The 119,306-nt window shown below is 42.4% G+C and overlaps 7 protein-coding genes, 1 long non-coding RNA gene and 2 other non-coding genes across 16 annotated transcripts; 7 read left to right on the forward strand and 3 right to left on the reverse strand.

Moving 5' to 3' along the window:
- The first annotated feature begins 2,709 nt into the window (after nt 1-2,709).
- dyrk1ab (dual-specificity tyrosine-(Y)-phosphorylation regulated kinase 1A, b) lies at nt 2,710-13,574 on the forward strand. 4 transcript variants are annotated; one of them, XM_056441288.1, is made up of 11 exons: nt 2,710-2,808; nt 6,285-6,481; nt 6,787-6,879; nt 7,022-7,210; nt 7,443-7,590; nt 7,693-7,979; nt 8,147-8,293; nt 8,639-8,779; nt 8,929-9,232; nt 9,397-9,521; nt 9,933-13,574. In XM_056441288.1, exons 2-11 carry the CDS (start codon nt 6,362-6,364, stop codon nt 10,518-10,520), a joined length of 2,142 nt encoding a protein of 713 aa, XP_056297263.1. In that variant the 5' UTR covers nt 2,710-2,808; nt 6,285-6,361; the 3' UTR covers nt 10,521-13,574. The 4 variants fall into 4 exon arrangements, with proteins under 4 accessions (XP_056297263.1, XP_056297260.1, XP_056297261.1 ...); XM_056441285.1 differs by lacking the exon at nt 2,710-2,808 and adding an exon at nt 2,910-3,183; XM_056441286.1 differs by lacking the exon at nt 2,710-2,808 and adding an exon at nt 3,310-3,470.
- Nucleotides 13,575-13,712: 138 nt separating this feature from the next.
- trnap-cgg (transfer RNA proline (anticodon CGG)) lies at nt 13,713-13,784 on the forward strand. The gene has a single exon. It is a non-coding gene; the product is annotated as a tRNA-Pro (tRNA).
- A 209-nt stretch (nt 13,785-13,993) lies between these two features.
- On the reverse strand, nt 13,994-14,065 carry trnap-agg (transfer RNA proline (anticodon AGG)). Its single transcript has one exon. It is a non-coding gene; the product is annotated as a tRNA-Pro (tRNA).
- Nucleotides 14,066-14,652: 587 nt separating this feature from the next.
- Nucleotides 14,653-18,090, forward strand: thap12b (THAP domain containing 12b). Of its 2 annotated transcripts, XM_056441045.1 has the most exons (6): nt 14,653-14,940; nt 15,525-15,645; nt 15,727-15,834; nt 15,923-15,959; nt 16,069-16,439; nt 16,536-18,090. In XM_056441045.1, the coding sequence occupies exons 1-6, from the start codon at nt 14,852-14,854 to the stop codon at nt 18,018-18,020; spliced, it is 2,211 nt and encodes a 736-aa protein (XP_056297020.1). In that variant the 5' UTR covers nt 14,653-14,851; the 3' UTR covers nt 18,021-18,090. The 2 variants fall into 2 exon arrangements, with proteins under 2 accessions (XP_056297020.1, XP_056297019.1); XM_056441044.1 differs by having other exon boundaries at nt 16,069-18,090.
- A 1,164-nt stretch (nt 18,091-19,254) lies between these two features.
- Nucleotides 19,255-25,652, forward strand: map6b (microtubule-associated protein 6b). Its single transcript, XM_056441408.1, has 3 exons — nt 19,255-19,990; nt 21,843-22,056; nt 24,178-25,652. The coding sequence occupies exons 1-3, from the start codon at nt 19,257-19,259 to the stop codon at nt 24,394-24,396; spliced, it is 1,167 nt and encodes a 388-aa protein (XP_056297383.1). The 5' UTR covers nt 19,255-19,256; the 3' UTR covers nt 24,397-25,652.
- Nucleotides 25,653-27,401: 1,749 nt separating this feature from the next.
- Nucleotides 27,402-31,929, forward strand: zgc:112083 (uncharacterized protein LOC550461 homolog). Of its 2 annotated transcripts, none has more exons than XM_056441028.1 (10): nt 27,402-27,449; nt 27,948-28,156; nt 28,573-28,799; nt 28,887-28,998; nt 29,091-29,243; nt 29,348-29,422; nt 29,833-29,953; nt 30,159-30,297; nt 30,384-30,508; nt 30,668-31,929. In XM_056441028.1, the coding sequence occupies exons 2-10, from the start codon at nt 28,006-28,008 to the stop codon at nt 31,098-31,100; spliced, it is 1,536 nt and encodes a 511-aa protein (XP_056297003.1). In that variant the 5' UTR covers nt 27,402-27,449; nt 27,948-28,005; the 3' UTR covers nt 31,101-31,929. The 2 variants fall into 2 exon arrangements, with proteins under 2 accessions (XP_056297003.1, XP_056297004.1); XM_056441029.1 differs by having other exon boundaries at nt 30,674-31,929.
- A 1,795-nt stretch (nt 31,930-33,724) lies between these two features.
- LOC130211249 (uncharacterized) lies at nt 33,725-35,960 on the reverse strand. Its single transcript, XR_008834974.1, has 3 exons — nt 35,881-35,960; nt 34,187-34,321; nt 33,725-34,020 (listed from the first exon to the last, which is right to left on the reverse strand). It is a non-coding gene; the product is annotated as an uncharacterized LOC130211249 (long non-coding RNA).
- Nucleotides 35,961-39,382: 3,422 nt separating this feature from the next.
- Nucleotides 39,383-59,311, reverse strand: LOC130210577 (mediator of RNA polymerase II transcription subunit 13-like). Its single transcript, XM_056441005.1, has 30 exons — nt 58,470-59,311; nt 57,456-57,690; nt 56,482-56,650; nt 53,076-53,221; nt 52,755-52,952; nt 52,241-52,435; nt 51,978-52,134; nt 51,772-51,879; nt 50,955-51,671; nt 50,628-50,844; nt 50,248-50,275; nt 50,019-50,140; nt 49,766-49,856; nt 49,487-49,683; nt 49,193-49,392; nt 47,673-48,553; nt 47,386-47,553; nt 47,073-47,296; nt 46,759-46,954; nt 46,271-46,649; nt 45,100-45,316; nt 43,549-43,740; nt 43,192-43,415; nt 42,934-43,076; nt 42,675-42,833; nt 41,771-41,953; nt 41,503-41,648; nt 40,770-40,934; nt 40,413-40,513; nt 39,383-40,330 (listed from the first exon to the last, which is right to left on the reverse strand). The coding sequence occupies exons 1-30, from the start codon at nt 58,533-58,535 to the stop codon at nt 40,198-40,200; spliced, it is 6,357 nt and encodes a 2,118-aa protein (XP_056296980.1). The 5' UTR covers nt 58,536-59,311; the 3' UTR covers nt 39,383-40,197.
- Nucleotides 59,312-60,011: 700 nt separating this feature from the next.
- Nucleotides 60,012-62,878, forward strand: c18h3orf33 (c18h3orf33 homolog (H. sapiens)). Of its 2 annotated transcripts, none has more exons than XM_056441220.1 (5): nt 60,012-60,146; nt 60,566-60,625; nt 60,857-61,016; nt 62,048-62,208; nt 62,342-62,878. In XM_056441220.1, the coding sequence occupies exons 1-5, from the start codon at nt 60,021-60,023 to the stop codon at nt 62,600-62,602; spliced, it is 768 nt and encodes a 255-aa protein (XP_056297195.1). In that variant the 5' UTR covers nt 60,012-60,020; the 3' UTR covers nt 62,603-62,878. The 2 variants fall into 2 exon arrangements, with proteins under 2 accessions (XP_056297195.1, XP_056297196.1); XM_056441221.1 differs by having other exon boundaries at nt 60,012-60,140; nt 62,339-62,878.
- Nucleotides 62,879-64,738: 1,860 nt separating this feature from the next.
- Nucleotides 64,739-110,587, forward strand: plch1 (phospholipase C, eta 1). The gene is made up of 24 exons (XM_056441962.1): nt 64,739-64,826; nt 70,610-70,716; nt 84,119-84,265; nt 85,308-85,551; nt 85,737-85,866; nt 88,471-88,641; nt 89,180-89,273; nt 90,556-90,759; nt 91,071-91,191; nt 92,010-92,181; nt 94,677-94,784; nt 98,149-98,304; nt 99,401-99,463; nt 100,697-100,791; nt 101,513-101,610; nt 101,722-101,901; nt 102,525-102,632; nt 102,937-103,061; nt 103,261-103,345; nt 104,252-104,398; nt 104,797-104,876; nt 104,968-105,027; nt 105,577-105,964; nt 106,781-110,587. Exons 2-24 carry the CDS (start codon nt 70,638-70,640, stop codon nt 109,453-109,455), a joined length of 5,730 nt encoding a protein of 1,909 aa, XP_056297937.1. The 5' UTR covers nt 64,739-64,826; nt 70,610-70,637; the 3' UTR covers nt 109,456-110,587.
- The last annotated feature ends 8,719 nt before the right edge of the window (nt 110,588-119,306 follow it).

Consider the following 119,306-nt stretch of genomic DNA (forward strand, 5'->3'; position numbering starts at 1 on the left):
GCGTGGTTTGACAGTGGTATTCATCATGCAAAACAATGCTTTCAGTTGCTTTCTGTGCATTAGGGTCTCTGCGGTGACCGCTTGGGTCTGTGTGTTGTTGTTGCAAGTGATGCAGACGACTGTTGTGGGCTGTTTATAATAAAGCACTCACTCATAGCACTCACCCAACACTCTGCAGAGGATCAACCCTTTTAATGTTGAGCAAAACAATTTGAAATATTCCTTTTAGTTTATGTCTTGACCAAAAAGTGGTTATGATTAACTTGATGACTGCTGCTAATGTGTGGAGAAACACCATGACATTATTTGTGACCTCTCAACTATTGAGGGTATTTAAAATACAGCTGTATGTTGAAATGACAATTGAAAACATTATTTACAATTTACTTATTGTGTGTAAGACACAGAAACATTGTCTATAATGATTTTTAGGACACTTTAATAGACCTTCAAATGTTTAAAACTCGGCCTGATGGGATGTGGTGCTTGGTCCAACGGTGGGAAACGCCACCCCAAATATATGTCTTAAAAAGTTTGATAAATTTTCAGCATATAGTTCAATGTTAACTAGTCAAGCTCATGGCTTCCTCACGTAAATATTTCACATCATCAACATGATGACACAGAAATGTGCCCATAAACAATGAATAGATTCTAGAAATTCCCTTTGATTTGGATTAGGATCAAATATGATGTTTGTGTACATATACAGTAATAACCTTTGAGAGTTCAACCGCAGTCTAGATTGTGCCACCGGTTATATGTCCTCCACATTGTTGTGCTCTTCAGCGGACACATTCTGGTCTGGACAGTCATTCGTCATGGCAGTGGTTAACACTGGTGCCCAACAAAAAACAGTCTCATGTTGTATAGACCTGTGTTGCTTCGTGTTATCCTGTCTCAGCAAGAGTTTCCTCATCGCGGGATAAGTTAATTGTGAGTGTGAGTGTGTTTCTCACATTGCCTCGTGATAAACTGGCAACGTGTACCCAACCGCTTGCCCCAAGAACGCTCTCAACAGATTACGTTTTTTTGTTCGAAGAATGTATGATTGTTATTTAAATACATTTCCCATAACTGTTTGAGGCTACCAAGCTATAACTTATCGTTAAGCAAATCTTGAGTCAAGGATGGGTTCAACATGTTTTATGTCTGCTTTAATACAATAGTCAAGGGTCCATCATGTTTTTTTTAAACAGGTGACTCTGGCTGTAATCATTTTTTTTTTCCATTCTGGCTATTAACAGGTCCCTTCTGGGACAAAATAAGTAAGTATACCTCTGTCTATGCAAAATATAATTACAAAATAATCTGATATTCATCAAAGGCTTCAGATGTAAACAAGTATGGTGGATACCTTCCAACGTTATTGTGTTTTTTAGTTCAATATTCCCTGTTTTGTTACTATTAATCTACTCCTGTCCAGCAGTTTAACACTCTCTGTGGAAGCACGAAGAGGGAATTTTATATTAAAAACAATGTAAAGTACAAGAAGATATAGCTGTTTTACACACACGCATGCACGCACACACACACACACACACACACACACACACACACATATATCTATCTATCTATATATATATATATATATATATGAACAATACATGTAGAAACTGTATTAATATGATCAATAATAGGGCTATTTTGTGAAAATGTACACAAACTGTAAATTAGTTTAGGCCAAGTTATTCTTTTAATCAACAAGGCTACAAAAAGAAAAGGAAAAAGGAAAACAAACAGATCAACTAAGTGTAAGAGAAGTACAGCATAATAAGGCTTCAAGCACAAAAGTCAATGGTTTCAATTTATGAAAATAAACTTAATAAACCTTTATTCTGGATGGTAGCAATAGGCCAAACACGGTTAACAAGACAGACAGGGACACCACCAGAGTTATGTGTGTCCTGTAACTCTGGCCAGTTAGATTTTATTCGTCATTGGTACATCCGGGGACTTCATTTTTTTTGATTGACAGTTGCCATGGCAACAAGCTAGAGCATCGCCATTTTGTCAGGAGGGTTTTTTTTCCCAGCTCAGTCTTTTCAAATGTTCTCCCTTCCCGCCGGAATAATGCTGCCAGTGGATGTATATTTTACGTTTTTGGATATCGAAATGCGTCTAGTGGACTGGATTAAGAAGATCAAGAGTCCGACGTTTTAACATAGTGGAAATAATTAGGCGGCGCCGCTCTAACTCAGTTGTCCGTGTCTGGTCCACCGGGCCGGTTCACTGCGCAGGTTTGGACCGCGCGCCATTTTGTGAAAATTGACACAAAATTCTTAACCAAAATTATCAGAGGACACGGTTTCTGTTTCGTGTTTGAAATACTCTGAATTTATTTGCATTGTCGTAATCATCGAAGTGGCCGACGCTAAATGTGCAAAGAGACGGTAAAATCGGAATTTGGCCAACGTTTATTTAGCGGTAGCTCGAATTGTTAGCTTGAGGCTAGCCAAAGAAGCTACAGCTAATAGCTAATGTTAGCTGCGTTCATTTGGTCAACTAGCTGGGGTTAGCTAGTGAGTTGTGCGCGCTAGTTATCGTTAGCATGTTGCTGGTCACTGGCTGATGGTAACGGCGGTCAAAGTTGCTTCGATCTCCAACGATGTTCTCCAAAGCGTTTGATATGAAACGCGTATTGAATCTGGCTGGTGATTTATTTTAGAGTTCGCCGATCAGAGGACGAGGATTGGATTTAACGTTAACATTACTCGCTAACCGTGCAGGGAGGGGAGAATCTCAAGCTGGATAAATTTCCTCATCATACAGGTTTTTGGACTTTAAATGAAGATCGTGTCATCAGAGGTGAGCAATTGTAAAATGTTATTTGACATTCTCCTTCATCAGTTTAAAATGTCACGTGAACGCGTGTGCAGTTGTATATCATATGCAACGTGAATGGTTAATAATGATGGACGCTGCAGTGAAGTTGAGAATAGTATCTCATGCTATGGCGGCTAGCTTACATTTGATGGCGGTGCCGACTCCGCCGAAGCCAGCGTTAACATTCGCGTTCAGTCAGTAGGTCACCGGACTAATTTGAATCTGAACCGAGGAGAGTTCCGTCGCTTCTTTTGACCTCGACAGGGGAGCAGATTGTATTTGCTTTGGACGGAGAGTCACGCTGGCACCGGGGATGCAACGGCTAACATTAACCCTGCGATATTAGACGTTGTCATTGTAAGTTGCAATTTAAGCAAATGCTGGTACGTTAGCTAGCAGACCCGTTCGCGCTGCCGTGGATGCGGCGTCTCATTGTTTAAATATCAGCGTTGGGTGTAGTTTCGGGTTTTCAGGGTTGCACAGGACGGAAGCTCACCTAGCTAACGTTAACCTGGCTAACGCCTGGTCGCTAATTCGCCTAACCTGGCGAATGGTTAACGCTGGCTTGTTGACGAACCAGCTGAATGGGCCCCGCAACCCGCTGGCTGAACGCAGCGTCACTAGCTAACGTCAACGTCGGACTGGTGAGAGATATGCTCGCTTGTCCCGCAGTTTTCACGGTAACGTTAACCAGGTTAGATAGTCAGACTGCTAACGGTAACGTCAGGCTGAATACGCGTGTCATTAACACGGGGTAATTAGAGTGATCGGCGACTGATACGTAGGAAGAGTGGACGCAGATGAACACTTAATATGCTTTCTAAATTCCAACCATGACGAGATCTACCCCATCATCTGTGAGTACAGATTTGCTCGGGCATCGTCTGTCTTTATGCACGGACGGTGGGCTTTTAATTGTTTTGGACGAGTTGCATTTGATTTGGTTTAGGAATGGATCTCATCGGTTGGGCGTGAGAAGATGACACACAGATTCGTTCCAGAGGTCTTCAAGCTATCACCTATGATATGATAGAGCTACTAATAGCATGCTAGCTGTCGTTATATTTACACCTAAATGGGCCCGTTGATGCCGCGGTGAATCGAGCCAGGAAAAGAACTGTTCATATATCAGTCCTGAAAATGAAGAATAAGTCAATTAAATAAATCAAGAGTAAAGAGCTACAAGTGCGCTTGCAAAATGGCTTAATTGTCAAATACAGCTTGAATTTTCCCCATTAGGGCTAGTTAAATTATCAGTTATGTTAGTCTGATATCAGGCATTCTGTTTGTTAAATGGGCTCAAACTAAACCTGTTCAGATATTTGGTAATGTGCATGATATATGAATGCACAGTACTATATTATGACATTCATACAGTAACTTAAGTTGTGCTACCTAAATGTATATTTCATGTCATAAAAAATCTCTATAATTATAAAGGTGTGTTATGGGCATGTGGAGAGGAGAACCACAAACGAGTTTTACAACAATATTATCCACGTTTGTTTTCTTATTTGCCATGTATTCCATGCCACTCTTAAGTGAACTATTCATCTTTTAACAGTTTCACAAGAGCCTCAGATCTTCTCTGTTTTTAAAATGCCATTGCCTGGGCATTAACTGCTTTTGACAGTTGATCCACAAGCAGCTTGCTCTTGATACTATTTCATAATTATTACCCCCAAGCACACTTTAAAAAGTTGTGGGGTGTCCAGGGCTCCTCTTTCCCTTCTTCTCAACAAAAGTTTAATAACTGGAATTAAATCCCCACCAAAGATGCACAATAATAATTATTTGTTTTTATTATTTGTGGTAGGTTGTAGTTTGCTGCTGGGCTCTCCTCCCAGGATGATATGAAATTGTACAGGAGATGATGCATCCTGATTAGCTGCTATATATTAAGCCTTAGCCCTTTGGTGGGAAGTTGTGCACCTAAGATTTTTTCTTTTTGTTAGTGGGCTGTTTTGAATCGGACACCCATACCTACACATTAGAGGACATTCTTTAGGGGGTCAAACAGTCAAACAATTAAACATGATCAGAATTGATCAATGCATTATTTAAATATCAATTTAATGCAGTTTAACTTTATATTTATTAATGGAGCTCCAAATTATTACGATTTGTTTGAATTAAATTGTTTTCAGGTCTCAGCTGAACAACGATGAAAATAGACACACTAGTTATAATGAAATAGTCTTCTAATTTTAAGACTTTAAATATCTTTGTCTATAAGAAATTAAAGTACAAAATATTTGATATTTAGTCCATAATCATTTTTACTTTTAAAATAATCACTTGTACCATCCTTGAAACAGAAGTGATTTATCTTAAATTAAACACATTTCTATTTTATATATATTTTTTAATGCTAAAAATATATATTTTTATATTTGTGTTATTATTATATATATAGATATACAAATTACATATTAATGCATTACATAAAATATCTTACAGTTTCTCTTTTTTCTGTCAGTGGATGTGTCTATTTTCCTTTTCCAAAGCTGGGTCAGCTTTCTAATACTCTCGGATAGAGTGCAGGTTTTGGGCTGTGCAGCTATTTTGCTGTCAGGCTCTTGTGTTGAAAGCAGCATCTAAGTGTGCCAAAGTTCATTTTTATTTCTTGTTTATTTCTTGTTTTCTCATTGGAAAATGGGAGCAGCTCTGCCCTGGCAACAAAAGTAGGCTATTTGCATACTGCGTTGTGATTGGTCTGTGCATTGATGGGCTTGCCAAATCACGCTGTATCTCTGTGGTGATAGGCTATGCTAATTAGGTGCTGTTGCTGGGATTCTGAATAGTGGTTACTGTGTAGCACTGGTGAATTGTGTTGTCTGGTGAGAGATGCTGATAGCTGCACATGCTATTCGATAATTTTTTGATTCCTTCTGGCTTAGAATGAAGGATGATTCACTATATAGTGTGGAGATGCTTTATTTTCACCCCTTTTCACTGTTAAACCTGCTGTTTTGCTCCTTTTTCTTCACAAAGGTTGATATGTTACTGCTATAATTTATTTTGTGGTTATTCTTTGATTCCTTTTTCTGACTGCACATGCTTAACAAAAGAAACTGAGTATTTATTTGAGATTTATCTTAACAATGAATGAATCCTTTTTTCTCAACATCTTATCATTGTGTCTAAGTGAGCTTAATCATTTCAACATGCATGTTCCTATTACAAATGCATACTTTGCATTTTGCATATGTATATGTATATTTATAAATAAATAAAACATTCTCACTGGTTATAACTAGAAAATAATGCCCTTATTGTACAATAACTACATCTAAATCTATTTTCAGTTTTATTTTTGTGCTGTTAACGGCTTATGTCGAAGAGAAAATTGTGCTTTTTTACATGAAGATCATTAGCCCTTTTCCTCTGGGTATTTTGCTAGAAATAATGTTGATTTAAGGTAATATGCAGCTCATAGCCGTGTTCATTTCTTCTAGGAGGAGAGACTTCAGCATGCAAACCTTCGTCCGTCCGGCTTGCGCCCTCTTTTTCTTTACACACTGCTGGTCTTCAGATGGCTGCTCCAATGCCCCATACGCACCAGCAGTACAGTGATCGCCACCAGCCAAGCACTGACCAATCTGTTGCGGTCTTACCGTACAGCGACCAAACACCACAGCTCACTGCCAATCAGGTACACGAGCCCTACCCTACCCCAGCTCTTGCATTTCTGTTAGTCTTAGTCTCTAATATTACAAGAATTGCATGACTAAATGTGATATGAAAGTATACTTCCCTCTTTGGTGCCGTCACCAGGCAGAGTAGCTGCTTCTACATGTTCTTCCAGTCTAGCCATTTAAAATTGGGCAATGTACATTCTATAATTGTCTTAATAAATGACCTACCTTAAGTAATTTAGATATGCCCTGCTGCTTACAAGTGTACTGTGCATATTGTTTGCTTATGAAATGTTGTGACTTTCCCCATTTGATACTTCAGAGGCACATGCCCCAGTGCTTTCGTGACCCAACTTCAGCTCCCCTGAGGAAGCTCTCCATTGACCTTATCAAAACATACAAACACATCAATGAGGTTTGTTTAGTTTTTCATTAAATGCCTATATCTAAATCACCTGTATGTTGCACTATAAAGCTCAGCAAAAGGCTGAATGTTTGATTAATACAAAACTTCTTCAAGTTTGATCATAGGAATTGTTTACTTGTTAAATTTATAGGTGTATTATGCAAAAAAGAAGAGACGGCACCAACAGGGTCAGGGTGAAGACTCCAGTCACAAAAAAGAGAGGAAAGTCTTCAATGATGGCTATGACGATGATAACTATGACTACATCGTCAAGAATGGGGAGAAGTGGATGGACCGCTATGAGATTGATTCCTTGATTGGAAAAGGATCATTTGGACAGGTGCTTGATTATATATTGCACAAACACACACACACACACACAATGTGGCAGACAATTTTGAACAGTGAAAAAAACAATGATGATTTTATTTTTCCTCTATAAATAACAGCAAGATTTTAGCTACTTTCTTAAGAATTTTCATATTCTGTGAACTTTTGAAATGTTTATCAAAAGTCCAGTTCATATTTATCCTTTGGGTATTATTCCAATTTGCTGCTGTTTATATCTTTAGGTTGTGAAGGCATATGACCGTGCTGAGCAGGAGTGGGTTGCCATTAAGATCATCAAGAACAAGAAAGCTTTCCTCAATCAAGCTCAGATTGAAGTGCGCCTCCTAGAGCTCATGAACAAACATGACACCGAGATGAAATACTACATCGGTAATGCACTCATGAAATTACCCTGAGATCTAAGACGTATATAATAAATTATAAGTATTTTCTAGTATTTGACTTACATGGGTGAAATTTGTTTTTCTGCAGTTCACCTGAAGCGTCACTTCATGTTCCGGAACCACCTCTGCCTCGTGTTTGAGATGCTTTCCTATAACCTGTATGACCTACTCCGAAATACCAACTTCCGCGGCGTCTCACTCAACCTCACCCGGAAGTTTGCCCAGCAGCTATGCACAGCGCTGCTCTTCCTGGCCACGCCTGAGCTCAGCATCATCCACTGTGACCTGAAGCCTGAAAACATTCTCCTTTGTAACCCCAAGAGGAGTGCCATCAAAATAGTGGACTTTGGCAGCTCATGCCAACTGGGACAACGGGTATCTAACTGCAGTTTTATTCTTATGAGCATTACAATAAATGTATGCAAGAATGTCTCTCAGACATGTGCGATAGTTGTCGCTTCGAGACGTTGGGTGTAATAAAAAGGTCATTCAGAGATAGTAAAAAAGAAGTCTGACTGTCCTTGCTTCTTTCTTTTTTTTAGATATACCAATATATCCAGAGTCGCTTTTACCGTTCCCCAGAGGTGCTGCTGGGAATGCCCTACGACCTGGCCATCGACATGTGGTCCTTGGGTTGCATCTTGGTGGAGATGCACACTGGAGAACCTCTCTTCAGCGGAGCCAATGAGGTATAAGAAACTGAAATGCCTTTTGCGCTGTATTATATTTTGTCCTTTAACTTAAGCTGGCAATGGCTTTATTAAACTTGATGGTTCTTTCCCTTGATATGTAGCTTACAAAGCAGACAGTCATTTAGACCTGAAAGATTGAGAAGTGAATTTTCCAGACTTAAACCATATCTCACATTATTCGGTTGTCAAGTCTTTAAATCATTTTGGCCGAAATGTTCTGAATCTTAGGTTAACTTCGGATAATATTTAACTGGGTATAACATGTATTCAGTGTGCTATCTTTGATGTTGCAAATGTACAATGTAAATGTGACAGTAACTTGATTAATAACTTGTTACCCAGGTGGACCAGATGAACAAAATCGTTGAGGTTCTTGGTATCCCACCTAATCACATAATGGACCTAGCCCCAAAAGCCAGGAAGTTTTTTGAGAAGCTTTCAGATGGTACATGGAGTGTGAAGAAGACCAAAGATGGCAAACGGGTGAGCACATTTTGTTTTTATTGCGACAATTAGACTTGCATCAATTTGTGATTATTTTGATTATGATGAAAACAAAGGTAGCGTGAGTAGTAACGTACAGAAGCCATGGCTGAGTAAATCTTAATCTTTGTGTACTCTGCCTTAAACAGTATAAGCCTCCAGCCTCTCGGAAGCTCCACTCCATCTTGGGTGTGGAGACAGGGGGTCCAGGTGGCCGACGGGCAGGGGAGTCTGGCCATGCTGTTGCTGACTACTTGAAGTTCAAGGACCTGATCCTCCGGATGTTGGACTATGATCCCAAGAGTCGCATCCAGCCCTACTATGCCCTGCAGCACAGCTTTTTCAAGAAGACTGCGGATGAGGGGACCAATACAAGCAGCAGCGTGTCCACTAGCCCTGCATTAGAGCAGTCCCAGTCTTCAGGAACCACCTCCAGCACCTCCTCTAGTTCAGGTAACTGCTGCCTGAAAACTGACTGTCATTCACGTAAAGCGTAGAAATAAATGGCTTCATATCAGGTGTTGTATTCTAAGTCTACTTGATAATTGTATCCTATTCACTACTTTTTTCTATTTGGTAAGGGGTATTGAGTTTGTACGCTTTTGTGTAACCTGTAGGGGGATCATCTGGGACAAGTACCAGTGGCAGAGCAAGGTCGGACCCGACTCATCACCACTTGCACAGTGGAGGACACTTTGGCGCGGCCTTGCCTACCATCGATGGTGACAGCCTCTGCCCACAGGTCAGTAAGATGCCTGCAACCATCAGTAATTTCATCTGAGGGGAGTTATTGTGATGGTGGTTAATTATAATTTGAGTCTATCTAGTGCATTTTAGCACCATCTAAAAAGAGGTTCATACATTTGACTTTTGCATTTTGACAAATCCATAAAAGAAATATAGTTGCTTGATTAACTTGCCGATGATCTGATCCTAATACAAGAGAGAATGAACAGCACCCTAAGGCCCTGGATTATTTTATATACAAGAAATAATGAACGGTGGTCTTGGAATAGGATTTCATGAATGTAATATATATATATATAACATGGAAGGCATTATGTCATAACAATAAAAGAATGCTTATTTGAACACCGTAAAAAAGGTGCAGCCGTATTCAACAGCTGACTTGTTATTTTTTTGACATTGGCAGGCAAGACAGCCTTACCCACCCCCACTGGTGTGGGGAGGTGGTATTGGACCAGAGGCTGTCACTGGAGAGACTCACCCAGTCCAGGAGACCACCTTCCATGTTCCCCCACAGCACCCTAAGGCCCTGCATCCCCACCCACATACTCATCACCACCACGGGCAGATGATGGCTACACGACCACGCCCACGCCACTACACCTCCCCGGCACACAGCTCCTCAACACAGGACTCCATGGAGGTGGTTCACGGCCATCTGTCAATGACCTCCCTGTCTTCCTCTGCTTCCTCTTCCTCTACATCGTCCTCTTCCACTGGGAACCATGGCAACCAGGCCTACCAGCTCCGCCATTTGCCTGCCGGAGCCCTTGACTTTGGTCAGAATGGTGGGCTGAGCATGGGGCTAGGTGCCTTCTCGAACCCACGGCAGGAGACTGGCATGGCAGCGCACCCTGCGTTCTCCATGGGCACGAACACGGGGCCTGCCCACTACCTAGCGGAAGGCCACCTGGGCATGAGGCAGGGCATGGACCGGGAGGAATCTCCAATGACTGGAGTGTGTGTGCAGCAGAGTTCTATGGCCAGCTCGTGACTGCACTGACATTTGGCTGTGTGTTCCCCCTGTGCGTCATTTTTAAGGTGGTGTTTTTTACTACAAGGTGTGTTGAGAACAAAAGCTGCTCACGTCAGAAGGGAGATATCACTGAACCGCTACTACAGAGAAAAAGCTTTGTTAAAAGTATATATGTAATTTTCATCAGTTTTTCTTTTGCAATCATTAGGCACAAAATAATACTGCAGAATAACCATAGTGAGATTGAGACATCCATCTTATCATTTCACCAGTTTCATGTAACCACCAAGTAATCACCATATGGTATTATGTGGAAAAATCTTCTGAGGAGCATTTCAGAGCAACGTTTGAAGCTGTTTTGCAGGTAACTTGGTGATGAAATGATTAGCGTCCTTTTCCGGTTCAAACTGTGGACTGCCTGACATTATTGTTCCACTGGTTCTTAATTATTTTGCCCTTTTTAAGTGAAATTTCTCGTAAAAGCTGCTTGTAAATCCTGTAGCTTGACTATGAGGGGAAGTGTTTGCGGTGATATTTCTTGTTGTTGGTCGGTATTGTGTAACTCTGTTAAAGGGGAGCACATAGCAGCGGAGTCCCGAAAGCGTGTGCTGGCCAGGTGGAGAGGAGACCCTTCCCTGTAGGTGGATACTGACACCAACCGGTTCAAAGGAGAGGGAAGCACCACCCCTCAGGCCTCGAGCCCCGCAGTCCTGCAAGCTGCGACCCGGCTCGGCCCCGATGAGAGCAGCGAAGGAGGCGACAGGATCCAGCCCAGTTAAAGGAAGACAGTCAGTGGCTGGTTCTCGATAACCCTTTGGCCTTATGACTCATGGACTTGGAATGGGATGGAGCTGGACATTATCATTTGAATTAAGATGGCTTTTCTCTATTTTTTTTCTCTAGACAGCCCTTAATTCTTTAAGGAAATTAAAACAACTTAGAAAAGGTAAATAAGAATGGTAATTTGAGGCCTTTCTCGACAAAGATTTCTTCTTCAGCAGGGCCCCACATAACAGGGTCTTATTGTACACAACAACCTCCTAAACATTACTTCCTTGAAAATCTTATTCACTGGTTAAGGATATTGCAGTGGAAAGAACTATCTATTCCAGAGTCTACCCTTTTATGTTTTGTTATTTTCCCTTTTGCATGTAGTTCTTCATCAGAACCACCTGCACAAGTCTCCATCCAAAACATGGAAACTGAAGAAAAAAAATGAGTTAAGTGACTGCCTTTTTTCTCCTCAAATTATGCTGTGAATTTTACAAGAATTTATTTTCCCTTTGGATATGTTTTTATACCAAAGCAGTTGTTTTATAGCATATAGGTGTCTGTAACCAATAATGTAGCAGTTCACCACTTTGACGCAAAGTTTATCAAGATCTTATTTTAACGTCAATACAAACAGCTGCAATATATTACTTTAGCAAAACTGGAGACCGTTGTTGAGACCGTTGGCTATTGTGTATTCTGGCCATATTTGTTTGCAACGTTTTACCAAAACTGTTTCCATATTAATTGGTAGGTTATTTTGGGAGTCTTTTAAAACTGGTATGTTAGAGAATTTGGTAGTTACTCTGCAGGCTCCGGAGTAGCAAGATAGAAGCTGATGGTTTAAAAAAAAAAAAAAAAAAAGGAGGAGGAGGAAGAAAAAAAAAGGAGACTAATGCGTTCTATTTCTGTGTCGTCGTTTTTCTTTTGCCCCCATCATACTATTTCAAAGGGTTTTGCTGCCTTTCATACATCATTTGGTCAACTTGGCTAGTTTCTGCTGTGAAGCATGACTTCATGTCATTGTCTTGGCAGAGTACGGATAATTGTGGCAAATCAGTTTGCGTCGAATGGTATATTTCTGATTCGGTAGGGCAGATCCCCCATGATTGTCCTATTCAAAGGGAAAAGGTGTCTGTATGCCCACATGCTTTGCCTAGCCAGACATGCATGTCCTCAAAACATTAGTCAATAACCAGATCTTTTTTTTTATATCAGGGATTTTGAAGTGCTTTCTTTCTTCTGTTGCTCATTTTACCAGCTTTGAAATTAAACAGAAAAACCTGCCCACAGCCACCATTCAAATTACAGGGCAGGCCACAGGTCATGCTGTTGCCATTTTAAAGGAGAAACCATCGTAAGAGACCATGCTTGGTATTTCCTCAAACACAAATGTAAAGCTACCTATATTGAGATTGGGGTTTTATCTGGATGTCAAGGTTAAATGTAAATTTGCAATCATTTTTCATACCCCGCAGAATTTGAGACATTTAGAAATTGCCAGTGGTTTTATTACTGGCACTCATACTGGTACTAAACATTCCAAAAATAAAGACTGAAAAGGAAAAAAATTGACTGCAGTGACTCGTAAGTGTGCGCCTATTTCAGATCATGCTGATTGACCTCTTATTTAGAGCAGTTGTCATGAAATGCAGCCCCTTTTTAATAGTTGAAATAGAATTTATGTATATATTTATATTTTTTTAATAAAGGAAGTATAGAACTCACTACCTTGCTCCTGCTGGTATGTTGATTATGTTTGTCAATTTGGTGACCATTCAGTGGGCAGGAACTCCTGTTTTCTTAGTGGCAAAACCTTGCCTTTTGGCAAAGGTACTTGACTACATCAGGACAACACTATGAGGTAGGGTTTGAATCAAACAGGGAAAGCTAGATCTTCAAACCTTAATAATTTTCACAGGGTATATTGTAAGTGCATGTACATCACAAACCTTACTTTTTGGTTATATGAGAAGCACATGGTTGAAAATAAGGTTCCATCTTTCATAAGCCTGGTTAGTTTGTGGGTTCTACACAAATGCATATACTTGTCAACATATCTGAACACCCAACAGAAGTTAAAATCCTTTTATTTAATTTGGATTTATCCTTGTCATTTTTTATTTCACATTTTTTGTACATGCAACATGCACTATAGAATTGAACAGCATGGGGGAAAGGATAAGTCCATGTATCCACAGATTGTAAGATCTAGTCAAGACTTTGCTGTGTTTATGACAATGCCCTTTGTATTATATTAAGACAGTCTTATGTATGATATATAAAAAGAAGTTAATTGAATTTCTCTGTGTCTTTATTGGTCTCCTTGGCTAATTCTTGGAAATCCCTCAAATACAGAATCACATAAATGCAGTTGAGATAGATAGACACTTGTATGTATATTATATTCGTACAGATTCCGTGATGCTATGACGTTCTGGCTCGTTGGTCTAGGGGTATGATTCTCGCTTCGGGTGCGAGAGGTCCCGGGTTCAAATCCCGGACGAGCCCATGGCATTTTATTTAGAGGATGACTGGTATTCTGCTAACTTTTTTCGCCATCAGTTCGAAGAAAATGGATACACCTTTCAACGCACTGCATTCAATTTATTTGTCGAGTGGGTTTCAGGATGCTGATATTAGATGATTTACAGGGTTTTTGGATATAGGGCGTGTCGAGAGCGAGATGATGCTCGGTACTAAACCAAAAAAAAGGACCAGGGCTCGTCCGGGATTTGAACCCGGGACCTCTCGCACCCTAAGCGAGAATCATACCCCTAGACCAACGAGCCGCCTCCCATTTCCTACTCAAATATCTTTTTATGAAATATATACATATTTGGTATTCTTTCTTCATGATATTTAAGTGTACGCAATCTTGCAACAAAATTTAGCTCGCAAAGTAATATCGACTTGGAGAATTGATTATTGTATTGCTCATGGTATCAATGGCATTGGGTAACGCTATTCTAACGTTTGCATACACGTATTCATATTAATTCTAGAATAGCGATCTATCTGTTTCTCACTTTACACGGTCAGTTAAATTGCCTGCATCAAATCCGCACGTCGCACCGTAGCTGGTAGCCGGAATACAATCGATCGATCGGCCTACCCTATATATATAGGCCGATCAAGCAACGATATAACCTATATATATATATGTATATATGTTATATCGTTGCTCCTGTGTTGTAGTGCCTTAAGCCGGCCAGAGGTAGGCAGCAGTACACCTGGACACACTGCTGTCGTTATATTCAACCGTGAAGCTGTCTTTGTATTGGTCGAATGTTGCAAGAGTGACCAATAGTTACATCCCAGACTTTAGTTTCGGCCAATCAGGTTCTTTGTGGGCGGGACATGGATCTGTTCGGGCAAAGCTATCTCCTCCAAACTGAACCTTTGTGAATGTTTTGATTGTGATCGTGAATCCATTCGGAGCCGATTGATAGTCGTTTATGGAAACGCCTCTGAGGTTGTATGTATTCTCTGTTTGTGTTACAACTCAGCGAACGCGCTAAAGTTATTAGATGATAATAGTTAGCTAAGTTAGCGAAGCTAACCACCTAGCTTGAAGCATGCCGAATTTTTGCGCGGCCCCAAACTGTACACGGAAGAGCACTCAGTCCGATCTGGCTTTCTTTCGGTTTCCACGGGACCCTGAGAGGTAAGGCGTCATTTCTAACGTTACCCCATGGGCTGATTAATTGCTATAAATGTAACCATTCAGAACATGGCATGCTTTCATAGTTAGGATGACTGAGAAGTCATAACATGTGCAAAGTCAACGTGAGCGACTCACCAAAGCAGTGCCTCGGAGACGACTCTAAATGTGTTTCAATATTAATGCAAGGTTCATGTGAACATGTACAGAAAACCGTCATGTTTACTGATACTTAGAAGTAAATATCGTTGCTTTTGAACGTGAAGTGATCCAGGACCCTGAGTAACTTTAGGCTACAACAAGCAAACTGGCCACAAATAATGGGCACTTGTGTGAAATGTGTTTCAGCAATAACGTACATGCCACCACATGTTTAAAACTATTAAAAAAACGATTTTAATCTTTATTTAATTTCTTCACATGCATGTTGTCATTTGTAATGCACTGATCCAAACATTGTAATTCCAGTAGTTGTTAGAAGAAGTGTATACTTATTGTAAGTCGCTTTGGATAAAAGCGTCTGCTAAATGACATGTAATGTACCAATTTTCGAAGGTCCCATAAAACTTGTCTGTGTATTTTTTTAGATGCCGAATCTGGGTAGAGAACTGCCGCAGAGCAGACCTAGAAGCGAAAACATCGGACCAGTTGAACAAGCACTACAGATTATGTGCCAAACACTTTGACCCGGCGATGGTGTGCAAAACGGTGAGTATCTAACACAGGTCCACTTGTTTCTCAAAAACTAAGTTTTCCAAATATGAATTTTTTGGGTTTATGGTTTTTCAGAGCCCCTATAGGACTGTGTTGAAGGATACAGCCATTCCAACCATATTTGATCTGACAAGCCATCTAAGAAATCCTCACACCAGACATCGCAAGCGGATTAAAGAACTTGTAAGAAAACAATACATTAGTCATGTTTTAAATGCACATCTTCATCTTGGTAGGGGTACCAAGTAACAACGAACATTTTATTTTTCAGACTGAAGAAGATTTGAGGAAGATTAGGGAGAGGAGATGTAAGTTAATGTGGAATTTATTTGTTCCCAGTAAAGTTAAATAATGTCAATTATATTCAATAATGACTGTAAATGATCACTGTCCTTTATTGTTTGTCTCTTTCCCCAGTGGCGGCTACTAATGGCCAGCTTGGTTCCAAAAAAGATGCGACAGTTGAGGACAGTACAAGCACCACTGAGGATGAACCTCAACTGTCCACCGAGGAAAAGGATCTTCGTGAATACCTACGGTCGCTGTTTGAGGTCGTGGTCATGTTAGGAAAACAGAGTATCCCATTAGTGGTTGGCAGAGCATCTGAAGCTGAAAACATGTCAAACAACTTCCAGGCACTCATCGATTACCGCATGAATGCCGGCGATGAAGCTTTGAAAAAGAAATTCCAGGCGACGGCTGTGAACACAGAATATGTCTCTGCAACCCAGCAGAACCAGCTGTTGGACATCTGTGAGAACACAGTGAGAGAGGAGATGCTGATGGAGGTCAGGGAGAGCCGCTTCTTCTCCCTAGTGACAGGTGACCTTGTCGAATTTGCCAACGAGAATCACCTTCCTTTATTTGTACACTTTGTGAATCAGCACAATGTCCTCAGAGAAGAGTTCTTGGACTTTATGTCTTTTGATGGTGATGAGTCTGCACTGGTAGAGCGGCTGGAGGCCCAGCTGACCGACCGCTGGGGGCTCAGCATGGAGGACTGCCGTGGTCAGGCCCACAAGGCCACTGGGACCTATACCACCAAGATGAAGGCTGTGGCAGTGTTGCTGATGGAGAAGTATCCTCTGGCATTGCATATGCCTTGCTCTCATCTGGCACTGAACGTCCACCTGGCCAACAGTCTGCCTTTTCCCAATGTCCAGGTCGTCATGGAGACTCTGAGAAGAATCGGCGCGTTCTTCAGAACCCCGTTTACTCAGGACGAGCTTGAGAAGGCTATCTCTACTCACTACCAGAAAAACGAAGAGAAAGCAGCCACACTCAAACTGGCCTGTGGCTCGGGATGGACGGAGCAGCACAATGTCTTCGACGTGCTGCTCGATATGTTGCCGCCCCTGCTGCTGTGCATGGACAGCATCCGGGACAATGATGATGGAAAGTTTGACGACACTGTTGCGGCAAATGCGTATTCGGTCACCGAAACTCTGTCTGACTTTGAGATCGTCGTCACCGTTGTCGTCCTCAAGAACGTTCTCACGTTCACCAGAGCCTTTGGGAAGAATCTCCAAGGGGAAACACTCGATGTCTTTTTTGCTGCCAACAGCCTGACTGCTGTCCTCCATTCACTCAACGAGGTCAACGACAACATTGACGTCTACCATGAGTTCTGGTACGAGGAGGCTGTGACTGTGGCCAATGTGATGGAGATTCCTGTGACGGTGCCGAGGTTGTTCCTCAGGAAACAGCGTGCAGCTGATGTGGGTGAAATCCAAGCGGAGGCGTATTTTAAGGAGTATGTCACTGTCCCCGTTATCCACGGCGTTATGCAAGAGGTGGAGGGCATGTTCTCTGAGACGAACCTCAAAGCTCTGAAGTGCCTGTCACTGGTCCCAGCTGTCATGGGACAAATGAAGTTCAACACCACCGAGGAGAACTACGCAGATGTGTACCGCAACGACCTCCCCAGCCCAGACACGCTTCTCGCAGAGCTCCACTGCTGGAGAATCAAGTGGAAGCACCGGGGCAAAGAGGTGCGCCTGCCCACCACCATCCATGAAACCCTTCAGCTGCCAGATGTCAAGTTCTTTCCGAACGTGGACTCTTTCCTCAAGGTGCTGTCCGCCTTGCCAGTGCTGAAACTAGAGGACAACAAAAGTGAGAAGGCGAGTGACCGGCTGCAGGCGTATCTCGACAGCGTGCCCGCTACGCAGTGGAACCGGAGTCTGGCGATGCTTAACATTAACACCCACGTCAAACGTGACTTGGATGTCATGGTAGACAAATATTGCAGACTCTATCCTGACGACGATCCTGAGGCTGAGCCAATGGCTGAGGAAGAAGCTGAGGATGAGGCAGAGGCTGAGGCTGAGCCGATGGCTGAGGAAGAAGCTGAGACGAAAACGATTTGACACACCGAGCTCACTCGGTTGTTCTGGGACAAAAAGTAAAGAATAAATAAGCTGCCAGTCATAAACACAACTTTATTTGTTTGCTCATTTAGGTTGTTGTGTATGTGCACAGGGACAACTATTGATTATAATGCATGTGTTCAGACCCTGGGGTTTTCCAGAAGAAAAGAAATGTCCCGTGATCTTTTTGTACGTATAAAACAAATTAATTGTAAATAAGTCAGAAAATCTGGTAGGAAGAATCTGCCATAATCGGCGAATTTATGGTTAGCTTTTCTTTAATATGTGCGTTTTAATTCACAAGATAACAGCAAGTAGCTGTGTTGGTCTCCATCACATTGATTCCTTTCCTCTGACTATAAGGCAGGAAGAACACAAGAGGGAGCAGTTCCACTAATATCAGCATACTCTTGTTTGTTTGTTTTTACAAAAAGTGTATACTGCTACAATCTGGCTATGAAGGCTAGTATGTAGAAAGTTCACCTATTGACATTCAGATTGAAATAGGACTTCATTTGAAATAATCCAGGAAGTGGACACGCCTCTGATGGAGTAACTGTTATGTTGGTCCTTATTTAGGGAAAGACATGTTATATCTTTTTTTTTCTGCCATGTTTTACGTAACTTCCTCAATGCGTTCTATGCTTGGCTTAATAATAAAAACAATTTATATAAAGCAAAAATCGAGGCACTTTGAGTCAGATTCGTGTAAATGTTTCCTGTTTCTTCATGCTGACGTTGTGGATCCTTCCATAGGGGAAAGCCCGAACATTAATACATGATTAAGTCAACTGTTTTTAAAACCTGGCTGTTCCTCCAGGTGGAACAACAATAAAGACACTGGCACATCCTCTGTGTTTGGAAGTTGGCGTTTCCCGGCCTGGCAGCCCGGTGGTTAAACGCTTCTGCGCTCAGCTGACAGTTCACGGTGCAAACTCGAAGCATCACACAAATGTGGGTGGGGTCGCTGTGATGCGCAAACAGACAGCAACGTGCACGCCAAAGTCCATTTAAACTTCAATCGGAACCACTAGGCTGCAGGACTTAGGGCGGAGAATGACATCAAGCTTTAGGGAGGAATAACCCTGAAACTGAGGGTGCAGGCTGAGGTACCGAGCATTCGCACGTCTTCGAGTCGTGAGTAGGACGTTTATTTACACGTTTAACCCCCCCCCCCTCCCCAGCTCGAGCTTTTCTGCGCATCTTTCTCTCGCCAGCCTCATAGTTTCTATCACCATGGCATGGCCGTACTTCACGCGTGCTTGCTGCGTCAACCGCTTTTGGAGCGAGCTGGACAAAGCGGACGTCGGGGTGCCTTTGGTTTTCACCAAATATTCGGATGGGGCCGACCTGCAGCATCATCTTCCCCGTCACCCGCAGTCGAGACAGAAGAGGGCCGGAGCCATAGAAACCCAGCCCCATCCCGACGAGCATGAACCCGGGAAGGCACCGCCCGCGACCGGTGCTGCAGCGGGAAAAGATGGCTCCGCGGCGTCCGTCACGCGCCAAGACTTCAAGGCGTGGAGTGTGCGCCCCGAGCCGAGCTGCAAGCCCAGAAACGAGTTCCAACGCTCGGCGGCCCCGTTCGATACCGAAACTCAGTATCAGAAGGATTACAAGCCCTGGCCTATCCCGAAGAAGCACGACCACCCTTGGATACCCAAACCCAGCCCCATCGCCACAGCCTCCGGCGGGCCGGAGCGGGGCGCGCGGAGCGCTAAACTGGAGCATGCGGCGGCCGAGAGCGGCGTGGAGAAGAGCGAGATCGAGGAGAAAACACAGGAGAAAGAATTAAAAGAGCCGGCGAAGAGAAGCGCGAAGAGGGAAAAGTCAGCAGAGGGACACACGGGTGAGAAGACGGAAACTCAGGTGGCTGCAGATGTGAGCGCGGAGCAGAGGAAAGGCAGAGCAGCCGCAGACGCGCTCAACAGACAGATCAAGCAGGTCATGTCGACCACGAGCAGCTATCGGTAGGTGTGCGATGACCGTGCAGTGTGAGGGGTGTGTATGCAGCCTCGGCCCATTGCAATAAAGGCCTTGCGCCTTTTCATAAGAGTTGCAATGGAGACATTTTATTTTGACTTTGATCAGTGCTGCGTGCAAAGTCTCCCCTGGTACACAACCTGTGTGACAGTATAGGGTGCTTCATGCCACCTCGCCGCACCGCTGATGCAATAATGTAGAGATGGTCGAGGTTTATTTGGTGTTGCATGGTCTCTTGTTACAATCTCCAGCGACTTCCAAAGCAAACCCATATTGACACAGATACGGGTTGCATTATTGATTTCTTCCGGCTCCACCCCCCCTCAGAGTACTACCGAATCGATGCAGTAGCCCATGAATGAGCAGAGCCAGTAAAAGGGTCTGAATGTAATCATGCTCTTCACGTGGTTTCGCCAGGCTGCCTGTGAATTGATTTATGCACCATGCATGCAGGGGAACTTGATGACTTGGTGGCTTCAGTCGGCACATAAATATTCAAGTTAACCATCGCCTACAGTTTATGTGTTTAGTTTGTTCAGAGAAACTTATTCTAAAAGATTATTTGACATTAACTCAACAGGCCAATAAACCACGTGGGCCAATTATTAAAGCATGTTATGTGCTCTGTGAGAAGTTACACAAAACTGAATTTGATTACAGAAATTATTATGTATAGTGGAAAAATTATGATATATATATATATATATATATGCACAGAAGAAGAACACAGACACAAATACACATGAACGATGACATGAGGCAATTGTTCCTCAGACATTGAAAGGTCACATGACGGTTATCTTGAATTAGAATGTATTATGTGTTCATTAATGTATTTCCTGTCTAAAATTGCCAATTACAAATAGTTTTACAAATAGTGATGGAATACAAGCACTGATTGCATCAAATTATAAGAAAAGATGAATTCCGGTTTACAATGCAGTTAACAGATACCAGGAATATAGCGGTTTGTTTCAATAGCTATAAGAATAATTTATGTTGCTGATTTTATAAAATGCTGAATTCTTTAAGTTGTACATTAAATGTGTCTTGATACATTTTGTATACAATACAAAACCTGTACTTGTTATTATCCATAATTGGTGTGTTTTAAATTCCATAAAACTGAGTTTGTGTGAACATGAGAAATTATAAATTCGTATACCAGTCTTTTATGATCAATACATTAAAAAAGTCCTGTCACATTTTGAAAAACTAAGTATTACATTTGATTTAGATCGCTGCTTGAGGGGATTCTTGTCATTCAGCACTGGCCAATCTGCAATCAGCGTGGATTATGATTTGCAAATCATAATCACAACCAGCTAAATTGCCATTAATACTATTCTGTTAGCTCCACTTTTTGGGACTTGCTACAAGGCAGGTTGGAAACAATTCAAAGTTCATTTTCAACAATTTTCGTTACATTAAGACATTTAGAGCTGAAATTATAAATTGATAAAACAATTACTTTTACAAGAAATGTGCTACTTTGTTCATATAATCCTAAATGTATTAATCTCTGGCTTTAGCTTCCAATATGAGAGTTTTACACTTTTCTTTTTCATCTGTAATCAAAATAATTGCTGGCATAAAGATGGAAAAAAATATTATGCACACCAGATAATGCTTCAGACAGTCGGCTCAGAGCTAGACGTCACGAGCGGGAAACTATTAAACATTCATGTGAGCATTGTCTAGAGTGCGGATGCTTGTTGTCTGGTTGTTTTTGATAACCTTTCAATAACTAGCCAAAAATCCCAAAGACAAGATAATGCAAATAATCACACATTGCGGCCGTAGAAACCTCTCTGCTTGCTTTTCCCACTGTTTGTATAGGGCTGAGTTCAAGGCATATAAGGATGTGAAACCAGTGAAGGCCATTAAAGCTCAATCTCAATATAAACCCCCAGTGGAGGAGAGCAGTCTGGAGACCAGCTACAGCGCCACATACAAGGGCGAGCAGGTGAAGGCTCACCCCGCTGACAACAAGCTGATGGAGCGCAGGAGGATACGCAGCCTGTACAATGAGCCGAGCAAGGAGGCGGCCAAGGTGAGAGCACGCCCACACAGATGCACTGATGTTAGTTTAGGTCGTTAAAATACTGGTGCCTTTTATTGTTCTCCGAGTTTCCTTGACTGAATTGTAGTCGTGTCTAAAACTCTGTAAGGCCTGCTGCACCGAATGGTTTAGTGTATACTTTGGGATTAAGTTCTATTCCTGCTGTGGAAATGCTCATTATGTTTACTCTGTGGCCTGATGGCAGGTGACTTTTTATACACAAACAAAACGGCTTCATATTTAAATTTTAAGACATTTTTTATAACTAAACAAGCAGTTTTCATTGTTATATTAATTCCATCATGCATATAAATCAACAAGTGAGAAGTTTAAAAGCCAGTCTGTGACTTTTCAACAAAACAAACCGAAACAAAAAATATGTATTGCATCCGTTTGACATCTTTGGATTATAGCAGCAAGTGGCATCGATCGGTATCTTGGTGCATGTTATTGACAGTTGGTTAATAATGTGTCTATAGTAGCGTGTTCATATGGCCACTCCCTCTCTCATTCTTGTAGGACGTCTCAGAGACTGAGAGCAGCTCTGTTCTAAATCTGCTGTAGTCAGGTGTGTTTACTGTTTCTTCTAGACCTCAAATTGATCAGACGCAATTGTGCATACTGGACACACGCAAACACACACGCGCACACATACACATACGCCACACACAGAATGCGCCTCGACCAGTCCGAGCCGCAGTCACATGGACATCCCGCAGCTGGGTGTGTGGCAGTGGCAAGTGGTATCAAGCATTGGCAACACTTGTTTGCGGATGATGTCATCCTTTGGGCTTTTGCTGTCTGATTGGCATTGAAGCAGTTCAGTATGACGCAGCCATGAAGATCTAACTTTATTCTTCAAGGTCTGCAGCATCAAGAATGTGTACTGAAAGAGAGTAAATGTGACTCATCTAATTTGGACTCTATTGTGAAAAGCACAGAGTCCACTTTGGTTTTTTGGCACATTTCCCGACAACAACGATAACATACAGTACTCCAGCTTGACTGATGTGTCTGTGGCACCTGTGCTCAGGATCCGCTTTATTCACAGAAACAGAGTCCTTCATTTGAACTGCCAGGAGGAAAAAGCCTTTTACATACATTTGTCATTTGTTACAAGTTTTTAAGTTTTATTTATTCAACAAAAGTTGAGCATGCAACCTTTTTGCTGTCCACCAACTCATTTATACAAATTGATCTGGAATCTTATCTATGAGTCTTTTATTTCTGTGGCAACTCAATAAGAGCAGAGAAAACCTAAGTGCCTTGGTCAATGTTCCCAGTTGGTATGGGAATGTGAACCAGTGATCCTCCAGTCACACGCCTGCTTCTTAAACATCAGGGCTTTGCCACCACCATGAATGGTTGAACGTTAACAAAACATTTTTTCTGTAAGGCTTGAATCTAATATCATATACTAATGCGAACCATCAACATTGTATGTTGTGTTTTTTTAAAACCTAAATGGAAAACTGCACAAACTACAGGCACAAATATACCTTGTGCTGAATTTATTTTTTCCTTTATCCTCATCGCACCAACCACATATTACACAAATCACCTACACCATCTGGTGTCATTTGCCTGGCTTTTATATTAAGTAACAGGGTAAAAAAGGTATGTATCGCATGTGAAAATACGACTTTGATATCATTTAGAGTCTCCATTATTCAAGCAATTATTTTAAGGAATAGTTGGATATTTTGGGAAAGATATAATAAGCTTATTTGCTTTCTTGTCAGGAGTTAGATGAGAAGATCGATGCTGCTCTCTTCTCCCCGTCTTGCTGTCATTAGGAGACTCCAGGACGTCACTTCCCCTGGCCTATAAATAGTCCAGCACATACAGTCGAACCCCATAACCTCCGGATTGAACCAGGCGAACTGTTTACCCATTCCACTTCATTTGGCCAAGCTAATTTAATTGGCTGCTGGCTGTAACTTCATATTTAATGGACAGACATGAGAATAACATCGATGTTCTCATCGGACTCTTTGCAAGAGGGCGATTAAAGTGCATTTACCAAAATATCAAACTACAACATTAACATCAGTTTGTTTAATTGACTATTTTTATTCTCTACTCTTTTTTTCCACCTCTCTTCTCTTTCAGGTGGATAAGCCAGTGTCCCGCACCAAACCAAAAAAGACACCAACATCAACAACAGGGAAAATTGTGAAAAAATCAAAAGATAAGCAGATTGCTAGTTCCCAGTCAGCCAAGAAGAAACCGTCTCTGGGCGCTCTGGGCGCCCCAGAGCCCACACCAGACGGAGCGGTCACAAAGAAGAGCAAAGAGATCAGCAATAGACTTGCTGAGGCGAAGCAGTGAAAGTAATTCATCTCCACACTTTTATCGGCGTGATCAAAGGCGACTTGAGAATTCAGGCACATTTCTTCCATTTGGTTCATTTCCCCACCTGTTGTTTTTTGCTGTTCTGTCATGTTGTTCACCTTCGAATGGGCACTGATGTTAAGCTTTTAGAATCATGCAAACAATTTCACTTTAAAATGTGTGTGAAAGTATGTGTGTGAGAAAGTGGTGCACAGAATCGCTTAATATTGTTGAGCACATCATTTGCACATTATTTATATGAGTTCTGTTTGACATTGAACTATAAAAAAGAGCCATCAATACACATGCACATGTGTATGAAAGGGCTTTTTTTTTTTACCTTTCTCTGAATGACAATTGAGATAAATATAATGATTGTATAACATGTCAAAGGGATGCTTTTTCTCTCCGACTGTATCACATAAGAGCTTTTGTGAAAATACAAAATGTTTTTATAGTTGCGTTTCCTACTTACAGTGCCTCTGCTGTATGGTCCTGGTTTTCATTTAATTATTCTGAATGATATCTGGTTTCAGATATCAGTTTGGTTGCTAAGAAACCAAATGAACTGTAATATAATTGCTACAGCTTGCATGCAGGACCCAGTTTTAGCAGACTTAATGTCACAGTCACATTTGAGCTTGTAAATTGAGCCTTCAACAATAAATATATATCGGGGCAAGACCTTTTTAATTATAATGCATGTGTACTAATAGATTCTGGCCACACCGCAGATACAAAAGTACATACACTAAGTAAATTCATAGTCTAGTGGCTGTTAAAGCTATAAACACACCAGCAATATGGATTCACCCACAACCATATTTCTTGCAATCTAAATGAAGATTACTCCTTTGATATGATGGAGATACTTCAGTTTTTATGATGACTTAGTATTTGACATTGTACTCCATCCTCTCTGAGATGTGACGCTTTAATGATGCCAGTTTTGGCTTGTGTGTGTGTGTGTGTGTGTGAGAGAGAGAGAGAGCGAACAAGTGAGAGTTGTCTGTGTATGACCTCTGCTGCCTGCTAGCATCCAGTCTGATCCAACCACTAGATGCTGCTGTGCACTCCAACACCCTGGTGCTATATCTCTTATTGTGTATGCTGTCTGGTTTGGACTGTGTGGAGTAAGACCAGAGAGGAATGATGTTATGACAACGTCATACCGCTGAAAATATGTTGTGATAATGTGCTTGTGCTCTCATCTTGCTCTGAATGAACTCTGATTAAAGTGATGATACAGCATCCTTTGTTGTGACTTATTGCTTGATGTTAGTGTTTCTTAAAGTTACTTTGAAAAATATGTCACAGTATTCTACTTTCACAACTATTTAATTGGATATCAAATATTTTCTTTGAAATAGTGATTTTGAATTGGAGAAAATAGTATGCAGGTTTTCTAATGAATAATTGTAGTTTATATTTTGTTTGCATTTGTTGCAGCAGCCTTTGATCACTTCAGCAATGAGGAGTACATTATCTTCTTAACATTGTCTGTGTATTATACTATATGTTTTTTTCTGAGTAATTACAAAAATAGTAAGGAATGAAATTAAAAGCACAGTAAAATAGCTGGATATGGTTGTCTTATGGCAGAGAATACAACATTTTTGAAAAGCCCTGCAAAACTCAGCCAACATTAAGAACATTCTTATTTTCTCCATTTTTATTTCAGTTAAGGCATTACATAATTAGATGCAAAATGGCCTTATCTTGAAACAAAAGATTACAAGTTAAAAAGTAAGTTGGAAAAATTATGGAATACTTTTTTCAATTAATTCACTAGCTATCTTAAAGATGCTGGTGATCATTTGCCTGTGAATCAGTCATCCTGACATAAAACTGCATGAATAATTCAGTTTTTTTAAGAGCTCTTCCTTTGCAGAGCAGCATGAAAAAAATTGGAATAACAGATCAGTGATGGCAATAGGGCGGCCTACGCTTTGTCCTCCCTCTAACAGACCTGTCTGGCTGGGTAGCGTCTCACCTACACAGCTTAAAATACTGTATTGAGAAGGTAGAATTGAGATTTCATACACTTGTTTCAGATATGAAATATATACTCTCTTATTTATGGGTGGCCTTTGTTGTCATGTTGAAGCAGTCACTGTTTGTTATACATTCCAATTTATAGCATCATCCAAGTTTGAAAGCCTTCTCCAGTAAATTATTTGTGCAAAGCAGTACGTGGGAAAGATATGTGCACCACTACATGAATGGATATTTTGAACATCTGCATTGTTGATATCACTGCGCAATATTGTGCTACTTCATTGGATTCGTTTCGACATAATATAAGGAAACACCCTCATGTCATCAACATATGATATTTCTTTGACAGGCAAGGCATGGCATATTTGGGTGCTGATAGTCAGCACATTATGACCTCTAGTGGATAAGAGCCAATATTGCACAATCACAAAGCAGCATGTTAACAGGATACAAACTAAGGTAGCTGCAGGCTAAGCTAAATAACTCAGATGTCCTTCTTCTCAGTTCTTCAATTACGTCATTCTCTCTCTCTCATCCTGATTGGCTCTTATCTACGTTGATATCATGGCATCCGAATATTTGCAAATAACCTATTAATACACCAAATGTCAGCGTGCAGAATGGTTATATGTGTTTGCCAATAAAACAAAGAGAATGTTACAAATCAGAAAAACTAGTTATGAACAAAATGATTGAATGGAATGATGAATGGAGGAATTAACAACAACCATGCAGCAAAGCAAATGAGGGATGCGCGTCATTATCGTTGTCATGTCTTACGTCACTTCACACACTTTGGATACATTTTCCAATATTTTTCTCTTAAAAATGTAATTTGATTTGATTTTTCGTTTTTTGAGATAAAGTCAGATGTAGGATGACTCCACGACAGCAGAGGGCGACATTTGTCTTTGTTTTGAATAGAAGGCGAAGAAGACTGACTTCCGGTTGGAGGATCGCGCTGACCGGAAATAAACAAAAGCAGACAAGCTCAGAGGAGGGAAGGGGATTTAGCTCAGATGACAGAGCTGCTGAAGCTGACACTAATACTCGTAAGAAGCATTTACACAAATTCGTTTATCGCAAGTGTCGAAAACATGTGTGTGTGTGTGTCGACAACTTTCACATTTAGATCCCACGTTATGTCAAAGGATTAAAACATTATGAAAAACGTGATATGTTAAGTAATAGTCCGACAAAGTAGTGCTCGAATGTGTGACGGGTTCGGCGTCCGCGTTAGCCGGACTGTCAGCCCAAATAATAAATCTCACTGATATGAACACACCATACGAAGGTGGAAATGAACTAAAGTTAGCGAAGGTTACTTGTTTCGTTCACGAGTCGGAAAGAAAACGATTGCATATGTGTTTTGGTAAATATAATCTCCCTCCACTTCTCAGCTTACTTGAGCTAACGTCGGTCCATGCATTCTACAGCTGTACAGTTATTTAGCATATTTTAGAAATCATACTAATATTCTAGCATTAAACTGTATGCACATTGTTTTTCTCTCTTTTAAAATGTCTGTTGCTCCATGTTTTTCTGTTTAGGTCCGTTGTTGTTTGGTGGTTGTGTGCAGCAGCAGCTGAGAACACAGTGACCACCATCATGATGACAACCAAGAGGCTGGACAATTTTGAGGTGGTGTGTGAGTGGGCTTCGTGCAACTTCAAGGGCCACACCATGGAGGAGCTGAGCGATCACATGTCTTTACATTTGCGAGACTACCTGGGAGAAAACGATGCCTTAGAGGAGCTGGGTGAGTGAGGAGGATGCACATGTAGTCAGGCTACGTTACTTGTAGGGTGCAGAGATATTATCTGAAATCAATCTGTCAAATCAGTCATTCTAACCCTCGTGTTGTCGGAGCGTGCGACTGATAAGTAACGTTATACTGAAGAAACTAACTGATTCTGTGTATTCCTCTGGAAGCAACAGCCGTTTTATTGCCTCCACAACTGCCATTGCATCTTATATACTCATATGTACATCCTCATCTGCACCTGTGGATTTACTGAGCATACTGGCATCACTTATATTAGGTTGCTCAACATACTTAGTTAAAATGGTCAGTTATTTGCCCAGCCGCCTTACACCGTCTACTAAACTCCCTGTACGTCCTGTAATATGTCCTTTGTCCATTGCAGTAATTACTCATCCCCTCTCTTTGTTTAGACGAGTATGCTTGTCTCTGGAATGGATGTGTATTTCTGTCCATGGGTAGCCCTGCGGAGCTGGAGGTCCACGCGTACTTCCACAACTACCACGGTAAGCTGAAGTTTGTCGGGTCACAGCTGCTCAACTCCCGTCCTGATCTGCCCAGCTGCAACCAGGGCTTGCACAGCAACAACCTGGTTCCGGAAGGATCAGATGGATACGTTTGCCAGTGGGAGCACTGTGATGTAGGTATTATTTAAAATACGATTCATCGATCATCAAAGGGCGGAGAGCACCCGTATTAAAGAATTTATATTTGTGTTTTTACATAGAGTACATTTAACAATCCTGAGTGGTTCTACAGACATGTGGACAATCATGTTGAAAGTGCGGAGCCACAGTCTCTCCCGCCACAACTGCAGGCTCTCTTCTGCCAATGGACCGGTACGACTGAGTGAGAGGAGGGCAAAGAGATGTTCCTGGTATATCTTAACTTTATGTCTGACCTTTTTTCATTTGTCGTGTTTCTATTCCAGGCTGTGATGCTTTCTTTAAAATCAAATATCGTTTAAGAGAACACATGCGAAGCCACACTCAGGAGAGACTTGTCGCCTGTCCTACATGTGGCAGCATGTTCTCCAGCAACACAAAGTTGTTTGACCACCTCCACAGACAGGCCGAGCCAGTCGGTGAGAAGGACGCTTTGTTTTCTCGGATGCCGATGGTGCTAAATTTGCTAAATTTGTCGGCTCGAGTGCTGACGTCCGTACATTTACTTATCTCGTCTGAGCAGAGTCGCTGGTGTGTGAACATTGCGGCAAAGCTTTCTCCAGCGAGAGGCTTCTGAGGGATCATGTTCGTCAGCACGGTAACGATGTTCTACCATTTTCATCTTAAATAGTTGTTACATAGTTTATATTTTCAGGAATGCTTCGATAAGATCTAAGAATGGACTGGTGAAATATTTGTTTATACCCTGATGTCGTAACTATTATTATATATTATTATAATATATTATTTCAGAGTAGATGAAAACAAAGTAACATTTTTAATAAACATTTGTTTCTGTCCTGATCATTGGTCCATTTCAGATTCTTTTAAATTGTAACACATTGTTTTCTAACCTGCAATTTCTTAAAAATGCCTTATTCCTCAGATTGATAAGAGAACATTTAAATACAGTGACTATAATCTGCAGTTAAAAAGATGCATGGGGCATCACTAATGAGCCATTTGGCAGGTATTATATTAAGGTATTACTCTTTCTTTTACTCTCAGTAAATCAGGTGAAGTGTCCCTTCTGTGACATGACCTGCACCACTTTGGCAGCTCTGAAGATCCACATCCGGTTCCGCCACTGTGATGAGCGGCCCTTCCCATGTGACTTCTGCGACAAGAGGTAGACCTTCAAAACAGCCAATTACGTCCATTTGTACTTTTGCTAAATCAGGGCTCGGGAAGAGTTTGTCAGACGCTGAGAACAACCACCGCTGTGTCCTCGCGTGAATTTGACGATAAAAGTAACGAGAGCGGAAAGTAGCCGTTGCAGGTTTATCATCATCATCATTATTGTCATCATTCTCTCCCCCCCCCCCCCCCCCCAGATTTAAGAACCAGCCCGATCTACAAAAGCACACGGAGGTTCACAATGAGGGTGCCGTGTATAACTGTACGGTGGAAGGCTGTGACTATTCCTGTCAGACATTCCAAACCATGAGCCACCACTACAAGAGGGTACACGAGGTTCGTCACATCATCCCCCTGCTATGCTCATGGAGACGGTTTAGTTAGCTTTGTTGTTAACACCGTCACATGATGTTTACCAACAGGTCGGGGGGATGTCCAAATATAAATGCCATATCTGTGATAAGGTCTTCTCATGGTGTTACACCCTCACGCTTCACCTTCGCAAGAAGCACGAGCTGAAGTGGCCCTCTGGACATTCCCGCTTCAGGTAAATCACCAGAGCGAATGACCTCTGACACAACCGCTCATTAGAGCCTCTCTACAGAATCTATCTCGCATCTAATGGTCTCCAAGTAATTCTGAGCGAAGACTGAAATAAGAATAAACATGATGTTGTACGCGGTGGTTCCGTGTGCTCTCTCCCCAGATACAGAAAGGACGTTGACGGCTTTCTAAAAGTCAACATGGTGCGGTTCGAGACGGTGGAAGTGACAAAGGAGATCATGAAGAACATGGCCAAAAAGCCGCAGAGCCTTCGGAAAAGTCAGAGAAGCGGCATGCGGAACAAGAGGACTGCGGCGACGCCGGAGAGCGCCCGGAGCTCGCCGGCGGGATCCTCGTCGCCCTCCTCCAGCTCTTCGTCCGCGTACTCCTCCGAGCTCTCTGGGGGGGAGGACGGTTCGTCCCAGCACAGCCCCAGAGGCAGTGACTCTCCCGTCTACTGTGTCATGAGCACCATCCCCCACATTGAGGAGGAGCCTGGAGGATTCTCTCAGGAGGACTGCGATGGTAGTGGCATATCTGGAGCGGTCCAGGCCCTGACGGAGGTCGCGAGGGGCCTGGGCATGGACGTCGTGTGATTCCCGCACGCTGCACCGCATCGGGCATCCATCATCGGCACTCGCGTGGCTGCTATGCAATGACATCGGTTTGACTCTTGTAGATTGTTTTACTGTGAAGCTACCAGTGGAGACTGGGACTTGTTGTTTTTCCAGCCAAAGATTTTTTGATGGTCTCCACCGTGTTTTTAGAGTGGCGTGACATTGAAATGGTTCTGTTTGCACTGGTTTTGAAGACCATATTTTTATTGTAGCAGCTCTAATGAACTCTGATGCCTCAGCTCGGCTTTGTGACGTCTCCCGTCTGTGGGATTGCCCGTTAATCCCGTTAATGTTTCCGATGAAGCTTCCATGAGTGAGATGAGTTAAAAGCACTCCGAAGCTAGTTCTTTGCAATGTTATTCTCTACACACCATGTTCCATTGTTTATTTTTTTTTGCAACTTTTCTTGATGTTGATTGCTTGAAGAATTTGGAAGACGTCATTTTGTATGTATAGTCTTGGAATACCGCTGGATTTTATTGTTACAAACTAGACTCTTAATATTGTCAGGGAGCAATGACTCCATCGACTATTAACCAGCTGCAATAAATGTTTGCAGATTTACAAATAGTTTTGTAATTTTCTTCTTCCTCCAGACATGAACATTATCACCTGGAACGATTTTTAAAAAGAAAGCGAGGGCGTCTTAATATATTTAATGAATAAAACAATTTAAAAAGGGAATCATTAGAATGCAGGCTTGACTAGTTTCCAAAATCCATCCAAGAAATCAATGTAATATTCCAACACCGCCATGCTTTATTAAGAATATTGTTGCCTTATTAAAGCTGTTCTAGTCCATACATTATATTTTGCGTATACTCCTTCAGTGTGGAGCTTCATGCACAGACCAGAATGAACAGCGAGCTTCACACACACACATGCTGGAGATGAGTGATTGTTGTCACGGGAACGCCGGAGGCTCAGGCTCCAGGTAGGATGCTGCCAGATAGCCAGCATGGGGGAGATGACCTCTCGTGACCTGAGAATAGAAACTCCCTCCTAATAAGGTGCGCTGTCTCCTGCTGCCTCAACGCAAGAGGGAAATAAAGAGGGCGCATAAAGAAAGCATGAAAAGCCTCGTTTTGCCTCCGTGCTGCAAGAGGTATCCTGATTGCTTTGCAGGAATTCAATGAATATTCTTTTTGGACGTTTTGTCTGGAGTGGAGATCCATAACGTTCCACATTGAGTCCCATGAAGCCGTTTGGTAGGGATGTGTTTCAGCTCCTGGATAAGGCACGAGTCCCCCAGGTGTTCTGATAATATCACATGCACTGCTGTTCGGGTACATGGCAGACACACCACTGCTGTTTAAATCTGGCTCTGGCGTGGGGTGTGCAGATAGATCTGTGAACAAAGTCTTTGAGGAATCAAATTGGTCATCTTCAATTTCCTGCTTGACCATCTTCCCTTTAATGGACCCGTCGCTCTCGCGCTTCCTGTTCCTGTCCAGCAAGCCGCCGCGTCTGCCCTCGAGTTCAGGAGTCGTCGTCCGATCCCAAGATGTGTCTCTGTGAGGTAAATCCGTTGTTCCGACTCCTGGTTGGCCTCCGTGTTTCTCCTTTTCCTCACGCCTCTCTTTCCGGCGCAGGTTCGGGGGCTGTTCCGGTTTCCCCCTCTTGGTCAGGAGACTGTGGCAAGACGCGGACGGAGGTGTGTAAAGGTCAGAGGGATAACTTCTGTTGAGGCGGCTTGAATGATCTGCTGTTAGTTCTATTTCACTCCTGTCAGATGCAAAATGTCCACATGGAGAGTCTAAAAAAAAGAGGGAAGCAGATCAGCTTTATTAATCTGACACACAGTGGAGCCCAAGATGCTCCCTACATTGCTGGCTCTATTCACACCGACATGTCGGTGCATGCAGGAGGCCTTGCCTGATTCCTGGGGTTGTTCTGTGCCAGGTAGACCGGTTGCAAGATAGTCCGGTGTCAGTTTGCGATGGAGACTTTGGGGTTTTTGCTGCATTTTCTGTAAAAACTTGTTTGTAAAACACAATGTTGTGGAATAAGTTACAAAAGTATTTGAGTTTTCTGAACTGTTTATCAAAATTTTTAGCACCTCGAAATGGATTTTGTTAACGTTGTCTGTCAACATTAACAAAATCATTTGAAAAACCAACCAACACAAAATGACTCAACATTTAAATATTCAGACTTTATTATTTGATGGAACTCAAATATGGATGCATGCAGGGATGGATTAACCAACGGGCCTACCGGGCCCAGGGGCCCATGAGCTCAGGGGGCCCTGGCCTGAGCCTCCTCCGCCCGTCGCGCTGTGATTAACATTGTATTGATATGCATATGATGATATGACACGATGCGCCGTAGCCGGTATATGCTAGGCTTAAGTCATTCATGTCATGGTCATATAATTCGCGTTATGTTGTCTGCTCAGCTCCGGTATCGTTGTTCCATACGGACTGTTTTGTTAGCGATGTTAAAAAATGTTTTATTTAAAGTTTATTTTATTTTATTTTTACTTTATATAAAAAATAAAAAAAAAAAAAAAAGGGGGGGGGGGGGGGGGGGGGGGGTCCAGGGGCAGGGGCCCTTAATGGTTTCTTAATCCGTCCATGGATGCATGTAGTTATTACTTTGTGTTGTTGGTTGTAATATATCTTCCATGCAATGCAGACGTGCTGTGCGCCGCGTTGCCCTAGTTTCTGAGGGAAAAAAAGGGAAAACACTCATCACAAAATTGTGTTTAATCAAATTTAATTCAACCATCGCCTAATTGATCTTTAAAAAAAACATTTTTTTAAAGGAAACAGAAATGAGACTACAATTGACAGTTTTGGTTGTTGCACGTTGGACTCACTGTTGACCTCGAGGGTTTCTGTGTGGCCTTGTGGAAGGCAGAGGGCGTCGCGGCTGCTCTGGGAAGGTGCATGTTGAACTGCAGTAAGAGGTGAGAGAAAACAACGGGACATTATTCTTGTTGGCCAAGTGGCAGAGAGGTAAAATAGCAGAATTCCATTTAGATCAGCAGTGGCCTCAGGAGGGAAGTTGTGAATAAAATCACCACCATGCTAACAACACGGCATGGTGATACATCTCCTTACGCTGCTGTCCTGAGTTGCCATAGGAGCAGGTGGGATGGCCGTGGACCGGTCAAGGGTTGGAGTGAAGGCATGCGGGTGAGAGTGCTGATGCATGTGAAGATGTTGATGAACCAGGCCGTGCACATATGTCGCCGACTGCGGAGATGCAGGAGAAAGTGGTGTCGTCAGTTCCTGAGCCGGAGGGGTGAGAACTTAACCACAACTTGAGCTGAATCGGTTCACGGTGTATCACTTCTGTGTGTTCACAGAGTCATAAATCTGAGAAAAAGTGTAATTTTTTTGACACAACTTGTGGCCAAAATCAGCAGGCCAGACAAAAAAAGAACCAACAGTTTATTACACAGCCATGCCCCTGTCCCTTTAACCGTGCAGCACCCTTGCAATTTCAAAACAGTATCAAACATCATGTTTTCATGTAACTTAGGCTGGAGTTGGTCATCCCGGACTGTTTATGTGAGAGCGTACGGAACATGAATCAATAAGGTTACTTCAGGGATAAAGAAGGCTGGTTTAAAAGAAGTACATTCACATTTTCTGAATACAAATTGTAAAACATTTTAGAAAGTTTTCAAGCAATTTGTTTTGCAAAATGACAATGATCTAACAATGATATTGTTAGATTGCATTAAAGACAGTCATCCAATTGAGTAACCCAGTGTGATATCCATTTAATGAATTTAAGATCCATCTGTTCCAAGGACACATGATGAGTAATGCTGTTAGTGAGCACCGTGGTGCTGTTAATATTAATCTGAATGATTGAATTATCAGTTCATCACTATGTGAGTAACTTATTGTATGATGTGTGTTTGTGTTGGATGTAAACGAGACAAGAGAAGAGAATATGAATGCACTGTCTTGTGAGGTGCCCAAACTCCAAAACTGCTAATCCAATAGCCGCTTGCCTCCTTTCTCATAAAGACAAGATTAGCTGGAGGTTACACCTCCTATGTTCTTTAAATTTCATCCATGTCAGCATGCCAAAGAAATCCCTTAATCTAATAAGGGAGCTCTTTGTTAGGATCGTAAACAGAGTGAATGAGGCATCAGAGGCAGCTCAGGGTATTAAAAACATCTTTTACTTTAGAACTCCCTGAGATATATTAATGCCTTTTCCATACTCAATAATTTTGGGCAATCAGAAGTTAACCGATGAATTAATGTTCAACACACAACTGATCTGAATACTTCTGAAATGAATTCAAGCTGCAGCAATTAATTCATAAAAAAATGTAATCTGCAACAATTCTTTAGTAACACTTGTCAAAAAGTAAAGATGCTTCTGAAATGTGAATATTTTCTGGTTTTCCTTCTCATATATAACAGAAATGACATATCTTTGAGCATTAACTGTTGGTTTGACAGAACGAGTCATTAAAACCGCTCCCTGCTTTGGAAAAGTGTTCGTTTTAGTGGCTTGATGGATAATTTGGAAGCTAAATGATTAGTTGATCGTAAAAATGATTGTCTCTTGTGGCTCTGAAACAAAAAGTAACACATTAATAAATATTGAACATAAAATCAGAAGGAAAAAGATAGATCACATGTTTTTGCTTGAGAAACAATATACATCATTACATTACATTTAAAGCACTTTTTAAGTTACAAAGACTAAGAATCCATGTCGTCATACAGCATATGTTAGAAAGTAAAATGCATACATTTGACCTGCATTCTTTAAATGTGTTTCTTACCTGTGTGATGAAGCGAGGTGAATATAAAATCTCAACTTCCTGATGTTTGAGGCTTATTATCCGATGGATAACAACCAGCCCCTCCAGCCTGTTTATCAGCAAAGAAAAGTTATCAGATAAAGAATTGTTATATGTCCGTTCTCATATTTAAATATCAGCCATGTTAAAAGGAAAATTAATCCTGTTTATCGTCCCTTTGCAGACCTTGAACACAACTTCAATCCAGCTGGGACCACAGGTTGCTGTGAGCTGCCGGCTGCCCCTCGGTCAATCACCGTGTTACTTAACACCAGGAAAGACCATTAACTGCTCCTAATGGCTTCAACTAATCGCATCAGCCCTACTAAACCCTTCTAATTCAGTTTGGGACTTGGGAGTTTTCCAGTGGAGACACTAGACACAATCTGACATATAAATAAATAGATGAACAGACCCCCACGTCCCTAATTAATGTGTGCTGGCAGTCTTTATTTCTAAATATGGTATGTAAGACATCAAAGGTACGCAAACAAAAAAAGCGTTTCAATTTGTTTTTTCTTTTTCTTGAGTATACAGTGAGTATACTACAACCTCAACCTTTCAGCGTGAACAGAACATACTCAAAATACAGTGTGCAACTGGGACACAGCTTGTTTGTTGTTGTACATAAATAAAATGGCAACTGTCAGCTTACTCAATGCAAAACAAAAAAAACTCTGAATGCCTCACTATAATTTTTTTAGGAATAGGGGACAGGTTGATAAAATCTGAATAAAATGTTACGTAAATAAGACAGCATTTAACCCTTGTGTTGCCTTCGGGTCATTTTGACCCGATTCAATATTTAACCCTCCTGTCGCCTTCGGGTCAATTTGACCCGATTCAATGTTTAATGTCGGTGTTCTTTCGGGAGTCAACAAACAAACATAAAGTACCTCACACTTAAACTTGGAAAACAATATTAATTCTAATAATTTTCTGGAGATTTTAATAGCTGGGGTCATATTTACCTCAAGGGTAAAATATGTTAGTAAATATAAAGGTAACAGGAGGGTGAAACATTGAATCGGGTCAAATTGACCCGAAGGCAACACAAGGGTTAATCACCTTCATACGTGATTTCTGAAACAATCGATCTAAAGGCAGGATCGATACGCTTTGTGGCTAAAAACAAATGTCATACTCTTCACATGCTCCTGTTTCACATGGATAACATGCAAAAAGAAGGTTTTGTTGTATCATTTAAAGTTAGTTGTCCCTTTAACATGTGACTTTTCAACTACTTAAATAGGTTTTCTGGCTGCAAACATATAAACTCCTAATATAGCTTCAATGTTTGGGATCTGGCTCAAGCTTTTCCAGAATCACCCCAGACAAATTGGGCTACCCTTCAATTGGATCCCATTAGGCAGAACATAAGGCAGTGATTGGATGAGGCTTTGGGAAGACATGTTCTCCTTAATTAGCTAATTCCATTCTCACGAACCATCTAAATCATGTGAGTATGGGCAGAGTGAGAGCTGCTGCTCTTTCTCGGAACAGTGTTCCCCTCCATTAGCAATTATAACCCACAATTCATATAATGTTGTTCCAGTAGGTTTCATTCCTAATTCACCAGCAACTGCTAACAAGTCGGCCTGTTATTAGAAATCTAAATTAGCTTATTGCAAATACTGAAGTGTCAGTGGACGGTATGAGTTCAGAAATGCCGAAGATAAATTGCAGGATTTTCCAGGTCATCCCTCGCTTCCTTTCCCAGATTCAGAGAGGGAAGCAGTTGAGTTTATAGTGTCAATATTGACCCGAAGGCGACAGGAGGGTGAAACATTGAATCGGGTCAAATTGACCCGAAGGCAACACAAGGGTTAAAGAATGCATCCTCTCTTACAATAACGTTTCCGCTGATTAAAGATGGTAAGCACCTGTATGCTATGACATCATTCTAAGGGAGGTAGTTGGTTCCTTTTCTAATATATATATATATATATATATATAATGTGTTTATGTTCAATTTGTTTAGCTATGAGTTTAATTAATTTACATGTGTTGGCTAGAGTTGCATTTATTAAATTATTTTGTACTATATATTTAATTATTTTTCATGGTAACCATAATCCAATGTCTGTAAGAGTGAATCTACAAGGGGAGCTTTCTTAGTTCTTCATTTGCATCTTGCATCAGGGCCCCTGTGGCATGGCACCACCGGAGGGCGCTGTGGCACAGAAGAAGTCAGAGTCCTTTCTCTATTTAAGACTTAAGTGGCAAACTCAACTTTGTCTACTTCATAAAACATTTGCAATGTTTCAACATTTTCTGAATTGAATTACATTCTCAAAACATATAAAGGACAATTTGCAAAAAAAAACCTAAATCGACTCGTTATTTGAGTTTGGTTCTCGTATTTTTATTTTGGGATTCAGACAAAAGTTCAGTTTGTTTATCATTTTAAATATTAAAATCAACCAATGGGATGCTTCGAGGAGCCCTGGCTATCAAGCACCACTCACGATCTGAAAGTTCGCGTTGAACGTGTGTATGCGCATATGGTTCGTCGGTCCAGATTCAAGCGCCGTAGAGCCAGTTCCTCCGTCAGGCACAGAGACTCATTTACATAAACCACAAAGCAATGTTTTGAGAATATAATCCATTCAGAAAATGATGAAACATTGCAAATTTGAAAACAAAAAAACCATGGTATTTATGTATGTTTTCAATTCAATTCAATTCAGTTTATTTGTATAGCCCAATTTCACAAATTACAAATTTGTCTCGGAGTGCTTTACAATCTGTACACATAGACATCCCTGCCCCAAAACCTCACATCGGACCAGGAAAAACTCCCAAATAACCCTTCAGGGGGGGAAAAGGGAAGAAACCTTCAGGAGAGCAACAGAGGAGGATCCCTCTCCAGGATGGACAGATGCAATAGATGTAATGTGTACAGAAGGACAGATTTAGAGTTAAAATACATTCAATGAATATGACAGAGTGTATGAATAGTTCATAGTAGACATATTCCACGATGGAGACCTCCACGATCCATCAGGCAGATGGCGGTGGGGAGGAGGAGTGGGCGGAGTCTCAACAGGACAGTGGCGTAGTCAGGAGCAGGAATTCCACGACCCAGACCTCGATGATCCATCAGGCAGATAGGATCTATGCCGTCTCATAGGGTCCGATGACCCCATGAGACGTGAAGTCAAAAGGACTCCGGGGAGAAAGCAGAGTTGTAACGTGTGATTGAGATGAACATTCATCCTTCAAATAAACTATCACGCATCTGAATGGATGGATGGTCCTCAATGAACTTCAGACTGTTTTATGACCGACTATCTGCTTTTTCACCAGTTAAAATAAATACATTTAGATTTATATACTCATTGTATTCAGTTTACATCTGGGGGAGCACTTGAATGATTGATGTTCAAAATAAATATTTGGGAGTATTCTTTTTGGGCGATTAATATTTATACACCCAAAGTTGTTCAAACGTGTCAAAAACAAAATCAACAAGAACAAAGAGCATAATGTAGACGCACTTTATTCCTAAAACAGAAGCTGCACCATCAGTAGCGGCACACAATGATATGTACACATATACACACACAATTACCTAAATCTGTTATATAAAATATATAATCTGACAATGTACCTTTTAATTCCTCTTCAGAGCTCATTGAGTTACTGTGCGAGAGACTCTGGAGCCAAAGCAGAGAGAGAGGTAAGTCTCATCCACTCATTGGGTGGGACACAAATGCCCAGGCCAGCTTTTTCTTCATTTTTACAGCATGGCAATAAAAAGGTCTGTACCCTTTGAAAAAATAATATTCTAAAAGCAATCTACAGCAAATTCACCTGAACAGGTTTTTCCATGATGTAATTGAGACAATTACACTTTTTAAACCAATTCCTTTACAGTGAGATGTACACAACCTCTAGGATTTGTAATATATAAAAGATATTAAGCATTAAAAATTCCACATTTAAAAACTTACAATAAATAATATATGCAGGCATTTCATTAAGATAAAATTTCATAGATTGCAATCTACAGTCAATAAAAAGACAATTTATTCTCCTTTTATGAAATGTCCCGTGATCTTCCAAAATGCTAAAATGGATTCTTGGCATCTGATTGATAGATTGATTGGCGACTTTGCAGTCAGTCCGTCGGTGTTGTGTGAGACACACCGGGGGAGGAGGATGTGGATGAAGAAGCACTTTCATGATCCCTCCACATTCGCCCTGATGGAATCGGGGATCCTTCATAGCAGGTAATCCAAGATTCGACTGAGCGAGCCATCCAATCACATCTCAGCAGTTTGATCCCGTTAGAGTTCAGAGCATGTTCTTGATGAAGTTGTACATCTGGGTGAGCACCACAAAGTGAACGGGCAGACAGGAGCGTCGGTCCTGGGTCGCAGGGTCGCACGTCAGCCAGGAGAGGGCGTTGTATTGCTCGAGAACAAATCTAGAACACAGAAACGGCGATGTAGATCATACATGTCGATCTTCTCTTTTTAAACATACCTCAGAGGAAACGGACGTCTTACCTGAGCACATCGGAGGTGTGATTGGAGTCCAGGGGGTGGGAGTGTTTACTGTGCAGGAGCTCATCTGATTGGACAGAAGACACATGCAGGTGCAGAGAGGCCTGGGGGAAGAAAGATCAAGATCCAAATGAAATCTACGTCTCTAGATTCATTGGTGCTTTTCAGAGACACTGACTTGAGATAAACAGTCATTTAATGATGTAATAAAGCATTTAATAGTCACTTGTCAAGAAACAAAAAAAGCAATTATCTGGTTCATGCTTGTGAAACATTTATGAATCTATGATAATAAAAATAAGCATTAGTTGTAGCCCTCCATGAATGTGACTGAATCAAATGTTTCTAGTGCTGATGTACCTTGAGGAAGAGTGGGCACTGGTTCTGGGCTTGAGGACAGGCGGACCAGAACCAGTCAGGTAGTGGTCCAGCCTTGGCTGTCGAGACAAAGTAGCCCAGAGCCATCGGCTGCTGCAGGATGTTCAGAGCCTCCTCATGGGACTCCATACGATCGGCACCCTGTCCCTGGAAGACAACATGGATCAAATTAATGAACTACACCATGAACATAAATGGTCTTTTCCTTGTGACCAGGGTTATCTTATGCTATCCGTTTATGGCACCACGTCGGAAGGGACCGGGTGGAATTATGCAACCAATTCCTGAAACTGTGAGTTAGTGAGGTCATTATAAAGTCTGCTCAGGGCAAATATAGTAATAATTGTGCCGTTACCTCATTGTTTGTAATAAGTAATTTCCAATGACTCGTTTCAAACTTCATCTAGAAGCAGAATGTCATTTCATTGCGTTACATTCTGCTCCCCCAGAGCTTCCTGGGTCACATCACAACTTGGAAGTTTCTTTCTCTCAGTTGATGAGCGGAATAAAAGACAACAGGACATTGAGACCAAATTGTAAATAATACTCCATTACTAAAGCGAGTGTAAAAATAAAAAAATACTAAAACAACTGCTTCAGGGTCAACCGTTTAAACCCTGGAACCGTCTCTCGGGTCCTCATCATAGCAACCTTATGATCTGCAATAGACATTTAATATCGTCTTTTGTTCCAGAGGTATAACAAGGCGACTGACCTTGCCTCCATCCCCTCCCTGGTGGAAGTGGGAGCCAGGCGAGTGGACAGGCGAGGTTGTGGGGGAGTTGGGCAAGATGTTGATGAGGTCTGGATCCACCATGTCGTTGTCAAACAGGTCAAAGATGCCCATTCCATCCGATCCATCTGCAGAACAACAGACACGCAGCTCAGGGGTTTGTATGTGGAGGATGAGACATCTATGATGACGATGAGCGAGCAGACATTAAAGTGATGCCTTTCTCTGACCGGTTCGCTGCAGATCATACCTGGATTTATAGGATTGAAGTTGATGTCTATGGGCTCTGAAGTGTTGGTGTTAACCTGCACCATGGCTGAAGTGGGGAACACCAGAATGTGTGTGCAGGATGTGTCCTGAGGAGTGCTCAGCTGCGACGTCTGCATGTTGAGGGTGGTGCTGCGACCGAACACCGAACCCGTCGAGACCGAATCTGCAGAGACAAAAAGACGGATCGTCAGATTTGGACGGACAGCGGGTCTCTCATTTGGTGCCACCTCAACTCCTCTCTCCTCCTAGTTGTGACCCGGAAATCGATCTCAGCGCACCACGTTAAAGGAACGCATCTGGAGGAGCGAGGAGGAGGAGGAAACACCAGCGTTACCTTTGCGGAAGTGTTTTTTGGCACACGTAAAGAGGCGCGGCACGCAGCCGCGATGATCTCAAACCACGGCTGAACTCCACGAATGTAACCGGCCCTTTTGTTTTCATCGCTTGTGCCATCAAACTTCTGCCACAATGAAATATATGGAGCCTTTGATAATAATATATATTTTTAAAGTCATGTCTGTGTGTTAAAAAAATAAAATAAATACATGACATCCGTTCATTCTTGTCAAATTATGCAACATTGCATGAGAGGCAAACATATTCGTTGTTATGAACACAGCTCTGACATATCCTAAAATAGTTATAACTAAACAATGGATAGCTAAAGCAGCTGTGACACATTTAATTGACGTCGATTGTACAATGGCTCTGTGGCGAGGACGTCTCATTTGTAAATGCCTGTTGCCTCGACTCCTCTCATCTCCCACGGGCAGGACAAAGACCTCCGGGATCGCGGAGGCACAACATCGGGAAATGAGAACAAACGGACTCGACTAGGCTCTCCGTTACAAAGTCTCAATAAACGTGTTACCGTTTTCTTTTACCTGGCATGATGACAAAGGAACCCTGGGGCTCCATGGCAACCAGACAGGCGCTAAGGATGCTGGGAGTGTCAGCGGCGGAGATGCCACACAACCGACACGTCTCCTTCAGACGCTTACTGAGAGACTGCAAGTTCCTTCTGCTCAGCAGAATACTCCAGTCTGGAACAGAGACGAGAGAGGAGCTCATTAGTTTGTATACATGCATGTAAAAAAAAAAAAACCCGACATGCTCTACAAAACACTGCCGTTGTGTGTATACCTCTCAACTCGCCGTGGCCCATTCTACCGAGCCGGCCAATGACCACCCGCCATGGCAGCGATGTCACCTGTACCAGGCCAAGGCACCACTCCCACAGCTTCTGCAAACCCACTCGCCTGGCTGAGCCCTTTTTCCTGCGGGCCCTGTATCAGACACCACATATTTACTCGACACATACATAATCTAATCGATAACTAAAACTAGCAATACACTTTGGGACTGATGCATGTTTTCTCTTCTGTTCATTAGGGCACATACCTGTTGGGTATATCAATACTAATAATGCAGGTTTCCAGCAGTTCCCCATGTTGGTCAGTGCAGGAGGCCAGCAACCAGCGCTGGTCATGGGACAGACAGTAGCCGACAAACAGGATGTTGTACTTCTGGGAGGCCTCGCCGAACGTCTCCCCTAGCTCAGTCTGCTTGTCTTTCACAGGAGCCAAAATGAAAGGCGGCGTGTACAGACGCAGACACTCGGGTCTCTGCGCAGAAGGAAAACGTGTTAGTTTAAAAAAGGGGGAACAACAGAGGACACCATGTCGCAATGCCAGACTCCGTTCTGGCTGACTTTCTCCACCAGAAGCCACACCAGTTGCAGATGCGAGTGCCAGTTACCTCTGGGTTCCTGAGTGCCATGTCGATGGCAAGACCGGGACCAAAACCTGTCAGCGCCTTGAAGTTGGTGGAGTTGGGCAGAGGCCGGCGACACTGAGTGAACACGGAGAAGGCCAGCGACTTGAGGTGCTGGCCGTAGAGATGGCGCTCCCCGTTGTGCACTGGCTGCAGCAGATACTGGCAGGGGATAATCTGACGAGACAAACGATAACAGTGGCACTTTAAACACGGTTGTGGAAACACATGTGGTCCGTACCCGTTTTAGGGCAACTCACTTTTGAATATGTACCATTTTGAGCCAGCTTCTTCACGTGTCATTCTGTATGTAAACATCACTGTAGCGCTTTGCTAACTTTTAAAGTTTCAATAATAGTGTTTTAGAAAGGCTTTTGGAAAGCTTCATGTACCATTCTGGGTATATTTGGGATATACATAACGATATATTCGAAATATTTTTGGAAAAGTGACGAGCTGGCCTGGGCAGAAAAGGTCATCGATTAAACCAAATAAATAAAATGCTAAAAAGGCAATTTAATGTTTGGCAAACATCATTTTATCTTAAAGATTGTAACGTGTTGGCCTGGGTTCACCAACAGTATTCAGCTTCAATTGAGCAGTTACATTTTTTTATTAATGAATTAATTGAGGCGTAACTAACAGCAGCACAGCCCACGTACCACTGCATTGTGAATCTCAAACTGTATACTGGCTTATTCACAAGTAGTGAAAAAGCAAAGGGGGTACCGAATAAGTAGAGCATCTTTCAGGTACTGTTTGCACTGGAGCATTGCTTAAAATCGAAGACTCAGACAGTAATGCTGTTATTAATGGGTATTATTCGAAGAATTGTATGCATCTTCTTTGGTGAAATAAATCTAAACCTTTAGGCTGTGTTATATTTGAACACTTTCCCCATGATTGGTTGAACTTTGCACCAAATCTGTGTGACAAACGGTATTGACCCCAAAAATGCTGCAACAATTTATAGACTATGTTGAGCCTTTATACACTTCACTTAATTATTTTTCAATTTTGAATCACGTAAAGAACAACGCGACATAATGCTGAGCTCATCTTCAGATCATGTAGACCACTTTTATGTAGCGTATACTGTTGAGCTAAAGAGCCCCAACCCCCTGCCCCAAAAAAGACACACAAAAAAGTTGGCCTCTGTGAAAAAATTCTATATATGGGGACATAAGTAGAAGGTTATTAAAACCAGCTCTATTCTACTCTTGCTGTACTAAAGCATACTGCTTAAACTATCAGCACATTCACACCTCTAGTGTTTCAAAATGGCATTTTGATGCAATCTGGTCTCACGCCATCACAGGTGTTGCAGTTACCACCTCAAGTATTGTCCCCTACGCCTTCTCAGCTCCCTTTGAGTCTGATGGTAACTGACTCTATTGTGACTAAAGGGAGCAAATTAGTTTGAACTACGAATGCCCTCAACCACAGCTCATCAGCAGATTCCTGTGAGAGTCAAACTGTGTGATCTATGGGAATCTATGACCCCCCCCCCCATGAGACTGTAATGTTGGCTGGTACCTGTACGGAGACAGCGTTTCTGATGCGAGGTGGCAGGAACTGGAGCATCTCCATGTAGCAGCGCAGTAGGCCCAGCGTGTAGGCGCTGGAGTGGACCTCTCTGTCGGCGTCTTCGTAGCTGAAGGGGTCGACGATGTACACCACGATGGCAGGCGGGTAAGACACGGCGTGGGATTCTCCGTCTGTTGGCTTGCCCACTTTGTCCCTCTCCATTGTGCTGTTGGTGAAGTCGCAACGATTTAGACATCGGTAGCAACCACGAGAAATATCTTCTCAACAAAATGGCAAACCGAAAAAGAGTGGCGTGTGTGTGTGTGCAACAATGTTATGAAGTAGATTCTTTGCATGTCAAAAGACCTACATTAAAAAGTGACGAGATTAAATGTAACATTTGTCTTTCAATGTCACTTATGATTGATTGTCGTGATTACATAATTGAACATACTGAGCAGAATTCCCTAACAGGATGTAGTATTCAGTCCATAAGTACCGTACATAAAGCAGAACTAAAGGAGTTCAACAGATCAAGGGAGGCGTTCTTATCTCAGAAATATTGGAGCAGTTTTAATTGGAAAGTCATTTTGGAAAATGACCGAACAAAAACACTAAAAACAAGCCAACAAACTTTGTTAAAACAGAATAAAGTTTAGAATAATATATAAAAGATAAACCGTTAATAATATATTTTTTAAAGGACACCATGATATATGTAAACAACTGGGGGTGAGCCAGAATTCTAGAGAGTCATGAATCAATAAGTTGAACACTTTTCATAGTTCTGAAAAAGTTATCATCTGCATCTTTTCAATCCATTCGCTGTCCAACAGCGCCTCCGCAACTCAACTCGACTGACGCTGACCGTAACGATTGGCTGCGATAAGCAATGTCCTGTATTTACACACGTGACACCGGATGACATTCATGCGTTTCTCTCTGTCAAACAGCTGTAGACGACAGGGACTATCACGGCTTAAAACAATACAAACTGGGAAAGTATTTTGACTAAACGAACAGAACGAGTGTTAATTTAATGATTTAGGTTTTTCTCATAGTGTAGGGAGTAAGGGCTTTGTCAGAACTAGTATTGACAACTAAAAATGACAGAGTAGTGGTAAAAACCATCAGTAATCTCTCCATCTGGATGATTCACGGACTCATCGTGGTAACCTACCTCTCTGGCGCCTCAGTGGGCACTTGAGGCTGGTTGGCAGAGGGTCCATTTTCTGCCAGCCCCCCGGCACCCTGTGGGTTTGACTGGGGTCCATTCTGAGAGGTGCTGCCCTGCACGCCTGCTATCCCAAACGGCGAGTAAGAGCTCGGCTTGGCTGAAGCCATTCCCCCGACTGTCTGGGAGCCTGAGGTGGAGGAGGGAGGGGTGCTGTTCATCTGGGCAGGCTGGGCAGAGCTGGTGCTGGAGCTGGTAGTGTTGGTGCTCTGGGGTCCTGAGGCGGTGCTGGAAGAGCTGGAGGTCTGGTTGGAGGAAGAGGCCACGACGGGGCTGCGCTGGGACAATAGGGAGCTGTCCAGAGACTGTTCCGACAGGTACGGCGCTGACACAAGTGACAAGGGGAAAAGAAAATGATCAGTTATCGTTTCTACAAAGTATGTGACCTTTCTTTTCAAAATTGGGATGGTAAGATTTATGAGTCGAGGTGTTACCTAGATCATAGCGGCACACTTGAGCAAAGAGTTTGAGCTTATTAAAGGCTTCATTGTTTCCATCTCTGGCAGCCATCTTAAGGAACCAGTCACTAAGGGGCTGCTCTGTCATGCTCCTGCCTTCTGTGGTGCCGACCTTGAATACGCCCTCTGGGTGACTCTTGCAGATGGGCCTGTGTTGCCCAAGCTGGCATGCCTGAGTACAAAGGGGGAGATAATGCGAAAATTAAGCACTGTGAATCACTTCATGAGCGCATGAACTGTTTTTGTGGGCATGTCAGAACAAGATGATTTCTTTCCTGCCAGGTGCATACCTCATACATAGCACTGAGATCTTTGAAGAATGACTTCGCTCCGCGGAGCAGAGCTTCATTTTCTGGGCAGATGACAACATATCCGACATCTCTCTGGGAACCAAAAGGATCCAGAAGGAGTTTCTCCCAATAGGGCAACCCAAAAGGAGACAGCACCACAAAATCATACTCATAACCGACCAAAAAAGTGGGGATGGGAAGAGGCTCAGGTGACTCGTCTGTACCTGTAGTGGAAAAAAAAAATCAATAATCACTTAAATCCAAAATAGATCTCCAACTTTGTTCGAGATAAAACCGATTTGGTAGCACGTACCATATGATCCCCTCCCAGCCATCTTGTGGAACTGTTGCCAAGTGAGCGGCCCCTGAACGCCCCAAGAGCGCACACTCCTTTTCTTCTGAATGGTGTCCTGCAGCACAGGCTGGAGGGACAACAACACCCGCAGGACGTCCTGAGAGAATAGCTTGTTCATGTCTGCCGCTACAAAGAAGGAAACAAGGATAAAAATGTCTTAACTTAACAAGTTCGAGGTTAGTAATGGACAAGAAAGCAGAATACAAGCGTCTAGTACAAAGAAATGGGGATGGAAAAATACATACATTTGCATTTTGGCCACTGATGAAGACAGGTGCTTTTCACTAGCGTTTCATCTACTTTGCCTCCTGACATATTGTCCATGAATTGCCTGCCGTGCTCCAGGGCCATGTAGCAGTCATTATAACAGTCTCTCTCTTCCACCCTCAGAAAGGAGCTGGGGACCGAGCCTTGCTTAGGGTACTCCACGCCGGCCATTGGAGCAAACGGGTTGGTGCACTGGTCCTGCAGCAGCAGAATTAGCTCATCCGGGGGTTTCTCCATCAGGCTGCCAGGCTTGTGCATTGCGGAAGATCGCAGCTCTTCGAAACACCGCTCCGTGTCCCGACTAGCGTCTGAGCCTCGCACCACAACGTCCAGCTCGTCCTCCAGAAACAGCCCGGCCGATTGGCCAAAACGTCGATTGGCGACTGCGCTGAAGCCACAAGTGCAGGGATACTGAGCCTCGCCGTTGTCCTTGAGGTACACGCCTACATCTGCTCCTCTGATGTTCATGTTGCAGACGCAGACGCAGCAACTGTCAAAGTTGCAGTCCTTGAAGAGGTTCATCACGGACTCGGAGAGAATAAGGGTGACGTAGAGACTGTGAGCCTCGGGGATAGAAGGTACTGTGGCCGGCTCAACGGAGCTGAGAGGTCGGCAGGTGGAGGCAGTGGAGGCAGGGGAGTAAAGGTCAGAGTTGTCATACTTGAGTGAACCCTGGACACTTGACGGGCCGCGGGGAGTCCGTGGAGTGCGTGGCGTGGGCACAGAGAACCGTGGCGTGGCCGGGGAGGGCAGGATGCCTGTGCCGCTGTTGCTTGGAGGGGCACTGGTGGACATGAAGGGTGTGTGGGTCTGAGGGGTGTAGGTCTGGCTGTAGTCCGGCTCCACACTGGGGACGTTACTGATGCAGAGAGAGAAACGGGGATTACAATGTGTTTCGTAATGTGGTTCAAACTGATTTTCTATGGGAAAAAAACAAATGCTATTTCCAGAATAGATTTTTTGCCTTTGAAGATATTTGTCAATATTAAGTATTACATGTAATGGGCTGTTGACGCAACTTTCAGTCACTATAACTCTACAATAAGTGAGCAAAATCAAGTCATTACAATATTTTATCATTTATATTAAACATCTCAACCATTTCCACCACTAACATACTTTAAAAGTTTATTCCTCCAAAATGATTTAATTTGGAAAAATATCTCAACTCAAATCCCCATTTCAGAATAAGCCATTTTTTTGGTTAATATTACATAATAAGAAATACTTATGACAGAACAGAAACTGTAATTTTCCATGTCTTTCTGCCAACTCAAAACCAGTTATAATACATGATTTAATGTATGGCTGTAGCTGCCAGTAGCACCATAAGCTGAATGCCACGTTAATACATTTGAATCTCTATTCCATTATAGGATGTTCTAAGCTTACAGTAAGTGATATGTTGCATAAGAGACTGCATCTATTAAAAAGGTGCCAAACACAGACTCATCCCCAAATAGTCTCCTTCGCCACTGTTAATGCTAAATGTACTAACCTGTCTTTGGTGAGGAGATTGACGTTCGTCACTGAGGGTATTAGTTCCATTTTGCCCAGGGTCCAGCTGGGCGTGTACACACAGTCTTCTGGCAGTTTGACAGGCAACAGACACTGGCTGGGTAGCATCTTCAGGGGTGCGTACATGGAACAGCCGATTAACAACTGACACGTCTCTGGCTTGTATACAAAGGAGAAGTCCTAAAAGTAAAAGAGAAAAGAAAAAGAAGGTTTAAATGGTGAAGTACACTGATGTAGCAACATTTTACACTTGCAAGTGTGAGACATATCATACCTTTATTTCGGATGGCCTCGGGCTACAGAATCCCTCCTCCACCTCCATCTTGAAGTGGTTGTTAAACTGGCTGCCATCCAGAAGGGTGAGGCCCGTCCCCGTTTCCAGACTATCTTTACTCCCGGAGTTCATGGGAGAATAACCCTGTTGCTCCAGGGAGGGCGGGGTGGGAAACATCTGTTGCAGGTCGGCCGAGCCTAGAGATTTAAGACATTATGACTCTTAAAACACATGATAAATGGCTCCAAAGAGCAGCGATATGATGTCCGGTGCCCTTACTTATGCAAGACAGGGGGTCCGTCGAGGCTGCTTTATTGTCTTTACAGCCAAACTTGTCCTCTGTTCCAACACCAGCTCTTTTGGATCCAGGCTGTGCAGACAGCAAACACACAAACTGAATAAATCTTCCATATTAATGTTTCAACAGGGTTTACAGGCCTCCATCATCAGCAGGTCTCAAGTATTTCAGAACATTGTTGAAAGTTGTACATCTTACTCTTCAAATAATAGTTAGCCATACAGATGCTCTTACCGCTAGCTCATCTTCATCCGAATTGAAGATTTTATCCAGGTCACTGTAGGACACAGCCAAGTCGTTCTCGTGGATGAGGCTGGTGGAGGCGGAAGGTTTACTGCCCGGTTGGCCCTGACCATCTGCAATGCAAAACAATCGACCTTGAATAAGACACCAAACTGCAAACATTAAATATAATTAAATGTCAAAGCTCTGGGCCACACGAACAAAGGGAAGGCGCTCTCACCATCTGCTGTTGCAGTATCTTCATCCACCTGCATAAAAAAAAAAAAAGAAGACAGCCACAATTATTATTGTGGTAAAAGAACTGAACAAACAGTCTGAAACTGGCCACACTATGACTTCAATACATTTCTGACGCAGGAGTAGTAAACAAGAGCAGAATGTGAAAGATATTTGGTGCCGACTTTTGGTACCTGACCATTTTTTAGGAAAACATATTTTGGTCAATGCAAAAATTGTGGTTCAAGAAACTTTTTCAAACAAGCACAGATGCTGAACATCTCAGGTTCCAGTCGGTACTTTACTAGAAGATAGGAGCTGATTTAAGAATGTGGGCCATACTAGGACTTCAATCTGATATGTCAACCCTAGTGAGAAACCCACCATGTGTTTCTTGTTGCCCTCTCGCTCAGCTCCAGGCTTGTCCTTTTTGTCCTTGACGCTGAACTCCTCGTCTCCCTCTTCAAAGGCATAAGGGTCTGGCTCATCACTGTATTCTCTGTCTCCTGTGGCTGAGGCAAGATGGCTGTTTCTTCGCTGGGCGTAGGTCTCGATCAGCTCCTGGGACACCTTTAGGGTCTGCGTGGAGCCCGACATCAACCTGAGGAGAAAGAAATTGTGCAGAGATGCTCAGGCAGACACGGGTATTTGGTTTCAACCAACAACTACATTTGTTTTAATGCAGCCGAGGACAAGAAATGTAACACTTACTCAGTGACAGAGACGACGCTTTCTGTTCCTGCACTTCTCCCTGAATCATCTCGTATTTTATCCACAGGTAGCTGGGGAGTCAGGAAGTTGGAGGCCTTCTTCCTGGGCAGGTTGAAATACTTCCAAGGGTTGTGGGTGCAATCTTCATTGGGGTTGATGGCGGAACCCACAAAGACGGTGGGTTCTAAGGTTTCACTGTAGGCTGGGGGGAAGGGCAGAGGCATAGGCATGTTCTCCAGCTGAGGTTCCTCAGATGTTCCCTTCTGTGGCAGCAGACAGGGCTCCACTGAAGGCGGGTAGAACTGTTGGTGAATGGGCGTTGATGAGTTCTTCATCTCACTTGGAGTCATGTCACCTTCTACGTGATCGCAGGGATGCGGGCTGAGTGGAGGGGGAGGCGGCGAACCGACGAGGTCTGCAGGGGGGCCGTGCGTGTGCAGCGTAGGGGCTTTGGAGGGAACCGTGTCCACGTGGTGCAGGCTGGGATATGAGCCCTCCTCCTGTGATCGTAAACAAAGCCTCTGGGTCTGTGGCTCCATAGACTGCTCCTCGCTCACATAATTGCGGTGGTGAAAAGGCATCTGCGGCCTCTTCTGCTGCTTGTCCCCCTTTTCAAGCTTCTCGCCCAGCTTGTGTTTCAGGGCCAGCTGGGCAGGCTGGCCTGATGAAGGCGGGTGTCCTGAGGTGCTGCTGGACCGCTGTTTCTGATTCTTATGTCTGTGTGAAAAGAACAAATACGGCTTTCAAGATTTTTTTCTTTCAATTGTAATCTTTAAAAAATATTTTTTTTAAATATACAGTGCATCTAGTCACATACCGTAAGCAGTTGCAATGTGGCCTGTGGGTACACTCTACAAAATCCCAAATTCCAGTGCTGTCCGACTCCTCCTCACTGGTCCCATTGGTCAAGGTAGTAAACTTCCTCCTATTAAAAAAGGGCAGATTAAAAAATAATCAGTTATCATGGAGGGACTAATTTGACTGGCGTTGGTCATTTAGAGGGGGAGATGTCACTAAACATACTTGTTGCCTGTACGGTTAATGTTATACTCCTGCCACACAGACTCAACCATCTGGCTGGCCAGCCTGCGAGGGATTTTACCCCCATGAAGAGTGTTGTTAGAGCTGTTGCCATCCGATGCAGAAGACAACTTGAGCCACCTCTGTGAAGGCTGATAATCTATGCGGGAAGCATAAAGAACAATCAGTATACAGAATCTCTCGGAAATAAAAGGATGAGAAATGTGTTGGTTTTATTGTGGTCAATATGCAGCTTCAAGTATTACCAGTCTGAGCCTCCTCTGGTGACGTTGGAGGAGTCAGAGTGACGGAGGACATGGCAGGATCCCTGTGAGAAGCCTGGCCCTGCGGAGCACCACACAGGCTTCCTGAGGTGTTGACTGAGCCCTGCGGGACCACAGCAGGGATGTCCGACAGGGGGAGAAGTACCAGACAGGAAGGGTAAACCATCCGTACTCCGGCTGCAACCAAACAAACACAATTACGTATTTAAAAAACTTCTACATGCAGAAATGGTCAAACAGGAGAATCCAACAGGCATAGATAACTGGAGGAGGTAATACCGAGACTTCCCTGTTGGACTCAGTTGCAGCTGTGTGGTAAACTCCAAACCACCTGTTTTTATGTGATTGTATTGATTGTTTACAAAATAATGTGACAATGACATTACAAAAATAAGGACAGTTTCTTAAAACTTTTCCGACTCGCCACTCTGTCTGTACCAGTCAGACCCCGGAAAAATACAGCGTCAACATAGAGTCCAGCATTATGATGTCTTACCGACAAGGACCTCCACAGCTGCCATGGAGTCATCCTCCCAGTCCGGATCCTCCATTTTGTCTTCTGGGACCTGCTTGGGATTGGGACTGATGGGGTAGAACTGCCTCCACTCTTCTATGAGCTTCTGAGTCGGGTGGTCTGACATCTTAAAAGTCTGACCGGTGAGGCTCCCATTCAAGCCGTACGGACTCAGGATGACTAGAGTGCAGAGAGGAATCACAATAACAATGGGTAACTAACAAAGCAAATGGAAATATAAAAAAAATGTTAAAGACATAAACATTTTGTATTTTTTATTGTGCACAGCTGGTGTGTTCCTACCTTGCAAGGGGCTGGAGTTCTGCTGGGCGAGGCTGATATCTTCCTCGTTCAGTCGCTGAAGAGGCTGATGTTGAGCGATCTCCACACTTGTGCACACATTGCTGTCCCCGTGTACGAAGAAGGTGAATGCACAAGACAGGTGCTCGCTGCAGGGTGAGTCAAAGATAAAGAGAGACAATTCATGTTTAGAGAGACTTGTCTGAAAGCATAACCACATCATTTATTTTAAAAAACAAACACTTTACTTTGCAGTTGGCACCAAATAGCTCAAGCAGATCGCTGCAGGCTATTGCGGTTATCAGAGTGGTCTCTACAGTTAGAGTATTCACATTATGCTGTCATAGTCCAGACATCACGGTCTGGTGCATGAGCTGCACACATTACATGCCTGGAAACCGTGAGCCATGCACCATCGGGAACCTATGTTAGCCCAAGAAGCAGATTGACGCGTGAGTCGGTCCCACTATGTTCAGAAGTCAAACGGTGTCGCAGCACCGAAAATAGAGTTGTGTATTAGACAAGGATGATGTGTCGGTGTTGCTCTACCGTTGTAGAGTATATGACTGGAAACTTGCAAACGCAAATTAGACCGCATCCCCTAGATGTGCCAATCTCTGGGGTAATACGTGTTTAAGCGCGTTGAAGGTTTTTAAATATTGCCGTGGTGGAAAAAAAATTAAAAACTCCATCCAAATGAGTCTTATTTTGGTATTTTCAAACCAGTAGATGCATTATAGTTTATAGCCTACTTTTACTTGTTGCCCTTTGGGAAAAGGGTTTGTTTAGTGTAATACAGAAGCGTTTAAATTATTTTGTTAGAATGAAAATAACATTAGTTGAATAAAGTTTCAAATGGGAAAATTATGATCCGTCTCGAACAAGAGGATTTGGTCCGTCTTTGATACTTGCACTACTGACCATTCCAAATGAGCGAAAAATAAACATATCCTTGTATCATATATAAACATGCATCTCCAATCAAACTCGCACCGAATAGTGACTCCTATCTCTGGACATGAACTGAACCGGGACTTCTGTGTATCGTTACAACCCTTGAGGTCTCAATCCCTCATTGTGAAGGAATGACACAAGGGGCGGAAGCAGGGACTGAAAAGAGTTGACAGTTCCTTGCATATTTGGCCATATCATCATTTTTTGCGGAGAAATCGAGGGCCTGCTTCTACCGCCAATCAGATGCTGCACACAACTCACCCTGATTCAACACAGTTTGTCGTAACCTTCTTGCAATGAGTCAAAAATAAACATGGACAATCTTTATAGTCCTGACATTTTATAATAATATTCATACTTATATTCTAACTACTTCTGGAGGGCCAGACAGCTAAAAGCACTAAAATAGTACTTGTTGACATGGTTGCTGTAAAACCACAGTGCACACTCAGCATTTTCCAAAGACTGCCCTGCTCACCAGCCAGAGAGAGCAGGCGACAGCGAGACTGACAAACTTTTATGTTCGCCGTTCTGCGCTGCTGCCTTGCAACACGCACAGAGACAGACAGACAGAGAGGGAGGGAGAAAGAGGGGGAGAAAGAAAGAAGCAAAACACCAGCAAGCAAGAAGTCGCCTCATGTTCTAGATCAACAACTCTTTTGTATAGCCACTAAAGCTCTCGACGACAAAGCTGCCAAAGGAAACCGAGTCAAAAGGAGCTGTACATTAAACACAAGTCAGCTGGGATCACACGGAGCCAAAACGTACCGGCTCAAATGAGCTTGTCAAGGAACTCCAGGATACAGCAGGCCCCTCATTGAAGAGCAAGGGAACACTAACACTATGCCACCACCCATGTGTACAAGAGGTAAGGAAATACAGCTGTGCAGAACCCTAATGCTTATTCAAGTGCTGCTGTTGGTTCACCTTAAGCATGTATTTCTACAACACGGCCCAGTTCTACCTTGCAGTGAAGGTGTGTACATTAAACATAACCCTGGAAGTGTTCTGCAATGACCCGAGACAAGTCTAAAATGCAACATGCTTGTTGACTTCTGTTTGATTTGAAACCAGGTGGAAGATGTGTCGCATTGATGCTGTAATTATAACGTAACAGTCCTGTCATAAACCATCACATAAAATTAAGATCTCCTGGATTAAACATTTTTCTGAAAATCGCATTAATCTGGGGACTTCCGGCAACATGAATCTTGTTGTAAATGCTTAATAAACACAAGTTCCAACTGACCACAAATTACGAGAACAGCAGATACACGGTCAACAGTCTAAGGTCATGGTTACACTGCTGAACGAAAGCCGTTTTTGTATTTGATCTAGCAATAAAATAAAATAAAAAAAAGATGATGTTGCTTTCCCTTAAGCAACCATCAACTTATAAGAACACAGTTCAAATGAAACAGTTGCAAGCACCATCTTTCCAGTTGGAACAACAATGGGAATTTTAACAGATAGAGGCTGCCAGATGCCAGGAATTGTCATCAAGTTTGAAGCACAACTTCCAGAACAATGAAGACATCTGCCCAATGAGGCTTCACACACACACACACACACACACACACACACACACACACACACACACACACACACACACACACACACACACACACACACACACACACACACACACACACACACACACACACACACACACACACTCCGTCATCGGTCTCAAACAAGCATAACATACTGCATGCTTCAAACACCGTTCCTACAATTATGTCACGCTTGATAGTTAACCCCCATCTTTATAAAGACAACTGTAATGCTGCAAAGCTTCCTTACCAGTGCTCCCAGACCAAAAACTGACTCATGTTCAGCTGTACGCGCAGGTACACCTTGCTCTTCTGCCACATCAGGCTTCAGTAATTGTACATCTTTTTTTTGTGTGATAAACAAACTACCGTGAGATACATGTGAGCTTGACCTCTATGTCGGTGCACAGCTTTGTTAATAGCAATAACTGTGTTGTCACGACTTCAGCGCACATATTTTCTGACTTCTGAATAGTTTTTCTATCTTTTTGGATACCTTAAAAATAATATTAGCAGCATGTTTATAGTAAAACAGGCTAAAGAGACTGCTTAATCTCCTGTTGCTTTACTGGAAGGATTTTGTTGTGAAACATCTGCAGAAAATGTTGAGACTCTTAGCAATTTAACAATGCCTAAAGTAGAATCAGTTAGGATGAAAGTCCATCAGTGAGTGAGAACAGTATTTATGTTCTAGAAAAAAAAAACACAACAAACAGCAGGAGTAAGGCCTAATCATTTTGAATACCAATATAATAGGTAGACGTAGGGTAATTACCATGGATTCAAAAAGAAGGAAGCCCAGCGATAACTTGTCTTGACAACTTAACAATTAGTTGAGTTTTGGCAGCAATTTATGGTGTGCTATATAACATTGTTGTTGGCTGTGAGGAAGTGAAGCATACCTTTTATTAATGGTCTTCTCCTCCTTCTGGTATGGCTTAACAAACCACTTGCCGATGCGAACAAAGCCGCGGTTCATGAGACACCGCTCCAATAAGTTGTGGATGGCTTTGAACAGGAGCGTTCGACACTCGTAGGACAGGCCACTCTCCCACTCCCCATCCTCCTCACCTGAAACAAGGCACATACATTAAAACCAGATACTATCAAACAGACCTCTCTCTTTCCTGAAGCACCGTCTTGTGTGTAAACTCTTTTTGTCGCCTGCTAAAGGATTCTGAGCTGTATAGGAGTACATAGTTTGATTTGTAAACAACTGACCACAGTAATAACTTAAGTGACCAACTTGAATATTTGAAAAACATTTCATTTCAACATTCATCTCATGTTAACATGGGAATAACATGTTAACATTAACGCTTATGAGACAGAACATGTGACCATTTTGTTTATATAAAGTGAAAAATTATTGAGAAAAGATTTACATTTATTTCGCGGATGAAGCCTACCCATGGAATTGTTTTAATGCGACTATGCTCAACAATGTTTTATCAAGAGATAATATGTGTTGTTGCTCTCTGACCAATCTGTGCCATCTTCAAGTTATACTTGAAGCTCCTTAATACCTGGTCAGTGGCAGACCCAAAGGGGAAATGCTTCACAAATATGAAGCTAGAACTAAACCCGTCTAAAGTCAAGACTGTATTAGCTGACTCTGATGCACATCATTTTGCTATTATGCTACCACACACACATTTTGCCTGCAGCTGTTAACATCAAGTACTATCCACTTGAATTTTTGGGTTTAACATTGAGGCCCCAATTACAAAGCACTGGGATAACTTATTAGATTGTATGTCCATATGCAGATCATTTAGGGTAGATGTACAAATATTGTTGCCATTTAGACAGGGAACTGAAAAATATTTTTGGTGTAACCAAATCTTATGAACATGGAGATGTTGCATGCACTTACTCGAGAGCTCATTATGGATTAGCTCTGCAAAACTTGGGTCATCCCCCCACCAGAAAAGCCAGAGCTCTCTGCGACCCGGGGTTTGGTGTCTTCTCCACACACTCAGCACATCTGCTGTCAGGCATCGGCTGAAGCTACACAAGATAGGGTCCTCCTCGGTCACCGGGAAAAGGATTGGCGAAGAGGTGGGTCCTTGCCACACAAACCGCCGCCATTTTATTCCAGTCAAATCAGCCTAAAGAGAAAGAGAAAAACAATGTGAGAATGAACACAGCAGAGCTGCACAGCATTAAGCCAATTATTTGTTGTCGACTGCATAACTCAGTGAGATAGTGAGTGTGTGAGTGAGTGTGTTTCCTCTACTACACACACAAACTAAATGAGAAGCTGTAGACTGCTGTCATACAGAAAATCACTATGAATGAAAAAAAAGCTAAAAACTGAGACTTAATGGTATCTTGGGAAGTTGTTCAATACTTTGTACACGTGACACCACAATCATGCCTCAAACCTCATAACTGTTACGTAGCAATTTAGTCAGCAGTTATTAATTACTACTAGTAACACACCACTGTCCAAACAGAGATTATTTTTTCTGATTTAAAAAAGCAACTATTTGACTTTAACACTGTGTATCATTTACTATTACAGTGTCACTTCAATTATAGGAACAAAATGTTTTTGACAGTGTTTCTATTATTCGCCTGTTGGCTTGACCTGTTACCATCACGTTACTACCATGAATGCGTGTTGAGTATTTCTCGAACCAACGCAGTGTAAACACACCGCCATTCCATTGTAACGGGCACTTCTTTAATATAGTTAATTAGCAGTATGTGCTTTCTGTATTCCGAAAGTTAGTTAGATCACGATCTGCAAGTTGGAGGCCCGATGCCTTCACCCCAGTCTGCAACTGACGTTACAAAGCTTGTTGCCTGATTAGCCAAAATGGCTTTCTGGCCTCTCGGTATCACAGCTAACGCTAGCTCGCGCAAAGAGCAGTGTGTGTCTTACCAGGCAGAAGAGATTGGAGTGGCAGTCCTCCAAACTGGCCCCGTTCGGTACAAAGCACGAACTCATCCTTTTCACTGCGTAGTCGTCACGTTAAACTCCATTGTCTCAATCACCGTCGGGGGCAATAGCTGGTGTAGTTACGTCTCCGGCGGAGCGCCGCTCTGTCGTAATTACCCCGTTAAAGCGCTGACCAACTTGCTAGCTCCAAGCGAGCTACAGCTAGTCAGCCGGACAACTTCTACCTGGCGCTAGCCGCCACTCGTGCTAAGCTACCGGTAGACAGCCAGAGAGCGTCAACTGTGAGCGTTGAGCTATTCGATTCATCAATCCTATTTGAGACGTATTGTCTGATGTGGTTAGCTGCAAGCTTGCGAGCTACGTTGCCTCAACACCAAATAGTCAACGTGAACATCAGCCCGACAGGACTAACGTCGGATCAAACACCATAAAAGTTAGATGCGCAATAAACACAAGAGCTCGGAAACTTTAAAAAAAAAAACTTCACCCCGAAAGCGTTAGTCCCCGGTGTGCTAATGCTAATGCCAGCTAGCTGATCTGAAACAATTTCAAAGCAGAGGAACTCTCCCCTCCCCCTGATCTCTCCTAGCCTGCTAGCACAAAAGCTAACATACCAGAGCTCCGGCGCTAGCTTGCTAGCTAAATAAAACAATTAGCTACACCGCCCTCCTTTTCGCTAAAACCACCACAGTGCTCCGTCATAGTCAAACTGCCCTTAAAACAGATACAATGCCTAATTAGCGACACTACTCATCGGCTACTTTTCTCTGCCTGATCCATGAGTCCTGCAGATTTCCATTATTTCAGTTCATGGATTGAATTCTTTAATGGCGGCCAGGAGGACAACTCTGCCTCTCAACTCCTATTGGCCAATTTGTGGTAATGGGGGCGTCATCCGTCTTCAAGTAGCTCCATGACTTCACAGTTTACAAGATGAGAGCTCCGGTGCATCTGTCATACAGTCAGTGGTCACTTCTCAACGATGTCTGTTACTACACACATATGTATCATTGTGCAACATCTGCTGCATGGGACAGCTGTGAACAACTGCATTTATTTTCATTGATGGGGACATCTATGCGGTTTTGCAACTACATATAAATCACTGTAAATATTCATATCAATAAGAAGTGCATTGCATTTTCTGTCGGAGCCTTTTGCGTTGTGCATTTAAATTAAGCTACGGCAGGTGTGAAGTTATCTAGGTCAATGTGTGCAGACAAAGATGGGGACCTGATCCACACCGGTAGGCTATGGGCTAATAGTTCGATCATCTCAATTGCAATGGGCACCTACTTTGTCCAGCACTTTATAATTTTGCCTTAATTAGCTTTGGAAATAACAACTTTTACATTCACATTGCCAAGTGAAAATGCTTGCAATTTCGTTTTTTAAAATAACATAATGCATTCAGACGCACGTCAACGCCATCCTGTCATATCCAAACCAAACCACAGGGCGGGACTTGAGCGATACTCTTGCACGTCCCTCCCACATAGGCGGGGCGTCGGGTGCATAGAAAATGTCAACAACATGCCGGGGTCTTCCGGAGAAACAGAAACCAACGAGAGAGTGACCGATAGTCAGGGAAGTCTGTCGACTCATAAGATCGTGTCTTTAATATCTCAGTTTGCAGATGATCATTTAACACTTGTGCGGGTAGGAGTCTGTTTTGTGTGACATGCATTGACTGTACATTGAGCATGCAATATAGTCCCTTTATTGCCATGGTGTCGGCCTACGTGAGCCACGTGCATCTACGTTTAATCTGTCAGTCGGAGGTACCATGAAAGAACATCAAATTCGGACCCTGTGTCAATATAAAAACAACAACATTCAGGACCTTCTAAGTTCCTCCAAAACTATTCCTATGTACGAAATGGTGTCACCACACTGACCAGATCATGTCAGGCTTCACCAGTTGTTCCCAGTGGGTTTTTATGCCCCTGTGTGTCACTAATAACTCTGTCAAAGTATCTTTTAATTGTCATTATCCAAGACGAGGTCAATTGTATTGATGGTATTACTGTTATCCTGCCAACTCTAAACCCTGCATTGCTCTTCTGTATTTTACGCAGTACATAAGCACAGGACTGGCAGTTGCTGGTGTCATTGTAATTGCAAGGAGTATCAAACTGGTAAGAGAATTAAGTCACACACTGGGGCAAAGGGCCCCCCAAATTACAGACTCGGCTAACGATTGCATTTTGGATTTAAAGAGCATTTGTTCAAATTTGACATTAATACTCTTCAGTAAAGTGAAAACTATAGATTATTGAAGTCCATCAGCTTTTATTGACTCACTCAATGCGTCTTATAGTATTACACTTATAAGTTAGATGACATTTTTAACATGGCCACCTCTTCAGGTCACCACATTTCAAGTTGCGTCTGAGATCCCCGCTCGTTTTATTGAGAGGAACGTCAGCCTTCGTGGGAAAGTTCATTCAGTCACAGAGAGAGGACTTGAAGTGGAACATGTGCCAATTTATCTGCCAGTCATCTCTCCGATTCTTTCGAAATGCAAAGGTAAGAGTATCCTTTGACTGAAATCATAAAGGCATAGACACACACACACACACACACACACACACACACACACACACAAATAGTACAGCTTGTATTTCGGTGTACACAAGAAAACTTAGACTCTGTACAATTGAAATGGTCCACTCAGCACACTACAGCCTGTTTCATTAGTTCCACAGCATGATGTTTACTAAAGGTCCTCTGAAGGTGGGTTGTTATACCTGAAAATGTCATTGTGACATATTTACTTTGTAAACGTCAAACTGTTGAATTTCATCATCTTTTCATGAGTGAGAGTGACGGGTAAGCTTGTTGTCTGTGTTATCAAATTATTCACTGACCAATAACTTTAAGCAGCTTATGCTTTATAAAGAGTGCTTTATCAGCAGCTTCAGTGAGAAGGACTCACATAAACAGATTGGATTCAGGTTATTTGTCAAATATCTGACCTCTGTGACCTCCCATTCTTTAAAGCTGGTTAGACCCATCGTCTGGTACTATGGCTATACACAAAGATGATTTACTTGTGTTTCTTCTATAGATGCGGTTGGTCTGCGTGTGCTATTTTTCATATTAGGCCTTGGACAATCACAGTTAGGGCTACACATTGAATATTAAAGACCAAACCACGACACCAAATGGGTCAGTACTAACCAGCATTAAAAATTGGTTTGACATGGAAGCATCAAATGTCTGGTCAAATGTGCAGTCTTGTTTCGTTCAGAAAGTTACTTATATAAAGTTTAATCTTTTCCAATTTTGGACTATTATGTCCATAGACTATTAAACTATTTGTTTCATTTTCTTTTGTGAAATCCACAGGAAAAATATTGGAGAAAAACACATTTATATTTATCAAAAGGAGATTTAAAAATAACAAGGGCATCCATTTAGTTTTGGTACCTAAACTCGGGTCTATAAAAAAATCATCAAAGAAAAACCATTCCTTATGATAATCAGTATTACAATGTGCTATAACCCATGCTTTACTGTCACACATATGGTGAACGCCCCTTTTATGTCCTCTTTAGGTGGGTGCACGTCACTGATGCTGGTGCAGCTTGTAGGAGTGGAGTTGACTCCACAGGGCCGGGTATGGCTGCAGAAGAACTTGGCTCCTTCCCAAACAGTCTGGCTCAAACTTATCAGCCGAGAAGATGACATGCTTCACTGTTTGGTGTCTCAAAGCAGGGTGAGTAAGTACGACACAGGGAGTGGATTCAGTCTCTCAGCCAGTGGCTGAACAAGTACTTGTGTATTGTAAATGTACTTGATGTCAGAGTGAGTTTATATTCCATCAGGTAATATCTCTGTCTCTCCAGCAGGGGTCAATGTGGAGCTACTGTCTGAACGAAGAGGTCCTCATGCTCGGTCTGGCTCGCACTGCCCCCTTGGTCGGGGTCCTGCCTGACTCTAGCCTCTACTGGCGTCTTCTCAAACGGCTGCACAGGGCAGAGATCAAAGCTGAGAGGAAGGGGCGGGGACTGTGGAAGCAGGACAGCCTATGGGAAAGAGCCTCCAAAGTTGTAATGGACAACGCCTTATTCAGACTGATGAGGAGGATCTTGAAGAAGACCTACGACTGATTGCTCCAAGACAGAGTTGTTTAATTAAAATGTGACAGCACATCATCTGTCTCATTTAGTTTGTATCCGGGTTGTTGCCAACTGATATATTGAAACAAAAGAAGTTTCACAATCTCCCCACGGGTTATGAAATGTGCCATCACTCATCTGTCATGTGTAATATGCTTATTAATGCTATCTAAACAACCACTTTCCCTTGTTTTAACTTTTTGAGTTTGAGTTCTGCTAAGTTTCACATAAGTTTTAAATGATTAAAAACATTTCAACTAATCCTAATCCTATGGTTTTCATTTACCCCAGTAGACCACAATTTAGCACAGCCTCTTCGGTAGCAGTGTGTGTGTGTGTGTGTGTGTGGGGGGGTATGTTAACGAAGGCGGGGTATGTCAATGGTGTGTTCAACATGGAGAAGGGGTGTCCCTCTCACTGTTGCTATAGGAACACCAAATGTGAAATACAATACAAAGCAAAGGCCAAACTCTACATGGCTACTCCCAAACCCCACGGGAGCCTTATGTGTGTGTGAGAGTGTGTGTGTGTGTGTGTCTGGGGGACCTACAAAGAGGGCCCTTTTAGCCGTAACATGATCAAGACATTTGACTCCTATAATGGAACAGAATCGAGACCAAGCCTGTAAACTGCCTTGCTTTCAAGTGGTGTCATATCAATGAATGAAGAACACCCAATAAACCCCTCTTGAAGAAGATAGCCCCATAGCGCATTTACTGTAATACTAGGATTACTCTCATGTGCTTATCATTATTGTTTGCAATACAAGTCCACTGCCAAAATCGCACCTTGTGCTTCAATGTGCTGTGGTTGCTATCCATGCTTCAACCAAGCACTACAGAGGAGGAGGAGGAGGAGGAGGAGGAGGAGGGCCTGCAAATGAAGCCAGACTGTAATGTGTGTCCTGTGGGGTGCAGGGTGAGGGGTCTCGATGCAGTGAGTGGGTGCACCGACCAGTCAATGCAATGGGCTAAAGGAGATTAGTGCAAAGGGGAGGAGGGGGGCAGGGGTAGAAGGGGATTTTCTGGGTCCGAGCACAAAGACAGGAGAGGAGGAGTCACAGTTGAAGGGAAAGGGAGCGAAGGAAAGGGGAGGCGAAAGGGGGGTTGATGAATCAGCTCTCTTTTGTTGTGCAAATGTTACTAGCGACTGTTACTGGTCAAAGAGGCTTGTGATTGGTGGGCTGGTTTAAATTGTAAGGTGCATTTCAGGATGATGGCTGTTGCTGCCAGACTTTGAACTGGCACAGAGGGAGGAGTGGGAAGAAAACCACGGGGCAGATGGAAGGTGGAAGGAAGGGAAAACACCGTCTGCAGCTGAGGATCACAGAGAATCAGTGCCGTTCAATGAGGAGGTTTACAAGTTGTCATTGTAAAGATGTATGTGACTGCATCTTTTGTCTTCATGCAGATTATTATTTAATATCTGTGCAGGTAGGAATATGATCATCAATGTATTGCTTGGTTACCTGCCATTCTGTACATCACTCACCATTTAGCCAAAGTGATGCATGAAGCACATACAACGGACCAAGAAGATGATATAAGGATTAGGATTAAGGACCACTTTTTTTGGATAAAATAATGTTGAAATTAAAACAGAATGTCTATGTTGAATGTTGGATAAGTAACATTTCATTATATTAACAGAATGACAATTAACTATAGTCACATACTTTTTGTGTTCTTACATTTTTACATACAATAATTAAATTAGTCTTCCTTCCTGATGCGAGGTTTTGGGGCAGGGATGTCTATGTGTACAGATTGTAAAGCACTCCGAGACAAATTAGTAATTTGTGAAATTGGGCTATACAAATAAACTGAATTGAATTGAATTGAATTCTATTTATTTGTCCTCCTAGTATTGAATTAAATAAATTGAAGGAGTAATCCATCTCCGGTTTCTCGTGGGAAAACTACCCACTCCGTAATCCATTCCATGCTTTCCTGGTTTCCACTCGTCCCACACTCGTAGTAGTCGTTTGAAAGGGCACTGTGCGTGATGTGGTGGGAACTGGCCCACAGCAGTAAAGTTGTCGGGACATTGTCTTTCCTTGAAACCACGCTGCTGGGACTACCACGGACTCACGCTACACCTGTGCCCGGTGCCACGGCCGTTCAGGGCCGAAGGACTGCTGTTCTGGTGAAAATGGCAATATTTTGTGAGAAAGCTGACAACGTGGTTTTCAAAATCTGAAATTGAATTGGCAAAAGTAAGTAAACCTGTGATGCTTATTGTGATTTATAGAGTCATTTATTTAGGTTAACACAGTGACATTATATCTCACAAAGTGCATGTTTCTAACTTAAAAAGACTGTTTTATGACCCGTAACTGTGCGCTTTTCAGTTAACTGTCACTTTAAATGTACTGTTGGTAGGAGACTGTATACAGTATCCAAGCAAATGTGCACCTGTACACCTGTCTGCCTGGACACAGATCTGTAATATAGAAACTCAAGACATGTCAGTCCTTATCTTTACGGTATCCCTCTAGGTAAGTCACAGACAATCAGGCTCAAAACATTTTCTTCATATTGGATTATTTTGACAACCACAAACTGCCTGAGCTGATGATTTGTGTCATGTGAATTGGCTTGCATTGTACAATCAATATTTATTCTGTGTGATTGATAAAGCATTTTTTGCTGCATGCGTTTCACATTTTGGTGCTCCTTCCCTATTGTGCTTGGCAGCATAACAAAGGCTTTTATCAAACTCAGCCAGCAGCCACCGAAGAGAGAAAGAGATGGGGCAATCCCCCGTCCGAGAGCAGGGGGTCCTTGGGGATTTTTTATTTGATTGGAGTGGTTGTGTGTGTGTAGCTGCCTGAGTGTGAAAGACAAAGAGATTTAAAGAGACAGAGAGCTGGTGGGACACTGAATGAAATGCACCCCCCAAAAAAACACAAAGGTGGCTCTCCATCTTGGCTCCTGCCGGACAAACCTGACAGAGTGTTGTCAACATCTTATACAAGGAGGGTCTTTGTCAAGCAGAGATGGGGAAGCTTATTTGCAAATTGATACAGGCATGAAGGCCTCAGGTTCAAACTCACTCACGTTTGTATGTGCAGTTTGCAGTTGTTGATTGAACTTTCTCATGAGATGAGGCCTATATTTGATTTAATTTGCTATAACAGTCAGTAGCTGTTCCATCACACATCCACATGCACTGTAGAGGCTGTGTGTGTGCGTGTGTGTGTGTGTCTGCGCAAGAATGCATCAGTCGTAAAGTGACTCCCTTGTTATTATGTGACTAGAAGTATTGTGAACAGTGTATCGGCTTGCTGGTGTAGGGTTGTAGGAGTGGGAACACGACTCGTTGTGGGTGCTGTGATCCCTCATGAATAATTACAGATTTTTGCTGGAAAGGAAGGGATGAGCACTGAGGGTGATCATGTTGGGATTGAATTAAAGAAGTAGTGTGTAAGATATGTGTATATATGTATCGTTGGTGTGCGTGCGTGTGAAAATGAATGTGTGAAAGAGAAAAAATAATTAAGCAAGCAATGATAAAGCTGTCACTGCTGTATGTCAGAAACCAATCAATTACTTACTCATATCCATTTACAAATATTGAAATATACAGCGCAGTGATTGAGGACATCAAGCAGACAGTTTGAGCCTATACAAATCGAGAGTAAAAGTAAAGGATAGGGAGAGGAGGGAGAGGTGTCTCTGCTTGGAATATATCTGAAGGTTTGACTCATGACCTTATCCAGTCCTCAATTTCACAGTAAAGCAAGATAATCCTACCACATACACGTTCTACCACACACATGTGCACAGAGCAGCACACATGAAAGTCAAAATAAGACTGAGTTTCCAAAGTGCTCAAAACCTGCCCTCTACATGATTTTCTGGCTATGGAGACAGGATTTCCCCCCAAAATGGATACATCTTTAATCAATAATACATTTTTAATGTATTTATATTTTCAGTCTGTCCTATACATTTTCTGAATTACTTAATGATTCTCTTCTTTAAACTTCTTATATTTTAGGTGTTTCACTTTTGAACATAAGTGCTCTCAAGGTTTCTATTTCAGATTTACATCTGGACACTACATTTTGACAATATGGTTTGGTCACACAGAACTTTCTCAGAGTTTGAGATGTCTTAGTTTGCACCGTTTTTATGACTCCATGATGTTACAGCCAGCGTCTGTTGACAACCTCAGATAGCCTCAGTGCCCCCTCGTAACAACTCCGACCCCTCAGTAACCTCGCTCTGGTTCCTTATCAGGTCAAAGGCTCTTTTGATAATCACTTAATTGTTTAAACTTTTTCAAGCAAAATTCACAAATACTATCTTGTACGTATAATTATGAATTGAATCAATTTGGGTTTTGAATTGTCGGTCAGAAAAATAATGATTCAGTCGCATCTCTAGAGATTTGAACAGAATGCTATTTATCAAGAAGTTCTTGAACCTGAGGTAGAAAATGTGAGTGTTGACGTATAAGAAATAGAATATTCTACAGTCTAGAAATTGACTGTATAAGTAAGTTTGATTAATTGTTAGCAGAAATACAAACTGTATAATGCAGATACATATATTTGACATGGCTCTGTAAGAGTAAATAAGAAAGGCAACTTCGGACCACCCTAAACTCCAAACATATGAAACAGAAACTTTAATTTATAGAAAGCATTTCCAAGTTTGTAACAATGTTTAGGGTTGACAACATTTTTACATAACCTAAAATACTTTTTACCTCTCTTCCCCTAAACACCTGTTCCCTTTATTTTGAATGAGGTGGTTTGGGAAACCTGTCCAACCATCAACATACCAAGACTGTTTAGATAGTCTTGGTATGTTGATGGTTGGACAGGTTTGTTAAGCAGTTACAAGCTACTCATTTACTCTGCAGAGCAGCAAGGTGGTTCACTGGCTGAATGCCATTAGCATCCCCATCCATCTCAGGGGACGTTTAGAGAAGCGAGATATATAGGAAGCTACATAACGCTGTTGGATAGAAACCTGTGTTTTTACGAAAAGCCATAACCACTGAGATAGTTGCAAATTAAAAAAATACATTATTCTTATAATTTTATTGAATACTGGTTCACTCAGCATTCAAGGCATTTGGTCAAAGTAAAAAGAATAACCATTGTATGTCTTATTATTCATGGAGTGCTCTTTGACATATGTCAATATGGGTTGACAGATGCTGCTGTCTTTGTGTCTGTGTGCCATTGTTACAAACCAACATGCTTATATGAGCAGTTATTTGTTTCATGGCACATGTGCCATCAATATTAGACAGCTCCTTAAAAAGGAATTATGGTTTCAATTTGAGTCTTATGTTCAATGTTATGGTTATTGGTAACAACTTTTCAGATGCTGCAGTTCTTTTCCTATTTCTATTCAACTGTCTGACAACTAAAGAAACAACAGTATGATAATCACAGGTGATACATTTGATTAAAATCACGGATTAGAAATTCTATTTTTGACTATTGCTTTTTTATTCATGTTTTCAATGTGTATTCTATATTTACCTTTCACAAACGTACTTTTTATTACAGCAGCAAAGGCCTGCTCTCTATATTTCAAAGACAAAATAGTGTCCCGATAGTTAAAGGGTGCAATCTTTCCAGTGGTTGTTCAATTCGACAAGAACCAACATCAGCTACATAGACATGTATTGCTATCCTGTCAAATCAAATGTGTGATTTATTTGGATGTTCGTACTTGGCCTTCAAACCAACCTGCTATGTAAATATCTATTAATTTTCTTTCATTCAAGTATTCAAATTTTTTGCTTGTTATGTTTGCGACAGTATTACAACAATAATAGCCATGAAATGAGATTTTAGATTTAGCTGCACCGCTATTATAGACACCTAAAGAGCGCCTGTGATATCTGCTGTGTAACTTGCGGTATTCGTGAAGCTTACTAACGTGCACATTCTGGTAACTTTTTTGATGTCATGTGACTTCAATGTTTATGGTGGATTCATATAATCTAGGTGTATCGGAAACCTGATATGCAATCAAAGCGGCTTACTGTCTCTCATCCACCTCGACTCCGATCTCTAATATGGGCTCTGTTCTGAAAACAAACAGTCATTTTGAAACATTATTCTGTAATCAAGCAGTAAGCCACAAGGGGCCGTGCTCTTTAGCGAGTTATGGCGACAGAGATGCGTTGCAGGCGTGAGGGGAAGCAGAGTTTAAAAGCCTCTGATAACTTTATGCTTGTAACATGACGGCAACACCAATCAGTCAAACTTTACTCACTGCAAAGCTTTTATAGTGAAGCATCATACGATATTATGACATGAGGTCAACACTCTATTTGGTTCTCTTCCAAGGCACCACCAGAATGCAGTGATTATAAGATGATCAGAAATATTTGCTCTACTTTTATTTAAATTTGTTTCACGTTATCACCTATTGTTTTTCTCAATGTTTTGTTGTAAAATAAAATATGTTGTCTTCCAACTCAACTTCCTACACCAGCACCGACTTTGAATCAAGTACAACTTCATATTTAATATCTAATAATAAAATATTACTGATGTTGAACAATGGCTATTCTTACATTCTTCAAAGAAACAGAGATTAAACATTGCTTGTATGATCTACAACTAAGAGAGCCAAGTTGTATTGCATCATACATTTATGCTATACAGTTATCCATGTTTTGGTGGAGTTCTGCACTGTATGCACACACTAATTCAGCATGACACGGGTGTCATTAAGAGAATGAGTTGGTCTTTGTCCAAATGGCCCATTATAAACATCAACAGGCTCATGTGTTCTAAAGTGAGGAGGTGCCCTTGTCACAGGAAAGTATACTTTCACCTCAAAGACACTTAACCCATGAGCTCTACGTGTTCCACCAGACAGTCACCTCTAACCGGACAGCCGGCACCAGACACCAATAACTGTCTCAGAGGCTCCGAGCCTTTCCGTATCCATACATCTCCTGTGGATGTGTGTAGATGTGTGTGTGTGTGTGTGTGTGTGTGTGAGTGAGTGTCTGTAGTGGGTTGCAATAAATCAGAGAAAGACAGATGAGCAACAGGTGGGGAAACACTAAGCGGTTAAACGAGGTGAGGAAGGAATGAAAAGTGATCAGGAGGAAATTGTGGAACATTAGGAATCTGGTAATAATGTTCCAGGAGAAACCAAAGTAGGATGAATAAGAACACATTGAGAAAGATGTAGACATTCAAAGTGTAAGGAAAGATGGAACCGATTAACTAGATAGAGGGTCTGGAAATTGGAGCAAAGTTTGTAAAAGAAGTGGATTAGATAATGTTAAAGCTAGAAAGACAGCAAGGAGCCTGGATTGGGAGGTTAAATAGCTATAAAATGTCACTGTAATTCAATAAATTAAATTACTTGCAAATGTTGATCACATTGTCTTGATTATTAACAATAATATTTTTGACGAGACACGAACCATTTGGGTCTCTTCAAAAAACAAAAGACTTAGCGACTCTAACAGCCACTAACAAAAGAATAATACATTTTAAAATGAGGGCCAAACTAACTAAAATATTATTAGATATTAACATCATTTGAATTATAATAAATAATATTGATAATTAACTGTAGTAGAGGGAGAGTTTTTGTTGTAATTCCCTTTATATACTTTTGCTTTTTGAAACTCTTTCAAGTTGTGTACATTCTCTATAATTGTAATGGTCAGTCCTAAAATATTACACTCTCTTCTAACTCTCTAGAGAATCCATGATTTATGAAAATATAATTTGACATTTTGGGGAATTTCTCCTTCCCCCTCAAAGTCTCCCTGTCCAGAAGGGAAGCAAATACATTTTCCTTCACTTTTAACCATATTGTGTTGTTCCTTCTCTAAACTAGTTTTGTTCTTTTAATTTGCATCTTGGGCTCATCTCATAGCACAAGACACCACGTGTATTTCCTCTTTTTCATATATTACAGAACATGTTTAACACAATTTTCTTTTAAATTCATTCAATTTCTGAAGCATGTTTGTATAAAACTCTCTTCTCCTCGACAGGTCCTCCCCCGACCCTCTTCCTCTCACCATGAGCTCCTGGGTTGTGAACAGGAAAGGAGAGCCAAAGTACCGCCGGCACTTCCTGACAGACAACAGCAACTTTCATGGTAAATACAGTGTATAACACTCACAATTTAATAACTAAATCTACGAATAAAGGTTCACACAGAATCGGGTGCTTACTCAGTCTCTTTATCTCCTGGCCGGAATAATGGGCCGACTGTACATCTTCTCTGATAACTGTACATCATGGGGATGAACAGTAGAGGGAGACTCGTCTCCAGTATTGGGTCTCAAACACTTTTATATTGCAGATAGTACAGCCAAGATTCAGTCTTGTGACATCAGTAAAACCTTGTACTCAACCTTACTCACCTTGTAAAACTCTCACGTGACATGAATGAAAATCTGTCCACAGGACTTTATTCACACATAAACTGGTTGTGCCAATCCAAAACATGTGTACTTTTAGCGTGTCAGCGAACTACACATGAATCAGTCCTGCTTCACTCTGCCGTGGATGATTGATTGACCTGATTAATGCAGGAGTGTCTGCTTCCCCTTTGTTCATACTTATTATCATCACATTGATGGGAATTTCCCAGAAGTTGTCCCTTTAAAAATATGTTTCAAGTAGATTTTCCTTGATAATCTGTGATTACATTATGTCATTAAAATGAATACAGAGCATGAAATAGGAATCAAGTTCCATAAAGTTCCACTAAAGTGAGCTGCAACACCATTATATCTGTATTACAAGAAAAACTAACCTAGTCACCTTTTACATTCATTATAATCAGGCTGCTAAAAGGGATAAAGGGAGCAGAAACAAAACAGAATAAATTGTCCGTAGTATCTTCACCAAACTTAAGATCCTGATCTATGTATTCCCTGCCCGTTTGTCCTTTATTGTCACATTGAACCGTTTTGAAAACATCTGCCTCTCGCTTCTCTTCCTGCCAATTTTCCACATGAAATCGCTTCACTCTGCCTCTTTCACTTCCTCCCAGTGGTTTCCACTCTTTTTGTGAATGACAGTTCTGTTGATGGTCTGGACATGGTGCATACATTAATGTGAGAAGGAGGTTTGGGGGGAAGAGTTGGCGGGGCTGTCTGTGATCATGCAGGTGGGGATGAAAAGAGGTTTACAACTTAAATCAAAGTGAACAATCACTGGAAATCCTCATTTAGCCTACACAGAAAACACACGCACACGCACACACACACACACAGAACTGTATTGAGGGTATCATAGTGCTGGACAGACATGTCTTTTTGTTCCTCCAGACAGCACTTATTGATTTGGTATAACCTATGCCTCTGCGCCTTCTGTTTGAACGCATGCTGCGCGTCCGAGTGTGTGATGCCATGGGTGCGCACTGCAGAACGTTATTCCCTCATATTCCGTGTTTCCTGCTGCGTCTTTGAGGAAGCTCAAAACGTGAGACACACCGAGAGTGTAAAGTAGGTCATAACGCTGGCATCCCTGCGCAAACAAACAAACACACACACAAACACACACGCGTTCGTGGCACGAGTTTGGTTGGGTGGGAATTCAAACTGTCGCCACACAGCTGAAGCATGCAGACTGACAATGCTGGTCAAAATGCCCAACTGTGGCGGCTAAGCACTGCTCTGTGCGCTATCATTCACTCTCGCTCAGTCCACGCATTGGCTAATCTCTTGCTTATTAACAACCACTCTGCGTCGGTCCGACGAGGGTGTGAGAAATCGTTTCATGGTGTGCGCGCCGTGGCTGTGGATGTCAGAGGTTTGATGGTCTGGGAACCCACTCCACAGATCGTACAGGGGACACAGGTGCCGAGGAGCAGTTTGTTTCTGGTTTCGTTTTTTAGCACAAACAATTGACACTTCATCATCATGGCGCATTTCACGTGAACGTCCAATCATCATGGAGAAATGGATTAGTCAGGCATGGTTTGATGGGCTTTCGAGCTGCTGCAATTAGGAGATACACAATGATGTCCAAAACGCATGGAGGAGCCTCGTGAGATCACCAACTCGAGTCCTAAATGGCAGAACGTGAAGTTTGCAGAAATCTCAGTCTAGAGAAGGGTAAGTTATAATTTTCTTGCCTTTTCCCCGTTTTTTAAATTTTATCTTTCAGTCACATATAAAGAGAGCTACTGTGTGGTGCACGTATTCCTTCGGATGCCCGTTATCCCACATGGAAAGCAAGCTAAAGCCCATGCGTAATTTCTCCATTGCTCTTGTTTTTGTGAAGATTTTGTCACACACGTTGCAAGAAATGGCTTCATGCGAAATTAATGTTAATTGAGGATTGTCAATTAACGTGAAGGCTTTATTAACCCTTGTGTTGCCTTAGGGTCATTTTGACCCGAATCAATATTACACCCTCCCCCCGCTTTAGGATTAATTTGACCCCATTCAATGTTTAATGTCGGTGTTCTTTCGGTAGTCAACAAACAAACATAAAGTGCCTCACACTTAAACTTGGAAAACAATATTAATTCTAATAATTTTCTGGAGGTTTTAATTGCTGGCGTCAAATTGAACCCAAAGGGTAAAATATGTTAGTAAATATAAAGGTAACAGGAGGGTGAAACATTGAATCGGGTCAAAATGACCCAAAGGTGGGGGGAGGGTGTAATATTGATTCGGGTCAAAATGACCCTAAGGCAACACAAGGGTTAAGTAATTATAATGTATGTTTATTGACATTTGGGGTAGAAAACGTCCGAATTATATATATTTTTTAAATGGAAATTTTATTTATTAACTGCATGGTTTTGTCAGTTTATATGAAAGCTCTTGCTGAAGAGCATCATTGGTGTGTGGAACTATCCCTACAAATGCCCCTTTGTTCTTGTCACTAGGGGGCAGAAAAGCCTCTTAATTGATTTGACAGGACTTGCTCTGCCCTCAGAGTACATAGCACCACAGAGGTGTGGGTGTGCCTGTTCTTTACTCTCCTGCATCCTCTGCACAGGTCACACACATGACTGAGATGTTTATCGATTATGTCACTGCAGCACCTGGGAGAGAAGCCTCAGAGACTGACAGACCGCATCGCATTCACACATACCCCAACTCAGATGGTGGATTGTTTTTGTCATTAGCATCAGCAGAATTAGGAACAATCCAAGCAGGGCATGTTGAGAACCACACACGGTGACAAAGCTTTGGGTCAAGCTTTGATGACAGAGTATAAGTCAGAATGTCCCCATGGCTATTAGAGTGACCACTCTGTCCCCCCCCCGCCCCCTGTATACGCTGTCAAAAAATATGGCGCATCCCTGCCATTTACAAAGCAGAATGTGACAAGCTGTCATTCTTCATCCCTACAGCGCCTGCTCTTCTTTATTCAGTTTCAATTCAGTTTATTTGTATAGCCCAATTTCACAAATTACAAATTTGTCTCGGAGTGCTTTACAATCTGTACACATGTGAGCGTTGGGGTGTGAGGGAGGTTCTTGCTTTTATCAATGGCCAAGAGGGCTGCCTCTTAATTCATTTTGGCTTGAGTTTAGAAGATCTGCATGGCACCACAAGCCAAGGCTGAGAGAGAAGAGGAGAGAAAATGATGGCGGGAGGTATATTTGAAGGCACATGCATGGCTGCTAATCTCCTCCACATGGAGGAAATGGCTTTTCTATGTAAAATGTGTTTTTCCTCATATGCCTCTCCTGTTCTAATGATGATGATGGATCTCAGCATGCGCCCCCTTTTGCCTCTGCCTCTTCCTTTCTGTCGCTCCAGGGCAGAGAAACAGCTAACAGACACCAGAGGAGGAACACACTCTCATCATTTCAGCTCTTTCCTTTCCTCTTCTAAATACTTTATTGGTACTGGCGGAAATGTGTAGAGTATGGAAAGCCGTAATGTACCAAAAGGCAGGCAATGAATGTCAAATAGCACAGGTGGACTCAGCCACTGGCCTCTCACATTTCTTTTTGCATTATAAAACCGGGAGGCTATCGACTCTATAAGGCTGAATGTCTGTGTCTAAGCGAGAAATAAAAAGCAAATTATACATAACTACTGGCTTTCATTTCATCTACCTCCATTCCCTCAACAGTTATTAAGATACCCCGAAGCGTGATCCATTTTTCCTGTGGCCTGAAAATATAAAGCATCAGTAAAGCAGCTGGAGCAAAGATAGTGTATCTCAATCTAGTCAGTCACCTGGGCTGGTTGAGGAGGAAAGAAGAAGCTTGAACATTGCATGAACATCAATACATAACCCCCCCCCCCACACACACACACACACACTCTCAGACTTCAGTTCCTTCCTTTGATGTCAGTGCTGACTTCACCAAAGATGCCACCCGGAGCCCCCGGTAGCATCTTTGGTGAATGCATTATCATGCTGCAGTTGTCATGTGTTTATTTTCTTTCCGGTGTTGTGCAATCCTCTGCACCCTGGGGGGACCTGGTAACTCATTTGTAGCAGCAGCTGCCTTGGGTGTTCTTAATTAAACGAGGTGAGCGACTGTGAGATACGAGAGTGTGTTTTCCCGCTTTTCACTCATCTTTTCTGTGTATCCTAACCTTTTATGTTGCTAAAAAGAGGGTACACCAACAGACTTGGGACTACTTCAATGCAGGTATAGTGTAAGTTGTTTGCTTGAAAAGGTATTCACATTTGAATTTGTCACCCCATGGGAGTGCATATTTAACCCTTGTGTTGCCTTAGGGTCATTTTGACCCGAATCAATATTACACCCTCCCCCCGCCTATGGGTCATTTTGACCCGATTCAATGTTTCACCCTCCTGTTACCTTGATATTTACTAACATATTTTACCTTTTGGGTTCAATTTGACGCCAGCAATTAAAACCTCCAGAAAATTATTAGAATTAATATTGTTTTCCAAGTTTAAGTGTGAGGCACTTTATGTTTGTTTGTTGACTACCGAAAGAACACCGACATTAAACATTGAATGGGGTCAAATTAATCCTAAGGCGGGGGGACGGTGTAATATTGATTCGGGTCAAAATGACCCTAAGGCAACACAAGGGTTAAGAGTCCCTACCATTTCGCTGCTGGAGAATATTAAGCGTGGAAGTAGTGAGGAAACATTACAACAAAGATTACAATGATAAGCTGCCATTTCATCATCATGGATTAACTTTGTATTACTGCTAGTCATAGCAGCTGTTTATCAGTTACTAAGAACGTCATGTTATTCATAATATATGCAATGTGTCAGGTAGTCAGGAATTACATGAAAATATGATAAAACCCCCGCCCCGAAAACCTGAAAAACGAATTGAGCTCACATCAGCAATGATAATGTACTACCATGTTGCTGTTTCACAAGTACAATGTTCACCATGTTTATCATGTGACTATGCAAACGTTTAATTAGCAAAAAACAGAAAGTACAGCTGAGGCTGGTGTTATTCTTTAGTTGAAAATAAAATAATGACATTTTGAAAATGTAATTTAAATCAAATTTTACTTAGGGGATGGAGCAAGATGAAAAGCTAGGAGATCAAAGTTAATACAATGAGACATGGATGTCTGTACAAAACTTAAAGATGAAACAATACATCCAATATTTGTTGAGATCGAGGAGGAAATCACCGGATCACCAAAGTCTGAAGACTTTAGTCTGAAGACTTTAGAGATGCATCAAAGGTCCCGAGCTGGATTCTACCAAAGAGGTTTTGTCGTTTAGGTACGAGAAGCTCATTTTCTTTATCAGCTTCTTTCTGTAAGTGACTGGATCCTTCTTGCGCACCATTATACCTGCCAGAGTTAGACATTTATGGATTATGATTAAAATGGGTGGGGCCTTGTTTGAGTATCGGGATTTCACTTTTCACTTCTCCATGCACCAATCAGAATCGATCACATATAAAAATCACAGTAGTTTGATTGTGTATGTCTCAGTTTTTTTTAGGACAAAAAAAAGGGCCAATGCATTGTGGCTTAGTGTTTATCTCCACTCCCTTCTGTAACTGATTCAGGTTGTCCCTCCACCTATAATGCATGCGGTCAAAGGCTCCATGCCTCCACGACCCTGAACAGATACAAACAGAAATATGACAACCCAGGAGTCACTCTGCTGGCCATCACTCTGGTCGAGCAGGTGACCGAGTTTTGATTTTGGCAAGACTCGAGTCATGTTTACAAATGTGCTCCCGGCTTTTGTCCATCCATCCTCCTGATTTCCCCTCACATATATCCCACAGTTATCAAGCTGACTAATTTAATTTCACAAGCTGTTGAATGCCCCGAGAGGATCAGAGGACCAGGGCTGAGACCTGATGACGTAACCCCAGATTCCGAACTATATTTAAGAAGAAAATGTGATGAGACAACCGGAAAATGACATTCAAAACTGAAGCTAGAGTGTTATAGTTTGAAACGCAGGGCCACTGACCAAGCAGCGTTATTTGACGAGTTGGGAGTAAGAGCATGTTGCATGAGATTACTTTGGTGTCATTTCGGGTTTCCCATCTTCGATTTACACTACTTCAGTGATATTAGAAATCGAGCTTGCCTGCTACATTTTTTTCTCCAAATAATAATATATTCACTTCTTTTCATGTCCAGCTGTGACTGGTTGCCAAAATTGCTTATTTGTTAATCATGCCCTTTTGTATTTGCGTTCTGGAATAGCTTTCCATTGAGCCCATTTTTCAGAAAATAAAGCTCCATGATTTTTCTGCCAAAGTCAAATGATAATCTCTTTTTTAATAGTATTTTGTTAACTTGTTCCCACAGAAGGGGCTCTCCCTGGTTTGGTAATCCAGTTTCTGGAAATATCAGTAGGCTACACATAGTGGGAAGGGTGCAAAGAGGACTTTCCCTTCAGGAGCCTGTGTGAAATAAAAGAGCATTCAGTTTCACGATGAACAGATGGACAGCACACACACATCAACCCATTAAATCTTACTTTTGCATTATCATGACTGTTATGTCATCGTTCTTATCCCCACATCCCACGGTATGACCTAAATTAACCCAGTTGATATGCAGAGATACACATCTGTTGCTCTCCACTCTTCATAATCGCACCATGAACAATGCTGTAGTTGTTAAATGCTGAATTTATGTCCGGGCATCAGGGTAGCTCACTGACACAGCAGCACATAATCTCAGAGACTGCAGACATCAGGGAGAGGTCGATGGGAAGAGCAAGAAGGGGGAATGGAGAGCAGATGACCAGGAGAAAGGTGAAAACGTGTGTGTGTTTGCACAGAGAAGACAGTCAGTTGAAGGTGCCGCCACAGATCACAGGACGGGACTGAGGAGGATGAACAGCAGGAGGTTCGGTGTGATTGCTTGTTGTCTGGAGCGTGGAGGCTTTCTGTCAGAAGCCAGTCTGGAGTGTCTGGCAAATCAATTTTTTCTGAAGAGTTTTTAGCTACAGGTGGAGTGTATTGCACACTCGGACTGAGCGAAGGAGAACCCCTACTGGTTCTGAATTTTCTGCAGAGAAAATGGAGGAATTTAGTTTTGGTCCCACTGCATTATCTGCTAATAAAGTTCGATCCATTTTTATTCATGGTCCTGCTGAAAAAACGTCCGTCTTAACAGTCGCTACTCTCCTGGCACGTAACGTCTTCCACATTGGTGGCACCGTGGCTGTACCACAGAAATGCAGGCTAACACAAATTGGTAAGTATGTGTGTGTGTGTGTGTGTGTGTGTGTGTTTGCTTGTGAGTCTAAAAAGTATCACTCAGTTTCCCTTACAGAAGGAAAGTCATTCAAAATAAGAAACATAAGAGATAGCATTTTTCCACCTTAAATTGATAAATCTTGTGTAAAAACATTCTCCCCATATTTTCTATTGTTGTCGTCTACACACTACATGTATGTGTGTGGACAAGCATACTGCATATTGAACAAACTGCTTTCTGGTGCTATTTATAGCATTGTAAAAGCTCATGTTTATGTATCACAATATCCCCAGGACGATCAACCTGCTTTTGCCTCCCGTAATTTTGAACCTGTAAAGCTTGTTTTAATGAGATGTTGCTCTTGCAAGAGAAGATTTGTCTTGTATGTTATTTTCTGTGCATTTTCACTCGTCAGAGCATTAATTATGTGTAAATATCATACACTTTTGTCCTCTGGAGAGTTTGTCAACCAAAACTGAATCATAATTTGATTACACTTCAGCACTCAAAACAAACCTTCAGGTCTTGAGAGCTAACAGAGCAGCGAGGGAAGAACTACGATGCCATGCCTCCATTCAGTTATATTTTGGTTTGATTGCCGTGTCTGTGTTTCATCAACATTCAGACTGGCTCGGAGAGTTCAGGTGGTGATGCCTTATGTCACATGCATAGTGCATGAAGGATCAGGCAGATGCTGCTGAATATAAATTTATGGAGTTATGAATAATTTATGATAAATATTTGGTGGTCCATTCAAGTCATCGCCCTCTGACTAAATCTGACCAGAGATCTCACGCAGAGCTGTTCGAGAATTGAAATATTACTCGGGACTGATAATAAACTCATAGTAAGAAGGCTACAGAGATTGCGAAGAGGAATCTCTCATCATCATCTCATAATTTTGAGATGAGAAATGACACAAGTAATTTGAAAATGAGGATTGGAAACTGCTGTGGATGTTGTTGTTTACTGTCCCGGACTCAGCGTCGTTGTATGGATCTCAGAGACGACAGCTTTGTTCATCAGGTTATCACAGAGTCGTCTCTATCACCTACCTCATTAAAATCAGTTTGAATTGCCTGGGCAAGACAAAGCTTTGATGTGATCTCTCTGCTCTGCACTGACAGAGATGAGTTTCGGCACATGCACACACACACATCAAGACAAACACACAGTGAATGCACACGCACACATCAAGACAAACACACAGTGAATACACATGCACACGCACACATCAAGACAAACACACAGTGAATGCACACGCACAGGCTCTGTCTCGTTCAAAAGAAATGGGAACCAATAGGTAGAGATGGGATAAAAAAAAGAAGAGGTATTACACATATTATTATTCTCTCCTAGCTGGAAGTCCCATTCTTTTCATATTTTGGGATACTGTAGCCACAGATAGCAATGCAGAAAGAGTGATACCCTGCATATAAATGCCAGATGGGGTTAAGAAGACATTAAATTAATAATCTTTCTTTTTCAGATGTCCAAAAAGATAACGGAATTGCAAGTTTAAACTAAACAATACATTTAAATCCTCACGCTCAGATAGTTTGAGTGTTATTGCTTGAGACAAAGCGGGACAAGAGATGGGAGTGAAGATGGGAAGGGCACCCACTGATCTTTCATTCAGCCATTGCTGCTCTTTCGAGAGCCACTTACATCAGTTCCCATCTTTGATTACGAGGCAGCTCCCTTCTCCTGGGCGGATAATAATCCTGCTATCACTTCTCCTTGGACTCTTGATTCGCCATCGCCAGTCTCAATAGGTTTTAGGTTTTATTCTTTAAGATTGTTATCAGCGGTGAGAATAAAGTGACTGGAGAGTGCCTGTCGAAATGTCAAGGAGTACCAAAGACAGATATACGACTGAAAAAAAGAAAAGATAAAGGAGATCTAACATTGAGTATCCTTCTTTTAAGTTGTTCTTCAATACAACGAATCAGACAAACAGAAGATGAATTGATACCTGTAGATGTTGTATGTATTTCTGGAGAGCTGTTCAAGTTGGCTGTTGAGCTGAAGAAAATAAAGCAGACTTCTCTATTCTCTTTTAGATTTTTCTTGTGAAATATATCTGACTGCCTCTTGGAAAAAACACTCTTATATATTTTTTACTCAATGGGAATTGTGGGAGAATGTGCATGTACTCTCTAGTGATGGCTATCTTTGGGCCAGATTTCTGTTGTTAAATATTGAAGCACATACTGTATGTAAGCACTGAAAAAGGCTTGTCTTGTCTGCGTCATGGATTTATCTTAAGCTTGAAACAGTGTGAGATCAAAGATCCTGGACGAACATGCCTGTTTACTGGAGCAGAGACTGTACAAGATCAATTCTGCAGTAAACCCATAGTTCACAGTGACCACCATTGAATTCCAGTCGTTAATGAAGCTGTGAATTTCGGAAGTGACTATGTGAGATAAATTTATCAAAATTAGCTATTTTCTTTTTTTCTCATTAACTCTCCTGTTACCTTCAAATTTACTAACATATTTTACCCTTTTTGACGACAACAATTAAAACCTCCAGAAAATTAATATTGTTTCCCAAGTTTAAGTGTCAGGTACTTTTTGTTTGTTTGTTGACTACCTAAATATACCTTTAAATATATTAAAAAGTTGATATTCCTTATATGCTTTACACAGTAAAAAACAGCCTGGGGTCAAATTGAGTTGTGTACAGGACATTGAAAATATATCATCATGTGAACTTTATGTTTTCCCCATTGTCCCAAATAAATTAGGAAAAGTCATGAAATAGGAAGCAAAAAAAATAATGTTAATCATTCTTTTAGAGACGTTAAACATTAAATGGGGTCAAATTGACCCCAAAGGTAATAGGAGGGTTAAGTCTCTTTCCCTGTCCCCGTATTTGCCATGCACCTAGCGAGATGACACACAGGACTCAGGGCCATGTGCTCATGCGTGTGTGTGTGTTTAATAATGTCACTGGAGACTCAAAGAAGTCATCTAACATCAAGAAGAGAATGTACCTCATTGCTAAGCCTATCCTCAGGACAGAAAATAGTTGTGCTTTACTCAGCGTGTATTACGTTGAATATTCTTAAATATGTGTTATGGATCTTGAGAGGTTTGACTTTACTTTTCTTTGAAGATAATCCGCTGTTTCATCTAAGAAAAGTATTTTATTATTTTGGTCAAATTGTGTGTTTCTGTGAGTACTTTGGAAAATATTTTAAATCCTTCTATTTAACCTTTTACATATTTCCAAAGGGCTAATAGTCTTTTATTGTTTGTTGTTTTAAACCCTGAAGACATTGAGTCATTGGACTGCCTTGGTAGATTTTCCAGGCCTGTTTTCATATAATTAGTCGTAGGATAGCTAAAAACAGGAAATGCAATTTCTTTGTTTTTACATCCTTGAAATTTGCTTCACATATGATAACAACTGTCTTGATTTATGTAGCGAAACTACTATAAGTGTTCAGAGTTAATTATCTTAATTGATCCAAAACCTGAGTAGAGCTAAATGATACACAATATTAGGGTTAGAGTTCAAATTGGAGTTTTGGTATACATTATGGTACCAATGAATGTTAGCTAAAGAAGCGTAGTTGACAGGTGTATGTCTGTGTTTGCAATTTCTTTGTCAGAGTTTCCCATCACATTTAGGGATTGAAGTTCAAAGAAGTGGAGAATACCTTCTAGTTCTCACCCGTTTCAGCAGTTATGGCAAATGGACTCGTTTTGCACTTTTCTAGTCTTCTGACTATTCAAAGCGCTTTAACACTTCATGGCATTCACCCATTCATACCCATTCATACATTCATACACAAAGAAGACAACTATCTTAATGCTTAGTTGCATGCAGTGGTGGGGCCCGTTATTATGTAAAAGATCAGTGCAGCATCTGATTTCTATCTACATTTTTTAATTTTTGTGTTTGCAATTATTCTTTAAATATATTTACCGAAGGTAGACCATATCTGTCTGAACCGTTATCGTTTCTACCGGGGAAAAAAAGAGGAATTGGGCACAAACAAGTGTGCAGGCAATTATTATTATTCAACACAATCAAGGAATGTAAGGGTGTGTGCGCCCTTCTTTCTTTTCTATCAGCATCTCAAAAGTTGGAGTGGTGTGTGTGTGTTTTTGACAGTTAGAGCTGGGCGATATGGACTCAAATACATTAAAATGTTGATATCATATTTATATCTTGCACATTAGGTAGTATACATTTCATCTCACGTCACATCAATGCATTTTCTGTATTGAAACTGAAAACAATTCTGTGTAACTAATGTTTTGTACAATATTATCAGGCAGTTTTCACCTCAACTTGAATGTATTTATGTTATTTCACCGCAGTCATGAGTTAAAATCAAACCAAACTGATGTTTAAGGGAGGGAAAAGAGAGTCTTGTGAAATAAAAGCTCTGCGTCAGTTGCCACATGCAAGATGCAACATGATCTCATCCCTACTCTTTATAATTTGCTACTCACTTTTTATTCACTATAATGACCAGTGAATACTTCATAACAAAGGTTGAATAGAGTAAATACTATTCCATGTTGTTTGTATGCACTCAAACATGTTGAGAGTATGTGCACACATTCATAGTCAAACACACACACACACACACACACACACACACACACACACACACACACACACACACACACACACACACACACACACACACTCCTAATGAGGATGGCAATCCTGCCATCTCTCTGTTGTAATCCCTGTCTGTATCCCAGCCACAGGCTGTCACAGAAAGTAGACAGGCAGCCAAGCAAACAGACATTTCAGTCACTGTGTTCTCCTCTTCAGAACACTCCACCAACATTTTCTGTCTTATTTTAAATTCAAGTGTCTTTTATTGAACCTTCGACTGCTAGAAATAAAGTTTACTTTTCAGAGTGTATTACATAGACTGTATGCTGTTGCATAACAATGCATTGCAGTCACAGGAAGTGAGCCGTCATCAGCTTGCACTCAATGTGAAAATGTTGTACACATGATGGAGAAAAGACCATAGTATTTAAAACAGCCATATCGCACCTTGCTTCCTAACATTTAATTCAAACTACATGCATCAAGGGGGAATTTACTCAAAATACAAAAAAACAATAACAGAGATTTTCTCACTTACCCATCCTTTACTGCTATCGGGCAATGCAGATATTTTTGAATGCTAGTGTCTCTGTTACTCTGGATGATCCACAAACCTCCACTGGACAGATTTAATTAGGACACATTTGTATTTAAGACATAGTTCCAATGCAAACTGAGGTTTGCAGATAACCCAGCGTAACTGGGACAATGATTCTGGAAGGATATGTTTACTTTTTCTTTTGATTTACTTCTTGATGCAAACTAAATCACAATCACCTCTGTTGTACTGGCAAAAAGGCTACACATCCAATCACATAAAACCAAAATGATCTGCTGAGGTAAGTAGCAACGGATGATGTTTTTTCAACCGATATCTTGAATTTGCGTTACAAGAGTAAAACTTTTACGATGTTGTATGCAGCCTAAGCCCCCACCTACCTCAGCATGATGTATAGATGTCTTCTTGAACAGCCATCAGGCTTTTTCGGAAACTTAGAACAGAGAGACTCTCTCTCTCTCTCTCTTGCTCTATGAGAGTTCTCTCTTTCTTCCGTCTCTCCGTGGCTTTCAGTGCAGGTCAGTGGGAAACAGAAAGGCAGCCCTGTGTGTCCACACAGCAGCATCTCTGTTGCAGTTTGGACTCACATCAGTTGCTGGCTGCTTCGCTAAGCGTCGACCTCTGTGATACTTGGCCTTACTTCCTCCAGAGAAAAGACAAATTAGGACAGACACCTGTTCCGTTTGTGTCCTAATACAGTGCTCCACTGACCTCAGTGTTTGTGTTTTGTCTCTTCTCTTTCGCAGTGGAGCGATGCATGAGCGTGATGCAGTCCGGGACACAGATGGTGAAGCTGAAGGCAGGATCTAAAGGGCTGGTGAGACTGTTCTACCTGGATGATCATCGCTCCTGCATTCGCTGGAAGCCCTCACGCAAGAGTGAGAAGGCCAAGAGTGAGTATGCATGAGCACACATACATACACAATGTGGAGTTTGAACCAAATACATTATGGAGTTGAATCATGGGAACTGTAGGTTCCTGCATTTTTGCAGATTGACCTTTACTATGGGAAAAATCCAGCATATTTCACCGTTGGCTGCTTTGTCCCTCAATGTTATGGAAGAGCAATCATTAGAATATCTACTACCGCTAGGAAGTCTAAAGGAGCAGGAAGAATTCATCAGTCGACATCAAAACTCCAGGTTGCGATAAAATGACTTGAAGACCAAATTGTCTATTGAAGCATTTAACGCTGACCCTCTTCAAAGCATCACTGTGATGTTTTGCTGAACTGGTTTTATGTTTCAACATACTGAAGCATACATCTGTCTATAGACCTGTCCTCCGTGTGTGTGTGTGTGTGTGTGTGTGTGTCTGGGCTGTCCGCATTATATATAAGCCTCCTAGATACTCTCCATTGACATGATGAAGATAACAAACGTTCTTTCTTTGAGTGTATGTCCTCTTGTGGGTGTGTGTTATCAATCTGAGCAAGATCAAAATAAGGCTGCCATGTTGTTACTTTCAGTTAGAATTCAGTCAGAATTTTAGAGAAGAGATTATGTAACGGGATGAGAGTTTAATGGGGAAATGGACAGGGATATTTGTTGGGTGGTTAAGAATTAATTTAATTGACTCATCATATCATTTATTCTTTAAGCAATTATTCAAATGTTCTGAGGAAAACACATTAGTGCATTGATGAAGGACATTATGGTATCTATTTAATTGAATGAGACACATCGGAGAGACATACCGGGAGGAGAAAACAAGATAATATGGATAATAAAGGAACATGTCATCCAGTGCATCAGTGAGTCTAGTGAATAGGTTTTTAATAATTTTGTACAGCAATGCTGGTCTGTGAATAAATGTTGTATATAGAAAGATAGGATGATACCAGTGTTATCATTCAAGTTGCATTTCAAGTTAAAACATAAATCATTCGAGCCTTTATCCCAATAATCAAACTGGCCCTTTCTTTTCTTCCTCAGTCACCATTGATTCTCTCTACAAAGTGACAGAGGGAAGTCAATCGGACATCTTCCATCGGCACGCAGACGGCAGCTTTGACCCGGCCTGCTGTTTCACAGTGTACCATGGAAACCACATGGAGTCCCTTGATTTGGTGACGTCGAATGCAGAAGAGGCCAGAACCTGGATAACTGGCCTCCGCTACCTGATGGCCGGCATCAGTGATGAGGACTCGCTGGCGAAACGACAGCGTACACACGACCAATATCCTTTATCCCAGTGTTCTTCGTTTGAGTTTTCAGTGGTTCAGAGTCTATAATGCGAACACCATCCCTAAAATATTATCATTTGGAGTTGACTAATTTGAAATTATGCGTTCATACAGATTTTATGTGCATAGGACTTCACATTATACACACCTAATTTTCCTTAATGTGTGTGTGTGACACGTGGCTGAAGCAGACATTTGAGGAGGCAGATAAGAACGGAGACGGTCTCCTGAACATTGAAGAGATCTACCAACTTCTCCACAAGTTGAATGTCAATATGCCACGCAGGAAGGTCAAACAAATGTTTCAGGTCAGAATATGAAGCCATTGTATTATAATTTTCCCTATTTTACATCTTAAATCTAATAAAGTGTTCTTATATACATATTTGGGGCATCGTTATATCAGTGAATATACATTTTATATGTACATGTACATACATATAAGAAGTCATATTATAAAATGAAAAAATAGGTTTAATTGAACACATTCAATTCCTTGGGAATATATCTCTCAGATCACTGACGTCACATCACTGTTGCATTTTTTATTTTCATGCGCATTTGTGAAATTCAAATAGATATGCAATACATATTTCATATGTTCATGTGCGAGAGAGACACTTTAGAGGAAATAGATGAATAAGTGTGTGGAGATGGCAGATTCAATTTTTAAAACTGATGTCACATTGAGTAATGTCAGAAATCCAGATAGTGTCTACTTGCTTTTCTAATGGGGTTTATAGTTTGCAGAAAAACACAATTCTGCCTTCGATCTAGGAGGCATGGTCGGCTTTGAACAGCAATCTTGATTTGATAGTTAATCATGAGATGGGAGTATTTCTTTTGATCTTTTAATTTGGACCTGGGTGAATTTGCCAATTTTGACAGGGAAACTTTTGTTTTGTGGGGTTCAAGAAACTCGCATAGGAGTGATGACTGAAGTACAGACTCACAAGACAGAGGTTTAGAGGTTAAACAGGGCAGAACTATGGTCAATACCTGCATGGAAGTCACCAACCAGTACTCAAGGGACCAATCAATGCACAACAAAAACAGGACTGCAAAGATTATCCAACAAGGGTTGACAAAAGACATTCTAAGAATGACCCTGAGTTTAAGACATTACAAAAGAGCTGATATATAGTGCCTCGTGCTTATTCCTAAATATATTAGAATGCCACATTATTGGTCTATGCTCTCTAACATAATTAGAATGTTAATTTATTCAGGCTTATAATGACATATAAAGAAAACCGAAAAGACTTCTCCACCTAAGCAGTTTAGACTTTCAAAGTGTTTTGTATCTCTTCATTATGGACTAAACTATAATCTTGCTCAATAAAAAATTCACTCTTTGGGTTGAGATTAGATGGGAAATGTCATTAATGTATCTCTTTCATCTTTCAGCATTGGCAGATAACACTGTTGCAAACTGTAACAGCTTGTGCCATTGCGTAATATACCCTGGATTTCTTTGTTTTTTGTCCATGAAGTCCATGACCGTGATTTATCCTGCTGGTTGAGTGTAGATTATTTCTGTGATCGAATCCCCAAATGTACACAGCAAGCTCATTATGGGAGTGTGATTGATGCATTAGCTGGTATTATTAGATTTGGTGGAGATTCGATGGGCCCCGGTGTCAGACCTAGGTATATTCAGATGCTGCCCAGCAAGCAGGCAGAGCGAGACGGCACGAGAGAATGAGCATCGAACTTGGCTGTGTGTGTCCTTGGGCAATATGTCGTGAGATAAGAGGTTGGCAAAGAAAAAAATGGTTGACGAAGTAATGTGTTTGTCTCATATAGACTGCTACATTAAAAATGCTTGCCGGTGTGAATTTGTGTTTGTATCAGCGTGAAAGAGAGAAACTTGACAGGAGATGGCGGAAAACACAGTTTGCAGCTGCACTTATGCACAGCCATGCAGAAGTGACAGGTCTAATCATAGACTGTGCATTGAGCAGGAGTAGGCAGGGCTGATATTGGCTTTCAGTAATTATAATTTGTTTGGGCGTATATCATAACCCAATAAGGAGACTGTATCGTCATTTTATTATCAGCCTGACATTGTGTTCATGGTAGCTGCTTTCTTGTTAGGAAGGAAGGTAATTCTTCTTTTATTGAATCCTAACCAAACAAAGATGTTCTGTAACAAAGATGACACATTCAATTTAAATTGAAATGGTATCTCTATTTAATAATTACTATTTCTATAAGTCCTCATCCTCATTCTTCATCTAGCCTACAAAGCTCTAATTGATTGTTAAATATGCTAAATGAAGTGAAGTGAACTCAATTTTAATCGCCTTATAGCTTGCATTTTTATACAATCCATGAAGCTGGGAGGTAGATAAATGTCACAGTGAACAGCAGCTGTATTAGTAGCAATCGACCATCAGCACAACAATGACCCCTGATTCCATTCACGCTAAGGGGAACAATTGAACACAACACACATCCCAAGTGAACCACTTTTGCGCAAATAGCAAAGCGAACAATATTTAGGAACACAATTAAACCATCAACAAGGCAGGAGAATTTAACATAAAACTCATGTCTATAAATCCAGTGCATGCTGGGAACCATGTCCACAGAGTAGCAGTACTGTTTTGTTCTGTAATTGTTTGTGTTTGTAATTTACAACAATTTTTATTCAGAGATTATTATTACTGTATCTTACCAGTTACCGCAATCATGAAAGATTTTTTAAAAAATCCTCTCTCAGATGTATTAGGAAAATTAGAATTTAGTAAAAATAAATAAATAATGATTTATTATTATTATTATTATTATTATTATATATTTGACATATTGTGTAATGCATGCTTGAGTTTGTGTAGAGTTTCACTTATGACCAAGATATCATAACTGAGATGTGTCCTCGATGACATATCACTTCCTTGTCCTCACAGGAAGCAGACACAGACGATCGGCAGGGCACGCTGACATACGAGGAGTTCTCCGTCTTCTACAAGATGATGTCTCTGAGACGGGACCTGTTCCTGCTGATGATGGCGTACAGCGACAGGAAGGATCACCTAACAGTGGAGGAGCTGGCCAACTTCCTGCACATCGAGCAGAAGGTGAGAGGTCACACTTGTCTCAGGTTAGAGTTAATATAAGACTCAGACAGTTTGGATAAGGTGTTCAAAATACTTTGTCCCCAATACACCGTTTAAATTTTAAATCCAGCCACTCAAAAAAAGAATCAGTAGGTTCCTTCTCTCCCTCCCTCAGTCTAACATGTAAGTTAACTCCCTCTGTCTCAGCTGTCGACCCGGAAGAATCTGTTCCATTACGTCAATCTATCAGGCTTCAAATTCTGGGGAGCCCTTTATTTGTTGTTCACACGTTTTCTCTTTCAGTGTTTTTCTTTGTGTATCTGACACATTACTTTCTTTCTTACACTGCAATGTTGTCAGTTGTCATCCTGCTGTATTTACCGCCTTCTGCCTTTGATACTCTGCATTAGTACTGTTCTCAGATTGTGCTGCTTGCTTGGCATGGCTGGTAATTAATTAATAGCAACACAAATATGTTATCGAAATGGAAAATTAATCTGGCATTTTCAAAGGGGTTTAATTATTGTCTAAACTATTTTCTTCATCTTTTTTTCTCTAGATGGCCAATGTGACTCCAGAGTATGTTGCAGAAATCATTGAAAAGTTTGAGGTGTCTGATGAGAATAAACAAAGTGGCGTCTTGGGGATTGATGGTAATTGTCACTGATTTTATCTCTTTATTTTCACTCACCTACTTTCTCTCTTCTTTTTCTACCTGGGCTCAGTCATTCCTCAAAAATGTTTGGCTTATAGTCAAATGTAACATACTGGATAATGCTTGATACGGCTATTTTTTCTTTATTTTGGTTTTAACAACCATCTAGAGAGTAACTTGCGATTGGATCGTTCATTGTGATCTCAACCACACACCTGTAAACCTCAAACAAGGTGTTTCAAAGAAGGAGTGACGATTGAGGAAAGCCGGAGTGAGATTGGGAAGTTCGAATGAGGGCGATGGGAGGGAGAAAATTAGAGTGTGACAGAAATGAGATGAGGGAGTATGGGAAGAGGAGATGCGAGGAGTAGGAGAAAGGGTGAGACTAATGTTGGCATGAAGGCTAAAACTGTGCGTGTCTGACTGATCAGACCAGCGTGCCTGCAGGTCAGAAATATGTGTTCAAACATGTATTGTGCACAGATGCGACAGCAATGTAAAAAGAAGTCCACATTAATATATTTTTACAGTGTGACAAGCTGTTACCTACAGTATTTTATTTCATATACTGTGTGATTTAGCCATGATGTCTGACTTTCCCTATCAGAAATATTCACACATTTGTATATTTCTCCTCCAGTCTCCTTTTTCCACATTAACTGTCTGTTTTCCCTCGTCTGCTTTGCTCTCCGGCTTATATCCGTTTTTTCATGCTCTTCGTAGCCTCATTTTGTATCCCTCCTGTCTGGAGGAAGCATGTTTTTTTCCCTCTCACTCCTCCTCCTCATGCTTTACCACCTAGAATAGTAGAATGCGTGAATTATATCCACTGTGGCATGGTTTCAAATCCCCGACCACAGCGCTGTGATTTGAATGAGCTTGTGTGTCATCCCTGGAGATAGAAGATACAGATTGTAGATTTCACTGTGAGAAGCTGTGAGAAGGTGCATGATATGCTCTCGAAGCTGGTGGTTTAAAAATGAAACACTTTTGTTATATTGTTCCCTTTTATTCCAGGATATTACATCTAAATGAGATCTTATGCAGGAGTGTACATTTCATAGTAATCCATTCAATACTTTAGTCCGGACAAAAGTGTTGAAACAACACTGAGTAACAGACCGACAGCATTGCCATCCGACTGCAAACAAATGATGTCTGTTATTTTTTATTAAATATTTAAAGCAATAAAATAAAGATAAAGACAAATCAATCTTATTTATCAATGCCTGTTTTAGTCCAATGTTAAATAATTTCAATAATTTTGTATTTTCCTCCAGGTTTTACAAGTTTCATGCGCAGTCCACCGTGTGATATTTTCAACCCTTTGCACCACAAGGTGAATCAGGACATGGAGCAGCCTCTGTGTAACTACTTCATTGCCTCCTCTCATAACACATACCTGACTGGAGACCAGCTCCTCTCCCATTCTAAGACCGACATGTATGCCTGGGTTCTGCAGTCGGGCTGCCGCTGTGTAGAAGGTATGTGTATGGATCCTAATCTAATCTGACTGTGCATACATTAAGCCTTTTTCTCAGAAGACATTTTTAAATGTCACAGTAGGAAATAATAATGTAAAAAATGAAATAAAGCTTGGCTGTATTCTATTTAGCTGTTTCAGTTGCTGGTGTCACGGTATCATGCATTACTGTCGTGACTTACTGGGACACTTCAATTGAAATAGACTGTCTTTCCAATATTCAAAGATGAACAGTGAGAAGAGACAGGAAGCTGAGAACAGTAACATGATGCAGTGTTATTCATGCATCATTTCTTCTGTTATTCCCTGCAGTGGACTGTTGGGATGGCCCTGATGGAGAGCCGATGGTCCAACACGGCTACACTCTGACCTCCAAGATACCGTTCAAGTCTGTCATAGGGACCATCAATAAATATGCCTTCATAAATAACCAGTGAGTCAACAACCCTATTGTTGTTGTGTGTGATAGCATGTGACACTTCCACTATCCCATAGTTATTGTACTGGGAGAAAATGGCCCATAATGCCAAATAGAAAGGCCATTTTAGTTATTTCTGCTTCAGTTTACTCAAACATATAAATATGGCTAAAACATCATTTCTGGTTGACATACAGAAGAGCAAATAATGTCTTCTGCACCAGGACAAACAGCAGAACCATTCTCCACATTTACACACACACACACACACACGCACACACACACTCCTCCACACACACACACACACACACAGACACCCACATTCTATAATTGATTGTACATTGTCCTCTTCGGTTTAATTGAGTTGCTTTATTATCCCCTGAGTGATGAATTTAATTGCCCGTTAAAAAAGAGCGGCAGAATTACTGTAATTTTTTTAAAACTAGTCTTTCTCACACATCTTTAAGGAACTATCTTTGAATGTAATGTAATGTAGATGAGTTGCAACATTTAGACAGCCAGGTTGATGTTTTTCAGAGAACACTGTGATTCCTGGCAGTAATTAGCACTTATTACTGAACCATCTGCTCAGCAGCGTTTCCTCTGGCCCCCGAGGAGCCCCTGTGTGTCTCTACTGGGTCCAACAATACCCAAACAAAGTAATGACTGATGCAGCTTCCTGCTGTTACATTGGCTCGCTTTGACATCTATTGCAACTACTTATGAGTACAGTGCTTGTGTCCTTTTTTTCCTTATGTTTTCTGTGTAACCAGATCTTGATCTAATTTTTAGAAATCTGAATATGTATATTGATTTATTTTCTTTTCTTACAGGTACCCGGTGATTCTGTCCATAGAGAACCACTGTAGCATCCAGCAGCAGAAGAAAATTGCTCAGTACCTGCGAGACATCTTTGGAGACAAACTAGATGTGAGAGATGCACTGAGCAGAGATGCAAAAACACTCCCCAGTCCTCAGCGTCTGCAGGGCAAGATACTCATCAAAGTAAGAACAATATTTGTGGATTCTGCTGATGGATGGTGGACTGAAAAATACTCAATAATCTGCTTGCAAATCAAATCATCTGCATTGCACGTCTCCATTTCCTTTATCTTATATCAGTGAAGAAAGCAGAGAACTATCTTTTTCTTCATTTGCGTACTGTACTGACGATGGGGAGTGGAAGAGACACAATTGCCCATAAATATATGAATAGAAATAAGAGGGAAAGGGAGAACACTGTATTAACCATATTGAGGAACGCAGAGAAGGATGAATTGCTGGCTTAGAAAACAGGAAAACACATACAACACAACGTGAATGGGGAGTCAGTTGGGGCTGTCAAACTATTAATTGCTACTTGTTGCAGAAACAATGCAATTAACTGTGATGAATAAAAAAATATTTAAAGAGATTGCATTCCGTGAAACACACTATTACCAAGCAGAGTTTAGAGTTTAGCTATTAGGTTAGCTTCTTTTAGATTTGCCCGCCGCAACACCCACTGCCTGTCCTGGCATGGCGATCCTGGGGGTGGACCCATTTGCACATGTGTCATGGCTAAGAAAGCTACATTCCGCTTTTCTGCCGTTCGTCCCCATCTCCCCCCCCCCCCCCCCAGAGAGTGAGGCAGGAGCAGCTTTTTGTCATATACGGCCGCTTTCTGCCGTATTATGCTGAAATGACGCCTCAAGGCCTTAGAGCCTCTGGAGCGATACTCTCTAAAGACGTTGTCGTTCAAGAGAACTTTGTTGCTTGCACCAACCTCAGCTCAGAGAGTGTGTGAAATAACCTCCCTGTCGACGCACCCCGGTTACCTGCTGCTCCGTGGTGACCGTAGAGGGGCTACGATAGACCAAATCCAGTTCTTGCAGGTAGTGGGTTGTACAGCTGGATACCTTTTGTCTTCCACCCCATGCTGGGGGCAGGGAGGCAAAGTTACATATAGTCACCTTCCTAAAATAATGGCATTTACAGGTTTTTCTGAAAACACAAAAAACTTAACCACATATTGATCATATGATATTGTGATTTATTACACTTCAGGGGTAGAATCACATGATGTGTTCAACTGAGGATGTAGGCGATTTTACCAGAGGTGGCCAGTATCATTAGGAGATGATGTAGGCCAAAAAAATCACTTGGTCAAAAAATGTGCTGATTATTTTAGGAAGGTGACGATATGCTTTGCCCAATTGATGCTAAGGCGTTATACTTTAAATGCACGGCCCTCATCAGACACACTGAAAATATGTTTGTGTGCTTCGGGGATGGTGTGGTAAAGCGCTATCCAAAAAGGTAGGTGGGAAGAGACCCTCCCACTGTGGGCCGTCCACACTTTACACACACTTTAGCAGTGTCCGCGGCCTTGCTCGGTGCGGTAAGTGTCGAGGATGTACTTACGGCCGTGACGTGGTTGACTTGGTTCTATTTCTTGGAGATGACTTCAGTGACTGGTGAGAAAGGTATGTGTGGATCAGTTGTGTTGCACCTGCCCCATAGTGATATGATCATCTTCAAAAAGAATGAAAAGCCAACATACGTATGTGTTTTGTTTTAATACCTGCTTCCACATTGACAGTCTCAGAGCAAGAAGATCCTTATCCACCAGCAGACGAAGAGTTGTTCATACAAAGAAACAGAGAGCATCTTGAGCAAAAGCTTTCAATATTTATGTCTTACTTTTCTTTTTTTTGATAAGAACAAGAACAAATAAATGAAATAAAAGCCTGAATCTTACCTAGGAAAAAAAGAAGCCCTGGCTTTGTCCCTCTCTAGCCAGATGTCTAGATAGTGAAAGAGCATTATTGATTTTTTTATAAAACCCTTTACTCCTCTAAGACTTTTCCTCCATCTCTCTTCCACCCTCATGCCCTCGTTGGAGAGCCTCTAACTTCTCTCCATCCCCCAGTGGAACCGAAAGACAATAAAGGAAAATGGCCAAACATTTGAGACAGTCACAGATGGGAAGAGGGGATAGACAGCTGGTAGCGGTGGTTCAAACAAGAGCGTTGATGTCAGCCAGTGAGAGACACTCAATGTACTGCAGGAAGCTCGGAGTCTGCCGTTGATTTTGAAAGAACCTTATAAAATGTTGACTCCCACTCACGCCTTCAGAATGGCTCACTAATGGGCTTCCACTCTGCTGGAAGAGCGGCTCAGGGAGCTTCAAGGAGAATCTGCAGCAGATAGTATAATGTGGGCACGTGTTTGTGTGTGCACAAGTGTGTGTTTTGTAACTCTGCCTAAAAATACTGAGAAAGGTGCCACATAACAGAGATTACTTCAAGGTGCATTTTCGTGTGTATGTGTGCAGTTAAATGCATTAATATAACACGCTGCATTCTTCTGTGTTCGGCTCGGACTATCTTAGAGGTGCAAGCTGCGTGGGCTTTCTAGTATATAATAGAGACGAGTGAGGATTTCAAGACGTGTGCATGGTTTGAATGTATGTTTGCCGTCCCTCCTCTCAGCTCTTTGTCTGTCCTCTCTCCATCCAGGGGAAGAGTCTGCCTGCCTATCTGGCTGCGGACGTCGAGGAAGGCGAAGTGTCTGATGATGACAGCGCTGATGAAATCGAGGATGACTTCAAGCTTAAGAGCAGTAATGTAAGATCGATAAATTGTAGCTGTAAACATGATGTGCACACAATAATGCTTGAACAACCAAGACCCCCCCCCCCCCCAAACAGACACGTTACCTCACATTACTCATGTGTAGAATAAGTCATTCTCAGTTGTGCCCATCTATGGAATTAAGTTTCTGTCTTTTTTTTTGGCATTCATTCTTTTCACTATGATCATAGTCAGACAATTATGTGTATTGGCAGGTCAACGAATTGATCTGGAACGCCATTTCCATTTAAATGTAATAATGCAATGTAATGTTAATTTTAAAACAGCAGTACTTTGACTTTGATTTAACTCTCTGAGAGCCATCATTCCTGTTTTTCTACATGACTTTAAAAACAAGAAAAGCACAGAAATTATTTGAATAAAAATGTTTTCTCTAATATATTAGAGCAATATTTGTAATAGATTATGCTTTTTTTCCTTTACAACAGAATACCTTTAAAAAAAAACAAAGAGATAAAAGTAACTCAATTGAACCTTTTCTCCAACTGCTGTCTGTTTATCTGTCAGAATCAGAATCAGAATCAGAATTGTATTTATTGCCAAGTAGGTTTACACCTACCTGGAATTTGACCCTAACCCTAACCCTAACCCTAACCCTGAACATAAAATGAACATAAAACATAAAACATACAAACACAATAAGTACTACAATACAAAAAGCAGGGCAGGAGTGCAAAAGTGCATGTGCAATGTTCAGTGTGCAAAATATGTCCATATGTGTGGGGGAGGGATAAGTAGGGATAAGTGACCCCGTCAGGTGGGGGTCCGGGCCTTGTTCATGAGGCCAACGGCAGCCGGGAAGAAGCTGGTTTTGTGGCGTGAGGTTTTGGTCCTGATGGACCGCAGCCTCCTGCCGGAGGGAAGGACCTCAAAGAGTTTGTGACCCGGGTGGGAGGGATCGGCCACAATCTTACCTGCCCGCCTCAGGGTCCTAGAGGCGAACAGGTCCTGTAGAGATGGCAGATTGCAGCCAATCACCTTCTCGGCAGAAAGGATGACACGCTGCAGTCTGCCTTTGTCACTGGCAGTGGCAGCAGCGTACCAGATGGTGATGCAGGAGGAGAGGATGGACTCAATGATGCAGGTGTAGAAGTGCACCATCATTGTCTTTGGCAGGTTGAACTTCTTCAGCTGCCGCAGAAAGTACATCCTCCGTTGAGCTCTTTTGGTGAGGGAGCTGATGTTCAGCTCCCACTTGAGATCCTGGGAGATGATGGTGCCCAGGAAGCGGAAGGACTCTGCAGTGTCGACTGGGGAGTCCCTCAGGGTGATGGGGGTGGGTGGGGCTGGGTTCCTTCTGAAGTCTACGACCATCTCCACCGTCTTCAGAGCATTTAGCTCCAGGTTGTTCTGCCCACACCAGGTCACCAGATGATCAATCTCCCACCTGTAAGCGGACTCGTCCCCCCCAGAGATGAGCCCAATGAGGGTGGTGTCGTCCGCGAACTTCAGGAGCTTGACGGACTGGTGACTGGAGGTGCAGCTGTTGGTATACAGGGAGAAGAGTAGAGGGGAAAGAACGCAGCCCTGAGGGGAACCGGTGCTTATAGTCCTGGAGTCAGAGACGTGCTTCCCCAGCCTCACGCGTTGCCTCCTGTCAGACAGGAAGTCGGTGATCCACCTGCAGGTGGAGTCAGGCACGCTCAGCTGGGAGAGCTTGTCCTGAAGCAGAGCCGGAATGATTGTGGTTCCTGAGGAGTCCAGGTGCTGGAGGATGAAGTGTAGGGCCATGTTGACTGCATCGTCTACAGACCTGTTGGCTCTGTAGGCAAACTGCAGGGGGTCCAGTAGAGGGTCAGTGATGGCTTTGAGCACCAGACGCTCAAATGCCTTCATAACCACAGAGGTCACGGCGACGGGTCTGTAGTCGTTGAGTCCAGTGACTTTTATTTTTTTGGGGATGGGGATGATGGTGGAGGTCTTGAAGCAGGCTGGTACGTGGCATGTCTTGGTCGCTTTCCCTTTTGGTTATTTTTCAGTTTTTAAGAGCTGCTAAATCAGTAATTTTTAGGAATACGATCTGTCCTCCGCATGCAGAAGTTAGATAATAGGATCTTAATGGCATCGTTGTGCTCGAAGTAATGTAACGTTTTATTGAGCCTCAATGCAGGAATGTTTGTGAATAATCAATGTTTAATGGTGCGGACATGAATACAAACATTTGAACATACATTTTTTAAAGAGATAAGCAGCTCAGAAACATGTAAAACGTGCCAGTGAATCTCATTGCTGCTTGCTTTATGCAAATCACTCCGTAACTTGTTTTGTGCCACTTTTAGGATTATTCTTAATCCTGTTTATTTATTCCTTTAAGGTGCCAGAGCCCTCTCACCACATTTAAAGAGGAAACACACTCAGTTATGTTCTAGATGCTTCACTTGTGTAACACAATATGGCATCATTCTTCCACATTCAGCTAGAGGCTTGAGGCTGCACATGCCACTTATGATCATTGCCATTTTAAAAGGAGGGTGCCAGGTTTTCACTGATGAGAGGGTTTGTATTGAGCCCGTTAAACCAAAACACGTTCACAGCAGACTAACATTGCATTATTAGTGTGATATATAGCTGCTGTCTAATAGTGCTAAACTGGCTGTGGAAAAAAAGGGTCTTGTATAATGTTGTATTCTCCCACTTATGCCAAATAAAATCAGTCTAAAATCTAAATGTACAGCTCGCTACAGATTAACCTACTTGGTGTTTGTTATATAGGGAGACAAGTGAGTGATATTGGACACAGTTTATGTGTCTGTGTAATGTTTCTTTTCATTTTAGACTCGTACCATTGTAGTACAATGCAGCTTGTGGCAGTAAAACACCAAACAGTTGTTTGTAAAGAGTTTATTATTGTTATTATTAAAATGTTTCTAAACTTCAAAATGAAAGAGAGCACATATTAAACATTTTTAGCACACACAGTAATGCAGGGTAGTCTAAAATTAGTTGTATTCACAATATTAAGCAGACAAAAAGTTTACTTTTGGCGATTTAAAATATAGATTTAAAATATTAAACATTCTCTCTCCCGCAGCTTTGATACATGGCGGGTAACAGTTCAGTGGAAACAGTTCAAAATTGCACAAGCTTTTATTTCTATACATCGATACATCTACATCTGCAAACTGCTGCTGTAGTTAATGTTATTAGCTAATGGCAGAGCTGATGTTACTGTCCCTCTGCAGTTGGTGGATTTTGGTTGATTTCGGCTTCGTATCAGTCATCACCGTGTGCTGTTGTACCAACATGCCACTACACTCCATCATCGTTTTGTGTCTCACTTACTTATCCAACTCCCTTTCTCTTATTTTCTTTATGACTCTCTTCTTCTTTCACTCAGGACAACGGTGATCACCAGGTGGAATCTCACATGAGAAAAAAACTGGACTGTCTACTGAAGGAGTCTCAGATAGGGGACAAGGAAGATACAGACAGTTTCAGCATCCGAGCTCTGCTCAAGGCTACTCACCAGGGTCTTCAGAAGAACCTGCGGCAGGTACCACCCCAAGGCATTGTGTACCGCTGCATATGGAGTCGAGTAACCAAGAAAGCGAAGGGAGAGGGGGCGGTATAACGAGGAAATTGTATCAGTCACAGAGAGAAATAGAGCGAGAAAATAGCGGACTAGTTACTGCACCACTCACAGGTCAAACACACTCACAAAACAATGCATGGCCAGTTGAAGTCTGAAGGGACTCCGGTGTTCCCGCCTGTTACAACAGACGGAAATAACGAGAAACTAAATGTCTGCAGTGTTACTTAATATTAAATGTCCCCGCTTGCCTCCTGTGCTATTTTTAGAAGCTTCAGTTTCCTGACAGCCATGTTAATGAAGTGGGTGTGCATCGGGCTTTCCTATTCTCTTCGTTCTTTCCCCTCATTCTGTCTCTGGCGCCTTTTTCTCCTTGTCTTCTTGACTGTAATTTTCCTTCTTTTTTTCCCTCTCTTTTTCTTATTTCTCACCCACTCTCTTCTTCAGCTGTGCTGCGTTTTTTTTTAGCTGATGTCTGATTATTGGGCTTACAGGTTTAAGTGTCTTGATGGGTGCTAATGTGCACAGAGAAAGATAAAGATGCCATCTGGAAACATACATGGATCTTTAGAGTAATGTCATAGAAGAACCATTTCTGGTACCACAAAGAACATTTCAGACCAAGGTTGTGTAATTAACCATTTCCTTAAACGGTTCTTTCAAAATATGTTTCATGAACTTCAAAGAGAACTTCAAAGAACCAGGGAAGGTGCCTCAAAGAACATCGAAATATGGTAATTTGAGGCACTTCAAGGTCCTATAAAGAACCTTTTATTTTAAATAGCACATTTATACTATCTCCCACCATCCAATAACTCAAACATGAACTAAGAACCCTTTAATATCCAAAGAACCATATGACAAACATAAAGAACTATCCGATTGATAAAATGGTTCTTCGTGGAACTACACCGCCTCTTAAAGAACCAGTGAAGAACCATTATTTTTCTCTCTGTGTGTGGGTGGGATTAGATTCACATCAAATGATCCACACACATGGATGTAAACGAGCACACACACACACGCACACGTATAAAATAATGTGTTTTCTTGTCTCTAGAGCTCCAAAGGGGTTCTGAAGAAATCCCAAAGCAGATCCTTCATCACGACGTTAAAGCAGAAGGTGAGGAGAAAGAGAGGTGTATCTTGTTTTGCTTGATTCTTTTTTGTGAGGTTTGTTGTGTTCTACAGGTTTCAAATGACAAACGTGGGTTAGTTGGTAATAAAATACTTCACACATCACTGCTTCTGATATTTCGGACAGACGTATATGTGAACTGCAACTTGACTGGTTGGCGGAGGCATACAACCATAAAGTGGTTATTCTATTTTTTTGTTGTTGCTATGAGTTCCCACTAAACTGTTCACTGAGTGTATCATTCAAACAGTGTGATTCAACTGATCTTCAACTATGGGAAGCTTTAGCTAAATCTTGCATAAAGTCATACATGATAAGCATGACCATCGATTCAAATTAAGATTGCTCTTCATATCTTACAATTCCACACTGCAGATCAATGAGTTGAAGGTGTGCATTAGGAGTATATGTAAATTACAGATGCAGATCCAAAGCATGTAGCTTATATGATTTAGTTCCTCGCTTAGGTATGTGTTTTTCTCTCATCGTGAAATTGATGAATAGGTTTTCTTGAGTTGCATTTTGCATCAATCCCTTTGATTATTAATTGTACAGTATGACATAGGTTTGGATATCAGTGGGTGTTTTTGTTAAAGACATTTGCTTTACATTCCCTCATTTCTCAGGCTGATTATTTCCCTCCGCATTTTAAAAAACATTTATCTTCCTTTACTCCCTGTGCAGTTTACCCACTCACATCTCCTCTTGATTCTCTTATGCCTCCCTCTTTGCATATTATGCAACCTCTTACGTGTGTGTGTGTGTTTGTGTGTGTATAAAAGCGTGCTACATGGGTGCATATAATCTGTAGGCAACTGGCCTAAAACCTGTAATTACAGTTACTCTCATCGCTCCTCAACTCCACTTTAGCCCTAATAGAAATATTGAAAATGCACACAAATACACACAAACATAATGACGTATGTTTTACCTAAAGCAACCACCAACATGCACATGCCCACACTCAAACTGCTACGACAATAATAACACTCTCTATGATTCAGAAAACACATACAATTTGCCAAAGACACATTATCAAGCATGACCACTTTAAGAACACTTTACTGTGAGTTCACGTGGAGGCACTATCACACATTTGTGTATTTAACAAATTTTTCAGGCTGGCAACTAAAGACAAGGATATACCCAATGCCTTTATTGTAATATCTGAGTTTGTTTATATATTCATATGTGTGTGTGTGTGTGTCCATTGTCCAGAGGCACTCCAAATCCAGGCTGTCATGCCAAAGCATGGACAAGGAGGAGGACATTGAGGAGAGGTCTGGGGGGGAGGCCGGAGGACAGTTCAACAGGTAACCTTTGACCTGCTTTCACCACAACTCTGGCAACCTCTGACAACTGGGAGGTTTGATAGTTGCTGGCTGCTGGGAGCATCGCACATTCCAGGGCAACAGCAGTACCATGCAAACACTAATCCAACATTCATTTATGATTCATGATTTTTGAGGGAATGATGGATTTCAAGCCAAGTGCAAACACACACTGGTTGGTTCCTTCTCCTTTTATGTGATCATATTTGATATATTGACATTGAATGAAGAACAGCAGGAATGCCAGGCAGTGTTTTACTCGCCTTGCTATTTAATCACAACTTCCTGCTCATACTTCCACAAATTGGATATTCACACATGGAAGAGACCCAGATCAGAATTTAACATGTCAGATCAATTTTTTTCTTTTCCTAATCACATGGTTATTAAAAAGCAAACACAGTGAACACAGATAAAAACTCAATATATCCCAGATCTCTTTCAAACACCTTGTTTGTCCACCTCTTTCACATTTTACGTGTGGATTCCTGCTGCTCTGCATGCACGCTCAGCTTTTTGCTTTTGGAACTATTTCCTTCAATGATGAACGATGATAGACAATCCTCTTGCTTGCTTTGCAACTGTAAAATATTGAAGCAAATATGAGTCTGTGCACGTCTTCTTGCTTCACCATATTTTCTTAAATGATCTCACTCATGCTACTCTGTCCTCTCTGGCAATTGTCGTCTGGCAATCGTTTTAGGTGTGGAAGGAAGAGGAAGACAATGAAACTGAGTAGAGATCTTTCAAATCTGGTGGTGTTCACTAACTCTGTTGCCTCCCAGGAGTGCCTGAATGAAGGTGAAACACCGAACACAGCTCTGTTACCTTCAGATGTACACAAACAAATAGTCACATTGCAATCTTTACCTCGAAAACATTTTTGCATGCCTAACCCATGTTTCTCTTCAGGTACTCCAGGAGACGTTCTTTCATTCAGCGAGACCAGAGCCCAGTCTTTGGTCAATCACAGAGCCGAACAATTCCTGGCTTTTAACCAGAGGCAGCTGTCACGTATTTATCCCTCAGCCTATCGTATCGACTCGTCCAATTTCAACCCCCAGTTCTACTGGAACGCGGGTTGTCAGTTGGGTAAGTCAGCGGTCTGCTTGCTCTAAGCTTTTGACTTGTATGGAGGTTCACTCTTAATGACAATGCCCGATTCCTTCCCTTCAGCCACATAACTGTCATTTCACACTAACTGACACTGCGTCTATTTGTAGAGCTACATTTGGAACAGGACCGTGTGAGGATTTGGGAGAAATACATAAATAGATAAAAAGGAGATACGATAATGAAAGACATGATCAGGAAATCCAAGATCCAAATCCCTGCCTGTCCCTGTCAATAAAAAAAAGAAGTGTACAAAAATATAAATAGTTACAAAGGGGAAAGGAAGAAAACTGATAAATGAAAACCAAACACAGAATATTATCATTGACGCAACTGTGAATCTACCTTTTAGTTTCCATTTTTTTTCTGGTTTCCTTCCTCATCTGTTTTTTCTAATTACGATTTCAAGGTTGCATTCACACACAGTCTTAATGAATAAATGTAGGAGACAAATCAGTCTCCTCATATCATTTTTGTTTCAGACTTTTGAGGTTCCTCTTTCACTTTCACAGTGGATGTATACATCAACAATATCTGGATGATAATTGAAGATAGTAGAGATTCTGTGAAATATTGTATCTAAATAAGTGTTTCTCTTTCAGTTGCTCTGAACTACCAGACAGAGGGCAGGATGATGCAGCTCAATAGAGCCAAGTTCATGGTGAATGGAGGTATTGGTTACGTCCTCAAGCCCCCTCCCATGTGTAAAGGTAAGGCAACCTACAGACCGTATGCACACAAACAAGCACACAAACAAGCACCCCGACATGCAAACAAATCATTGCTTATTCATATAAGTATAAACTGATGTGCAAATCAAGGTCTATTTTTTTTTGCGATTGTATGTATAAAGTAATAGCAGGTTAAATACAGAAATGGGTGTATATATGTTATTTTCACCTTTTTTGTCAATAAATATTGTATTTAACAGGACCAATGCGAGAAAATTGGACTTTAGGATTGACTGATGACATAAATAAAAGTTATTCCTCTGCTATCTTTTCTTCCTTCGAGGCTCCTTCAACCCATTCAGAGATGACCCGCTTCCAGCTTATCCCAAGAAACAACTCATCCTCAAGATCATTAGTGGACAGCAGTTGCCCAAACCACCTGACTCCATGCTGGGGGACCGTGGAGAGGTACAAACACACCAAAACACACATTTGCCATCAGTATTTTTCACATACACACACACACACATAAACACACACACCCCACAAACACACACACACACACTCGACTACTCAGAAATGCGCAACTTGTTTTCAGCTGCAAATATATTCAGCATCATAAAATAATATATAATTAATATTTTCTAACCTCTGATATCCTCCTCAGATTATTGATCCATTCGTCGAAGTGGAGATCATCGGCCTACCAGTTGATTGTTGCAAGGAACAGACACGAGTTGTTGATGACAACGGTTAGACACACACAGACTTGAACATCACAACACCTGAAACATCATATCATGCATATCATCTTAAAATAGGGCTATTATCTATATTTTAATAAGAAAGGACATTGTGAAAACAATGTTACAATGTGAAAGGGGTCGCTTGTGCTGATAAACCAACAGAACCTAAATTGGCTGCCTCTGAATAAAGCTCAGTCTTTGTTAATGCCATTAGTGGTTGTGTCCTGCGAAAAGGGCCTGTTGATAAAACATTGTATTGATCACATTTAAGGAATGGCAACACACTATTTTGAAGACCTTTTACTTATAAAGCATGCATCATAACCTAAGGTCATGTTGACGGTTTTACAATAAAGATTAAAATGACCCAGTTCCATCTGCTCCAAGGCTCTGATAATTGACCAATGACTTCACTAAGTACTGGATAATCGGATCACTTTTTAAAAACCTGTGAAAACTGACATATAATATTTTAACAGTAAATTATACTTTTCATACTAAAGAACATATTCTAAATATGGTCTTTAAAAAAGTGTGTGCAATCACTCCTAAAATAAAATCAAGTAAACTGATGCGATGTCATAGCTACAAATGCTGCATTTGACTTTGCACTGTAGAGCAATGCTGGGATCAAAAGTCAGATTATTTAAGAAGAGGCATAGAGGAAGCAGAACGAAGGAGTCTGCTGTTGTCTCCTCTAACATGTGAGGACACCCAGCTGGGAACAAGTGAATCCTCCACTGGGAGCTCAACAATTTTATAAGATTACATAATTTCACAAATCAATACCACAATCTCCATCTTTTCAATTTTATTTGGTATTGTATACTCTATACATATGTGTTTTGATGAGCTACTGATGAAACACATCGTAATTATAATAAAACAAAGCTATATGTGTGTTTTTCTCAGGTTTTAATCCAGTATGGGAGGAGACTCTGTCCTTTACACTTCACATGGCTGAGGTGGTTTTGGTGCGTTTTCTTGTCTGGGACCATGACCCAATTGGAAGAGACTTTATTGGTCAACGTACTGTTGCCTTCAGCAGCCTGATGCCAGGTATGTGCACAATTCACTTTTTGTGTATGAATGATATGAACTTAAGAGGGAGTACAATGTGTCACTGCAAGTAACAATCATTATAGTTTTGCTATTTAACACAAACAGACCGAGATAATCACAATCAAACACATGATTTCCCTTTAAGGATTTGGATGTGCTATGGTTGTGGGGCATGTCATCTAGTGAGCCATGAGTTGTATCGTAAAAGACCGTTGGCTTGCTGGGTTATTTTTGTTGTTTACATCCATCAGAGTAGTCCCTGCACTCCCAATGCCCTCTCCGTTGGCAACGACCACACAATCACCAATCTAATGGCAACCCACATCTTTCTTTGACTCACTCTATTGCTCACTCTATCTCACTCACATGTTTTCTTTTTTCATCTCAAACAACAGGTTACAGACATGTTTACTTGGAGGGGCTAACTGAGGCTTCCATCTTTGTGCATGTGTCAGTGCACGATGTCTATGGAAAGGTAAGTGCGAGTGGAAGTCTTTATTGTAGCATTTCCCATGTGTTTCCCTCAATACATGGATCCATTTAAGCCCCATCCTTTGTATTTCTAGTGGAGCCCTCTAGTCCTGAACCCCAGCTTTACCATAATGCACTTTCTAGGATCTAACAAGGTATCCTGATGCCCTGAGGCTCTGTGTGGTCCTGCATGAAACAGCAATGCATGATGCACAAGTGTAGATTGTGTGTAGCCGTATCTCTCATGACTTGTTTGTGTGTTACAATGAACCACTGAGGAATAAAGTTAGCTAATACTCATGATTCTGAAAATACCAACAGCGAAAAAAATGAACTGAGTTTGTCAGACAGAATCATTTGCAATACAAGCTTGCACTCATAATCCTCAACGGGTTCTTGAATATTGTTCATTGTGGAAACTTGTGGAGTAAGGCTGCCATCTAAAGGCAATTCATATACAAGCATGCAATTGTTATTAGCTGTGAGTTAAGTTCAGTACTTGGTATGTATTTTTATTGTTTTCATGGAAATGGACACTTTAATTTCAAACTGTAATGTGTGAAAAAGTTTTGTTCTGTCTTTGTCTGAAATGCATCTTGTTTGATAATGTGTTTCTGAGTAGCACGTCTCGCCTCTTTCTTGTTATCTTTTTTCCCACTTCTTATACCACTTCGTCTTTCCTGTTCTGTTCCTACTGCCCTCAGGGTCATCAGCTGCGAGGTATCCGGAGTTTGTTTAACCGCTCTTCCAAGTCCTCTGTGGATACTAACTCCGGTGGCCTTCGGAAACGCTCAATCAGTGATCACCTCCTGCGGCGCACAGCCAGCGCCCCAGCAAAGGGTCGGAAGAAGACCAAGATGGTGCTGTCAGAGTCAGTGGCTTCAATATCAGACCAAAATAATGGCACAGGTGCAAGAGCAAGAGGAGAGGGCATGTCAGGGAAAGAAGTAGGTGTGGAGAAAAGTTACGAGTCACGAGGCCCCCTCATTCACAGACCTATATCCATGCCCTTAGACAGGCTTCTGCAAGGGCAGCTATCCCTCTGCTCCCCAGACAAGGAACAAAAGGATATGGGCTCGGACACGGTCATCGGTGGGTATTTTACGTACATCATTACAGTCAGAGGGTTAAGTACTTCAGAATTTATTTCACAAACATAATGGATTTATACAATTCATGATACTAACACTAACACTAACCAAGTCACAGCAATCTGATGCATTAATAACATATTCACTATTGTCTGTTTCATTCAAGTAATTTCTTTAAGTGCTACTTTCTTTGTGATAAAATGTGTGTAATGTCTTCAAGCAGCCTTTTGCAATGACTGGTTTTGCACATTGATTAATGTGAAGTTTAACTTTTTAAAAGGTCACTCTTTTGCTTTCCTTATTCTGCTACAACTAAAAAAAATTACAATAACTATGTGAACTGACAAACTAAAGCTTCTCTCCATATCTTAACATGCCTTTTCTGTCTTATCTTCATTTGTTGTGCTTTTTTATAGTAGAGAACTGACTAGGATATTCCAGCAGGTAATCTAAAATGTGTCCTGTCTGAAGGTTGCATCGTCCAAAAACATACCAGTATTGCGTCCACCCAGTGTATTTTGTCCGACAGTGGTCTGAGAAATATATTGCTGTGTCATTTGATCCCATTTGAACATCTCTTTCCGAATCTGATGTCCTCAAACATGGATTCTTTCTTTTAACCACTTCAGCTTCATTTCCCAGCTTCCCTTTCACAGTTGTACTTGGTGATCCATTTGTCTGCGTATTGCTATTGCTTTGTATTGACTGGACTGTTAATTGTTGTCATTTAATTGTTGGTTGGCTTAGTGTTCTACATCAAATGGTGTGTATATAAGCCTAGCTTTATTCATCTCTGTTCTACTATCTGTGTCAACAGGAGTTTGCCCCTTCAGAAGACCCAGGTCTTCTTCTTTGGATCCTTTCATCGAATCCTCATTTTCTATTGAACCAAACATCTCTTCCCCTTCTAAGACGTACATCAATAGAAATGAAGACTTGGACCAATTCGAGAAGGCTTCTTATCTGGTTATTGGTGGAGGCAAAGTAAGAAAGGAAGAGGATTATGCCAATTACCAGTTAGAAGACAACAGAGTCAAATCAAAGACCATCACCACAGGAGCAGAGAAAAGGTGTTTTTTTTCACCTTCTAGGAACAGCAAGAGATCGGATAAACCAGAAACATCATCAAACAGCACAATATTTACAGTTACAACTTCAATCTCCTCATCCTCTGGCCTCTCCTCTTTGCCCCCTCTTTCTCCTATCAGTCGGGACTGTGATATGAAGAGTCCAAGCTCTTTGCATGACAGTAATATCTCCAGACTCATTGATGCTGTGTCTTTAGGCAATGAGCAAGACACTTGTGGCTCTATTTCCACTCTGATTGGTCAGTTTGAAAGCTCTGTTGACCAAAGCAAATCACACAATTCATCTCATGTTCATATCCCTTTCCATCATTTAAACTACAGGCCTAACACCCCTATCACACTGCGCGATTTAAGGCCACCTCTGAAGACCATCACAGCATCTACTAACAAGAACTACCCAAAAGTAGCTGAAAAAACAAATCATGAAATCCAATCACCATGCAAGACTTCCCAGGCAGGAGCACCTGCTCCAGCTCTTCTCTCCAGCCCAGAAACCGCTGAGCTTGAAGAGGTCTACACCATCCTGGACGAGGAGGTACTATCGCCTGTATCAGTGTACAACCTGAGAAAGCAGACAGTCCATGTTCAGACTGACACGAGAGAGAGCACGCCTTTCAATAGCTTGCGGTCCTCTCCAGCCAAGGTGGTCCAGGGTTTAGGGAAAGGGCCCAATCTGGGCTGGGATGAAGTGAACAAGAAGAAGGGCGGAAGTGAAGAAAGTGAGGAGACAGAAGAGAGTGTGTACGAGGAAGTGTATGATCCACCAGCACTAGCATCAGTCCCAGGAAGAGAGAAAAGTACTTCTAACAGGAACACAAGCTCCTCTGTCAACAATAACTGTTTCCAGTTTCTTCATGACTCAGCAGGAAATGCTTTTACAGAAGTGGAGTTAAATGTTGATGAGGATCCATTGGAGATGATGATTACCTCGCCGAAACATGGAAACCAATGGGAAGGACCCATGAATCCCACCAAACGGCAAGCTATTTACCAAAATCACGAGTCCACTCCAAACCACTCCCAACAAAAACAGCCTTTTTCATACCGTGATCCTCCACAGCTGTACCCGCCACATGTATTTTCACAGCGTCCCACTCCAATGAATCAATCTTTCCATCAGCTGGCCAATCACCACCAACACCAGAACAACTCCCAGGCTTTCTCCCTCCACAGACCCGCCATCTCTCGATCTTCCAATCCTAGTCCACTGCGTCAGAACAGCTACCCTGTTCCGCAGAGCAATTCTGATGCCTTCAACAAGAGCAAAGACTTCAAGAGTTCCTACACACAACAAAGGAGCTATAGTGGCAACGGGATCATAAACATGTCCCAACAAGATAGGCTAGGGTATAACCAGATGGAGATGGAGCAAGGACGGTCCTTCTATAATAGTATCTCCTCTTCTGAAAAAAGCCACCCTGGCCAATCTTCTGTGTCCACAGACTGCGATGCAGTGTACAGCCACCTTGACTTTGACTGCATTACGCCCTCATCAGAGTCTTCAGCTCCTCGAAAAACCCAGCCACACAGTCAAAGTCAAACACAATCATACACGCCGACTCATTCCTGGAACCAACATGTTTCCCTCAACACTACAAGACACCAGACACACCCTGAATCCAGAGATTCTCTCCGCTCAAACGTAGGCCCTACAATAACACACACCCAGTTTGGTACCATAGACCCCACAGCCCCCAGCCCATGTAAATCCAAGTCCCTGGGAGACCTGACCTCGGAAGATATTTCATGCAACTTCCAGAGCAAATACCACATAATAAGTCGCAGTTTCATCACTCCCCATACGAGGAAGCAAAATAGGATTGGCACCATGGGGGAAGTAACCGTCCAATCACAGTCTTGTGATCCACTTACAGAACAGCTACGTAAGCTGGTCAGTCTCGAGGGGGACGACAGTGACAGACCCCAGCCTCCTCAGTTGCGTCAGGAAGCAAAACCCCCACTGCTACAGCCACAGGTAACAAGTGTAGCTTCTGTTGATTCCAGGGGTGTAGATGATTCGCCGCCACTCCTTACACGGCGCCTATCTTCTCGGAGCCAAAGCCGAGTGCGTCACATTAACAGCCGCGCTCGTGAAAAACTCCAAGAGGCTCTAAAGCCTCGGGCGGTTGTGGTCAATAGTTCTGCCAGCCTTGGTGGGGTTGTATTGAGGAATAAACCAGCCTCACAAAATCCACCAGCAAACAGACACTCAACTGGTTCTTACATCGCAGGCTACCTTGGTCAGCTGGAAGACAGGGGACTTCCTGAAGGAGCTTGTACATCATTGCGTTATGGAAATGGGGATCATTTTGGAGATCCATTCTACACAGATGACTCTCTTCCACCTGTTAACTCCAACCACTATGGGTCAGAGCCTGAGGTCTACTTTCTGCTCAGACTGTAGCTCTGACAATAACCTAAAATGAGATTGATGATCAAGCTGTGATTCTTGGTGATGTTCAATTACACAATAAGCCAAACGATGAAGGGCATATATACTAGCAGATATACTAGCCATTGTTTTTTCCCATGTTCAAAAACCTGTAGGCTCATGACAGTGAAATACATCTTATTCTGGAGAAAGATATCGTCTGCACAATGTATGTGAACATCACATGTCATCCATATCTGGATCTGACAGCATGAAATTATTGTATGAAATGTCCTCTATTCAAGTGAATGGTCTTTCGAGTCTGGCAGTGTATTGTCTGTATTCTGCTTCATGTGTAAATGTACTTGGGAACTCCGATTCCCTCCAAATGGCTTCCTAGACTGATTGTACAGATACTTGTTATCTCTGTCCCTGTGATGTACTTTCCAAACTGCGAACATTGACGATGAAGCAAAAAAAGAAAATAATTGGGTTTTAAGCAGAGAGGGAATGTCTTTCTTTTTATCATTTGAATGTGTCGTATAATCCAACAGCTCTTTTAATAGTCTTCCTTCTCTTTTCAGTGGTAATCATTTGTGATGTGTGTAAATATTTATGTCATTGTTTTAAATCTGAGATGGATTTTAGTTGAGAACCAATTCCAACTGAACATGTTTGTTTGTGCATGTTACCTGTTTGAACATGTCAAGCATGACTATGCACCAATTCATACAATAGATGTTGCATTGGCTCACAACATTTGCACAGAACAAATAGCTGGATTGGATACAACAGAGGACTAAGGTGTGTTTGTATTAGGTGCAATACAGTACATTAACTTCTTACATGGACTTGTTGCTCTCTATGATTTGTAGAATTTAAAAACATGATTGCAAATTTGAAAGATGTGGTGTTTAAAGGTCTTATTTTTATAATTGCTTTGATACAGACTGTAAAAAAATTATTGTGTTAGTTATGGTTGTTTTATTTTGTATAACTACACAGGGTCAGGCTGAGGAGGGGAGGGAGGCAAAGCAGCAGTTATTTTTTTATTATTTTTTAGAGTTTTACGCCATCCTATTTTCTTTGTATTGTTGCTCATCGGCGAACTCTGAGCATTTTCCTACCAATGCAATAAAATATTGAAATATTTGATTTCAACAAATTATGTTTATTTTCTGTTTCACTCAAAATGCTACACAGCACATTCAACAGATAATGTATCAATAATGAAGCTCAAGCTCAAAATCAAGTCATTGTAGGTCAAAACAGCCAGATCTTTCCCCATATGCCAGCTTAACCATCATGAATCAGAATATAATAGAGCTGACTAATGGCACACCTGTTGCTCTGGGCATACAATTCCCCACACCAGACTGCCGCACAACTGTTAAGTTGACTGGATCAATCACGATACAATATTCCTTAGAAATCTAAGAGAAACAGGCACTTTTCCTTTTCCTTTTCTTTCACGTTGGTCTAAGTTACGGTCGGACAATGGACTATAACTTTTTTCGCAACTTTTCCTGTGGCTTTTGTTCACTTTGTCGTGAGTATCGGAGAGCCACAACAAACAATGGCAGGGACCGTGGCTTACTCGCGCGCTCAGCTGATCGCGCTGTGCAGGCCGCAGCTTCTGCCTGGAGACAGACCTGTGATCCCGGTGGAACTACGGAGAAGGGCTCGTGGCTGCAGATCGGGTGCCGGGAGAAGGGCTAAAACGAGGAGATACAAACCTTCGGTACCGGCGATAATAACGGGGAACGTGAGGTCTTTGGCGAATAAGACGGATGAGCTCGGCGCGCTGGTAATGACTGAGAGGATCTTCCGTGAGAGCAGCCTCTTGTGTTTTGCTGAGACGTGGCTGCACGCGGATTATCCGGATCACAGCGCGCCTGTTACGTCCCCTTTTGGTCTAAGGGAAAAGCGGGGGGAACGAACACAGGACAGTCAAAGAATAAGTGGAAACGCTCAAAATTAGGAGTAACGTGGTCAAATAATATTTATTTATAATACAAAAGACAAAGGTTCAATAACGTGGGAGAGATCGGGACAGTTGCGGTTGTGCCAAACAAATGAACTCAAGATAACAAAACTAGCTCTGGCTATCTACCTCTCTGAAAAGAAACAAACAAAATGGCTCCACTAGCTTCTCTAACAAAGTTTGCGTCAAAATAATACAGAGGCAGCAACAACCATTAGCCTAATGTTTCTAGACACACAGTACCTACATGAGTGCATAAATGTAAAGGGTACCCCAAACTTACCTACTGTCCACAACCTCTCACCACAAACCTTCACCTCACTCAGTGGCAGTGTCCACATTAACACTCTCACAAAAACCACCACTTCACTCAGTGGCAGTGTCCACATTAACACTCTCACAAAAACCACCACACCAAAGTCTTCCGTCTTCTCTGCTTTAAACAGGGCCCTCTCAGCCGATTGGCCAGCTCGCCTTCTTGCACCCAGGTGCAGTTGGATTGGCCTGTTTAGGTGGCGATTGATTCCACCTGAAGAGAACACAAGTGGGGAGGGGAACACACACACAACACTGACACGTAACACCCTCACCCATATAAACCCAAACATATTGTTTGGAGCTACATAGCACGTGACAACGCATCTGGGGGAGTCACAGCATTTACCTTGCGGAAGTCGGTACAAAACCTTGGACTCCCATCAGATTTTGTATCCAGGATACAGGGGGAACTCCATGGACTGGAACTTGGCACTGCAAAGCCATTCTGCACAAGATAGTCCACCTCCTTTCTCATGACCTCTCTCTTAACTGGATTTACCCGATAGGCATGCTGCTTGATTGGAGTATGGTTGGTCAATACAATGTCATGGGTTATGACAGACGTTTGGGAGGGAATGTCCTTGAACAGACATGGAAACTCCCAAATAAGTTTCAGAATGTCAGTACTCTGGTCAACAGTGAGATGAGACAAGGATTGGGGCAATTGAGACAATACCTCAGCATTACTTAGCCTGGCCCCCTGAGTGGTAGCATTACGCATCACCAACCCATCTTCCTCACCATCGACAGGGAGACTCACTGTGGAAATGGCGGCCACACGTGAGACACATGTCGTCTGCTGGGCCTCCGGTGACCCTGGGGGATCTTCGCTGGAATGGTACAGTTTCATCATATTTACATGGCACACTCTATTCTTTCGCCTCCGGTCTGGAGTTTGAATCACATAATTTGTCTCATTGAGCTTCTTCTCCACAACGTAAGGACCGGAAAACTTAGCCTCGAGTGCAGAACCAGGTAAAGGCAAAAGAATCAAAACTTTGTCACCTGGCTTAAACAACTGTGCGACCGCTCGGCGGTCAAATCGCTTCTATATCCTAGCCTGGGAAGAGGTCAGGGCCTCCCTAGCTAAAGAACAAGCTCGATCGAGGCGCTCTTTGAGCTTGCGGACGTAGTCTGGAATACTTCGGACCTTCTTCAGGGGGATGACCAATTGTTCTGTAAAGAATATATATATTATAGCTTAGCATAGCCTAGTATTGTTTGCATGAACATTATGTGGAAGATGGAAAAGACTGGAGGAAGGTTAAAATCTTTAATGGGGCGCTCTGGCGCCTGACGGATCTAAAGAAGATAACGGTGACATTCTCTAAGGAAGTTTTATGCACACACACCCCCCGTCCCCGCATCACGTATAGCTTAGAAGTGGTCACCGACAAAGAAGCTCAGTATACTCATAGGTTAGGAAGAGCAATTATAGTCCTTACCTCACCGGGCAGATAGATAAGGAAGGGTCCAGATGTGGCCATTATTCTCCTTTAGTCATTTATGGCCCCTCATTGACCCCTCTCACACTCTCATCTACTCTCACATGTGAAGAGGCCCTTTGTTTGAACGACCTTCTGAGAAGATCCAGGCCCCATCCCTGCACAGATAAGGCTCCGGAAGACGGCTTCAAAGAGAGGAACCAAGTAAATCAACTCTCTGGAAAATAAATTACTTACTTCTTCCTGTGTCACACTTCTCTACAAACATATGAATTCATTGGCTGGCCACAAGAACGAATGAATGAGCGACAGCGATGGAAGCAGAGGAACAAGAACCAATGAGAAGACACCACCCTCTGTTCTCCTGACCAATCAGAACTGTTCCTTTTGGCTATTTCAATGGCCGCGCGCTCTGCTCAGGCATCCTTTCTCCAGCGCTGGGGCCATTGGTCACAGCTCTGGATTGGGGTCCATGCGCATGATTGTCTATTTGTATCCTGATTTTGAATAAACGCTTTATAGAGTTAAAGTAAAAGTCTACCGCTGTTTCTTCCAGTGAGTGCCGTCCAGGTGGTGTGTTGCTGCACTACTCCAACAGTTCCTTAAGAACTTTCAACGGACCCCTAACGTCATGTCCAAAAACCAATTCAGCAGGACTGAAACTTATGGACTCCTGTACAGCTTCGCGAGCAGCGAACATAACAAGTGGAACACTGTCATCCCAATTCCTCTCTGATTCGTGACAGTGTTTGCGTAACATGGATTTCATGGGCTGGTGAAATCTTTCGAGTGCACCTTGGCTTTCTGGATGGTAAGGACTAGACGTTACATGTTTAATTTGCAAGGTACGAAGTGCTTGGGCAAAGGCTTTCGATTTGAAATTCGTGCCTTGATCGGTTTGAACTACTTTCGGCAGACCAAACAGTGAAAAGAATTTTACCAGAGCCTTTGTGATAACTGGCGCAGTTATCCTTCGTAGAGGGATGGCTTCTGGGAACCTAGTGGAAGCACACATGACCGTTAGCAGAAACTGATTTCCAGTTTTAGTCTTTGGCAACGGCCCAACACAATCCACAATAATCCTTTCAAACGGCTCTCCCATTGCCGGAATAGGACAGAGGGGAGCGGGAGGAATCACCTGATTGGGTTTTCCTACAACTTGACACACATGACAAGTACGACAATGTCTAACTACATCAGATTTGAGACCTGGCCAAAAGAAATGTCGGAGGACTCGTTCATAAGTTTTTGTGATCCCCATGTGTCCTGGCCATGGGTGATCATGAGCTAAAGCTAAGACCTGAGAACGATAGGAAGTAGGCACTACAACCTGGTAAGTCTCACTCCAATCCATCTCCTCTGAAACTCCACTAGTCCAGCGACGCATTAACAGACCATCATCAAGAAAGTAGGCCACTTGCTTTTTCTTGGCTTCTTCTTGGCTAAGAACAGAGAAATTAAATTTTTCCAGGGTGACGTCTGCTTTTTGCGCAGCAATGTACTCGTCCCTTGTGGCTGGCAATGCTACACCCTCTGAACTGGTAAGAAAAGACAGAGTATCATCGGTACTTTTAGACCTGGTCACACTGGCCTCGGGAAACTGCTCTGTAACCAGAAAAGAGTCAGACAAGTCAATACCATATTTCTTGGTGTGGGCTCTGGTAGTCACACTGACACGTAACAGCGTCTTTGCCCGGCTTCAGGATTGTTCGGGCGGACAGAGATGCTACACTGAGCGGTAAGAAGAGGGGGGGCGGGATCGCTGTTTATGTGAATGAACGGTGGTGTAATCCCAACCATGTGTGTGTGAAGGAGCGCTTCTGTAGCCCAAACATTGAACTGCTGGCCGTGGGGATGCAACCTTTTTATTTGCCGAGGGAGTTCACGTCCGCCATTGTGGTTGTCGTGTACGTGCCACCATCAGCTGACGCTGAGGAAGCAGTGGACACCATCCACTCCACTGTGTCTGCACTGCTGAATGAACAGCCTGGAGCATTCATGACCATTACTGGTGACTTTAACCACACCACATTGGATAAAGCTCTGCCAACCTTCCATCAGTATATAGACTGCCCAACAAGGAACAATAAAACTCTGGACTTGCTGTATGCTAATACAAAGGATGCATACAGTGCCACTGCCCTTCCCCCCCTCGGCAGGTCTGATCATGACCTGGTCCGGCTGACACCCAGGTATGTTCCTCTGGTGAAGAGGCTGCCGGTGACCACCAGGACTGTGAGGAGGTGGTCTCTGGAGGCTGACGACGCTCTACAGGACTGCTTCGAGTCAACGGACTGGGATGTGCTGTGTGGACCGCATGGGGAGGACATCAACAGTATGACCGACTGCATCACGGAATACATCAAGTTCTGTGAACACACCACCATCCCATCACGGACTGTGCGCTGCTTCCCCAACAACAAGCCCTGGATCACTAGGGACCTGAAGGCGCTTCTTAACATGAAGAAAGCTGCTTTTAGGTCTGGGGACAGGGATGAGCTGAGGAGAGTCCAGCGCAACCTGAAAGTGAAGCTCAGGGAGGGCAAGGACTCCTACAGGAGGAAGCTGGAGGCCAAACTTCAGCTGAACAACACAAAGGAGGTGTGGACTGGGATGAAGCAGATAACTGGCTTCAAGGTGGGAGGTAGACAGCCAGGGGGCTCCCTGGAGAGGGCCAACGAGCTGAACTGTTTCTTCAACAGGTTCAGTTCACAGCCCTCCCCCCCTGTCTCCTCCACACATCACACCTCCCAAACACCTCCTCCCCCTCTGTCCCCCCTGTTGAGCTGCACATCCACCGAGCCCTCAACATCAATGGGCTCCTTCACCCTCCCCCCTCTCTCTGTGACTACTGACCAGGTGAGAAGACAGCTGGAGAAACTACACCAGCGCAAGGCGGAAGGTCCTGATGGCATCAGCCCCAGGGTCCAGCTGTCTGGTGTCCTGCAGCACCTCTTCAACCTCAGCCTGAGGCTGGGGGAAGTCCCGGTGCTGTGGAAGACGTCGTGCCTGGTCCCTGTCCCAAAGAAGTCAACACCATCTGGCCTCAACGACTACCGACTGGTCGCCCTCACCTCCCATGTGATGAAGGTGCTGGAGAGGCTGGTCTTGGCACACCTCCGGCCGCAGGTGAAATCATCGCTGGACCCTCTGCAATTTGCTTACCAGCCTCATGTGGGAGTGGACGACGCCATCATCTACCTGCTGCAACGAGCTCAGTCGCACCTGGATGGAACCGTTGTCTCTGTGAGAGTCACTTTTGACTTCTCCAGTGCATTTAACACCATCCAGCCACTGCTGCTGAGTGAGAAGCTGCGGGTCGTCGGTGTGGACGCGTCCACCATCTCCTGGATCACTGACTACCTCACAGGCAGACCACAGTTTGTCAGAATGGGCCGTGTGCTGTCTGGAACGGTGGTCAGTGATGTTGGAGCCCCACAGGGAACTGTTCTGTCTCCCTTCCTCTTCACCCTGTACACCAGTGACTTCCAGTACAACACGGAGTCATGCCATCTGCAGAAGTACTCTGATGACTCTGCAGTGGTCGGGTGTATTAGGGATGGACGGGAGGAGGAGTACAGGGCAGTGGTGAGCGACTTTGTAAAGTGGGCCGATGAGAATCACCTTCGGCTGAACGTGGCCAAGACCAGAGAGATGGTGGTGGACTTCAGGAGGAAGGCGACAGCTCCTCCACCTCTGAGTGTCCTGGGAGTGGACGTGGACATGGTGGAGGAGTACAAGTACCTGGGCGTCTCCATCGACAGCCGACTGAACTGGAAGGCCAACATCAACGCTGTGTACAAGAAGGGGATGAGTCGACTCTTTTTCCTGAGAAAGCTTCGATCCTTCAACGTGTGCAGCAAGATGCTGGAGATGTTCTACCAGTCGGTTGTCGCCAGTGTACTGCACTTTGCCATTGTCTGCTGGGGGAGCAGCATCGGAGCCGGTGACACCAGCCGTCTTAACAAACTGGTTAGGAAGGCTGGCTCCATCATCGGCTGCCAGCTGGAGCAACTGGAACAGGTGGTGGATTCAAGATTCAAGATTCAAGATTCAAGATGTTTTATTTGCAGTGAAATGAAAGTGGCAATGCTCAGCAGGAATGTGCAAGGGTGTGTGTGTGTGTGTGTGTGCCTAAGAGGGGCAGGGGGTCCTGGTGAGGTCGGTTCACAATCCTGATGGCCTGAGGAAAGAAACTCCGTCTCGTCTCTCTGTTCTTGCAGCGTGCGCCTGCCTGACCGCAGCAGCTGAAACAGTCTGTTGTTGGGGTGGTGAGGATCCTTCATGATCCTGCCGGCTCTGGTTCTGCACCTCCTGGTGTACAAGTCCTGCAGGGTGGGAGTAGAGTTCCAAATAGTGCAGCCGAACGCACTACTCTCTCTGCAGAGCCTTCCTGTCCTGTGGAGCAGTTGCCAAACCAGGCTGTGATGCTTCCTGTCAGGACGCTCTACAGCTCCAGAGAGAAGGACTGAAGGATCCTCTGGGAAACTTTAAATTTCCTCAGCTGCCTGAGGTGGTAGAGGCTGCCTGCCTTTCTCACCAGAGTGTCTGTGTTTGTTGACCATGTCAGATCCTCGGTGATGTGGACTCCCAGGTATTTATACCGCTCACCCTCTCCACAGTAGTCCGTCCCCAGTGGTGAGTAAGTCCACAATCAGCTCCTTAGTTTTGGTGACATTCATGATGAGGCTGTTGTCCTGGCACCAGAGTGACAGATCAGCAACTTCCTCCAGGTAGGCCTTCTCGCCGTTGTCGGAGAGGAGTACAGTAGGGGCTGAGGACGCAACCTGGGGGATCCTGTGTTCAGGGTGAGGGCCCAGGGATTTGGAGGTGTGTCCCTGACCACCTGTGGCCTGGCGGTCAGGAAGTCCAGGATCCAAGCACACAGGGGTGTTCAGTCCCAGCTCAATCAGCTTGCCGCCAGTCTGGAGGGACTATGGTGTTGGCTGAACTATAATCAATGAACAGCAGTCTCCCCTCTGGCTGTCCAGATGAGAGAGTGTGGTGTGCAGTACCTGGGAGACAGCATCATCCGTGGATCTGTTTGGGCGATAAGCAAACTGCAGCGGGTCCATGGAGGAATTATCAGCCTCTCAGCATTTCATGACCACCGAGGTGAGGGCACCGTCGGTAGTCATTCATACATGCTGGACAATAGTGGATCTCTTGAAGCGAGGTTGAATATTGTGGTGAACACTGGAGCTAGCTGGTTAGCACAGGTCTTCAGTACTCGCCCATGCCCATCTGGACCTGCAGCTTTCCTGGTGTTCACAGAGCCCTCCTCACACTGTGCTCGGTCACAGAGAGTGTGTGTTCATCCCCAGCGTAGACTCACCCTGGCTTTCGCTACGGTTGTTGTTGTGCTTGAGGCGAGCGCTGTTGTTGCTAGCCTCAAACCGTGCATAAAATGAGTTCAGGTCGTCCGCTAGGGATGCGCCCGCACTCACTCATTGCGGGGTCTGCTCTGTACCTCCTCTTGGCCTTCTTCACCGCCCTCCTCAGTCCATAGACCCGGATACAAGACCGGGTTATAGGCAGCAAGCAGGGGCGTCACAGCTTCACGGATGGATCTATCAATGCTACTTCCGCAAACTTCGTCACTGGAACTGGATTGGATCATGTCCCAGTCGACGATACGTAAAGCGTCCTAGCTCAGCCTCTGATTGGTCAGACCACCGATTCGTTCCTCGTCACTACGCTTTCCGCCGATCCTTTGTTAAAATGGCGGCATGGTCTGATTTCCCTAACGGAGAGAGACTCTGGTAGCACACGTAATGTTTTAGGTTTGCCTTGTTAAAGTCCAGCCACCACCACAGCCGCGCGGATCGATAGTGCTACGCCGGTGTCCGCTTGTGGTGGAATGTGAGCGGCTGTGGTGATGACCGAGCTGAACTCCCGGGAAGGTAGATGGGGCGCCATGAGATCGTCAGATGTTCCAGGTTCGGCGAGCAGGAACGAAAAGAGTCTTAATCATGTTGTTTGTCGATCCGGCACAGCGGGTCAGCCAAGTTTCCGTCAGACAAAAGATGTTACAATAAATCATCCATCTTATTTTCCAGAGACTGGACGTTAGCAAGAAGGATGCTGGGCAAAGGTGGGACGGTGCTTGAACTCTCAGTCTGTTCGAATTCCGCCTC

Source organism: Pseudoliparis swirei, chromosome 20 (genome assembly GCF_029220125.1).
Source record: "Pseudoliparis swirei isolate HS2019 ecotype Mariana Trench chromosome 20, NWPU_hadal_v1, whole genome shotgun sequence".
In the NCBI taxonomy this organism is placed as follows: domain Eukaryota; kingdom Metazoa; phylum Chordata; class Actinopteri; order Perciformes; family Liparidae; genus Pseudoliparis; species Pseudoliparis swirei.

Bases quoted from the DNA above. Each gene is read 5' to 3' on its own strand.
- thap12b (XM_056441044.1), top strand. From the start codon at position 14,852: ATGCCGAATTTTTGCGCGGCCCCAAACTGTACACGGAAGAGCACTCAG. The intron at 15,646-15,726 runs GTGAGTATCTAA...ATGGTTTTTCAG, and splicing joins CGGCGATGGTGTGCAAAACG to AGCCCCTATAGGACTGTGTT. The intron at 15,960-16,068 runs GTAAGTTAATGT...CTCTTTCCCCAG, and splicing joins GAAGATTAGGGAGAGGAGAT to TGGCGGCTACTAATGGCCAG.
- plch1 (XM_056441962.1), top strand. From the start codon at position 70,638: ATGAGCTCCTGGGTTGTGAACAGGAAAGGAGAGCCAAAGTACCGCCGG. The intron at 88,642-89,179 runs GTGAGAGGTCAC...TTTTTTCTCTAG, and splicing joins TCCTGCACATCGAGCAGAAG to ATGGCCAATGTGACTCCAGA. The intron at 103,346-104,251 runs GTTAGACACACA...TGTTTTTCTCAG, and splicing joins ACGAGTTGTTGATGACAACG to GTTTTAATCCAGTATGGGAG.
- zgc:112083 (XM_056441028.1), top strand. From the start codon at position 28,006: ATGATGACAACCAAGAGGCTGGACAATTTTGAGGTGGTGTGTGAGTGG. The intron at 29,244-29,347 runs GTGAGAAGGACG...TCGTCTGAGCAG, and splicing joins CAGACAGGCCGAGCCAGTCG to AGTCGCTGGTGTGTGAACAT. The intron at 29,954-30,158 runs GTAGACCTTCAA...CCCCCCCCCCAG, and splicing joins TGTGACTTCTGCGACAAGAG to ATTTAAGAACCAGCCCGATC.
- map6b (XM_056441408.1), top strand. From the start codon at position 19,257: ATGGCATGGCCGTACTTCACGCGTGCTTGCTGCGTCAACCGCTTTTGG. The intron at 19,991-21,842 runs GTAGGTGTGCGA...CTGTTTGTATAG, and splicing joins TCGACCACGAGCAGCTATCG to GGCTGAGTTCAAGGCATATA. The intron at 22,057-24,177 runs GTGAGAGCACGC...CTTCTCTTTCAG, and splicing joins CGAGCAAGGAGGCGGCCAAG to GTGGATAAGCCAGTGTCCCG.
- LOC130210577 (XM_056441005.1), bottom strand. From the start codon at position 58,535: ATGAGTTCGTGCTTTGTACCGAACGGGGCCAGTTTGGAGGACTGCCAC. The intron at 51,880-51,977 runs GTATGTTTAGTG...CTTTTTTAATAG, and splicing joins ATTAACCGTACAGGCAACAA to GAGGAAGTTTACTACCTTGA. The intron at 50,141-50,247 runs GTGAGAGCGCCT...TTTGCATTGCAG, and splicing joins AGATACTGCAACAGCAGATG to ATGGTCAGGGCCAACCGGGC.
- dyrk1ab (XM_056441288.1), top strand. From the start codon at position 6,362: ATGGCTGCTCCAATGCCCCATACGCACCAGCAGTACAGTGATCGCCAC. The intron at 7,211-7,442 runs GTGCTTGATTAT...TTATATCTTTAG, and splicing joins GAAAAGGATCATTTGGACAG to GTTGTGAAGGCATATGACCG. The intron at 8,780-8,928 runs GTGAGCACATTT...TGCCTTAAACAG, and splicing joins AGACCAAAGATGGCAAACGG to TATAAGCCTCCAGCCTCTCG.
- c18h3orf33 (XM_056441220.1), top strand. From the start codon at position 60,021: ATGCCGGGGTCTTCCGGAGAAACAGAAACCAACGAGAGAGTGACCGAT. The intron at 60,147-60,565 runs GTAGGAGTCTGT...TATTTTACGCAG, and splicing joins ATCATTTAACACTTGTGCGG to TACATAAGCACAGGACTGGC. The intron at 61,017-62,047 runs GTAAGAGTATCC...TGTCCTCTTTAG, and splicing joins GATTCTTTCGAAATGCAAAG to GTGGGTGCACGTCACTGATG.